General features: G+C 31.4%; 3 protein-coding genes and 1 long non-coding RNA gene across 12 annotated transcripts in view; 3 read left to right on the top strand and 1 right to left on the bottom strand.

Moving 5' to 3' along the window:
- The first annotated feature begins 3,044 nt into the window (after nt 1–3,044).
- Nucleotides 3,045–13,073, top strand: LOC143082483 (uncharacterized). The gene is made up of 3 exons (XR_012980405.1): nt 3,045–3,212; nt 10,936–12,305; nt 12,886–13,073. It is a non-coding gene; the product is annotated as an uncharacterized LOC143082483 (long non-coding RNA).
- A 10,350-nt stretch (nt 13,074–23,423) lies between these two features.
- LOC143082487 (glucose-induced degradation protein 8 homolog) lies at nt 23,424–31,250 on the bottom strand. The gene is made up of 5 exons (XM_076258178.1): nt 31,098–31,250; nt 29,038–29,180; nt 27,478–27,674; nt 25,539–25,736; nt 23,424–24,918 (listed from the first exon to the last, which is right to left on the bottom strand). Exons 1-5 carry the CDS (start codon nt 31,109–31,111, stop codon nt 24,751–24,753), a joined length of 720 nt encoding a protein of 239 aa, XP_076114293.1. The 5' UTR covers nt 31,112–31,250; the 3' UTR covers nt 23,424–24,750.
- A 3-nt stretch (nt 31,251–31,253) lies between these two features.
- Nucleotides 31,254–112,647, top strand: LOC143082486 (rho GTPase-activating protein 39-like). 9 transcript variants are annotated; one of them, XM_076258173.1, is made up of 15 exons: nt 31,254–31,453; nt 50,967–51,068; nt 76,317–76,455; nt 79,751–79,843; nt 85,709–85,792; nt 91,343–92,765; nt 96,323–96,594; nt 98,528–98,686; nt 100,421–100,493; nt 101,270–101,417; nt 101,831–101,990; nt 103,300–103,413; nt 104,518–104,675; nt 106,917–107,178; nt 108,031–112,647. In XM_076258173.1, exons 1-15 carry the CDS (start codon nt 31,443–31,445, stop codon nt 108,223–108,225), a joined length of 3,393 nt encoding a protein of 1,130 aa, XP_076114288.1. In that variant the 5' UTR covers nt 31,254–31,442; the 3' UTR covers nt 108,226–112,647. The 9 variants fall into 9 exon arrangements, with proteins under 9 accessions (XP_076114288.1, XP_076114285.1, XP_076114284.1 ...); XM_076258170.1 differs by lacking the exon at nt 31,254–31,453 and adding an exon at nt 39,279–39,455; XM_076258169.1 differs by lacking the exon at nt 31,254–31,453 and adding an exon at nt 44,658–45,576 and having other exon boundaries at nt 101,831–101,966.
- A 9,628-nt stretch (nt 112,648–122,275) lies between these two features.
- The window catches only part of LOC143082482 (uncharacterized), a 4,333-nt gene continuing 3,419 nt past the window's right edge, over nt 122,276–123,189 (top strand). The window contains exons 1-2 of the mRNA XM_076258165.1: nt 122,276–122,415; nt 122,796–122,836. Coding sequence (XP_076114280.1) covers nt 122,394–122,415; nt 122,796–122,836 — 63 coding nt within the window. The 5' untranslated portion in view covers nt 122,276–122,393. The remainder of the gene's footprint in view (nt 122,416–122,795; nt 122,837–123,189) is intronic.

Raw genomic sequence — 123,189 nt, 5'->3', positions numbered from 1 at the left:
CAAATAAATTAGAAAATTTACAATTGGAGGCCGCAAGAATAGTAACAGGTCTACCAATATTTACAAAAACTGAAACTTTATATTCTGAGGTTGGCTGGGAATCTCTTTTTGAAAGAAGAAGAAGAAGAAAATTACAGATGTTTTATAACATGAACCAAAAGCATGCACCAGAATATCTATGTAATCTTGTACCTCCTTGTGTACAAAGTACAACCAACTACCCGTTGCGAAATGGTCAAGATATTATTGTTCCATTTTGTAGACTTTCCCTTACTACTGAATCGTTTATTCCCTCTACTATACGTGAATGGAATAAACTTGATCCAAAAATTCGCAGTGTCGACTCTATTTCTAAATTTAAGAAAGAATTAAAAAACGATAGTCTAGTATGTAAAATTGAAACGTTTTATTTGTACGGCCCAAGGAAATTAAATATTATCTTAACGCAATTGCGATGTTCCGCTTCATCCTTAAACAATGACCTATTTAGAGCTAACATTATAAATGATCCCTCTTGTCATTGTGGGTCCGATATTGAGGATGTCTACCATTACTTTTTCGTTTGCCCAAAATACACATTATGTAGGAAAAACTTATTCGATAACCTTAACTGGCTATCTGAAAACTTTGTTTTAGATACAAAACTATTAATTTGCGGACACTTGGAACTTTCGAACGAACAAAATATTCAAATTTTCAAACATGTTCAGAATTACATAAAAAGGTCAAACAGATTTCTTATGCCTTGATAGAGCGTTATTATTGCTGACACAGGACGTCATCGTTGCCATCGATCCACAAGTCATCGTCACAGAAGTATACGATTTTTCAAACTTTCTTTTTCCTTTTTTACTTTGTCTCCTCTTTGTTCACCTATGAAAGCTAGTATTATATTGTATAAACTGTTTGTTTTATATGCATGTCCATTATATTATACTATTATTGTAACTTTATATTGTATTATGGAGAAGACTTCATAAGTATGATTTACTTGTGTCTAATCCATTTTGCTTTAATTCAGCAAATAAAATATGTTTAAACTAACGAATTATTTTGATAACAACTGCCATATTTATGACTTGGTACAGGACATTTTATGAATAGGTGGTGGGTTAAACCTGGTTTTCTGGCTAAACTAACCTCCCGCTCATATGACAATGTTGAATTATATCGCTAAAATGACAACTCTGCATGACAGAATACAGCACAAATACACAAAAGAACACTTTAACATCAATATACTGACTTCATATATAGGAGTGTGCTATTTACACAGAAACTGTTCCACCAGAGATACTAGGAGGAAATATTAAAAATGACACTCACTAAATTGTCATGCAAAGAGGATAAAGCATCAACAACCTCCGGATTCTTGTGTTGGTTAGAAAAACAGAAACATATCGTCCGGAAAGGTGTTTGATTCATTCATCACACTATTATTTCTTCTATTGCTTTTGTAAGAAATAAAGGTTCACATTTGCATAATTCATTATTATATTGTGCATATCACACGTACTTGAATTAGGCTGTGTCAAAGTAGTAATATTTCTCGCTACATTGAAGACCTGTTGGTGACCTTCTGCTGTTGTTTTTTTTCTATGGTCGGGTTGTTGTCTCTTTGGCACATTCTCCATTTCCATTCTCAATTTTATATATATGCGTTAGACTTTTTACATAAAGAAGTAACATTTTTTTAAACCAGATAAAACAACAGAAGCAACTTCTGTTATGTCAGCATATCAGTACATGATTTATATTGCAAATTTTTTTTTATCATCACAATTCATTTTTTTCTTCAAAAAAGCACTGTGTAATCGGATTTCATTGGCGCACTCCAATACGAGGATTTAACAGAACAATGTTTGTTTATGTTTTCAGCAGATACTTATAAATGGAATGTCATTTAAGTGATGATTATATTCATGGTTTAAAAAATCAAAAATAAAACTGATCATGACTGTCAAAGATAATACTGTCAATGATACCGTGATACGAGAAGACTTACTATTTTTAATGTTTTAATAGTAATCAAATCTCAAACTCTATATATATAGCTACTACTACTGTTTTTGATTTTGACATTTGCTTAGCCGTTTAGAATTTTCCCGGAGTTTCTGTTTTTTGTTTGTTAATCAATTTTTAGATACTGTATAGAGAACCACGAGGAGGTCGGAAAGTATTTTTTGTCAAAGCGTTAATTATATTCGATATGAGATTTTACAAAAAAAGCTGGTGATTAATTCTTGTACTTTTAGTTTTTTTCATGACCAGTTTTGTCGAAGATATTATTATAATAATTATGACTATATATTATTATTATTATTATTATTATTATTATTATTATTATTATTATTATTATTATTATTATTATTATATTTTTTTAAATTATTATTATTATTATTATATTTTTTTAAATTATTATTATTATTATTATATTTTTTTAAATTATTATTATTATTATTATATTTTTTTAAATTATTATTATTATTATTATATTTTTTTAAATTATTATTATTAGTTTTATTATTGTTATGATTACCATCATTAATATTATCATAATCATTATCCTAATAGTTATTATTATTATTATTATTATTATTATTATTATTGAAGAAAATGATGGGGGAAAAACACAAAACAAATGTAAAAAATCGTACAGCTAGTAGTGTTGCAAATAATGGGACTAAACTTGCAAGTTTAATGTTATCACTTTAATAAATCAAAATCTACAACTACCTTAGATAATCGATATCGACTTCATGAACAATAAAAGGATGACAGAAACTTTATTGGCATATGATCATGGTAGAATTGCATAACCTGCATCCATAATTATGTACTTCTCACCTTTTACAGGTAATTGTGCATACCAATATGTAACAAGTATCATAAAATGCAATATTGACATGCTTGTTTCAGACATGAAACATTCTAATAACCATTTCATACTGTATATTTATTACAAAATAATTGCTCGTAAATACTTCACAAAACGTCATCAGTGACCATTTCTTGTATCTTACCCAAATATAATATTTTAGATTGTCTTGCCAGAATGATCGTCACATTGTAATGTTGTGTTTTGTTTTTCTATTATATGATGAAAATAATAATTAATTTATGGGAATTTATTTTAAAAGTTACATAATTTAAGTAAAAGATGATTGGAGTTCTATATGCTGTATTGTTCGTTTTGATTGCAGATGTAAAAAGTAAGTTTTTACGTATTTAAAATTTTCAATTTTATATACACTTTATGATTTCGTCAGCACGTAAGTGGTTATTCTTACGTCTTGATTGGTTTTATCATATGTATTGTCCGTACAAATTATTTCATTAGTCCACAATTCTAGATAACTTAGGAAAAAATATATGTATTTGTAAAAGCTATTTATTATTATATTCAAGTATTATAGAATATTATTCGAAACGTACATGAAGTGTTTAATTTAAACCGGTAGGGATCGACATTGTCTTTTTTTTTTTTTTTTTAAATCTTTCACTCAATATATCAACCCTGGATTCTATTCAAAAAATTTTTTTTTAATCAAAAACTTTTAATATGATACATTTCTTGTTATGTACGTGAATATATATAACTTTATATAATATAAAAGGAAGATTTGTGGTATAAATATCGAGACAACTCTGCATCCGAGTCCAAAAATGGTAGGTCACCCTTACTATCTTTAACAATGAACAAAACCCGTCTCATATATAGTCAGCTACAAAAATATGTACTATTTTTGTAGTTTTTTCTTGATAGAACATTCCGACTTTCGGTTACAATGAGTATTTCATATACAAAAAAATATATAGTTATACTTGTAGAATCTTCTATCGTTATCTTTTATGAAAAAAATGCTTAAATGAATAAAGAAAATAAAGAAAAATAGCCAATCGTGTTGTGATTTGCATAATCACATGCCAACCTGATATTTTAAGGATGTTAGCTCTTTCGTTTTGAATTTTTCCCAGACATTAGGGATCCTCTGGTTTTATCCGTGTAGTGCAATGAAAATGAAATCCACGCTAACACTTATTTTTCTCCTCATAATTTTATTACATATAGTTTAAAAAGCCACATTTGAAAATGCTATAAAAGATCATAAAATTCTTGTGATTTTTTCATAATTGTTTAAAGAAAAAGGATGCCAATGTTAAATGTTTGATAATTCTAGAGAGAATTATTTCTAACTATCTCGAAAACAAGCACACGGACCCTTAATTTTTGTTCGGATTTTTTAGTTTCTTTATTTATATACTATTATTTTATAACAGTCTTTTCAAACACTTGTTATATTAAAACAGAGTACAGTGAGTATCGAAAATCCTTAAAGAAAAAAATGCTCCATTATAACATAGTTATAATATGATTATAATAACTTGATTCGGGGGCATCGGTGGCCAAACGATTTAAGTAGTTCTACTACTGTAGTCACAAGCCATTTAACAATGAGGTTGTGAGTTCGAACCCCGCTCGTGGAGGGTTTCTTATCGTCGAGTTGCAAGTTGCGAGTTAAGAAAGTCGAGTTGCGAGTATAAAAGTCGAGTTGCGAGTTAAGAAAGTCGAGTTGCGAGTTAAGAAAGTCGAGTTGCGAGTTAAAAAAGTCGAGTTGCGAGTTACAAAAGTCGAGTTGCGAGTTAGGAAAGTCGAGTTGCGAGTTACGAAAGTCGAGTTGCGAGTTACAAAAGTCGAGTTGCGAGTTACAAAAGCCGAGTTGCGAGTTAGGAAAGTCGAGTTGCGAGTTAGGAAAGTCGAGTTGCGAGTTACAAAAGTCGAGTTGCGAGTTATAAAAGTCGAGTTGCGAGTTACAAAAGTCGAGTTGCGAGTTACAAAAGTCGAGTTGCGAGTTAGGAAAGTCGAGTTGCGAGTTACAAAAGTAGAGTTGCGAGTTAAGAAAGTCGAGTTGCGAGTTACAAAAATATTGTTTACCCCGGATTTTCAGGTTTGATTCACATTTGATAAACAAAACATGCATGTACCCGAACTTAGTTATTCCCGTGATTGTGGGATTTGAAACAGTTATATGTGATACTTATTTATAAGAGTCTAATATAAGTTTAGTTTTGGAAGCATTTAAAAAAAATAATGTATCCTTAATCAGTGGCGGATCCAGAAATTTTCATAAGTGGGGGCCCACTGACTGACCTAAGAGGGGGCCCGCTCCAGTCACGCTTCAGTGATTCCCTATATAAGCAACCAATTTTTTCCCCAAAGAGGGGGGCCTGGGCCCCCTGCCCCCCCTAAATCCGCCTCTGTTAATGGACGAGATCGACCTTATTTAATCCAATGCGTTTACACTACCGAACATAAAAAGAACCGATCTGACCCTAAATTTATAAATTACCTTTCGTAAACAAATAATTCTTAAAATAGAATAGTAAAGGAAATTCTTCATCTCGCGCGAACTATAACACATTGCAAAATCATTGAGAAAATATGTGTGTAGACCATCGCTAAATAACGAACGGCCAATGCGTTTGAAGATGAGGATTTGCAGCAAACAAATAGAACTTATTGATTTAGAAGATAATAAAAAAATAGCCGAATCTATGTTCACTTTTCGTATTCCATCCATCATTTTTAAACACGCCGAACATGCGCAGATTTATTTTCATATCTGAATATATAACATTCACCTGAAAAAAACGATCGATCTAAGCATTTACACTTGAAAAAAGATCGATTCAAATAAGATTGATCTTTTTAAAACTACATCGATATCTGGATGTAGACTTTTTTTAGACCGATTGAAGATCGATCTTTTCCGTTTTCATTATTCCATCCATCGTTTTGAAAAACGTGTGTTTTTGCCGCCAAACATAGGTAGTAATTTCCATGCAATCGTGAGAGATATGTACAATAAAAGGGAATTATGTGCTAAAATAGACAATGTGCTTACTTCTAATTTTTATTCCCAAATTGGTGTAAACTAAGGGGATATTTTGAATCCCAACCGTTTCAAGATTTTTATAAATGAATTTTACCGGATGCATTTAATGAAACCCCAGATGCTGTTGATAGAAATGACCGCAGAATTGACAGCCTCATGTATGCAGAGGATCTTGTTATTTTTTGTCTAGTTCCAAGGCAAGTCTTTCAAAAAACGAATTGATAGTTTATCCTGTACTTTAAAATGGTGTTTAGAGGTGAATCTATCTAAAACCAAAGTTAATATGTTTAACAAACCTGGAAAACTTTTAAAAGAATATTTGTATTGCGAAAAAGATGTAATAGAATGTGTTTACAATTACAAGTATCTAGGTTTAAAATGTATATTGACTTTTTAAGCATGGAAAGGGAGAGTTATACAAAAAATCACTATAAGCAATATTCAAATTGCGAACTTCATCATCGTACAATCCAAGTAATTTTACTCTATAACATATATATATATATATATGACCATACAATAAAACCTATTTTAATGAATGGCAGTGAAATTACAGGAATGTTCAAAACTATCTCTGCAGCATGCCAGAAAGAAAGTGACTATTTTTGACAGCACCTTTACATATGAACAATTTTTTTTTAGATGAATCCAATTTAAAATATATGAAATATATTTTAGGTTAAACAAATAGTCTTCTAACTTTATAGCTGTGCTAGGAGAGCTTGATATATTCCCTTTATATTTTTCAGTTGTATTATCAATTATGAAAAATCGGTTTAGAATTTAAAAAAAAAACAATATGAAAGATGGTTTATTATATGATACCTTTATGTGTAACAAAAACATGTTCACTGATAATATTGAATGCTTTAATTCATCCATACACATACATTATTTTTTTCAAAAAGCTGAAATATTCATAATTTGGAAGTAAAGCGTGACTTTGTTATCAAGTCAGTTAAGCAAAAACTTTGTTATAGTGTGGTAAAATTTTGGAACACAAAAAGAATAGATACAAAGAGTAGTAAATTAGATTTTTATTTCAAATTAAAAACTTGTTTTTCTAAAGAAATATATCTACATGAATCTTTAAACAATTGTTTGATGAAGTGTCGTCATATGTAAAATCAGAATCAGTGCCCACGATCTCAAAATAGAAAGAGACAAGATATAAAACTGTGTATATAGCAAGAGACCATTTTAAAGGATTTGTAAGAAATGTAGTTGAAGATGAACATTTCATTACAAGTTGTCCAGCATGTACAAAGATGATCTTTAGGGAGATGTTTTTCAAGGAGATATTTTTCAGTATTTTTGCTAATTTTTCATATTTCTCAAATGAGACAAAAATTTGATTTGTTATGTATATTTGAGAATGTGTCTGTACATAAATATTTAGGGAACTACATTTGTATATTATTACAAGTCTAGATGTTAAACGAAATGTAAATGAATATATGTTACTTAACAATGATATTTGTTATGATTTTATAGTTCAGGTCCTGTCTTGAATTAAATGTATGTGACTTATTTAGAATAATATTTCGTTTCAACGTATAAAATATGGCAGTGGCTGTTTTGTCGGCTCCCTTCGGGGCTATTTTACCAGCTCCAGCAGAATAGCGATTTATATATAGAGTTTTGCTATTTTGCCGGTTTTAATTAAGTTAAAAATAACTTATAATTGACAATATCAAACATGTGAACACTATATAACTCAAGTTTAAACCTAAGTGACTCAGTTTAATAAGTTACCCAATACTTTAAAAAAAAAAATACTTATGAAATCACGATGTAGCAATAATCATTTTATACTTTCCAATTAAATCTTACCTGTAAAATGGCGCAAATGTAGTTTTTACAATAGTATCTTTGACAGCTACATTTATAAAATAAAGAATAAAAACGGGGAATGAGTCAAAGAGACAGCAACCAAATCAAAATATACAATTCAACCAAAGGTCATTGGGTCTACAACACAGCGAAAAATCACTCACCTAGAGGGAGCCGTGAGCCGCGAAACACAATATTAGATAAATCAAGAATATAGACGCCATTTTATGCTGCTAAATATAAAGATGAACCAAAATTAAAACATATACAACAGCAACAAAGGCTAAAGGTTCCTGACATAGGTCAGACACAAAAATGCGGCGGGTTTAAACTGGTTTTATTCACGCCCATCATATCCCCTTCATCTCTAGCCAATGTATAAGACATATATAATTTTAACATCCTCAATTTTGAGTGTCACTAAATTTTGCGGTCCCTAACGAATATTGCCCGGCTCTGCAGCTGCCCCAAAGCCCACTTTAAACGAAATCTGCAGAAGGGGTGTTTTACATATATGAACTATAGTTTAGTTGCTATCTCCCTTTACGTTTAATACGACGGTGCTATGTATGAAATTTAAAAATAATTAAACTGCAAGCCATCTTCTGTATTTCAAAAGGCTATCTGCTTCTACAGAAAATACTATACGTAGTTATTATCTAGTCCATTTTATTTTTACAAGCGACTCAGATAAAGTCAAAACCACAAAAATAATCAACAACACTATGTACACCAAAAATTAAAATATTTTAGTTTCCTCATTTTTATGCAATTCGACTTTTGTAACTCGCAACTCGACTTTCTCAACTCGCAACTCGACTTTTGTAACTCGCAACTCGAATTTCTTAACTTGCAACTCGACTTTTGTAACTCGCAACTCGACTTTTGTAACTCGCAACTCGACTTTCGTTACTCGCAACTCGACTTTCGTAACTCGCAACTCGACTTTTGTAACTCGCAACTCGACTTTTGTAACTCGCAACTCGACTTTCCTAACTCGCAACTCGACTTTCCTAACTCGCAACTCGACTTTTGTAACTCGCAACTCGACTTTTGTAACTCGCAACTCGACTTTCGTAACTCGCAACTCGACTTTTGTAACTCGCAACTCGACTTTCGTAACTCGCAACTCGACTTTTGTAACTCGCAACTCGACTTTCGTAACTCGCAACTCGATTTTCTTAACTCGCAACTCGACAACAAGTGAATCTCCCGCTCGTGCGGATGCACTTGATTCCAATCTTAATTGACTAGGATTGTCAGTTTTCCTATCGAGGGTCGGTGGTTTTCTCCGGGCACTCAGGCTTCCTTCACCAATAAAAACTGGCCGCCACGAAATAGTCCAAAAGTAATTTATAAAAATGTCTATTTGACCGGCACCAGCAATATATATTGAATTTGTTGTTGGTGCTGGAAAAAAGAAAATATGTTATTTTGCTGGCATTATATATATAATTAGGTACGCGGAAGCAAAGTTACAAACTATTTTGTTTACACTTATAACTGACTTTTATTTCAAAAGCAAGTTAAATTTAATTATTTTTTTTATTTTTGAAGCTATGTGATTGACTTTGTTATATTGTATACTATTTTATCAAATTTTGATGGATGCAATGAGATTTTTAACTTTCATTTTTCCTTATAACACACAGTTATAAAAATCTGAGATTTTATTCTTTATAATGAGTTTATATGCATACATATAGCATTAGACTGTCACTAGCTGATTTTAGAACTAATTACAACTACATGTTTAGATATGACTTCATTGCAACTAATGAATGCTCAATATGTTGTTTTTTATACTTTGACTGATAAATGTTTTTAAATTTAATTCAATTCAATTCAATATTTCATTTAAGTCTCATCTCTCAATAATATATAATACAACATTACATTAAATGTAAAAATATATGAATATAAAAAGAGAGCCATTCTGTACAGAATTACAAGAGACTATAACATTAAAAATTATATAAAGAATGCATCTATTATAAAACATATTGACATTAACATTATTTACAGTATAAAACATTTCTACGTCTATTTAAAATAAGATTACAGGCTTTGGCACAGCTACGAATCATATTATTATCTGTAAATAAAAACCCTTATTTCTGTTTATCATCAAAAGACATAAAATCACTATTAAAATGTGTTGCTTCATCAAATAATTTTTTTCTAAAATCATCATACAAAAGACACGATAAAATAACATGGGTTTCATCTTCTAAAATATTCATACAATTATCACAGACTCGATCTTTTAAAATTAATTTTTCAAATCTCCCCGTTTCTATTCTTAGTGGTGCTACACCACATCGAAATTTGGCAAAAGAACTCTTTTGCGAAAATGGCATTGGAATTTTACAATAAGTTTCCGTTTCAAAACTGTTCTTAAATAGATTATATGTACGAAGTTTGTTACCACCTTTACCAGATAAAGCTTTCTCTGATTGTAAATTGCCTTGCAACTGTTCGACATATTTACTAAACATTTTACACATAACAGTATTGACAACTGAGGTACTATCAACATAATCTGTAATGATACACAAATGATCTGCATTATACTCAGACAACGTTTTCCTTACATAAAAATTCCAATTTTTTATACACTTATGTTTTTTACTCATAATGTCTGCCCATATGAAAATTTTTCTGTTTGAACGATTAGAACTCATATTGTTCAAACGGCACCATTTAAACGATTAGATGTGTATCAAAAGATGTAATTTTACCTGTTTACTTATTTAACTACTGGTACATCACTCAGTAAATATTTGATTCTTTTATGTTGATAGTGCACATTTTAATATTACTTTTCAAAAGTAAATAATGAATTTCACAATTCACAAAGAACTTACAAATTAACAAATTGACTATATAGCTGGTGCTGGCAAACTAGCCATTTCTATAGAAATGGATATTTTGCTGGTTTGAATAAGGATGTTTCAATCAGAGCCGGCAAAATAGCCACTGCCAAAAAAATATGAGATGTGGTATGATTACCAATGAGATAACTCGCCACAAACCTAACGACACAGAAATTAATAACTATAGGTCACCATACGGCCTTTAACAATGAACAAAGTTATGACAGCTAGAAAACTAACAAAAAAAAAAACTAAGACTAAATAGGTTTGCTGAAAACATGCCATTACCATGTTTTTTGATGTTTACTATGTCTTCCTTTGATTTTCAGCACAAGACACGCAGAGGAGGAATCTTCTATTTGTAAACAGACACGAACCAACTAAAGATGGAACTTTACAGACAAAAACCCAACAAACAGTAGTGATGTCTCCAGAAGTAGTGATATCTAAAAGACCTAGTGGCAAACATTCTCCGGCAGATATCAATACTCCAAAACATCCATCTCCGTTCGGAAGCGCTTTTTTGCCTGTAGGGTTCCTTTCAAACCCTTCCTCAAATAATGCAATTGGACCAACTGTTATAAGTCCCATATCAACTACCAGGTCAGGATTTAATGGAATAACTCAATCCATCAATAGTCTTATTGCATCAGTTAACAAACACACAACCCTATTAACGAAATCTATTCAAACTGATTTACAAAGGCAGACAAATGCTTTAACTGGTTTGATAAAAGCATCAGCAGAGAAAAAGATGAACTCAGCGTTGTCAGATGTTTTCGGTGGATTTCAAGGTGAAAGGAACGACAAAACCATACCTGTAACTAATTCACTTTTCAGTGGATTTCAAGGTGAAAGGAACGACAAAACCATACCTGTAACTAATTTACTTTCACTTTCAAATACTAACATTCAACCATTCAACAATCGACAACAAAATGTCAACCAAATAGGAAACTTAGGAAGACGTATACCTCTGGTTCTTCGAAACTCAAACGATTTGGTTCAACAATCACAATTTGTTAGATCACCACCTCGTCCCGAGTCTTTTAGACCCATAGTCGTATCTAGAGAACCAGCATTGACAGTATCGCGATCTAGAGAACCGGCGTTGACAGCATCGCGATTTAGAGAACTAGCATTGATAGGATCGCGATCTAGAGATCCAGCGTTGACAGCAGCGCGACCTTTAGTTCTAGCTCCAAGAAGGTTTTCATCAAACCAAAGAAACACTGACAACAGGTCAAGGACACGACAGGCCATGGATACAACTGACACTAGGTCAAGGACACGACAGCCAATAGATACAACTAACACACGAACAAGAATACCGTTAAATCCGTCTCGTCCAAGATCTGAAACGCGATTGCAACAGTTACAACCAAGAAGACAGCCTACAGTTACTAGAAACAGATTAGCGCAGTTGCAAGTAACAAGGCAGCAAATAGCACGTGGACAGAATACACCCATTCAACGTCAACGGGCACAGACCAGACCAGTAACAAGGCAAATGGTTCAGACGCAACAATCTCGTCGATGTCCCTCGCAGGACGATTGTAGACCGATAGTACCAGCTACGTGCAGACGAACTTCGTATATAACAGACGACAATGGAAGGCGGTTATGCAGAGGTTGTGATGAGGACAGCTGTGCATTTGCAGGATTTGAAACAAGATGGGGTCATGGATTTGGTTGAATGGTGCGTTGATTTTTAGATTTAATCCAAACTAATATATATAATACAAATAAAATATAACGATATCATATAAACAAAGAAGATGTGGTATGATTGCCAGTGAGACAACTCTCCGCAATAGACTAAACAACACAGACAAATACCGGTATTGTGTTTATAGTTTGTTTGTTTTACAACAATTAGCTCTCGTTTTGAGATTTTGGCTTCAAAGAGTAAACGTATGAACATTTGAAAAATATACAATTTAAAGCTAGTGAAGTTGTCAAAATACAGATTCGAAAGATGTTATCTGATATTCTACCTCTTCTATAAAAATAGGTAGATGCGATATGTTTGATAATGAAACAACTTTGCTGACTTTTTTTCAAATTGTGTAAATGCCTATTTTTCGTGACCTTTTTGTGTATATTGAGGTTAAAATTATTATGCATGGTCATGGATTTCTTTAAAATTCGTGCCATATACTTATTTAAAATCAGCCATTTCTAAAAAAAAATAAAATAAGGAACTAATGTTGTGATAAATAAAGTATATAAGAAAATAGATAAAATATTGATATACTGGTAATGATATTTCATTTCAGATAACTTATTCTATAGGATGATAGCAAGACGCTTCCTGCTGCAGACAAAGAAGAAAGGGGGAAATATTGTTTTTGTTGATTATTTCGTCTGTTTAAAGATGAATCGGTGCTGAGAAAACTATATTTTTATACGACTTATGTGAATAAATACGTAAATAAATATATATTTATTTACTATTATAACTTTTCTTCAATTTTCCCAGTTCAAATCTTTGCGAGAAATAATTCAGTCTTTTATCACCTCTTTGGTAAAATAAAAGGATGTCCGTTTGATATTTTAGTGAATAGACGGGAGGATTTTGAAAATGAATATGTTGGCCTGGTGAGGACTGAAAATGAATAACGTTGCCCAAAACAGAATGCACGATATTAGCTGTGTACACAAATGAAAATAAATGGTATTAACAAAAAAAATCATATCACAAACATAGAGAATATGAGTAACCTGTATATATTCAATATCTTGGGTTTTATGGTATATTACGATTTCGGATAGCTGGGTTTTGATGGTGTTTTATTTCTATATATATGTTCTATTCTTTTAGTAGTTTAGTTTAAACATATTTTATTTGCTGAATTAAAGCAAAATGAATTAGACACAAGTAAATCATACTTATGAAGTCTTCTCCATAATACAATATATAGTTACAATAATAGTATAATATAATGGACATGCATATAAAACAAACAGTTTATTCAATATAATACTAGCTTTTATATGTGAACAAAAAAGTAAAAAGAGAAAAAGAAAGTTTGAAAAGTCGTATAATTCTGTGACGATGACTTGTGAGTTGATGACAACGATGACTTTCCGTGTCAGTAATAATAACGCTCTATCAAGGCATAAGAAATCTGTTTAACCTTTTTATGAAATTTTGAACATGTTTGAAAATTTGAATATTTTGTTCGTTCGAAAGTTCCAAGTGTCCGCAAATTAATAGTTTTGTATCTAAAACAAAGTTTTCAGATAGCCAGTCAAGGTTATGGAATAAGGTTTTTCTACACAATGTGTATTTTGGGCAAACGAAGAAGTCAATATCGGACCCACAATGGCAAGAAGGATCATCTATAATATTAGCTTTAAATAGGTCATTGTTTAAGAATGAAGCGGAACATCGCAATTGCGTTAAGATAATATTTAATTTCCCTGGGCCATACAAATAAAACGTTTCATTTTACATAATAGACTATCTTTTTTTAATTCTTTCTTAAATTTAGAAATAGAGTCGACACTGCGAATTTTTGGATCAAGTTTATTCCATTCACGTATAGTAGAGGGAATAAACGATTCAGTAGTAATTAGGGAAAGTCTACAAAATGGAACAATAATATCTTGACCATTTCGCAACGGGTAGTTGGTTGTACTTTGTACACAAGGAGGTACAAGATTACATAGATATTCTGGTGCATGCTTTTGGTTCATGTTATAAAACATTTGTAATTTTCTTCTCCTTCTTCTTTCAAAAAGAGATTCCCAGCCAACCTTAGAATATAAAGTTTCAGTTTTTGTAAATATTGGTAGACCTGTTGCTATTCTTGCGGCCTCTAATTGCAAATTTTCTAATTTATGTGAGTAGCCTATTCCACAATTATCCCACACTTCCGTGGCATATTCAAAAATGGGTCGAATAAAAACTAAGTATAGTTTTTCTAAATTATTTCGAGATAATCGGTATTTAAGTTTACGTAAAACATTTAAGTGTTTCTTTACACTTAGAATTATACTTTCAACATGATTGTTCCATTTTACGTCACAACTAAAATTAACTCCCAGGTGCTTATGAGATGTACTTAAAGGTATATTTTTACCATTTAAGGAAAAGCTAAGGTCTGGAGTCTCAATATTTGAAAAAATCATAATTTCGGTTTTATCTGGGTTAAAGGACATAAGCCATTTAGAAGACCAAACATCCAGCTCTTTCAAGTCGCGATCGATAACAGATTTAATCTGTTCTCCGTCGTTACCAGAATAATTGAATGATGATAGCCGACACAGAGAAGTAAGCTTATCAGTGATATCATTAATGTATAAGACAAAGAGAAGAGGGCCCAGAACCGATCCCTGGGGAACACCAGCTGAGACATTACAGAAGGAAGAAGACGAGTTATTTAATACTACTCTCTGTTTTCTGTCATGTAGATAATCCTGAAACCAATTCAATACGTTTCCGTCAACACCATAAGCTTCCATTTTACATATAAGACCCATATGCCAAACTTTGTCGAAAGCTTTAGAGAAGTCACAGAATACAAAACAGTTTATATCTTTTTTTCTTTATTTTTTTATTTTTTTATTTTTTTATTTTTTTTAATTTTTTTTTTTAGTAAATGCTTACCATGCAGTCTGTGACCTAAAACAATCAATGATGTATAAAAAAAAATATTCTATTCTTTTAGTAAATGCTAACCATGCAGTCTGTGACCTAAAACAATCAATGATGTAAAAAAGAAATTATATTTTAACTTATTCCTTTTTGACGTCTATAAAACAAACTTGGGGAAAACGATTTTACAAATATGCTGCCAATTCAAGCCCAGCATTAAGTTGGCATTGGCTTTAGATGGTACGGGGAGACTCGTGGCATCTTTTCTGTAATTACAAGCCAATTAACCCTAACAAAAACTACAAAAACTGGCCTGTTGACACAGAATATTGTGTAAGAAAAACTGTTTAAACTTTGGTTGCAATAGGTTTGCAAAGGAAAATGAAATAAACAGAACTCGCTGTTCTGATTATAGAGTCACTAGTGAGTCTTTTGTAGGCAAACCGTGTGTCTGGCATGAATACAAAAGTTTTAAGTCTTTATGAGTTTATTAATTAGCAAATGATGTTGATCAGCTGGGTCGTCAGCATATACTGTTCCTAGACATACAAGCAATCATACCACATCTAATTTAAATAGCCTAGGAATTATTTCAATTGACCTATTGGCTTCAGCAGAGATTAAAAACTTTTATAGAAAGACAATGAAGAGTATGGATAGATGGATGGCACATTTCAAATGAAATAAATAGTTCATACTAGTGCTTCGGGTCAACTCGGCTTAACTCATATGACATTTGTAATTACTTAATACACAATTAGTTATTCAATATAAGCAAAGTATCCATAATGAAGGTTGATGATCATGGTGGATGGCTTTTAAATGTCCAGTGGCATGTTTAATGCATATTTAGGACAAGAACGTGCTAATGCGAAACGAATATGAAGCCTGTTTCGTATAAAACCTACACGTTGAAATGAATTTTACAAAATAATAGTCTACAGTAAGACATGTCACCCTACCGAGATATATAGGTCTAACTCCGATATAACCAGTGGTTTGATCTTACTCATTAATGATGCTTAACTCAACCAATAATTGAACCATCAATCGCATGCACCAGATGCAACTATGCCATTATGAGACCGTCTAGGCAGTTTGTTCAAAGGTTAACAAGGGTGTTCACGATGAAATTTCTTGTCTGTTTTTCACATCACTGGGTCGATACCTCTGCTGGTGGACTGTCAGTACCCGATGGTATCATCAGCTCAGTAGTCAGTATTTCGGTACTGACATGATTTAACAAACTTAACTTAAATTGTCCGTTTATAAATTTATAAATTATTTAGAAACTAAGGCTTCAACTCCCTCAGTCAAAGTTGGCTTTAGATGAATTAGGCTATTTATTTTAGGTATTTTGACATATACGATATAGCTCTTCAACGGTTTCGGTACTTATACATCTTCGAATTTCAAATGTTTGGCTTTGAGCGTTCCTGATAAAGATAAATCAAGAAAAGCGCTTCGGACGCAAGAAATTATTAAACGTGTTGTTTTCAATTTTTTTACTGATGATTGAATTTAATTATGTTGAAAGTCTGTATATATGAAGGTTTTACTTAAAGTATCACACAAGCGTAGCATTATAAATGTTGTATGAAATTGTGGTCACGGTCAGATGAACTATACCAAACAAACATGTACACCTTACAATCAACAAGAACGTTTCCATAGCACACGGATTCCCCTCTTGCACTATCATTTTGTATGTCAAATGGACCGTGAAATTGGGGTCAAAATTCTAATTCTAATTAGACAGATCATTATCTTATCTTATCTTATCATAGGGATCATGTCACTGCACCAAGTTTCAAGTTGATTGGACTTTAAGTTCATCAAAAACTATCCTTACCAAAAACTTAACATGAAGCGGGACAGACGGACGGACGGACGAACGGAAGAACATACCGAAAAACATCATGCACATAAATGGGGCATTACAATTAGTGGTCTTATTGCTTAAAGTATACGAGAAATAGACTTAATCAAGAACTAAATATTGTTTAATAAATCGTGATATTGAGGTCAAAGTAAGATGAAACCGGCCAGTCTGACATGTATACCTTATAATCTTTACACACACCAACTACCAACCTATTACTTATAATGTCGTAGGAACAGGATTTACCACGTTTCTTTAATCTTAATCGTTGACCCCAGAAGGGAGATTGAGGTCAGGTGAACTACACATGACGGACTTGTCGATGTTGCAAAGAACCCATATACCATATTAGTTATCCTAGCCTTTACTCACTATAGTTGAGTATTTCACTGAAATGGTACAATGAAAATGAGGTGAAGGACAATGGACATATGACAGGCAGAAACATTTTAACATAAGTTAACTTATCTGAATACAAGGTATGAGGCATCTGTGTCTTTTATCACTGAAATATAAAGCTTAATACAAATAGTTTAAACAAACAAAGTCTTGTCATCCTTATGTCTTGCATTCTGAGACTTTCAACACAAGTGAGACAAAAATGGAGAAAAAATATTGCTGACACTCTCAAATTTGCAACCTATTAAAGTGTTGCCATGATAGGCTAGTGATAACTGTAGATGAGCTTCTTAGGGAGGCTGGTATCTAATCCGATTGAAATATACATATACTCCATTAAAAAAATCAACATACCAAATATTGTAATCAATGCATACCTTCTCTGGAAATCCCTACTCTTAAAACCTAACATGAATAAAATGATCCACAGGGTGCAGCTTGATACGACCGCACAGGTCGAACTCTGGACAATTGGGGCCAGAATGGACACAATATTTAAGCTTGATACAGCTCTGAATTTGGATTGTGATTAAATATTTGACATAGCATAGGTTTCTGACACAGAATGAATGTGTTCTAATGAACTTATTTTTTTTAACTGTATTGAAATGGTCCAATATTCAAAATGTAAATACATGGATTGATTTTAGCATATTAAAGAATCCCAAGAATTCAATTTTTGATAAAATCAAACAAAGTTTAATTTTGCACCCTTTTGACCTCAATGTTGACCAATTTGATAACAGGGTCCAAAAATAAAAAATCTAAATACATGGCTAGATTTAGCATATCAAAAACCCCATATATTAAATTTTCTTGAAATCAAGCAAAGTTTAATTTGGACCCGAATTTGGACCAACTTGAAAACTTGGCCCATAATAAAAAATCTAAATACATGTTTAGATTCAGCATATCAATGAACCCCAAGAATTCATTTTATGTTAAAATCAAACTTAATTTAATTTTGCACCCTTTGGACCTTAATGTAGACCAATTTGAAAACAAAACCAAAAATTAACAAGAGGCTGTCAGAGCAACAGCAAACCGGATTTATTAATATTTATTTGTGTCCTGGCATTTTTCAATATCACATGAACAATAACTGATGAATAGTGAAGGTGAAAATCATCAATATCAAACTTGACCTCCATTTTGTCATCAGTAAAAACATATTAGAATTTGAAAAGCTTTGGTTGAATGCTTCATGAGTAAATGCAACAACATGACTGGTAATATAATTTTTCAATCTTTCAAGAACCATAACTCCTAAACAGAAAAAGTGAAAATCGCCCATAATTGAACTTGACCTCCATTTTGTCATCAGTAACAGCATATTAAAATTTTAAAAGCTTTGGTTGATCAGTTCATGAGTAAATGCACGGGCAGGACTGGAAACACCATTTTTCAATCTTTCAAGAACCATAACTCCTGAACGGTAAAAGTCAAAATCGTCATCATTGAACTTGGCCTCCATTTTGTCAAAAGTAACAACATATTAAAATTTTAAAAGCTTTGGTTGAACAGGTCATGATTAAGAGTAAATGCACGGACAGACTGGAAACACCATTTTTCAATCTTTCAAGAACCACAACTCCAGAACCGTAAAAGTCAAAATCATCATTAATGAACTTGACCTCTGTTTTGTTGTCAGTAACAACATATCAAAATTTTAAAAGCTTTGGTTAAATGGTGCATGAGTTAATGCAAGGACAGGACTGGAAACACCATTTTTCAATTTTTCAAGAACCGTAACTCCAGAACTGTAAAAGTTAAAAATCGTCATTATTAAATTTGACCTCCATTTTGTTGTCAGTAACAACATATTAAAATTTCAAAAGCTTTGGTTGAACGGTTCATGCGTAAATGCACGGACAACATTTGGCTGCTGCCTGCCTGGCATCATGACCGCGCTACCGCTATACATCCCCATGTCAATAACCGAAAAAATACGGTTAAAAATCTAAAAACACAGTAAGATTCGGCATATCAAAGAACCTCAAAAATTCAATTTTTGATGAAATCAAACAAAGTTTAATTTTGGATCCTTTGAACCTTATGTGAACCAATTCAAAATCAGGGCCAAATACCAACAAAAAAAAAGTGTACGCTTAGATTCAGCATATTAAAGAACCCAAAGAATTCAAGGATAAAATCCCATTGAAATTGGTCAAGAAATAAGCAATTTATACAAAGTATTAGAAAAGAATTTTTTTGGCCCTTAATTCCTAAACTTTTTGGGCCATAACCCCCAAAATCAATCCCAACATTCCTTTTTTGGTATGGAACCTTGTGGTACAATTTCAGGAAGATCCATACACTTACAGACAAGTAATTGTCTGGAAACTAGAAAAGTACTTATTTTGACCCCTTTTGGGCCCCTTGTTCTTAAACTATTGAGACCATAAACCCAAAAATCAATCCCAATATTCCTTTTGTGGTATAAAACCTTGTATTTAAATTTCGTAGAGATCCATTTACTTAAACTAAAGTTATTGTCCGGAAAATAAGTGTTTTCGCATGACGCTGATGCCGCCACCAGATGATGACATCAACATGATACCAATATACAAATGCAAAATTTGTTTGCGGTCGTATAAAAATTGACAACCAGATGCTCCGCAGGGCGCAGCTTTATACGACCGCAGAGGTTGAACCCTGAACGGTTGGGGCAAGTATGGACACAACATTCAAGCTGGATTCAGCTCTAAATTTGGATTGTGATTAAATAGTTGACACAGCATAGGTTTCTGACACAGAATGAATGTGGTCTAATGAACTTAAAAAAAAATGTTTGCCTTTGAGCAATTCACTATGCTGTTGAATATTAATCCTCTCAAAAAAATGTTTGAAGAAATTTTCTTTTTATTTATGAAATCTGAAATGAAAAAAATTGACCCTCCAATTTTTTTTTCACATCCCCCTTTCCCTTATTTCAAAACTGATCTCAATTCAAATTTCTAATGAAGTTTGCAACAATAACTACTCATTTAAATACATCATAAAATATTAAAATGTAAAAAAAGTGCTTGTTATCACTGAATGGTAAAGATTGTTTTAATCTATCAGTTGGTAGTAAAAGTGAATATACATTGTATATTGTATAAAACAATGATTTAAGTTGATTCAACTACTATTCTGGACAAAGAAAGATAACTCCAATTGAAATCCAATTGGAATTTCTTGCTATTGCACAATATTGTGCAATTAGATATTTCTTGCTATTGTGGAATACTGTGCAATTGAAAATATTTGCTATTGCACAATACTGTGCAATTGAAGATTTCTTGCTATTGCACAATACTGTGCAATTGAAGATTTCTTGCTATTGCTGAATACTGTGCAATTGAAAATTTCTTGCTATTGCACAATACTTAATATAATAATTTTGGATCCTGATTTGGACCAACTTGAAAACTGGGCCCATAATCAAAAATCTAAGTACATGTTTAGATTCAGCATATCACAGAGGCCCAATAATTCAATTTTTGTTAAAATCAAACTTAGTTTAATTTTGGACCCTTTGGACGTTAATGTAAACCAATTTTAAAACGGGACCAAAAATTAAGAATCTACATACACAGTTAGATTTGGCATATCAAAGAACCCCAATTATTCAATTTTTGATGAAATCAAACAAAGTTTAATTTTGGACCCCGATTTGGACCAACTTGAAAACTGGGCCAATAATAAAAAATCTAAGTACATTTTTAGATTCAGCATATCAAAGAACCCCAAGGATTCAATTTTTGTTAAAATCAAACTAAGTTTAATTTTGGACCCTTTGGACCTTAATGTAGACCAATTTGAAAACGGGACCAAAAATTAAGAATCTACATACACAGTTAGATTCGGCATATCAAAGAACCCCAATTATTCAATTTTTGATAAAATCAAACAAAGTTTAAATCTGGACCCTTTGGGCCCTTTATTCCTAAACTGTTGGGACCAAAACTCCCAAAATCAATACCAACCTTCCTTTTACGGTCATAAACCTTGTGTTTAAATTTCATAGATTTCTATTTACTTATACTAAAGTTATGGTGCGAAAACCAAAAAAAATGCTTATTTGGGTCCCTTTTTGGCCCCTAATTCCTAAACTGTTGGGACCTAAACTCCCAAAATCAATACCAACCTTCCTTTTGTGGTCATAAACATTGTGTTTAAATTTCATTGATTTCTATTTACTTAAACTTAAGTTATTGTGCGAAAACCAAGAATAATGCTTATTTGGGCCCTTTTTTGGCCCCTAATTCCTAAACTGTTGGAACCAAAACTCCCAAAATCAATCCCAACCTTTCTTTTGTGGTCATAAACCTTATGTCAAAATTTCATAGATTTCTATTTACTTAAACTAAAGTTATAGTGCGAAAACCAAGAAAATGCTTATTTGGGCCCTTTTTGGCCCCTAATTCCTAAAATGTTGGGACTAAAACTCCCAAAATCAATCCCAACCTTCCTTTGTGGTCATAAACCTTGTGTTAAAATTTCATAGATTTCTATTCACTTTTACTAAAGTTAGAGTGCGAAAACTAAAAGTATTCGGACGACGCAGACGATGACGCCAACGTGATAGCAATATACGACGAAAAATTTTTCAAATTTTGCGGTCGTATAAAAAGGATTGACTGACAAGGTCTCATTTTTAGTTTCATTCACACAATTTAGTGAACCTATGGATATGATAGTTATGATTATCATGTATATATGACAGTATTGTTAAATATTGAAATCTGTATGTTTTTAGTGCAAAAAGGCATAACGGTTTAATTCTCTTGAGTTTTCAAATAAACCATCATAATTGGCATTGAAAATTTACTTGCAAAATAAGAATAATAAACTGGACAATTCAGATCATTTCCTAATTTTCTAATGAGAAATGTAGGACATGTAATAATGTGATTGCATACTATGAAGAAATATACAGGAAATAGTAACAGTTCAATTTATCACTAATCTTGTTTACAACTTTCAATTTGTGAAAGATATTACATAACCAAAAGATAGGTTTTTAAACATTATCACACTACCAAATGTTTTTTAGGAATACATGTGTAGCTAATGAAATGATCTCTTTAAAAAAAAAGTCAATCAATCTCATTAAAGTCAGATCTTTCCCTATGCTCTGTTAGATTTGTTTTTGATGGTGTGCACGAGTGACACACAAAGCTACTGGAGCAAAGTTAAGGATCTGAGGTTGAAAGAAAGAGTTCCAGAATTCATTTGTTGAATGCAGATTTTGCAGAATTGCTTCTTAACTATGATCTTACAAATGTGAAAATTATATTATGGCAAGTTCAGAGAAAATGATGCTTAATCATGGAAATGAATCTCTTATGCTTACTACCATAAGTTCTTTTTTTCCAAATCACAAGGACTAAAAATTGAGAATGGAAATGGGGAATGTGTCAAAAAGACAACAATCAGACCAAAGAGCAGAAAAAAGTCACTAATTGTTCTTCAACACAGCAACCTTCTATATTGAGCAAACAAAATTTTATACTTCATTGCCAGTTCAAGATGGCCCCTAGTTGAATAGAGTTCTTTACTATATATTATTGATAATGCACATACGTTCACAGAAGTACATAGAGTGGGGGGGGGGTAAATATCAACAAGTTATTTGTTACATTCAAAATACAACTGTATAATTATGCTACAAACTAGTTGATTGTGTGTTGGGTGTTCAGCACTGTAACCTATAAGGAAGAAGTACCGGTAAGTTTTTATTGGTCCAGGTAGGAACCATGAGAGTTTGGAAGGGAAAGTGACAATCCTAATGAATTATTATTGGAATCTAATATGTACCTACCATGTGCTGGATTTGCACTCAAAACTTCAATGAACTACTAAAAACAACTGAACTGCTGAGGCTCCTTTATGCTATAAGATTTCATTACTGTGGCATTGCTGAAGTACTTAACATACATTAAAAATTTTAAAACAAATAAATTATGTTTATTATCACATAATATTTACAGGTTAACAAAGCAAAAGATAATATTTTACACATTTCTATCATTTTGCAGAAAATACACCTATTTAACTAGTAAAGTCTATTAAACAAGTAGTCTATTTAAAATCAATATATATTTTGAACATGTATCATTCTTTTACCTCAAGAGAAATAGAAGGCTAATTTCAGAAATGAAAACCTAGAGTAAAGATTTGAAACAAAAATAGTTCCCTACCACAAAGTCTATTTTTGTGTGAAAATAAAACTGCAGCTAAAGGAATGATACATTGTACATCAAACAAAACAATTCAAATTCTATAATCTAACAGATTTTTTTTCGCTTTATCCAAGACATCATTCTAAAAAATATGAAAGATAAATAGTTAATTACAGGGATAATTGATAAATTAATTTGTGTTTAACACCATTATCTGCAATAATGAGAATTTCGTGGTGGCTGTATTTATAAGTGAAGGAAGCCATAGTGACAGGAGGGAACCAATGACCCTCTTTAGGAAAACTGAACATTTGATATCTTCATTTTAAAGAATTTAGCTCATTGTCCAAAAAAATCATATACATGTCCAGTTTTAAAATGCTGAGGAAACTTTAAATTTTTTTTATCATTCTACTATACATTTCAAAAACAAATCAATTCATGGACAAATTGTGAATGGATGATCAACATTATGCATATAAAACAGTAACACAATCACCAATTACATGATAGAGACAAACACACTGATTAATGTTAATGGCCTGTTTTAAGCAATAAAAACAGATTCAGGATCAAATTTAACATACATGTAAGTGGAAGATTTATTTAATAAACTGACTATTAAACCAAATGTCAATTATTTTGTGTTGAACAACTGACTGCTCTTAAATTGCAAGACTAGTTTGCACATTACAAGCAAACATCGTAACAAAAATTAAAAACAGTTTTGATCTAATAAACGTCAGTGTGAAATGGCATGGCATCATATTTGCTTTCAGACATAAAACTTATAACAAGGGCAATATTTATTTTTTTTATATAAAATCAAACATTATACTAATGATCTTTTTCTCATTATTTAAGGAAACACACATCCCTAAATTAGTAAAATTAATCAACTCTCCAATGTCAATATTGGAAGGATAGTGTCTGAAATCCAACAAACATAACATTTGCAAAAATCAGAATAATCAATAACAATTCAGTTTTAGGTTTGCTGACAACACTCTATGAAACTGATATGAATATCTGATACTGCTGCAATGATGATGATTTAATGTCACATGGACAAATATTTTGTATGACAAAATCATGACTTTGGTTCCTCAAATGATCCATGTGAAATGTCTGACATCCTTGGGTATTTGATTTTTTTCTTGTCAAGTTCTTCTTGTGACCACAATAAAAGTTTGACAAGATTTGCTAACTTTGGAGTAGAATCCATTTCCAATATGGCTGCATTTAATTCACTTGCCACCTGCAAATAGAAATATAAAGCATTTTCAACCAAACTTAGTATAAATCAATCTTTACATGTATTTTTGTCAAAATTTACAAGTCTACCCTTGTCTCATAGCAATGGATGAGAATTGCAGTTTGGTTGGTTTAAGAAGGATGCTCCTTACAAAACTAAATCCCAGTTTTGAGTATTTTTTTTATTTCAGAAATGCAGCAAAACCAATGTTGTGCAAGTTTTTTTTTAAAAGACAAGAGCTTATGTTTTATGTCTGTTTTCTATATCAGATTTTTTTGCAAGAATCATATTCATATTCACAAAATATCATCCAGAAATATAAAATGTTGCTTTTAATATGAATCCTCCAAAAATACTATGCTTAATATGTCCATACAAACATTTTATAAATTGCAAATGAGATTGGTGAGTAGTGAATACTATTTTGACTTTTAGTTCATTAGCATAGTGTTTAACGGTTACTTTGTTATATAATATAAGCACCATAAGATGTTTCAGAACCATAAGCATATAACTTAATTTATTACATTTTCATGTGGTATTTTGCTTTCATTCTTTTGTGGTTATATTCTTATAACCCTACATTTTATTTTCATAATCTACTTTGCCTAAAACATTATTACCTTTTGTCTTTGTGATGGATGTAACAGTTCACCAAAGGGAGATGACTCCGGGTTTTCAAATGCTAACAAAGCTAACGTTCTTTCTAATTCAGACAATATTTCAGGGTTTTCATCTCCTCTCTCTGCCAGATGTGTCTGTGCATAATCTAAGGCTGACTCTATATTCTTCTCTCTTATGAGCTCTATCAAATGTTGTTGCTATTATAAATATAATAAAAATAGAACTAAATGAACATTTTTTAGTATTTTCAATTTTTCATTTCAATTTTTCACCATCTACTGTGGACTCCTTTAATTTTGATATGTGTCAATATATATGCCCCCCAAAATAGCAAGCATTTATACTTAAAATGGGCTTCAATTTTACTGTTAATGACATCTCAGCACTAAATCCACTAGAAATTGAATGTGATAATGATTGATATGTTAAGCTTAGATATAGAATTTTCTTATTAGTTGTTTTTGGCTTTGCTTTCAAAACTGTGAGAACCCTCAGATCTTTTATTTATGTCTTTTGTGTTTTTGTTAATTCATTTGGGGCTTTGCAACAACCTGATAAGTTAAGTTTTTTCAACATATATGTATAGTTTGTTCTTATCTTGTGCTGTAATACAATTGTTACAGGAGGGTTGGTACGCCCACAAACATGCTTAAACCAACCATATTCTGTACAAGCCTGTCCCAAGTGATGAACTTGTAATTCAGTGTTTGTCATTTGTTGCTGTATATATTACATTGGTTTTTCATTTTTGTTTTGTACAAAAAATTCTAAGTTTTAATGCTGTTGTCAAAGTCATTTTCCCTGATTTGACACAAATTATTATATAAGTTTATAACATACTAAAACTTAGATCAAAACTACATTTAGGAAATGTCAAAGAAATAAAATATCACTTCGGCACAAAAGATTTGACTCAAAATTTTATATTACATTCAGAACATATTAAAATATATATCAAAATTACATTAAGAAATGTCAAAGAAATAAAACATCACATCTGTACAAAATGAAGTGTCTCATTTTCCATACCAAACAAAATATTTATTTCACCTAATGATATTTTTTTAAATAACTCACAATATAACATTAACTGGAACCATGCAAGGAAATTGATGATCATGTAAAATTAGGTTAAGAAGAGACAATGATTAAATATTCACATAAAACAACTGTATTTATGAATATTGGGTAACAATTTTTCAAAAATTTCAAATAATAAGCACTTTTACTACTACTCTGCATCATGAGATCAGGTAAAAGGTATTGAAAAACTGCTAGTGTAAATATGTAACAGTATGAACAAGAATGTGTCCATAGTACAAGGATACCCCACTTGCACTGTCATTTTTTATGATCAGTGGACCGTGAAATTTGTGTCAAAAATCTAATTTGGAATTTGAATTAGACGGATCATATCATAGGGAACATGTGTACTAAGTTTCAAGTTAATTAGACTTCAACTTCATCATTTTATTAACTACCTTAACCAAAAACTTTTAACCTGAACCGGGATGAACAGATGGACGGACGGACAAACTGACACACAGACCGGAAAACATAATGCCCCTCTACTAACGTAGGTGGGGCATAAAAAGAAATGTAAATATAACTATTAACCTCAAGTTTTAAAGATGCACTCTATGTTAATATTGTCTGTTAGACTGTTCACACTAGCATTTTATAAATCAATCTCAATCTGAATAGACCTTAATAAAACCATTTAGCTTTGACATTATCTTAAATTCTAACAATCTGTTTCTGCATAATCTGAACCACTGCAAGCACACTAGAAGTGACTACATGTAAAAATACAATCCATCTGATCTTATTATACGTGAAAATGTAAACACTGAATATCAATTGATGCAATTTGTAATATTTGTCTTTCATGTATTTTTATCCACATTATACTCATTAATTACATTATTATACAATTACCTGCAAATGAAAATATAGATATCTGTCATTATCTAGTAACTCAGGATGGATATTATTAACCAATGAAATTGCATCTTCAATTTTGCCATTTTGTATTGCATCCCTGATTTTAATTCTTTCATCCATCTGGTCAAGATCTGCTGTTGGCTGAACTCCTGATTCCATTCGGAACTTCTCTGCAGCTTCTTTAAACCCCTCTGGAAATAAGAGAAACATAAAAATATCCTTCAATAAAGATATCATATTTTGAATCATTTTGATAACTACTACATTTATAAGTTTAGTATTACAGGCGTTCTATTTCCATTTCAGTGATTGGTTTTTCTACATGATACTATAAATTTTTTTTTTGTTTTGTAACTAAAGTTAGACATCTGTATTTCATTTACAAATGTATGCCTTTGTAGACAAAACTACTTACATGACATGTATAACAGCAGCCTAACAAACAATCAAATATTACTTTTTTCCATAGAAACTCAAATTCTACTGAGTATTTCAAAGTAGTATATCTACACATATACATATTAAATTGTCTCAAAATTGGAATTGTTTTAGGGGTCATAATCACTAAAAAATGGTAATTTCAAATTAACTAAAAATATTCCATGTGACTTCATTCCTTTCTAAATCACCAGTCTTTAGTTTTCTTTGGTATGTTTTAATCTGTATACTGTTGTTTGTTTTTTCTGTTCTAGCCATGGTTTTGTGAGTTAATTTTCAAACTTAAGAGTTTGAATGTGCCTTTGGTATCTTTCGCCTCTCTATTTCCAAGGAGACCTTTATATTATTGAAATGTTCATCAGCTTTGGGCACTCCAGCTTCCTTCGTCAATAAAAAATGGCAAACATAAAATAGCACATTCGTACTGAAAGTGGCATTATACACCAATCAAACTATCAATTCACTGCAAATATTCTTGATATCAAATTATTTCATTGTTTATTTGTTCATGTTAGTGTCTTCTATTGACAAGATATGTGCTTTTTACAACTGATTTTAATTTAACACCATTTAATATATTTGCATTTTATTACATTACTTATCTAAATAAATGGGAAAGATGGAGATCAAATCATTTAAAAAATTCAATCCCTGTCATAATTTCCTGCGTCTGTCACTAGTTACGAACTTTAGTCAGTTTTTGCCTCCAATTCTTTCCTAATGATTTTTGTCCTTTTTGTAGATAGTTTGGTGGCAACAGAAAATCTTTTACTGAGTCTGTCTTATTTAATTTATTTACAACTTTTTTCAGACTTTCTGCCAATTCATTCTTAACAAATTGGGCAAACATTTGTTTTGTGTAGAAAACCATATGTTAATATAAGCTTGTTTGTGTCTTGGCTTTTTTTGTGTTGTCGATTGTGTCGCATTAAAAATGTTTTAATTCACCACAAGAAAACAAATCAACAATAAATATTTGCTTCATGTCATGTACATGTATGCGTACATATATATCTAAATCATTTATGAATAAATGACTAGTAAAATTTCCTCATACTAACAGAAGTCCCTTATTATACAAAAATATGTTTCCTTAGCAATACTTTGAGGAGATACCTGTGACTAAATAGTTCATTATAAGTTTATTCATGTCTCCTCTCGTTACTTGTACTCCCTGGAGGCGTTCTAACCATTCATCTTTGGGAATTTCTTCCAGTTTTTCAGCTGCCGCACCGAAATTCATCTTGCGGGTAACATACCTGTAGGAATAAAACATATTTTCTGTTATTAATGAAAAGAAATGTACAAGACACATTAGAAATTATCTACAAATTGTTCATGCATGTTAAAAATTGTAAAATAATTATTGGAAATCATTTCATACCATAACCATTTTGTATCATAACAAAAACCATTTCATATTATAATTATATAACCATTTTTGTACCATATTGGAGGTTATATTAGTATACCATTTTGTACCAAATGGGAGATTATGTATACCATTTTGTACCAAATGGGATATTATGTATACCATTTTTAACCATATGGGAGATTATGATGTAAACCATTTCATACCATATGGAAGATTATAATGTATACCAATTTGTACCATATGGAAGATTATAATGATTACAATTTTATACTGTCGTTTGTTATTTTTAGATATATTCATATTTTAGTACAGAAGGTACATGTAAGTTTAATTTCCTTTTGTGTACAGAAAAATTCTTGTTTGGAGATGAAATGTAAATAATTTTTCCATATCTAGTACAAATCATTTATGTAGTACGAAATGGTAAAAAAAAAAATAATAACTACAAAATATTTCATGTTCATGGTGCAAAATGTAGAATTCATGGTACAAAATGGTAATTTTGGGTACAAACATGACGAAATGGCAATGGTACGAAATGAATATGGTACAAAACTACTAGATACCATCATAATAATAATGATTCCTCAGATCATTTTGTTCAATATTACATGTATATCTTTGATATATATTCAAATTTTCAATTATGGTTTTAATAACTAAGAAACACCAGTTTCCAACCTGGGTTCAGGCTCATACAATGTACAGTTGGTGAATGTACATGTATATTCTTATAACAAATTGTTATAATACAAGCTGCTGCTAGTAGATATTAATATAAAGTGGTTCTCAAAATGCTGATTCAAATTAATTTCAAAATTGGTGTTGGTACCCTTGAAGATTATTTGATAATAACTTTATCATGTTGACGTAAAGAAAGTGTTGCACCCTCTTTTTGTCAAGTAATATTAAAAATAATTAATATATATTTCATGCTCATGATGTTCAGAACAACATGAAAAGTAATGACCAAATCTGAAATGACTGTGCCTGAAATTAATATAACCAAAATGGTACTGTGGCCAAACTGGTTGTGTTGCTGCGACGTCTTGATTGATTGTTGGTTGCTTAAAGTCCAGTGGGAAATATTTCATGCATGTTCAGGACAAGAACAAGTTCACACTAAATACAATTTAGGTAGGTTTTGTAATGGTAGAGGCCATCAGGGTTGATGGTAGTGGAAATTTGGACTGCCACTGGAAAATGAGGGTAAATTGGATAGGGACAGAAATTTTACTTTGCAACAGGCAACCTACGGACCCCTCAAAGATTTGTTGTAAGGGTTCTGAAGGTGCATAGAGTGTGGCACTCTTACGCCAGACATTGGATTTAACATCCCAATTCTGACCCGACGTGGCAGCAAACTTGATTAATGCTGCACAGCCAAACGGACACTCCAATTTGGCAAGCGTTTTACTGCAGGTCGGGAGAAGACCAAGTGACCATATTTCGTTTCTCCAGTCACCCTGAGAGGTCTTGAAAGCATGTTTTGTTATCAAAGTGACAAATTGAGCCACTCTCATCTTCTGGTTTCCAATGGGTAAATGCGGCATAAGACATTATGCATAGAAGATATACAACCCACTGTTTATTCAAATAATCTTTTCTGAGGTAAAAAAAAAATAAAGTTGTTTTTCTTTGGTGCATGCCTTTGACATAAATTCATGAGTTAAATTTATCAGTAGAGCTGATTGGACATAAAGAGTATTATGAATGTTTATGTGTGTTCTTTGAAAAAACAAGAACTGTTAAATTAAATTTACAAAGGGAAAGAAAACAAATCAAAGTATAAAGAAGTCACCAGTTCATGCTCATTGTTTTGAAGAAACCGGAAGTTTACTTCAGAAGCGGAAATAAACAAATATTGGTCTGTTGAACCGGTTTTTGTCGTGACAATCAGGACAAACTCTCATGTCTGTATATAATCCACGTATAAGAGAGCTTGATTGCAATATTTAGGACATGAATACTTAAGAAAACAAGGATTTTAACTTCGTTATTCTTCGCAGTGCTCCGTGACAACGCCTCGGAAAAAACAAGATGGCGCATATTTGTACATAAATTCTGATTGAACTGTCAAATGTGATGTTGACCTGGAAATTTACAGTGATGGAGACAAGTTAATTATATTTAGATTTAAGCCAAAATGGCAGAAAGGTAAAAATTTCAAGACAGAAATTAAGAAAATAGAGAGAAATTAGAAACAAGCATAAAATGAAAATCAGTTTTATTGATCAAGCACCTGCTCTGCAGCTGCAACTAGTTTTAATTGCATATCATAAGATGATACATGTATATTGAAATTAATTTGTCATTATACAAATGCAGACAAGTATTTATTTTCTTTTGTCAACACACTGTAACACATTTATATGAGGTAGTCATCCTCAATCAGTTAGTTGAACTCCCTAGGTTATTGTTGCTGAACCGTTTCAGTGGGTAGGAATGCCCTTTGCCGTCAGTCGTCAAATAGTCACTTGCAGCTTTTTTTTAGCGTAAAATTTGGTTGAAATTTACCATATTCGTCAAAATTTACCTTGATTTGTCAAAATATGCTATTCTTGATTCGTCAAGTCTCTAGCTAAAACTGGAAAGTGGGTCTCATTGGGGTCTAAGCGTGACACGGGAATGACAAATTTTTTTTAAGTGTGACACGTGAAAGTCAAATTATTGTGCCGTGAAAACTGGAAATGAAGTCTAGCGGGACACGGGAAATTACAAAAAAAATAAGAATTGCTTAGGTACATAGTGTAAGCGGGATATGGGAATCTGACAAAACAGTAAGCGGGATCCGGGATCAGAACCCCCAAATGAGACCCCCTGTAAACTGGACCCCTGTTGTGTTCACTTATCGCTACACTGACAACAGGTACGGCCTAATTCTGACCACAGGATTTGATATTTCGAATAGACCAGTGCATCATGTACTACATTTGTACATGTATGTTTATTATCTATGTACTATATATACTGATAGGAAATCAAATGAAAAATTAGCACGTTTGTAAATTCTTCTGAGTTCTTTAAAAGAGGAGAGAGGATTAATATTCAACAGCATAGTGAATTGCTCAAAAGCAAAAAATAAAAATTAAGTTCATTAGACCACATTCATTCTGTGTCAGAAACCTATGCTGTGTTAACTCTTTATGAATCACAATCCAAATTCAGAGCTGTATCCAGCTTGAATGTTGTGTCCACACTTGCCCTAACCGTTCAGGGTTCGACCTCTGCGGTCATATAAAGCTGTGCCCTGCGGAGCATCTGGTTATATACTCATCAAAATTTTTTCTTCATGAATGTACTAGTACTGTACTCCCATATGCAATACAACCCTCTTTTTAGTTATACAATGTACTTAAACTACATGTAGAACAAATATATAAATTTTTGTATTGGTTCCAAGATCTTAATACTACAATAGTACATGTATTCTTAGAATAAAAAGAGATTATTTTTTTTGGTTTTTAAGGAATCAACCTGCTTACTTTCGATTTTTTAAAAGCAAAATTAAAACAAGAAGTTTGAAGTTAAATTATCAATAACATTTTGAACATAAAAAAAAGTGACAGGGATCACAATGACCTGTTAAGCCTTAAAGGCCTGTGGTGTGCCATGCTAAATTCCTAGTGCCATACTGAAATTCGGATTCCTAGCACCACATTTAATTTATTGTCTGCCACACTTATTTTATTGTCTGCCACACTTGAAAATTCAATAGATTGAAGTTAAATTCTGGATATTTCTAATCCAATTATCATGTCAGTGGCAATTAAGAAATATAATTAGTGTTAAATGGTGTGAACACTAGTACTGCCACAAGGGATGTATATTGACAGTTGATTGCATTATTGACATTGTCTTGGGTGGTTGAACAAGGTACATGTAATATTCAATGAATGATCATGACCCAGTTTGATCATTTGTTTACATGTACATTTTTGTATCAAATGGCAGGAAATCATAGAAACTTTCAATTTATTAATTACCTGAGGTACATTTGTAAACAATGAATATAAAGTCAGTGGTACATGTACATGCAGTTTCATAAGCATTATCAAGTCTCATTTACAATTTCCCATGCAGATTGTATATGGGCTAGCCTTATCATCATGGTTCATTGACTTTAAACTTTTGCATACATTTTAGTTTACTGTTTAAGAAAAAAGTTTGTTTTTAGGTAACAATAAAGGAAACCACTTGTGATTCGTTATTGGTATTTGGTATGCAGTTTTATAAGCAATGGCATTTTTCATTTCCATGGACGTTATAATTTGGTCCTGCTTCTTCAGTCATTCACTTAGAATGTTTTGCATATACATGTATATAGTTACATGTTTTTAAAATATTGACATTGTTATTCCAACATTTGCAATATACTATTAAACTTACAAAAAGCGAGACATATAAAAAGAGGGTGATCTTTAATTCAAATCATGTCCTACTTTACTGATTTTGTTTGTCTGTCTTTCCATCTTACTTTCTGCATGTTTCCACACTTTATCTTAAAGTTAGCCTCATCCAAATTTTATCATACTACATATAGTACACAATGCTAAGAATTCTAATACAACTTGCAGACAGAGTTAAAATTTGGGCAGAGAATCACTTACTGTTCTAGAGTTATGCCCCTTTATAACTTGGATAATTGCAAACTTTTTTGTTTCTGCACTAACTTAAGGTTGCCTTATCCCAATTTTATGAAACACACACAATACTAAAAACCACAATGTGCAGACAGAATTTGAATTTGGGCAGTGAGTCATTTTCTGTTCTTCAGTTATGCCCCTTTTTAACTTGAAAAATTTTGAGCAAGGGCAGTTCTGTCCTCGGACACAATTTTAATTTATTTTCCCAATAGTCAATAAGTTTGTATGTACTGATTATGAAAAATGTTTCTTCTTGATGCTGATTAGTTGAATTAACTTCCATGACTTCCAAACAATATGTAAAATGTATATAGATATAGGATGATGTGGTGTGAGTGCCAATACATGTATGTATTCATTGAGTCATCAAGTCTGGAAATGTTTTAACTTAGTTGAACAGAACAGAGATTTAAAGAAAGACATATTATTGTATGATGCATTTTTATGCAATACATTATAAGAATTTAAATTTAGATTGTATAGACATACATAAGATGTTTGATAGGCAATTGACTTGCGGTGGCTAAAATTGATATTGATCTGTAATGCTGATGGTTGGAGTAATGTCCATTTTGTGTTGGCTGCAATGGCATTTTATTTACTGCACTGCACCTGTTTTTAACTATATGTATCCAAAATAAAACATTATACAGATTTGTTCAATTAAAAAAAAATCTACTTAATATTTGTCAGATAAAAAAAGAACAGGAAAGAATATCAATGAATTTCTTCCTGGTTTCTAAGCTTTACAAATGCATTTTCTTAACAAAAATAAAAACGATGTAGGTTTTTTTAAATATTTTTTTTCTCAACATTTAAAAGCAAGATTGTAATATGGAGCTCATGATTGGATTTTAAATCTTCTTCCCCCCCCCAAACCTGCTCCCTCAGACTGTGGACTGCTGATTATGATGAGTAGTTTGTTATTGGAATTTAAATCTTTCTCTTTTTTTACAACTGCAAAAAAAACTTTTGCATCTTATAATGGTATCATGTCGTCATCTGCGTTGTCTGAAGACACATTAAGTTTCCGGACAATAACTTTAGTCTTAGTGAATGGATCTCTATAAATTTTTACCAGAAGTTTGAATACCACTAAAGGAAGGTTGGGATTAATTTGGGGGATATGGTCCCAATAGTTTAGGAAGAAGGGGCCAAAAAGGGGGCCCAAAATAAGCATTTTTGTAGTTTTCAAACAATAACTTGTGTTTAAGTGTATGAATCTCTCTGAAATTAAACAAGTTTCCATACCATGAAGGGATGGTAAGTAATGAATTTGGGGGGTTATGGCTCAAAATGATTTGGAATTAGGGTCTAAAAAAGGGAAATTAGGGGCAAAAAAGGGGAAAAACTAGGTTTTCTGGACAATTACTTTAGATTTGGTGAATGGATCTCTATAAATTTTTTTCAAGAAGGTTCAACACCACTAACACTAAAGGAAGGTTGGGATAGATTTTGGGGGTTATGGTCCCAATAGTTGAACAATTAGGGGCCCAAAATAAGCATTTTTGTCGTTTTCAAACAATAACTTGTTGTTAAGTGTATGAATCTCTCTGGAATTATACCACAAGTTTCCATACCATTAAGGGGTGGTTAGTAATGACTTTGGGGGTTATGGTTCAAAATGTTTTGGAATTAGGGGTTACAAAACACTACTTGTAAATAATGTATAAAGAAATGTCAGGTTTTGGACTTATTGCAAAAAAAGGAGATGGTAGAGAAGTTTCCATTTTTTTCCCCCAAATTTCTCAAATTTCAAATTTTTGAAAAGTTTGAAGAAGAAATCTGTAATTGCACAATATTGCATAATAGATTTGTAAGATCTTGACATTTGTTTTGTGTCAGAAACTCATGTTATGTCAAGAATTTGATCACAATCCAAATTCAGAGCTGTATCAAGCTTGAATGTTGTGTCCATACTTGCCCGAACTGTTCAGGGTTCGACCTCTGCGGTCGTATAAAGCTGCGCCCTGCGGAGCACCTGGTTCTTTGATGACTTTAAGTGATTTAAAAACTTCTTGTTTGAAACCTATCAAAATAACAGAAATTTTAGTAGAATTTATTAGTCCAGTAAAATTAGAAATGGTTAATAAATTAAGAATGTATATAAAAGGTGTCTGATTTTCTTGTGAAGAGGTTTGGAAGGATCTTTTTAGGATTATGTAAGAATTAGGCTTTTATTCTTGCAGGAATTCATGATTATTGCATGTACATGTATGTGTATGCTCAGTTAGCATGTGTAGAATTCACATTACTGAACCAACCAAAGTTTTACCTATCAGAAACAATTTGAAATAACTGTAGTGTATAGCTAGGTCTTTAGTGAGTTTAATGCAGAAAAGTGGGGAAAACATTTTTTAAAGTACACTGAAAATTAAAATGTAAAAGGATTGGTAAGAAAAGTGAGAGACTATGCAGGAAATAATCCGATTTGAAGTTCAAAAAACCTTCATTTGTTATTCTCTCTTGACATGCTTGAGATGGGGACACTAGCATTTAGTTAAATTGAATTCATTACAAAGAAATAGCTATAAAGTAGTCAATATCTGTTTATTACTCACTTCTAACACAAATTACTTCCCTTTGTAAATACATGTACTGGACAAAATTGGCTTATTCCCATGCAAAGCATTATTAGTTGAAAGTGATATAAAGGCGTTTTTACCAATTTTAGTGAAAAATAAATACAGGTAATAAAAGTTGTAAGCTTCTTATTACAGGGTCTAGGATGGGAATTTGAGTTTTTCTATCCAAAGTAATTATTTATTCGAGGTGGTACAGGTCTTTTTCTGTTAAGTATGGATCAGTTGTCATGGTAGAACACTTATATAGATACCAGGGCTTGATTTTATAACTTATGCACTTAGATTAGATCCCAGTTATTTCATTGTGAACAAATAGTTATGTTATTGCTTAATCTTTAACTCTTTTTTTTCTTTTTTTTTTTCTTTGGTCCAATGGACAAAGCAAACACGTTTGGAATAGAGGGTTGACGTGTTTTTTTCAGTATGTTTTGAAAAACAAATATTATTCACATCGATACGAATGTACTTTAAATTGATGTTAAGTCATATTTATAACAGTTATGTCATGTGACTTTTAAGATGGGGAAATATTATACAAGAAAGTGTCATGTGACCTTAAGATAGGGAAATATTATATAAGAAAGTGAACATCCAGGTGTCTTCACACCTACCACATTCTGATATTTAATTTTGTTGTTTTAGAGATGAACAGAAATATAGGAATTTCCACAAACATGGTATACAGATAACAGATTTATTAGTTTTAAATCTAACATAAATTGTTACTCAATTATATATACTTCCCCAGTTGAAAAAGATGTGACCGTTTTCAAACAGATTATTTTATGGAAGAGAAGCTATTATGATAAACTCCTTTGAAAAAAATAAAAGCATTAGATTGTTTGCTTGTGCATGAAATTTTTTATGAATTCATTTTGAAGCCGTTTATTTCCGCTTGTTTTATGGCATAAAATGGATGTCCATGTCTTTCTTGGTTTGTTCACATTTATTTAAAACATTTTCTAATTGATAATTATTGATTTTATAGAAGAAATATAATTGTTTGGTATAGTTTATTGGTATTTCATTATCAGAAGAAATATATGATCATTTGTAGCAAGAATCTACAAATAGTTAACATTATACTTTGTGTTTATCTTAAAGGAAAACTGATACTTATTGTTATGTTGGGAACTAGAGAAACATAATGGTGTTGAGTGGGATGAAATGTACAAACATATAGCGTAAATTTCTTTATTAGCTCATTAACTTCCTTTTGGATTGGTAAATGTCTGTAGTAAAATTTTGTTAAATAAAAAGTCATATAATCTGTTTTGATTTTAGCTCAAGCCTGTCTGAAAAATTACATTAAGGTAAATATCATATACCCTGGAAGACTTGTATGTAAACAAACTCATAACCATATATAATATGCAGATTTGTGATAAAAAGGAATATTTATATATAAACAGATTTCAAAAGAACTAACTATATTGATTTAAATTGTGAGATTATCTATGTGTGTAAACGATAAATAGCAAAACCAGGTTTGTGGGGTCGACCAAATTTATAACTTGCAATGTATGCAGAAGGCCACAATTAAAAATATTTTGGTTTGCCCAGACCCTACCAAAAGGTTGAGACATTGGGTTACTAAGGTAGGTAGGCATTTTCTTTTTTTTTTTTTTCAAAAAAAGAAATTGAAGTATCGGGTGTTTATTAGTCTTCATGCCTATCTGATTAAAAAAAAAAACTTTTTCAAATCAGGACAATAAAAGAATTTGAGTAGGCAGCTTTTTTGTGGGTAGGTAGAGTTTGGGCAAACAAACCTATTCTTTTTTTATGGCCTAAGACATTGCAGATCAGACATTAATATATTATAAATTTAAAACAGGTCTGTCAAAAACCTTTGATAAACTTTGTCTCCACTTTATAATAAATAAGAATTGACTGTCTATTGTCAATCAAGTAGTGCAATGTAAAATCGATTTAAATGTCCAATGCTTCCTCTCAGACAAATTATTGAAAAATATACAGTTTTTTGCACAAAACAACCTTCATTTAAAAAAAATGCATGGTTGTTTAGAAATATGTATCCAATTGACTCTTGAGTCTTGTTCTCTATTGTTATTTTGTCTCAAAATTCTGTACATCAAAGAAATTGTGCTTTGATTGTGGGATCTTCATCTTATCAGTTGTTCGACTAATAACCTATAAGTATAGTTGACACATATCTTACAATAAGACAGTAGAAATTATAGTTATATCATGCTTACAATAAGACAGTAGAAATTTGATTATGATACTTTTGTTGTATCTTTGTTTTGTAAACATTGTCAAAGATCAGAAGAGCTATTGTTTTTTTCCTGTATAAAGTAGGAAGTGATGGGCTCACTTATTTCAATTATCCCGGACGATTAACTGTGTCAGTTCTTATTTTCTTGTGTTGATTTTCTCTATTTGTAATTATTTTAAACACGCAATCTTCTTACAATAATAGAGTTAACAATCAACAGTGTAGCAATTTTAAAATCCCAAAGATATTTAACTTTCATTTACTTTGTACAAATAGTTTGATGTTTAAAGTAATGACAATACACCGATTGTGTAATACTTTGCCAATAGATTTATGAATATTTGAATAACAAATAAGGCAGCTCGTTTAGTATGTTTATGAGTTAAAACTGTCAAACTGAAATCAATCTTTTTAAATCCTGATTATCCTACTTTTGTCAATTAAATAGAGTTTATTTTACCTATACATTTGTAGTTTGGTGGTCATATATAAAGGATGAATGGATTCTATTTAAGGACAGGTGTATAATGAAGTTATTGAAATGTGGAAAATCGGCTGAGGAAAGGCTGTGATAAGATTTTCAGATTATTGTTGGGAGGTTAAAAAAAGGATTTGCTGAAACCTGTATATATAGAACCGGAAGTTGACATGTTACAACTTCATTTAGCAGTTTATAAACATAACCGTTATGAGTAAGTGTGTCACTATGTTAAGCATAGTCATCATTATTTACATACTTAAGAGTGCTGTTATGACATTTTATTCATAACTTATGTGTACAATTCTAATAAGTCGGAATTTTAATAAAAGGTATTGTTGTCACTGGCTAAATCAGTAGTACACTCATACTACAGTTGTATGGAAAACAGAAAAGGTGGACATTTATTCCACCTTAATAGGACATTGAATATTTTTAATGAATATAGTATTTTAGTACTATTGAAACTGGTTAAACATTGAAAGGGTAGTAGGTCTTGTGACTTCTAGATACATGTACATATCACTTCCTTACTTTGGTTGACTGACAGTAATTTGTACATGCCAACTGGTTTAAATTCAAGTTCATGTGAATATATTTCAAGATGCTATACATGTACATTGTACCTTGTACATTTGTTCCACCTAACAAAAGTTCCACTTGAAAATGTCATAATATCTGTTCCTGTTGGACTAAATACATGTATTCTATACCATTTATTCTATTAGGAGCATTTACTGTAATATTTATATTATGAAGGATCATCTATTCTGTACATTTACACATATTCAGTAGGTTTTCTTTAATTGCTACATGTATTTACAGCGAAAGCTAACTGACAAAATAATGATAGAAAAGTGTTCCAACTTAAGAGGTCTATATGGTCAGCATGCTAAAGGTTAGTCAATTGAGAAATTGAATAAAACTTGATTGTGGGATAATGATGATAAACCAGTTGAGCCCCTCTGGTCATTGATAAAGTTTAAGATCTCCTGTCTACACTATAATTATCTTACATCTACAAATGTACATGTCAAATACTGTAATAGATATCAATGGTCAAAATCTTTTACTACAAGAGCATGTCATAGGAGAATTAAATAAGTGCTTTTTTTAAAACAATTTATTCAGAATAATGTATTTTGATAAAATCATATTACCGAATTTAGAATAAAAAACTGGATTAAGGCCACTCTTAATAAATTCTGTGTTTGATGTTGGCTATCCCATGCCATGCAGGGTTGGGTAGGTAGGATTTTTTTCTTTTTACCATTAACATAAGTTACCTGTTTTTAACAAGAAAAACAATGTCAGGACACAATTTTTTGTTTCCAAGTAGGCTGCTTTTAGGTGGGTAGGTAACATCAAATAAATTTAGTTTTGACCTAAGTATGAAAAAATTAAGCAAGCATGGTTCTCATTTTATATAGATTAGACTGTTGTTTTTCCTGTTTGAATGGTTTTACACTAGTAATATTTGGGGCCATTAATAGCTTGCTGTTCGGTGTGAGCCAAAGCTCTGTGTTGAAGGCCATACCTTGACCTATAATGGTTTACTAAGTATTGGAAGCTTTATTGACCTTATTATATATTTCTGATAGTTTTTGGCCACCTTTTCACATATTTTTGAGCTGAAAAATGTTACCTTTTCCAGCGGCATGTCCTATCACCTTGTATATAGTGAGTGGCCCCGAAACAGTTAACAACCAAACTCAACAGGTACTATATATGTTACACAGGAGCATAGATCTGTAAGAAATTGTAATGATTTCCTAAATATTTGCCATCATTTCCGTACCATATTTTGGGTGAAGGAATATTTGTGGACACATACACATGCAACTTGTATATACATGTACATGTATATAGAGGAAAAATTTGATTTCAGTAAAACTTTTCAAACAATTGTATTCATCATTTTCTAATCAAAGGATGTTTACAGCACTTGATATTATTCATACAAGTATAAATACTTGGCAGACATATTAAGTTAGTCTAGTCAGTGTGGATTAAGCTTAAGGCTATCATTAATATATTAGGTAAAGTTGAAAATTCAGTTCTTGCGTATAGCAGAACCTTTGAACAATGGCAGACATAAAATCTTGGTATCACATGTTCTGGATCTAATATTTCGTAATTGTCAATTTCTGTTAGCTTAAACTGAATATTACAGATGTCATGCTTCATACAATCATAGTAAATATTTCATTCTTTGTGACTATTATACATCTTAATACATATGAAGGTTGATGATACTGTACATCTACATGAACATAACTCAATTATCAAGATAAAAAAGAACAAAGAAATTAGGACAATTTTTTTTTTCTTTCTCTTTGTGTATTGTTTTACCTAGTTGTTAGTCAAGAGATTCTTAAGATATTTTTGTAACTTTTGTTTGATATTCTAGAACATAAAAAGTAGAATTTCTACATCTCTATTAAGAGTTACAAATACCAGATAATTATCTTGGTAGGGTTGATGACTGAGTATTGTTGCATCTAATTATTGCATATAACAACAAAAAATTCAGTTAAATATCTGCATCAAATTCCTTGTAAACTATAAGATGTGTTTGTTTGGAAAAAGGAATAAATTTGAAAATAAGCTAAAAAATGCACTAAAGAAGTAAAGTATTAAGATTGTTTGAATGTATACTTGAAAACTCTTGTAGCCAGTACAAAAATGTACTTCAAAGTAATCTGCCTACAGTAGTTTGATTGATATGTATATATTGATCATATTGGTCATGTTGAACAGGTGGGAAGAAGTAGGACCTGACCTATATTCTCGTTTTATACATTGGTATGACATTGCATTTATATTTTTAAACCCACCAAAATGATGTTCTAAATTTTTTTATGGCAGGCAAGTACCAGGTACTCCGGGCCTGATTAAGGTAACCTTAATCAGGCCCTGAGCTTTTGACTTTTATTCCCATCTACAAATGTATCAGTTGGTCAGTCATCTTAGTTTAGGGGTGATAAATTAGACATATGGTATTTTATAATGCAGTGAAGATCACTATTGATTTTCAGGTGTTAAGGTCAAAGCTAAAGGTCATTGTTATTAAAAATTGACTGAAATAATTTCATTGATAAAGAGTTATAATAGTCACATATAATATGGGAGTAAGATCCCTATTGATTTTGATGTTGCTTTGTTTAGGTCAAGGTCATAAATACTACAAGTAGACAAATTTAGTGCAATGACAAGCTTTTATACTGGGTATCCAGAAAGTGGACCATTATTAGTTGCTGTATTATAAGTTTCTAAATTATCAGTCATGGAAAGAACCATTCCTTTTGATATTGATTTGAAGATCCCAGTTCATTTTGAGACCACTGTGTGCTGTTACTTTAAAAAAAAGGGGGGTTCTGCAATAATAACTCCAGGACATTCAACAAGAATGGGGAACCAAACTTTGACTTATAGGATCACATATTGTCATAAGGGAAGAGAAATTCATATTAATTTTCAAACCATATTTGATGAAGTTTATGTATGAATTATAACAGCTGCTTAAATTTTTAAGTTAACCACTTTTTAATTTGGATCCAAATAAATTTGTAATTAAAATATGCATCATACATGGAAAAGCTAAACTATGGTTAATACCTGTGGAGTGCCTAGTGTGGTTTTCTTGCTTGTAAATATTTATGACTTTTCATAAAACTAGAACAACATTTTTTTGAATAACAACAATATTGATGTAATCAAAACTGACATGTATATTATTTCATAGCTTAAATAAGATAAAAATATGGGTTTAAATTTTCACTATGTCAGAAAAACAATAAATGTTAAGAAAAAGTTTGTTTTGCACATAAAGAAGATATGTCTCCCGTTGATTAAGTCTTTGTTTCCTGGGGAAGGCTATATCATATGAGAACATCAACAAGACAGGAAGCTTGTTAAAATACCGTAGATATTGTAGAGAATGCCCACATAATTTTTGCAGCCGTTTAATGGCATAACTTGTCATCGTTTTCATGTCCAAAGACATTTGGTTTCCAGACAATAACTTGTGTACGTGTTAGTGTTAGGATCTCTACAAAATTGTACCACAAGGTTCCATGCCTCTGAATGAAGGTTCAAATTGATTTTAGGGGTTATGGTCCTAACTGTTTAGAAATTAGGGGCAAAAAAACCCAAGGATTTTTCTTGTTTCAGGGCAACTACTTATGTTTAGGAAAAATCAGGTCAAAACAATACTTTTCTAATACTTTCTATAATTTAAAAAAAAAATTCGTGACTTGAAATCCATTGGAGTTTAAATTCAAAAATTGAACTTCTTTGAAAACTGTATTTAGATTTTTATTCCTGGCCCCATTTTCAAATTAGTCCTTATTATTTTATATTCAGGTCCACAATTCAACTTTGTTGTATTATGATATAAATTGAATATATTAGGTTTTTTAGATATGCTGAATCTAACCATGTAATTAGATCTTTGATTTTGGGACTGGTTTTCAGATAGGTCCTGTGAACAAAATGAAGGCCAAGACTACAGCAAACAATTGAATTATTGTAGGCCCCTTCTTATATTATGAATGTAATTTATATTTTCAACATTATAATTTTCTATTTGATATATATATATATATATATATATATATATATAGATAATAATTTGAAACAGGGATGAAGCCAGGTTTTTTTTTTTTTTTATCTTAATGTCATTCAATGTCACTTCGAAACAACAATCCTTTTTCAAGGAAATGTTTGATAAAGGATTTGCTAAATGAAGTTAATCAAATAACAAATCAAATCGTTTAATTAGATTGTGGATTTTCAATTTCCGTTTCACTTCTCTTTGTGAGTACAGGGACATACATGCAGACAATTTCTCTGTTATTGTTCATTATGTTTTCTTTTTAAATAAGTAAGAGGTTAATAAAGATATTATATTTCCATTATAAAAAGGCAGTTTTGTGGATCTAAGTAAAGCCGGTACAGGCAGTGATTTCATAGATATAATTAAGAATCTTTTATCTACAGTAGCTAAGATAATTCTGTGAAAATCTCAGACTTATCATCACCTATTATGAAGATTTATGAGTTTGTCTTCAGCCATTCAATGTTTATAAAATGTTTATTAGAACCTTTACGTTTTTTGATGTAGCTAACCTGTTTGAATGAGTAAATAGGAAACTTGTTTGTTTTTAGGCTAGACCTTATGTTCCAAGTCAGTTGAGAAAGGATTATTGATAAACTGATGAAATTTTGTTGGGTTAAGACAAATTAGTGGATCTGTAAATGATTAATTAAATGTAGGATTTATCGAAAGCATGTATTGGTATTCAGTGAGCAGACATTTTTTATTAGAGATTGATTTAAATAATTGACATGGAAAGGATTGATGAAGATTGAGATGTACAGATGGTTATAAAGGTGGTCAGACGTTTCAATTTCTAAATTTAAAATCTGAAATTGTGGAAGATTTATTATTATTCAACAAAAAATTGTTTTACAAAGACAGATGGTCTTTCTCATTAAAAATGGATTTATTTTTCATAGATAAGTACACGTAATGATCCTGCCAATATTTTAATGTAAACTTTCAGTGTACTGTATGATTGACTGCAGAAATCGTAGAAAATATTTTGGAATTCGTTGTTACAGTTGAAAAATTCAATTAATTATTAAGTGTAACATTATTTGTATGATTCTGCCAGAGTGGAGGCCTTTTACATAGAAAAACATATCTAAAGTGATTGAAAGCTGACTTCCTATAGATATACAAACTGCCAAAGCATCACAGAAATCATACAAGTTTACATCACTGGTAATATACAGGTGGTTATAGTTGTCCAATAGAAGGTGTTTATCTGTACAACATATGTGGTGGAAGTTATGAAAAATAACAACAACAATTTACTCTTCTTCTTTGCTTCCATTTGATTTGGATGAGTACATTCTCTAATCCACAAGCACTCTATGGATATTCTTGTTGATATAGCGGGTTTTGTTCTAAAAGTAGATTTTAACAGGATTATGTTTTGATTACCATTTATAAAATAAGGATTATTGAGATTTCGCAATTCATTGCACGTATAAACAGTGATGCAATGCTTTGATTGAGAAAAAAAAGTTTGCGGCTGTGTTCAGTTTACAAAGGAAGAATTAACTGGTGTAAAACATGGCTACAGGCCATTACATTGACAGCAAAATGAACATTTAGATATTGTTTATGACCAGTTCTGAATTACCATGTTAATTACAATTCTATTCTTCCATGTGCTGTGAAGTCAAGGATTTACCATGGATCGTTACTATGAATGGAACCATTATGTATCTCTCGTTAGACTCAGGTGTCACTCACCTTCAAACAAGTATGTATAAGGTTTCTAACATCTGGAAGAAAGGGAGTTAAATGAGGTGTCACTCACCTTCAAACAAGTATGTTTTATAAAGGTTTCTTACATCTGAAAGAATAGGGGGAGGGTAGTGAGTTAAATGAGGTGCCACTCACCTTCAAACAAGTTTGTATAGAGGGTTCTTACATCTGGAAGAATAGGGGGAGGGTAGTGAGTTAAATGAGGTGTCACTCACCTTCAAACAAGTTTGTATAGAGGTTTCTTACATCTGGAAGAATAAGGGAGGGTAGTGAGTTAAATGAGGTGTCACTCACCTTCAAACAAGTTTGTATAGAGGGTTCTTACATCTGGAAGAATAGGGGGAGGGTAGTGAGTTAAATGAGGTGTCACTCACCTTCAAACAAGTATGTATAGATCTAAAGGGTTCTTACATCTGGAAGAATAGGGGAAGGTAATGAGTTTAATGAGGTGTTACTCACTGTTTAAAGGTTTCTTATATCCGGAAGAAAAGGGGGAGGGTTGTTAAATCACCTTCAAAGAAGTATGTATGAGGTTTCTTATATCTGGAGGAATAGGGGGAGGGTCGTTAAATGAGATGTCACTCACTATCAACCAAGTATGTATACAATTTCTACATTATGGAAGAATGGGGGGAGGGTACATGTAGTTAATTGAGGTGTTATTAGCTAATTATTAATGTCAGAAGAAAAGAGGGGGGAGGTTAGTTAAAGGAGGTGTCTCTCACCTTCAACCAAGTATGTGCATGTTTTCTTGAACCTTTAATGGAATAAAGAGAAGGGAATCAGGGTTGGTAAAGTAATTTAAGGTGTTTATTTGAAAGAATTATCTTTAGTAAAAAAGATGTCACCTCACTTGAACACTTGAAGGTTTACATTACAACAGATACAGTTAAGTCTGCCTCACATCTTGACTTACATCTGGAAATTGATAATGAGGGTCAGTTGAAAACAAAACTTTACACCATAAAAGATGATTTCAGCTTCCCAATTGTAAACTTTCCATTTCTATGTAGCAACATTCCAGCAGTGCCTGCATACAAAGTATACATTGTATATCTCCCAATTTATAAGATATTCCAGGGCTTGTATTTCCTATCATGATTTCTTTGATGGAGGGTTTCTACTAAGAAGGAAACTATTAAACCAAGAGTTCCCATGAAGTCGAAATCATCCCTTCGTAATTTTCACTGGTATCTTATGACACTCTTTCACCAAATTATGTAGTGAATTTATTACTATTGGTTGGGTACCAGTTTTTGTGGTCTTAATTGGTTGAAGCAACAGCGATACAAATTTAAACACTCAACAAAGGATAAATTATCCATAGGCCAAAATGGAAAGTTTTGCAAAACAGTGAAATCAAATATCCACAAAGAGACAGTTGTTGTTCTACAATGTAACATGTCAAACTACCACTAGAATTGATACAAAATATACCAACCTCAATAAATGGAACCCACTTTTACTTTAAGGGGGAAAGTTATTGATCTTTTAAAAGTAAGTGACAATAAGTCAGCCTAATTGATGTATGAACTTTATTTTATTGGGTAAGGGTGGGGAGATATTGTTTTCAAAGGACCTTTTTTCCCTGAAATTATTGTCACAATATGTGGAAGTTCAGTTTACAAGTAGTTTTTTTTAACCAAATGACAAGAGGAGTTAGAACAGCAACAATTAAACAATCTTTCAGAATGGAATCTTATTCTAAAGTTGCTCATTTAAATTGTAAATACATTAGTTGCTAGGTTAATGTTACTGTTTGACTTAAGCAAGTGCAAAATGATTACAGAATTATTGGATTTGTAATTTGAAAAATAATTAAATGTATTAACTCAGATAACACTTGATTGATGAAAAATTAATAATCTCCATTCTAGATTGACTTTCAGTTTCTGACACCACATCTAATGTCAATAGACTTGGTCGATTATATAGCTGTAGAGGTTATAGTTTATGCTTGATTGTGTTTTTGACATGGAGAATCTATTAGTCCCACTGGAGGACGATTGTATTGACTTCTAGCATGATACTTTAATAGGAATGTTATAAGCAGTCTGTGCTCTTCTGTTATGTTGGCTTCTTAAAACCTTTGATTTATTTCCGCAGCTCTGCCTTTTAGGGTTGAATGAAATATGGTGTGGATATACTAGGCAAACTGAAAACTAGTAGAGAATCCATTATGTAACTCTGCTTAGTGTTAAGTTGAGTAGAAAAAGAAGCACCAGGAAATGACATGACACCATGAAAAAACTGAATTACATAGACAATTACTGTTTAGTGTCTTAAAATATCAGCTGTATTTGTATGAGGCTAAGAAACAGGTGTAATGCAAGCTTTAGTGAGCTACATGTATTACTCCTGTTTCGAGCTGAGTACAAATACAACTGATATTTAAAGACACTAAACAGTTATTGTCTTTATCCTGTAATTAATTCTGTATATTGTTTTTGCTTTGAAAGACACAAAAAAGCACAGTTATTGCATTTATTTTCGATTCAAAATCCCTTGAAGCTCGTGTAGTAATATTAAAATCTCACATTCAGCTGAATACAGGTTCGCAAAATAAAAAAATCTTGAATAGTCAACAATAATACATCGCTCAAGGTGAATAATTATCTTTTTTTACATAACAACTAATTTCAACAGTAAAAACAAATAACGAAACTGTCCAATTTGAAAAAGAAGTGTACTGTAAGTTGTCCTACGCTTCTGAATTATGAACTGACGTGACATTTATTTAACTTGCATGCTGTAATTGACATTGTTGATTTCGTTACAATTGTAAACATTCAAGTTTTGAAATTGATGATTGTCCTCGTAGAAAATACTGCTGTTCATATTTTTCTGTTATCAGAAAATTGGAAATAATCGTGAATTCGCATAAGGTCAAACAATACCTCATTCTAAGGTCACCCAAGTTCATACAACAGTACAATTGAAAATGAAAGCTTCTACCATAAAATAATTGTTCCTGTCTAAAATTGTGGGGCCTACATATACATTTGTATGTAAGATCATGTAAGAAATTGATTACTGGACACAATTTAAGATTATTAAAAATATTATATAACTGGTATTAAATGTACGAGATTACCAAATTGTATAATACATTTAAAACTATGCTTATCCTTTGGTCATAAACATGCTTTTCTTCAAAAGCCTCAGATATGTAAGATAGACTTACAATATCTTATATAAATAAAATTTGTGAAATACTCAAAATCTGTCAGTGTGTGTAGTTTTACCACGACAAAACAAGCATATAGTAAACCAGTAAACATTTTTGTTTAGGGGCCAGCTGAAGCATGCCTCCAGGTGCTGGATTTTATTGCTGTATTGAAGACCCATTGGTGGCCTTCAGCTGTTATCTGCTCTTTGGTCGGGTTGTCTCTTTGACACATTCCCAATTTTCATGCTCAATTTTACCAAGACAAAATAAGCATATAGTTTTACCAAAACAATACAAGCATACTATAGTCTATATACCATGTAAATAAAAGGCTATCATCGTTACAATGAATATTAAAGTATTTTTCATCATTTTGACTGATTGGCCACACAGAAATAACAATTGACTATTGAGATACCAATAATAAGATTGACCACTTAATGTGTAGTGACGAACTATCTTTTAATGAAGAGGTATTTCCTAATCAACTTAGGATGTTAATACTTTGAAGCCGCATGAAACATCTTACACAATACTTATTAAACAAGCTATCATCTTATGATGAATATACAATACTTATTGAACAAGCTATCATGTTGTAATGAATATAAGTGTTACAGTAAATCTTCAGCACTATTCTAAAAAGTGGCTCACAAAGTTAAGTTGAAGCTTTACTGGTCCACTACACTATTTATTTATTATCTAATTAAAACCTTTTGATCTTTTACTTTGTGGTGTAATGCATGCACATTGAAAGTGTTTTCTTATTGAGTTCTTGTTAACTATGAGGTCTTTTATTATGAATATGGTCGTAATGGGGGTACCATTTGACGAATGACGATAAGAAATTCTTGCAAAATGATAATAACAGTAATGTTTGGTGCATGACAATGAAATGTACTTTTTTGTAGACAATAAAAAAATAGGCTGATTTTGACGAATCATGTTATTTTTTATTCAAAAATAAAGGTGATGATCATTATTTGAGACCTCTGACGAATCACTCTAAGCACATTTTGACAAATCATGGTAAAAAAAAAAAATTACCGGTAGCCAAAAATGACTGTAAAGAGCATTCCTAGTTACCCTTACAAACAGTGATGTCTGTTTTCATGTCTCACATCACCAAATGTATCACATATTTCATGTGATATAAAAATAAGGAGATACAGTAAGTAATTATGTCCCTCTTTTGAGTTCACCTATATTTAAAAAGACTACAATTAAAAAATTTGTTGATTAATTTCTTCATTGTCGAGCCTGCAACCCACGAAAATGCCTGTCATAATGACAGTTAAATTTACTCCTAAATTAGAATGTGATCAATGAGCTATTCTCATCTTTCATCAAAAGTATTGGTTCCCTGCAATAAACATGATGAAGAGAAATTAGATTTATAAAACTTTTAGAACACTTCAAAATGAAATATTTACATGTTTATAAGCTAGTTTAGATTGATGAATGTTGGAAGTAAAGAGATATTTTAAGTAGTTACTTTGAAGAATTATAAATAAATAGAAGCAGTAGGCTCCTAAATCAATGAGACAGCAATCCAACAATATTATAAATGATATAAGATTGGTTGATTGATTGATTGATCGGGTTTAACAGTCCATTTCAGCACTCTTGGTTATTATTCATAGCCAGTTTTCAATGTTAAAAGAAGCTGAAGTACCTAAAGGGATACACAGACCTTCGCCATTAAAAACTCAAAGATTTCTAGACGACAACATGTATAGAACTTATTATAAGACAATTACATCTACTAAGAACATCTCAAAATAAAAAAGGCCTTCAACATGGAATTGAAAGCTGAGATACCTCAAGTCCCAATGCAAGTTAAAAATGTACCCCAGTAGGTTTAACATGACTAGAGAGGAATTCCTCATTTAGCTTTCGATAATTTTTGATCTGTGCATTTAAGAAGACAAATTGTTTTGTAACAGTGTCTTGTAAAATAGTCCTGTTTCATGTATGTATAGTTAATCCACATCTTAACTAGAACAAATATAGGTATTTCAAATAAAGATACAACTCAATCAAATAGGAATTGGCAATCCTACCACATTTTCTTTTCTTATATTTAATCAGCTGTCAAGGCAGCTCATAACATATAGTAAAATATGGCAAGTATCAAGGAATTTCATTCATAAACTATGCTTAGAATTAGACAAAAACATTTGAATAACCATAAAATATTTTATTCTTTTTTTCAGATGGGAGTGGGTGGAGATCATCGAACCCCGTACAAAGGAACATATGTATGCTAACCTCACCACTGGAGAATGTGTATGGGACCCCCCTCCTGGAGTTAAAATGTAAGTACTCACTCGAGAATGTGTATGAAACCCCCTCCTGGAGTGAAAATGTAAATACTCTTTCTTTAAAAAAAGAAGTCAAAAACACAAAAGGAGACAGTTCTGGTGTAGTAGGAAAGGCTTCTGCCTTAAAAAATTAACAAATCAGAGAAACGGATATATATGAAATCTAAAAATAGACTGACGATTTATTGAGCATTTAAGAAGTTTTAATGTCAGTAGGTGATCATGATAAGGTTTCAAAATTATCTCACAATTGCCAAATTTCTTCAATATTCAATAAATATATCAGACATATCAGACAGCCTTGTTAATATCTGACAGTTTTGAAATCTTCAAATTACAATAAAATAAGCTGAGTAACAAGCACTGAGTAAAAGTACATTAGGATAGTCAAATCAATAGTCAATGCCTCTTTTGGTGATAGTTGATAAAAGATAACACATGGCCAGCTCTAGATCTGACTAAACTTGTGAACACATTCAATGATTGAATTAAAAATTGGTCAAGACTTTAGCCACATTGAAGGTTCAACATTGCAGACTTTAAGACATTTAGTGTTGGGTAAAGTTTTGGGATGTGTCACATTTCATATAAGATAAGAAGAAGATATGATAATGTGCATTCTAGTTATTTGAAGTATTTCTATGAACACTTCAAATATAAGCTTATTAACATTGACCAACTAATGTAGAGGAGAGTTAATGAATTGCAATACAACTAATATCAAGGGATTCTTTTTATTATTGCAAAAACACAACAAAAGAACATTTCAATGATTAAAAGACTGGTTTCATTTTACCTAGTACACTACTAGGAATTCAATGTTATTTGCGGAATACCAGTTTTTCATAGATATTAGATTTGGTAGGTAGTAAGACGACACATATTTAAATATGGGACAAGAAATTATTTACCCTTTGAAATGAGCAATAGGAGAAACAACAAAATTAGGTACCCTGTGAAATAACAATTTTTATGCCCCCACCTTAGCGAAGGGATCATAAAGTTTAATTTTCTAGATTAATTGTTATAACTTCTTTCTCCATTCTTATCTCATTTCTTAATCAAACACTTTCAACAGAAATGCCCTTATATCATAAATCACATAGATCTTAGATTGACATATTTATGCATTATTGGAACAAAATCAGTATTTATTGCTAGCCATCCACTCTACTATTTAATAAGTTGGATGTTATGTAATACAAATGAAGACAAAGTACTTTTGTATAAATAATGAAGAAGTTTCCTGTAATGTTTTTATCTAGTCTGTTTTGAATTGAATATTGAAATTATATAATGGATAGCAGAACAACACTTAGGGAAAATCTTTAATTCTATAGTAAATTGTTAAAGGATGCTTAGAAAAATTAAATTTAGGTTGTAAGGCAGGTTTAATTGGTGGAACTGAGCTTGTTTTTGAACTTTCCAAAGAATTTCACAAAACGATCGGCACTTTGCCAGAAACAAATCAATAGAATGCTTTATTACAGAGTTCTGTGGGTGAATATAGAACTGAAGTCATTCTGCTGAACTGAAGTCTTATTAATTTGTTGATAATAGACAAAATATGCAGAAAATTTACTGCACATTTTGATGCAGTTGTTATATCTGGAGTTCATTTATTATTCATTTATAAATATTATTACACTATGTGTTGAAATAATTGAGATAATTATCAGTATTGTTATTGCCAAATCTTTCGTTGTTGAAAGTAATTAAAATTGGCAACATATTTTGTGGTCTTATTTTGCTTTAAATTGAAGCATTTCAAAATAATGGTTTGAATAATTGAAACATGTTTTCTAATCTGCATTGACTGTAAGGATTTTCATACATTATGCATTTTCATTCATACATGTATGTTGAAGCCAATAGATTTAAATGAGTTTATGCTTCTTAAAAAATTGAATGAAAGAGTTAATTGATATTCTGTTCTCTTTTTTTTAGCCAAAAATGGCTATTGTTGTAAAAAGAAAAAATAATGTGCATTTGTAGTAAGTCATCATAATATTTTTTAAAAATCTGAAATAACTTCTACAATCCCATATAAACTTTGAACGAATGATTTATAGGGAATGTAGTTTTAAGTTTGAGTTTTTGTTCTTGCCAATCAACCAACATGGCCACCATGCCTAAATATTATAAGCCACCATGGTTGATGATAGAACGTAAGGGAAATTTAAAGCAGTAATAATAATCTAAAAACCTCTATTTTGTGTTTAATTATACATTTGACATGAAACATTTATATAGGATTACATTTTTGGTACCAAATTGGTACACAAACAGAAGAGCACATTAGGGTTTCTTAATAGGGCTCACAGAAAAGTTGTACTATTGCAGCAATGCTCATTGCTGTTCAAAAAGAAAAAGAGTGCCTTTAACTTTGTCAATGTTTGTACCTACATGATAATAGATGTGAAATTAATACAGCTTTTCAGTATACACTAATACCTGTAAGCATGCATTTAGACAAGATAAGTATACAATAACTTATTATACTTGCACCTGCAGTTTGCAATTTCCACAGAAGATAAACATGACAGTGATGTATTTTTTTCCTTGACAGATTCATGTAGAGTTTTGTTGTTAAAGTCTTTCACCTGAACCATTTCCAATCTAATATATAACTATTGCATCTTGTTTTAAATGGCATCTTTATAGTTATCAGGACAGTAGAGCAGGAATTGATTAGCCTTCTGTAAAAGTGTTTTATATATATAGCTGACTTTGCGGTATGGGCTTTGGTCATTGTTGAAGGCCATACTGTGATCGAAAGTTGTTAATTTCTGTGTCATTTGGTCTCTTGTGGAGAGATGTCTCATTTGGCAATCATTCCACATCTTCTTTTTTATTAGTTTTAATACTGTTATAAATGGGAGTACATGTTGTCAATTCTTAGTTTTCTATATGAAAGTTATTAGTCTCACACTCTTTTTTTCCTTTTTGTAATGGTAAATTCTGTCCTTCTTCAACTTATGGTTTTGATTGCCCTTCAGAGTCTTATTACTTTATTTTTATAGAGCTGCTCTACAAGAAAAAAATCTTAGGTTCACAAAATTGTACAATTTGATTCCTTAATTCAGAAAAAGACATCAATTAGATCACTGAAAGCACGTTCTGCCTGTAGGAATTGTGATACATTGGATGTTGTAAGAGAATTTTCCTTAGTTGACATCAAGTTACAGTAGCAGACTTTATATTATAAACTATTGAAAGGTCGGTAAGCGGATAGTCTAGAATTACGGACTAATGACATTTTTGTGCAGATAATTTGTTTTTAGGCATCCCATTGAATCTGATTTACATTCTAAAAGTTTTTAAATCACAGAAAATTGCATTTTAAATTGAATTGCATCACTAGGGATTAAGATTTTAAAGGGTATCAATAGACATAGGCCATATTGAGTGTCAATGTTGGTCATGCCTTGCCAGAAGAGGTGAGCTAAGTTAGACACATGGCATTCTATCATGAAAAATATACAACATGATTCTACAGAAAATGGTAAAAAGATAGAAGTGTGTTGTCTAGAGGACATCATGTTAGTCAATTTACAATATTTTAGATTAAAAGTATAAAGAAATATATATAGGCACATCCTTTAGATGTTATAAGGAAACATTTGATCTTAATCAAACAATCCCTCTTTAAGAGTTCCAAAATCTTTTTTCCCCTGGTGGTCCATGAAGAAAATTTGCTGGTTCACATGTTTGTCAATTCAGATTTTTTTTTTGTGAACGAGAATCTTGGGATACTGAAATGGTTTACATGCATTTTCTTGCCTGTTTTTCAGTAGAAAACATATTTAGGAATCTGCTGTTGATGAGACTGGCTGACTATCTTGTCTGTATCTATCATGAAGCAATCTGTCACAAATTGTCTATCTAAAGCTAGCAGATTGGCTTGTGATTAGGTGTTAATTAGTTTCCTCCAGGTGTGTTATAGTAGGGTTAAACTGATGATAAAGTATTATATTATTAACCATTATTGATTGTTTATATGTACACAGTTTTGTGTTCCAAATTTTGGCAGAGGTAAACCATTACATATTTGAGGTTAATCACTTTATGTTTACTGGTTGTTTACTGGTTTGACTCTCAGTAATTATAAAGAAATGAATTTATAATTGCTACATGCCTGTTGTTGTTTTGCCGGATATGTTTATCTAAGTATTATTATTGTTAAAAGTATTAAAAACAGTCAGAGTTCAATGCCATTGATTTTGTTAGATAATGGTACATTTTGAAGGCTGGCAGAGCTAAATGTATCTGCCCTTTCCAACTTCTTAAAATCTTGCCAGATTTTATAATCTTAGATACCAAGCAAATTCATAAGATTAAACTTTATGAATATGAGGTTCTGACATTTGTCAAATCTTAAGTCTAAAAAAACTTCTTTTTTTCTTGCTCAGGATAACTAAAGGCTTACTCAGCTAGAAAAAGAGAAAATTAAGTTTTCTATAAGTCTGAAGGCATGTTATTGACTTTAATCATGGTGAGGAAAAAAAATCAATAAAAAATGTGTGGTAAACCAACAAAATTAAAGGATTACAGCAGATTGCATTGGGTGTGTAGGCAAAGGTGATATCTTTGGTTAGCTTGCTTGCTAGCTGAACTGTGAAGTCATTATTAGGTTAGGTAAACTACCCTCCTTTAAGAGTAGAATAGTCCAACAGATAACCAATATATCTGTCTGTTGGACTAGGCTACTTTGAAAGGAGGGTAGTATACCTTACCTAATAATGACTTCACGGTTCAGCTAACAAGCAAGCTAACCAAAGATATTACCTTTGCCTACTCACTCAATTAAATCGGCTGTTAAATTATTATATCTTTACCAAAGGATGGCTTCAATTTTAACACTGTTATGATCTCATAACAGACTTCAACAGTTCATAGAAAATGGCTTTATCAAAACAAGGATGTTCTGTCTCTGGTTTTCATGTAGCAAAAAGCAGATGAGCAGACTTAGCTAGTTATCCTTGTAAAGCAAATTAAATTCTTCAACAAGCTTTTATTTTGCATGTTATATAAGAAAAATTGAAAGATTGTCACTCTATCTATATAGGCCTCTCAAAGACTTATATAAAAGAAGATATGGTATGATGCCAATTAGACAACTCTTCACAAGAAATCAAATGACACAGAAATTAAGAGCTATAGGTCACAGTATGGCCTTCATCAATGAGCAAAGCCCATACAGCATAGTCAGCTATAAAAGGTCCCAAAATTACAAATGTATAATAATTGAAACAAGAAAATAAAAGGCCCAATTAATGCACAAAAAAATGAACGAAAAACAAATATGTAACACAGCAACAAACAACAACCACTAAATTATAGGCTCCTGACTTTGGACAGGCACATACATACAGACTGCGGTGGGGTTAAACATGTTAGCAGAATCCCAACCCTCCCTTTATCTTGGACAGTGGTGAAAAAAGTACAACATAGGGCTTAACTCATCAGATGAATACAAATAGATATACATCTAACAAAAACATAGAGTGGATGTGTCCAGGTACTCTCTTTTGATATCAATAATATAACTCTAGGAATTTCAAAAATAGAGTACCGGTAAGTGGTAAAAATCCTCTTAAGCCTGAATAATGTCTGTTTGTAGTGTTTTGTCCCTCTTCTGTCTATCATGTTCAGCATAGATACAAGTACAACACCTGTGGTTTTCGGTACAAGTTCTGTCTTGGAAGATTTTATTGAAAATGGTTACCACTTGTTATTTAGTACTAAGTGAACTTCTTGAACAACTTGACTTAAACAGACTTTACAATACCATCACATTTATGTAAGCAGCTTCACAATTTGCATTCATCGGTTGATCAATCTATTTGGCCTGTCAAATACCCAGTCCCTCCTTTTGATATTAAAATGATAAACTTTCTATAAATTTCAAAAATATAATTGAGTGGTTAAAATCCTCTTCAGTCCATCATGTTCAGCATAGATGAATGAATGAATATTTGTAGTTGTTTTGTTTTAGAAGCTTGTATTGAATGTGGTTACCACTTATTGCTTTGTACTTCTTGAACTTCTTCCACAACAAGACTAAAACAGACTTTATAATACCATTTTGTTAATTAAGTGAATCAAATCATAAAAACACATGATAACTTGTAACAACATCTGGTGTTAGGGTGAATCTATATCTGTCTGTGTGTACAGACTCTTTAGAATACAGAGAAAATAATTGAATGGACGTCTATTGATTGTAAAAATAATCTGAAATTCTCTTGATACATCAAAATGGTTTTTACATGTGATTTTAGCATGTTAGTGGTTTGGCACCTTTGTAATTGGTAGGAATTGTGTCATACAGGTGTATTAACATTAAATGGAAGATCAGATACTTTTTTCATTGAAACAGAAAGGTAAAAGTTTAGTCAGAGCTTCCTACTTTAGGGGGTGTTTTAGTAAAAATGAGCTTTTCTAAGTTAGTTGTCCCATCAAATGCAATACAACTAAGGATATTATATATTTTTTTGTTTTCAAATTAGTGGAATCTTACAGAGGTTTATCATGTGTTGACTGTAAATAGATGTGATCAAAACTGTTCTGACAACCCTCGAATTCATATCTTAGCATCCAAAGTGTGAACAAAATTTAACAAGATTGCTCAAAACACTATACATGTATGTTCTCATGTGTACCTTGCCGTTAATTGAACTAAAGAAATGATCAGGGCAGCAATGTTGTGTTCAAAGTAACTTCAAACAAGTTGTGTTTAGCCCTTTTGCCGTTAATTCAGGTTTACTTCAGACAGCTGGTGATAAGTCCAAGTTACAGGGTTCAGCATACCTCTTATATTTCCTGCTGAAAAGCATTGCTTTGTGTAATGTCTTACCGGGAAATTTAAATTGGCCATTACAGAATTAATCAGTTTTATAAAGAGCATTTATAAGAGTAGATTTATTAGGCAACCCATTTATGTTATATATTGAGTTTCTAGCTTGCAAGCTTTTATTTGACAGGTTCATTCAACATTTATACCATATTGAACAGATTCTGTTTAATGCGTAAATGAATTTCTAACCAAGTCATTCAGTAGCTTCATTAGGCCTGATACTACAAATTTCCTGATAACTTTATTCATTGATGATTGTTAATTGAATTTCTGAATGACCCAGATACATTAACCTGATTGTAACAATACTATGTTGACTATAACTTTCAACAACAAAACCACAGTCAAATCTCTACTGTAATGAAAAAAAAGTTGGGAAGTCCACACATTAAAATCTGTAAAGCTATTCACGCTGCCGTATTGAGTCATTATAAAGATATTTTACCTGATTTTATATATATTGATCAGTCATTGGTTTATTTCTGTCCTAAAATATGTTAGACAATGGGGAAAAAAACTGTGATAAAAAATCAATGCAAATTATGCTCACAGTAAAGTTTTATTGATCAGGGTAAAAATTCCATGTCATCAAAGTGTATTTTTGCATGATTATTCTATATTCTTTTTTCAATGTAGTGATAAGTTTGATTGATCACAGATGCTCAATCTATTCCAAAATTCTTAATTGGATAGTACTTAATTCATTACGTTGATTGAAAATGATTGAGTAAAATTTTTATTTTATTCAAACTATTTGATCATATATCTTGAATGCTCGATTAAAAAAAGTTCTTTCCAAGTATGTTTCTCAATTTGTTTACATATTTAGTTGCTTGATAATGTTTTTTCATGTTTCATTTTGACAATGAAAGGGAGGTAACTCTAATAATTAGATGGGAAATAACTCTGTTTGTCTTAGATGGAAATCTAGTAAGCTGGTATTTCTGACAAAATTATCATAAGAAGTTTACTCTGTTGGTTTCATTGTTGAAGACCAAATGCAAATTATTATATCAATTTTATTTGTCTGATGCTGAATGACTAATATTTTACTAAATATATGAATTTTCAAACACACAAATTATGATTATAATAATTTTACATGTACTTTTTTTCAATCAATTATTTATTTTTTATTTGTTTCTCTTTTTAATACAATTTAAATTGGATCCAAGTAAATCATTTGATACTAAAATGGTACTTATACATTTACATGTCAAAAGAAATTCAAATATGTTTTTGCTGTAATTAAAATGTCACAAGTGCAAATAATAATATATTTTTCAAAGGACCATTATAATTACAAGAAGATGTGGTATGATTGCCAATTAAGCATCTATCTACATGCGAGACCACAAAATATAGCTGTGTGCTTTTTACTCTAAAGCTGATAATGCTTCAGTTATCAAAATTATTTGTGTTTTTTTTCAAGAATCAGCTGCAATCACAAGATTCAATCATTCAACACTGACTTTAATTTGAAATTGTACAAATGTTAAGTTTTCAGATTATGTATAAAGAACATGTACTTTTATGAGTTTAATGACTGTTTATATCTGAAATTATGTTGGGTAACATCTGAATATCTCATTCTATAAATGATTGTGAGAACTAAGTTAGGTTTCATTGAAAACTTTCCCTTCAAAATGCTACAGTCCATCAATTTGCTGTTTTCTATTTTGTTGCACAGCAGAAATAACATTGATATGTTTAATCAGTTTTATGATCACTTTCTATACAGTGATGTGTGGGAATCTTTCCTTTGATGGTCTATTTAAATGTTGTGTTTAGTTTTCTCTGGCATGTGACTAACTTCTATGATGAAAAAACTTTGAAAAAAATTGAAACATTTCTTAGATGATTAATAGAACCAACTTAAGCACTGGATGTTATGGAATGAACTTTCCTTGGATATTGACATCCATTGACCCTGACTATTCCCTTGCACAATGTGTTCACCAGTGCAGAAACCATAGTTTATTTATATATTAGGAACTGATGGTATTTCAAGTACATAATGAAGCATCTTTTCTGAAAATTGAGATTCATACAAAAACATTAAATTTACAAAACATTGTGCACAAAATCTTCACACTAGAAATGGAGGCAATATTGCATTTACCTTGTCTGTATTTCTGTTACACTTTTTCCAGACTGAACAGAATGACTGCATATTTTGTCAGTAGTTTGACAGATTTGGCAGATGTGTTTTGGGATACATAGAATTTTTCAGTATGTTGTATCAACTGATTTTGTTTCTGTCTTGCTTTTCTCAAGTTTTATTGATCAGAATTACTTCATGTTTAGTCAGCAACATGGCAGCTATGAGTTACATTGATGAGTGCTTTTTCAATTTACCAAATGCAAACTTCCTGTTTACCAATACTACACATGCATTCTTGTTAAAATTTTCAAGAAACTCTTATTAGGTATTGGTCATTCTGGCACACAAAGTTTTCCACGTAGAAATCAGCTCAAATTATAAGGACCACAAAAAGTAAACAGTAAACATGTTTAACTGTTGCATTTTTGCACCTGTCCCAAGTCAGAAGCCTCTGGCTGTTGTTAGTCTTGTATGATTTTATATTTTAGTTGATTTGTATTGTGGAGTTTAGTATGATGTCCATTTTCTGAATTAGTATGCATTTTTGTTTAGGGGCCACCTGAAGCATGCCTCTTGATATAGGATTTTCTTGCCATGTTGAAGACCCATTGGTGGCCTCTGGCTGTTTTCTGGTCTAAGGTCGGGGTGTTGTCCCTTTGACACATTCCCCATTTCCATTCTCAATTTATCATCTCAGTGGTGATCAGATTTTATACCATATCCAATGTAGGTGTGAATCCAGGATTTTGAAAAAGGGGGAGCCGCTGACAAGCCAATGTTTGGAGTGATACATGAAAAAACCTACATACATGTATCTATCATATATGAAGCTATATTTGGGGACCCTCTTTTAAAATCTACCTCTGGATGGATTTTCACTGGAGAATATGCATAGATGTCTGATGCTGATTTAACCGAACTGTTACGGACTGACACAACATTAGTCATATTCTAGTGGGAGATAAGTAGTTACTACCTTTTTATAATTAGTGTCAAGATTGAACAAGATTATTTTTCTCTGTGTTTACAAATAAACAGCTGTTCTTTTCATTATATTGTCCTTAAGAGATTAATTACCTGATGTTTTCACATGATATAAGACTGTTGATCAGGTAAATAGGCTAATTGATGCTGAAGCAACTTAATTTATGGAAATTGTGTCTTATAGCTGTGTTACTGTCAGACTTTCTTAACTTTGTCAGATATTTGCCACTGGATGGTTCACTGAGCATTCAAAACCATTAATTAATCTGAAAGTCCTGCCACCTTAAAAAAAAATATGGGATTTATCTATATCGCTTTGTGGAGTTCTTTGGTTTTTGCAAGTTGGACTTTTATAAAATATATAAGACCAATTTCAAGTACAATTATCAATGTTCGTTATACTCTAAAATCAACCAAATAAAATACTTGATTTGGTATTTTGCTGAAGGAGATCCCAACACCTAATGAAACTGAATAAGTATATGGCTCTTGTTCATTGTTAAATAATATTTAAGTAATGTCCCATCGATTGATTTTACTGAATCAAAATTACATATTGCAGATCTCTTCACTTTTCCAACAAATCAGTGATAGCCACTGTGAATTAAAACTTATCCAAACTTCTACTGATAAAAGTTATATCATGCAAATTCTTGTGTTTATATATAAATTTATCAAGCTCATCTCACTCACTTTTGATAACATTACAATCCTTAATTTAAAAGCATTTGAAGTTTATAAATTACATGTGTTAAAAAACTGATTTTGAAAAGTAACAGGAAATTTGCAGACTTCATAATTATCAGCTCTTGTCTCATTTACCATGTGTTATATATATTGAAAAACTTCATAAGTTATTTTTCTTTTGATCATCTAAATTATATACAGGTGAATACTATTTGTATATCTCTGTAAATTATCTCACATTAATTCATAAATCTATAGGTTTTAGGTAGGAATGGGGAAGAGAGCTTCATCTCAAAGATACCTTTCTGTAGCTGATGAATTACAAATATTATTTAATCATTGAAGTGTTGTCTGTGTAAACTATGTTTTTTATTGAATATCAGCCAAGTAAGATTTGGATCTCCCATGAAGATCTATCAACAGATATTCATAATTTATTTTTTCCTATCATTAATGAATCTTTTTATAAGATCCTTAAAGATTGAACATTTTCATCCTGCATAAACTTTTGTCAAAAATACTTTTTTAATGCCTATTTTCTTCCATGTTCTATGAACCATAATCTTTTAACTAAACATACTTGTTGTTTGAAGTGGCATGTTTTCATGGGAACATGCAAATTTCTTAATGCTACATGTTTTTCATGTTGCTTGAAAATTACATCACATTGTAATTTTAAACATGTTATTGTCTTGTTTCATTACGCTACACCTTAACTGGAACAGGATCCCAGTTACAAGATACCAGTCCAGGTAGCCCACCAATGAGGTCTCTTTTAAGACAAATCTACCATCTTTTAAATTGGATTTTGAACCGATGAAAGTTATGCAAAATATTGAAAACAACACGTTTAAAATTAAATGCGTCCGAAGCACTTTTCTTGATTTACCTTCATCAGGAACGCTCAAAGTCAAACATTTAAAATCTGAGGATATATAAGCACAGAATGAAGAGCTATATGACAAAAATACCTAAATTAAATAGCCAAATTTATCTAAAGTCAACTTTGCCTGAGGGAGTTGTAAAGATGCTTAGATTTGTAGTAAATCCAAATGATATTCATTAGACTTTCAACTTCTGTGAAATTTTAAGTGATAAGAGTGGATGATTGTTTGAGTATTTTTGATTTTAGCATTGATTAGTTAATAAAACTATTACAGTAATTCATACAACAGTACTCACTGGCCACAGTCCTCTTAAATGTCAGTCATGGGCCTGGAAGAATTCTCGAAGAAACTATGAAGTGGGCTACTAGTAGGAAAAAGGAATTGAAATTTTTAGGTCTAACATCAGGAAAAAAATCTGCCCAAATTGCATTGAAGTAAAGGCTGAAATAATTTGGTCCTTTTTCCAACTAATAATCCAAGGTGGATAACTCTTACCAATTACTAAATTATCATTTATGAAGTACTTTAAGAAACCGATTTATGGTTTGAATTGCTTGTAACGCAATTCATGCATACAAGATAGAGATGTTTTATTTAATAATATTTATATAATGCAGATAAAACATGCCACGTTTCTGTTCATGCCAATGATAAACTAAATGATTTGTGATGTAATATTCATAGCAGGATTTTGTTCTTTGCTGATAAAATAACCTAATGGGATTCCATGTGGAAGATTTCTACAATGTATAATAAACAACTGTAAATATGAAAATAGGAAGATGTGGTAAGATTGCCAATGAGACAACTCTGCACCAGAGACCTAATGATGTAATCGTTTTAACAACTATAGGTCACTATGGCCTTCAACAATAAGCAAAACCCATACTGTGTAGTGAGCTTTAAACAGCCCCAAAACAAAATGATAAATGTATAACAGTTCAATCAAGGAAAATTATGACTAACTGGGGTGAAGGGTATATGAATTTAATATAAATTATCTTAATAGTACATTTAAACCTTTTAAACTACACCTTTCAATCTGAAAATTCTGTTCTTCTACTGTATCTTGATTTCAGTTTACACATGTTTTTATATAAGGAAGGTTAATGGCTTTGGCAATTTTCATTATAAACTATAACCTTGATTTTATGCTTAGGCTATTTAAGTAGGAATTTCAGAATGCTGATCCACAATATAGTTATCAGTGAGGTTTCACTGTACTGTCATTTATTTTGTTAACAAGATGGAAATAGAAGAACAAATGGTCAGTTTACAGTAATTGTTAATTATGATATTTTAGTAAGTGGAGAAATTGATGTTGTGGTCAATATTAATTTGTTACACTGGACAGTCATCAGTAAATAATTTGTCACCTTGGACAGTGGTCAGTATGTGTTATTGGATTAGGACAAACATTAACAGATTGTCATATTGAATTTATAGATGCTAGCTAAGTGAAGTTGATGCTGATGGTCTTTATAAATGTACAGATACAGCTGTGTTATTAGCTGCTTTTCTCTCAGTATAGAAATAAATAGATGTGGTTTCACCGTTTGATAGCCAATGAGACAACTTTATACAAGAGTCCAAAAAAAGTGGATTAAAGCATTAATAGTGACATAGGTCAATGTAGGGTTTTCAACAATGAACAAAACCAATACTACATAGCCAAAGTCCTGAGTGACATGACAAATGTGAAACAAATCAAATGAGAAAGCAAGAGGGAACATTTTTGGCAAAGCAACCCACAGGTCCTTGCAGTGCTAGAATTAGATAGTAGACTTGCCACTTTTTGAATCTGCCACTGCAGTTCAACAAAATTTCTTATGATCCATGCCCAAATTAAAATCAGAAATTGAAAATACATATTTGAAGCTTTTTGTGTCATTCTGACAGTTGTACTCAATAACATCTTCTTTAATACTCCCAATGTATTATTAGCCTAATTAAATTATAAAAATTGTAGTATTATCTTTATATTCCCTGTGTTCTAATGATGATCCTTTCCTAAGGCTAACTGACATGGGTTATATGATATCTAGTAACATGTAACACGATACTTTATGACAATACTACATATTAATGTAAATATTAATATCTTGTCTTCTGATCCCTGATGATTGACATTAAGAAATGTAAGCGTGTCTATTTGGCCGGAAAAATGAAATAACGGAATAACCAAATCCGGCCTCTTGTTGATTGTCTCATTTGCATATTCTGTCTTGAAATGCACATTGGATATCTGATTTTGTTGGTGAATTGTCAAACGGAATTTCCAAGATGAATTAAGAAAATTGTAGTTTTGTGTGATATTTTGATAGAATAATGGAATTGTATCTGGTTAGACATGTGGCTTTGAGACAGTTATAGTGAGTAGAAAGACAATATTGATAATTAGTTATTTTTACTGCTCACTTCACATGCAATATGATAATTAACATTATAGCTTCTATTCTTTTCATGTGAAGTGGGGTCATAATTGATATAGAAAAGTTCATTACTGTTAATAATGAAGTATGAAATGTTGATACAATCACATGTAAATATGTATATTACAGTGACTTGATTGTAAGTGCTTCTCTCCACCTATTGCAGTTCATTCAAAATTCTGTTACAATTGCAATTTTTTCATCAATCAAACTGTTCAACTGGTCAGAAATGTTTGTAAAAGGTGCAATGTATGTACTTCGAGATTCTGCCAGTTTAGAAGCACCCCTTGATTGACTGCAAGGGTACAGTGGATCCATGTACACTCCCTAAGGATTAATGGAGATTTGTCCTTTACAATTGTATCCCACCACCAGAAAAATCCCCACCCAACGCGGCCCAAGGGAGCGTGTAGGACACCGGGAAGTCTGTTATTATAGTGGAGGAAGCCCAATTACTCGGAGAGGACCACCAGGCTTCTCGACGGAAACAGACAACCCAAAGAGATTTCAGAAGATTGGATCTCCAGGTCAAGCTGGGAACAACTTTGACCTACCGAGGCCCCTGAAGTATCCAATCTAGTTTAAACTTCGGTCTGGATACCAGAGATGTGTGTGGGAGGGTGAAAATCACCCTCCTGATGTACTGAAAATTTGACGTCTCGAGTGAGAATCGAACTCGGGACTTTCAGCACTGTAGCCATTGGTCTTTTTTTTTTCTCTTGATAATTAAGCCATTGGTCTTAACCACTAGACCACGAACCCACACATATGAAATACAAATAACATTAAGCATATATTTATAATTCTTCATGGTTGCTTAATATGAATCTGCTTAATATTTCTAGTTTCTATTCATTATAACAAGATAGACATTTCAGGTCTATACATATTTTTAATACAGACCTCTATACTGATTTAGAATCAGTCTCAGCTTTGACTTCTTGAAACAGTCTTCAACAGTGTGGGGCTTAATGGTAACATTTTGCTGATGACATATGATAGCAACTATTCATATGAAATAGTTTCAAAATCAATGATGAAGAAAAATATTGAATGATTAAATGCTTTCAAGTAAAGTTCTGGTAAAACATAATTTTATGAATTAGTATTACACATGTTGCCAACTAATGATTAATTATGTGCTTGTTTAATGTTAGTAATATTTGAAATTTTACTTTTGGATAGGAAATTGTTTAATATGAAAATAAAACAGTTGAAAATAGCCATCAGGCAATGTTTACATATATTTTTTTGTTTACCCATTTTCCCAGTTGTTTATATTCATTTGATCAGATTGTGTTTTATTTTCAAATAAAAGGCAGGAAAAGAAATTATATTATCATGTGAAGATAGAATCAGTTATATAATGTGTTCCATCATCAGCATCCTCATAAAGAGTACTTTGTGTTGTATTTTAATTTAATGGCATCATAATTCTCTGCAGGATTTGATGTGTTTCTGTAAATGACAAACAAATCAAAGTGATGGAACCAAGCTTTCTCACTTTGCTTTGAAGCAGTGTATTCTCTGAATATATTTGAGTGATTTGAGAATGGTTCTGGTTCTGTAGTGTTGTGGTTTGGTAATGGTGTTCTTGATTGCTTTGGACCTAATTAAGGCTTTCGAACGACACTGGAATTCTGTAACCTAGTTTTGTCGAATATTTACAAAGAAAAAATATGAGAGGATTCAAAAAAGCTTAATTTTACTCTTTTATAAGAAATGCCAACATCTGAAATAAAAAAAAAGATGTGGTTTTGTTTCATTAACTTTTCTAAGATCAAAGCAAAGGGAAAGCAAGTTTGTTCTTTGTGTACCATTTGTTAAAAGCAAATACAAATGATTAAAATTCAAAAAAGCAACGAATGACAGAACAGCTATACAGATTATTGTATGAAGCATCATTTCTCTGAATAGAATGCTTTACTTTCAAAGCATTTAAAGAGAAAAATGCTGCATTTAGTCACTGAGCAGAGGTTGTAATGGGTTTTGGACTTTAATGGTCTTTTGGTCCAGTGATTGTTTATGCATTACTGGTCCAGTCAGTATTTTAACAGTCTTTTACATTATGAGTATTACAAAATTATTATATCTGTGCTGGTCATTTGGCCCATTAATTGGTGATATTTTACTTAACCAAACAATTGATTACTGGACATTGTCACGTGTCTGATGGACCTTGGGAATGACTGGTCATTTGGCCCATTAATTGGTGACATTTTACTTAACCAAACTATTGATTACTGGACATTGTCACGTGTCTGATGGACCTTGGGAATGACTGGTCATTTGGCCCATTAATTGGTGACATTTTACTTAACCAAACTATTGATTACTGGACATTGTCACGTGTCTGATGGACCTTGGGAATGACTGTCAGAGCACTACTTGAAAGTTGGAACTGTTTGTTTTTTCACAACATATTGTCTAATGTCTAGACTTGGTGATCAGTTTCCAACTTGTTAGTAGAGGTTCAGTAAGCTGGGTATACTCCAAATTCAAGTCAGTAAAAAATGTGTATTCTATCATGTTTAACAACTTTGATCCAATAAACAAAATTGATGAATCTTGTTAGGATGAAAAAGATTGAACTGTTTACACCTTAGTAGTTAGCATCAGTGAGGCATCCCTCAAACTAAATACAAAAAAAAGTGTGAAAAGATGGATAAGTGACAAACATGTCTATAGATTAAATTGCTGAAGATTTAAAACAAATTGTTGTTCTCATTCATTACAGTGATATATAAGTCATGTAAAATGAAGCCTTCTTCTGCTTTTCAAGATTCCTATACATTTTTTGTATTTTTGTCAAAAACTATAGGAATTAATGAGAAACTCGAAAAAGCAAAAAAGATCTGCAAGTAAATCAACATGGCAAATATGTGCCATACTTGTTATAGGACTTTTTTGCAATTAATAAAATTAAAGGTACCAATTTTCTTGCACCAGATGCGCATTTCGACAATACATGTCTCTTCAGTGATGCTCGTAAATGATGTTGGTTTTTTTTTCATCTCAAAAACTTGAATAGATTTTAGGCTTATTACAGTTAACAGTAAAAAATGTCATCATTACAAGATATACTAAAATCCAATCAAAGAAGATCTACAAATAAGCAAACTGATTGCAATACGGTAAAGGCAAAAAAAAATAATATCAAAAGGTATATGTTATACCAGATGATTGATTTATGCTCTGCAGGTCTCTCGTTACGTATTGTAAACTTTCAAAATTACTGCCCTATTTGCAATATCTAAGGACAAAGATGACAAGAGGTTTCTTATACATTTTTATACCCCCGCTTTGAAAAAGGGGGGTATACTGTTTTACATCTGTCTGTCCATCCATTCTTCCGTCAATCCGTCCGTCCCATGAATATTTTTCGTCACATCTTTCTCAGGAACTACAATAAAAGGATTTCTGAAATTTGGTATCAGGCTTTTTACAAGTCAGCTATAACGTATGATGCGTTTTCAGATTCATCACTAGACAACAACACTTATATATTTTTACACTATAAGAATTATCCCTTTGCGGCGGGGGTTTCATCAGTGAGCAGTAGATGGCAGTTTCACTTGTTTGTTTTTCAATACAAAAAGGATGTTTTATTAATGCAAGCTCTTAATATACATGTATAAAACAACCTAGACCATAAGAGCTACTTATTTGGAGGGCAAACCGCAGGAAGGAGACAGTTTTGATTAGATTTCAAGAGATGTGTGACTCAGATATGAAAACTAATTACTCTTGCAGTATGAAATCTACCCCCTCCAAATAAATGTTAAGTAATTATCAAATTATGATAGATACTTGTTGAAAGGTATTCTGTTTGAAATATATTTCACATGTTTGTGATTATTGCACAATTGTTTGAGAGCATTTTGAGCAGATAGGGAATTTGATGAAACTGAAGACATGTGTACAGGCAGACTTAAGTGTTTTACTCCCCTACCAATAATCATAAAATGTAAAATAAAAGCAGACTTACTGGTAATTTACAGACAAAATATTGACAGTAAAATTGAAGATTTTATGATTCAATAGATATTGAAGTTTAACTGCTGGTAATTGTTTTTGATGCATGTAGAACATTTAATGTCTTACACCTGTTTCATCTAAAAATTTAATTCTTTTATTTGTTTGTTTATAGGAACTCCAAATTATGTAATATTAGAGTAATTTGCATTTCTTCATTTTTTTGGGGTCTTTTTTGTAACATTTTGTTAATGGTAGTGAAAAATGAAAATTGCACTTTATTTTAATTAAGCTGTCCTTAGTGCTTTAATTGAATAACTTTCATCAGGGTAACTCCCCTTGCTGTGATTTTATTGCAGTATTTCTATGAAATTAGTTGCTTTGTATTCAGTTAGAAGGGATAATTTATAATAATGGCTCCCAAGAACTTATTCTGGACTAATTTAGGAGACTTTTGACAGGGGCAGATCCAGCCAATTTTAAAAGGAGGAGGGTTCCAACTATATGTCCCCATTCAAATGCATTGATCATCCAAAAAAGGGGGTTTCCAAACCCTGCAACCCCCCTGGATCCGCTACTGTTTGATATAAATTACAACTGAAAAATAGGATTATGAATATGCCATGGGAAAAAGGTATTGCATATGCAGTGCACAATCTATGATCCAGTACAGGAAACTAAATATTTGGATAAAAAACTACATCTATAAAGTCCAATTGATGATCTCTTTTACTCATTCAGTTATTTACATTAATGTTTGTTTTAGGTAAGATTTCCTCTTCTTATAGAAATGACTCATTCAGGTGTACAGAATCAACTATTTATGGTTCCTGATTCTGTAACATATGTCATTACAAATGATACCCTTATCTCCTTCACAAGAATCTTTAGGGTAACATTTTCCAAATAAAAGAATTAATACCTTCATCTCTTCATCTCTTTTACAATCTTTGAGTAATATTTTTCTTCATCAGCCAAAAAGGTTGTCTAAAAAACTAGCATTCAAACACCTCAGATCATATCTAAGGGAAGTTGTGTAGCATGATTTGATTTGTTTGTCTTGCTAGAGTAAAGACAGGACTTTTCTGTTTTCAAGCCCCAGTTCCTGAAACAGTCTAACTTATATGATTCATAATAGATGAACATTTTGGTCACATCACCCAGCAGCTGTTTAGAAGCCTGATTGGCTGCACTTAGGATTTGTTTTAATCAGTTCATTATCTGAAAGTGTTATATACACTCGGCTGCTGTGAATGTTACTTTTTATCTTTATTGATAAAGATGTGATAACTTGCTTATTTGTGGACTTTGTTTCGGCGCTGTAATAAGGAATAACAAAAAGAGATACAATGTTTTTCATTTTTTGTATAAAGATGAAAATAAGGAATCATAAGAACTAATTTCAGGTTTTGATACAAGGATTTTTTTACACAAAGCTAAAAAAGTAAAAATAGTTTGTGAACATTTCAGAATTGAAAAAAAGGTGGTGTTTAAATAAATTTTATTTATTGTTGACTGTTGAAATCATGTCTGGAATTGTGTAACATTTTGGAGGATAATGTGCATTGATGAAAGATTGACAAGTTGTTTTTAGAATTGACAAGCGATCACATTTCGGCAAACAACAAATACACTGATGCTACATCTCTGTCGAAATCAATAGTTTTAATTCTGTATGCTCTGAGAGATTTTGGACAGTTTTGGAAAGTTTGCTCAATTAGGGATTATGGAACTGTCACTGATTAGAAATTCTGTGTGAGATTCAAATGCTCTTGACAACTGTAGAAGATTCGGTCTGTAATTTGTTTGAGCAAGACCAGGATGACGGACAAAGAAAACATTAAAAATAGGAAATTCCATTAGGCTATGCAAATTGATTGATTTGGATTTTTTCATGTGTTGAATGGGAAATTGTTGGTTAAATGAATGATTACTGCAGACTCTGAACTTCGACATCAAATGCTTCATGCTTAAAAATTCATTGGAAATCAATGGAAAGAATTAGCCTGACAAATAATTAATCCATCAGAATTTATAAATTGATTTGTATGAAACACTTGTTTAAAACAAAAAATTATCATATTTATAAAGAAAGAATACAAAATTGTGCTTTTGGGCAAGATTAAACGAGTTTTACTCCAATATTGGAATATTTCTAATAAAATTAGTGATAAATTATGCACTTAAGCTGAAGGACTGGACACATGGCGATGAAGAATCTTCTCATTTCCTATTGACGATTCTATTGATTAGGGTCAAGATAATTGATATATTTTATATCACAATTAGGGTTTATAGGATAAAATATTAAGTCTACTGAGGAATTAGAACTAGGAATAAAATTGGGCGAGGAATTAATGTTTCTAACATGGATTAAGATACTTTATAATATTCTGTATCATCACTCGTTAAGATTACACGAGAGGTGATTGCATCTTTCAGTGCAGATAGTACAGGACGTGATGTTTTCAGTAAATTGTGAAAAAAAGATTTCATGCAGATAGAGCTTCAGCTGTAAAGGTCTGTTTGTTTATAGAAGTAAAGTGATAGACTTTCTGACGATTTTTCGCTGAACAATTATTGGTATAGGAAAAATCTTTCTTGAGCTATGGTCAGGTCAGTGTTTTGAAAAGATAGTATCATTGTATGGATATTATAGAACTTTCGTTTGCGTCCAGCTAAGGAGAGAATGGAATAAATCATTGAGCATTCTTAAAATTGCATTTGAAGGTTTTCGTGTTGCAAAACTTGGGGAATTTTCTGTGGTGAAAATATAAGGTGCTCAATGCATCCCTCTCAAATGTTCGGCTCAAGTATGGCCAACCAACAGATGTACATGTATATGTTTACATCGGAGACGGTGGAATACTCTAGTTGTCAGGCTAGTTGTCAGGTGGATTTCTATTACAGGTATGTACAAAAATGTTGATTATAGTGGATGCAGTTGAGTTTAATAATGTTTTAGTGGAATTCATAATATTACCCAAATTGCATTTAAATTTCTTTTTACGGAATCCTGTGTTATTATGTTATTACATGGATTCAATCTTTACTTACTCTAAAAGTTGCAGAAGGCAATATATTTTCGACGTTGTTGTCCTTGTTGGTGCCGTCAGCAATTGTTCAGTTTTCTTTTTTTAGTCAGTTTGATAGGAACAACTTATGATAGATCAATGATATTTTCTATAAAGTTGCATCACTATTAGTTCATATATTTATTTTTGAAGACTATTTTGAAGGCCCTGCTCCTATAGGTAATATGGTCCAGTGACTTTCAAATACATGTAATAACCAATTTTTAATGTTGGATTATTTTCTTAAGTTCGTACTAATGATATACATGTACAATGATATTTTCTGTAAATTTGCATTAATATCAGTACATCTTAGTTTGACTTTATTTTGACCTCTCCGTCATGGTCCAGCAACTTTGAATTCTACATTAGCAATGTAACTGTCCATCAGATTTTCATTTTCTGAATCTTCTATTGACAAGCAAACATATCTCTGTATCAACATTTTGATATTGTTTCTTTAATAAGGTTTACCCTGCTTCTTTTTTACTGAATCAGAATGGTTGATGATGACCATTGTTGCAGGAAGATATTTTGAGGGAATGATTATAGAACCTGATGATGTCTGTCAGAAAGCTTGTTTCTTCACAATTAATCTGTAGAAGAGTTTATATGTAACGGAAATGGATTCATGTCCTCAGCATGATATGTGTTGTAGTAAAGTGCCCACTAATTATTCTCTTATAATCTCTCTTATAATATATATTATGTTATATGAATTAATGCTATCAGTGATAAAAAGATTATTGCCTTTCCCATGAAATTTTATAATGTACTTTGACTTAATGGCTTAGCTGACTATTCAGATATAGATTACTGTGACCTGTTTTTCTAAGTTTTTCTCTGAATTTACAAGTCTATGTGAAATGTGTAGCATTAGAAGTGAGTTACCTAGATTTCTAAGTTAGTTCATGTCTGCTTACTAGCTGTGACAGGAATTTATGTCAGTATTTGTAATATATTTGTTAATTTCGAGGAATTTTCAAATATATGCATCAATAAGAAAATTTGCGGCTGCACCCTCTCAGACTCACCATGTTGTTCATTTCATCAATTGATACTAACAACAAAAATGCATGAATTTAGACAGTTGTATGCAATAAATATGTTTGTTCTGTGTTTCGATTATACAAATGCACATTATGTACAACAAAGTCTTCATTCTTTACATTGTATCATGTGATGGATGACAGAACTGATAGCTTATGACTAGCTATCATATGTATGTGTTTGATTTCATGTAAAATATTGTCTGTTTAGTACTTAACCTATTACAACTAGGTCATATAGTATGAACCTTAACCGACCTTGATAATGTAACATCAAATTGTCAGTACTAAGTTTTTTGAAATTGTAAGGTACTAGAATTTATCTAATTTAACATGTGTCAATGCTTCTTTAAATATTGGTTTTGGATACATGTCAATCCAATGAATTAAAAAAAAAAGTTTGTGTCAACATCAACATAGACAATACCATAAAATAATTTGTTTTTGTATTGATGTTTTTTTTAAGGATGTTTGAAATTTTAGCTAAATTTTGTAATTTTGTCATGAAAATTGAACCCACAAATGATACTTGCAGAAAGATAAACATTCCTTTCTCCACCCATCTGCAGATTATATTGTTCATATTACAGTAAATACTTATATTAATTACTGTCAGATAACTTTGACCATGAGACAAAGCTATTTGTATGATTATTATAGGTAGTTTGCCTGGCAGAAATAAGATTCTGTAAGCATAATAGAGATGTTTATTATAAATAAGATTCTGTAAGCATAATAGAGATATTTATTATGGATAATGTCTTGTCATATACAGATAATCTATCAATTAGATATATGATGAGAAAAGGAGCAGATTTTATTGCTTGATGACCTCATTTAAAAACAGTAATATGCAGGCAATAATACTTCTTGTACCCAAGCAATAGTACTTCTTATACACAGCTGTCAATAGTTCTTGTAACTTGTGTTAATTTTGGAACCATGGGGTATAGTCTAGTCTTGAAGTCCTGTAAACAGCTTTATTTTGTGGAAAATCAAAGTCACATGTTTTATGTGGGAGTTATCTTTCTTAGACTGTAATTATAAAGATAACAGAACAGTATTTTAAAGTGCATTAGTAATTTGGTAGACATTTTCTGGAAAATTAACAACAAAATAGTTCTCAGTAGAATACTTAAAATATTCAACTTTATATAATGAAGATAAATGGTAAAAATGATGCGTTCTGGGATTAATAAATCTGATAGATATACTTTGATTAAACACATGGAAAACATGGCAATAAAAAATATATCCATCAAAATTTCTCATTATTAAATCAAGACTTCTTATATCAATTGGCAAAGTGTAAAATTCTGCGATTACCATGGGTGTATATTTTAGAAGCTACTGCATTTTAAGTTGTTGAAATTCTTAGTCCGCCAGATTTTTGGTAGGAAGTGTTATGTTTTACAGTATGCCTAAATGTTTCATTTCCTTTTTGTTATTAAATTTCGAGAGAGAAATTCAGAAGAAAATTGTCAAATCAACATCTATTAGTGAACACTGATTGAATTTAGTAGGAAGATTGAAGAAGGATTTATAATACATTTTGCCTATAGGGAGAATAATTTAGTACGTTTTTATCCATTTCTGCGGCAAATACCGTATCTAATTTAGGTCTAGTCTGCTATACATTGTCAGAATGATGTGGTACAATTAAGATAAACAGGAACATAATTTACTTTGTAGGTCTGCCCATATCCTGTAGAAAATTCAATATCTGTCCCAATTATCCTCTAATCTTTATTTATTATTCAAGCTTCCAAGGCTGACTATAATAAACAAAATGGATATTGTAGTGCATTATATTAGAGAGAATAATGTTTTGCTGCATTTTTAATGAATTGTGTTAAAATTTTTAGAGAAATGTATCAGTTTCTATTGGAGCCAGGCTGCCTAAATTGGAAAAAAAATCAGTTTTATAATGAATAGAATTATCCCAGAAACCTGAACTTCTGTAATTTTTCATTTACTCATTTTAAGATATTAAAATTGAGAACAAGTGCATACAAGGTTACTTTGCTGTTAACATAACTTGTGTAAGGAGATGTCTATTTAAAAGACTGGAAAATGGTAAAGACATGACTGATCTGAAAAAAGAAATTTATGCTGTACGAATTAGCTGTACGAATTATTCAGTTTCTGCAAAAATGTAATAGAGAAATTGTTACATGACGTAGACAGATATGAAAAAGAAATTACCCAAGAGAAAAAAAGAGAAAGAATATTAATTAAGAACTAAGTTACATAATCTCACTGTCACATCTGACGTAGTCATATATAATATTTACAGATTCATTTTTTTATCCGTAACTTTGTTTTGAGGCATGCATGAGGCGACTTTGAAGACATGCAAACTCATCAAGTATCAATTACTTATAAGATAAAACACAGACAATTTCCTCAGACAGTGAGAATATTTCCTTGTAGTCAGAAAAAACTGCCATAACATCTGTTTTGTAATGAAGAAAACAGCTGATTCCACACCCAGCCATGTTGATGCTGATGTCATTTTCACCTGTCTATCATTTTATCCGATGCATTGATTTGTGGGAATTAATTATTTATTTGGCTGTTTGTTCTTTAGATATGCAGAATATTGCATTGTAATATATTTGCTTTTATAAGCCTAACCTTATAAATTATAACAAGAATTAAAAAAAAACCCTGAACTCTGTCTCGGCTATCAGATCAATACAAGATTTTCTAATGATTTATTTTTCTTTGTTGCTGTACAAACAAAAAATGGAATTCCCACTGCACTCAGTCATTTTTATGTTGAAAAAGTAAATATTTACAAATCAAATTTGGATAAATGCAAAGCAATTTTTACCATATTTAAAAAAATCATTATGCAATTTCTAAAATGACTTAGGGGTTTTCCTTATACATTTTCTAGATTTGAAGTCCATTTCTTTTTAATTTTGTTCTGAGTTTAAAAAGTGACTAGCTTTTTGGCTGAAATAATTACATTTTATTTTGATCCTTTACACCAGACAAAATTAAATGATGAAATAAATCTGTATGCAAATTGTCCAATTTTCAAATTAGTTTGAACACTTTTGCTTTTATTATATTAAAAAAAATACACTTGACTGTAAATAATTTACTGATTATGTTGTCCCTCAATTACAAACCGTTTAGTATTTCAACCATTTCATGACCAAATTCTTTCTTTCTTTTTTTAGTAAGAAGACAGATAACAACCAGTGGTGGGAATTATTTGATCCAAATACATCCAGATTTTATTACTACAATGCTTCAAGTCAGAAAACTGTATGGCACAGACCTACTAACTGTGATATTATACCCCTAGCCAAGTTACAGGTAAGGTCCAAGTCAGAAAACTGTATGGCACAGACCTACAAACTGTGATATTATACCCCTAGCCAAGTTACAGGTAAGGTCCAAGTCAGAAAACTGTATGGCACAGACCTACTAACTGTGATATTATACCCCTAGCCAAGTTACAGGTAAGCTTCAAGTCGGAAGACTGTATGGCACAGACCTACTTACTGTGATATTATACCCCTAGCCAAGTTACATGTAAGGTCCAAGTCAGAAGACTGTATGGCACAGACCTACTAACTGTGATATTATACCCCTAGCCAAGTTACAGGTAAGGTCCAAGTCAGAAGACTGTATGGCACAGACCTACTAATTGTGATATTATACCCCTAGCCAAGTTACAGGTAAGGTCCAAGTCAGAAAACTGTATGGCACAGACCTACTAACTGTGATATTATACCCTTAGCCAAGTTACAGGTAAGGTCCAAATCAGAAAACTTTATGGCACAGACCTACTAACTGTGATATTATACCCTTAGCCAAGTTACAGGTAAGGTCCAAATAAAAAGTAAGTTTGGCATAGACCATTATACCCCTTATAGATCAGATCAAGGTCAGCCAGAAACTGGCATAGACCTAAAAGCTTTGATATCTTCCACCTATGCTTAGTCACAAGTAAGATCAAGTTCAAGAGATTGTCTGTCACAGGCCAATAAACTGTGAAAGCACTCTCTTTGCTATGATAGTACCAGGTTTATTAGAAAGACACTGGACATGTTTTACCTTGAATTTAGTTAAACATTGCCTGTTTTATAGTTCCCTGTCTGTGATTAATGTGGTACAGGTAATATGTTGGGAGTTCAGCAAACTCTCAAAGCTCTAAAGTTGTGAAATAACTTGAGCAATTAACATTAAACTTTATCTAAAATCACATAAAAAGATGTGTTGAAACTTTAAAAAATGTATTTTAATGATCTCAGTTAAGCTGTCTGACTATGAGCTTGAATTTAATCACCAATTTATTCATCAGTCTGCCTCTGCAGTTATAGTTAATTTTAAAATGCATATTGGAAAGTAAGATGTGAACAATAGAAATATGTCATAAATAGCATATGATGTAAAGAGGATACAACTATTCATTTCAAAGTTAAGTGAAGATACTAAGAAGTTAAGACCATGCCAATAATATCAAATGCTGGTATAAGTTTCCATATATATGACATATAATCTTGTATTACTGTGTTCTGATTTCTAAATTGAAAAACAATCTTTGACTTCACTTTAAAAAAAATAACAAATTACAGAATAAGTTTTGGAACCCATTGCGTATTGAGAAGGCATTTTTAAGATTTAATGGACGCTACATCAAATATTATTTATTAGTTGTTTGAAGTTTAATTTTGGAAAAAGCATGTTTTGTTTTAACCTGAAATCATGGTCAAATCTATTATTAGGTTTGAGTTATCTCCCCTCCATTGATAAAAATAAGACTATAAAGATAATTTACAAAATAGCTATGGTTAATGATGGACCTTGAATTCTTAAAGATAAATGATAATGTACCCTTTTAAGACAGGAAGTAATACAAAACTAGATTTATTGTGATCAATAATTAGGTTGTGGTTAGGTATGAGTCATCATCGGTTATAATACTGCAGATTTCTATAGTTTTTTGTTTGCTTTTCACCTTAGACCTTGGTGATTTGTTGACAAATATACTCATTGATATTATAATCCTGTTGCACACTATAATAGGGAAATTGAAAGGGGGACTTGAGCAGGAAATTATTATTTTTTGCTAAATTTGTATTGATCCATCGTATCTCTGTTTAAATATTCATGATAAAAATCCATTATCTCTTTATGTCAACTTTATACAGGTATATGATTTATTGAAATTATTAGCATTTAAGAAGGAAATAAAATGCAATGTAATTATTGTCTCAGGTTCCCTTATTTGCCACACTTAGTACCCCTATATTATAACAGTACTCTATGCACACCTTGTGGGTAGTTTATAGAGATGTAATGATATCTGAAATATAAGATAGTGGTTTTCTCCACAAACACCTGTTCAATGGATGATAAACGGAGTAGAAGATTTAGGTTACTACTATGGAATAAGATGTGTCCAGGATTGTGCTGCTGCTATTTATTTGTAAATATTTCAGTTATTTTCTTAAGTTATATTTATAGTATAAAGGTACAGTAGCAGTGATTGGGAAGAGTGCATTAGGCAGTGGTCTCTAGAATCAGTGATTAGGAAGAGTGCATTAGGCAGTGGTCTCTAGAATCAGTGATTAGGAAGAGTGCATTAGGCAGTGGTCTCTAGAATCAGTGATTAGGAAGAGTGCATTAGGCAGTGGTCTCTAGAATCAGTGATTAGGAAGAGTGCATTAGGCAGTGGTCTCTAGAATCAGTGATTAGGAAGAGTGCATTAGGCAGTGGTCTCTAGAATCAGTGATTAGGAAGAGTGCATTTGGCAGTGGTCTCTAGAATCAGTGATTAGGAAGAGTGCATTAGGCAGTGGTCTCTAGAATCAGTGATTAGGAAGAGTGCATTAGGCAGTGGTCTCTGGAATCATCTTAATGAGATAGATAGATTCATTTGAGGAATGGTTGTTTAATATATACCATAGCAAAGGATATTCAGAGGAAAACATGATAATGTGATATGTATATAAACCCTGCTTGGTAATAGTCGACAGGCTGAGCCTGGTTTTTAATGGGCTAGTTCACAATGTCAACCTACCAGGAAACATTATTTTCTTACTGTTGGTCGACCAGTCTTTGCTCTTACTTCTAAATGCTGTATGCTTAAAAGAGAGGTAGCAAATGCCAATCAGAAGTGGATTTAGGGGGGGCAGTGTGCCCAGGGCCCCTTTTTCTGGGAAAAATTTGGTCGATTATACAGGGAATAACTGGAGCATGGCTGGAGTTGGACCCCTCTTAGGTAGTCAGTTGGCCCCCAGTTATGAAAATTTCTGGATCTGCCACTGCCAATTATCAAGTCTTTGGTTTGACTCAGCAAGATTTGAACACACTTTCTTCTGCACACTAGGCAAGCATGAGACCAGTCATTAAGGTGAATGATTTTATGACTTTGGGTCTGTCTACTCAAGTCAGTGTGGACTCAACATCATGTTACTGTAAAGCTATAACTTCTGAGATTTGAATAACTAATGTCCATTATCTTATGCATCCCAATCATTGCTACACATTTACAGCTAAGATTACAGGAAAATTGTGTAGATGGTTTCTAACCTTGTACAGTTAATATTAACTTTTATGTATCCTTCAAGAATTCATAGATATTTCCTTTCTTTTATTTGTAGACCTTGAAACAGAACACAGAAGTAAGAAATGAGGATTTAGACAGGTTGTCCTCCAAACGAGAAATATCTACACAAACTCCAGTGGCACAAACAGTAAGTACATGTATTAACATCTGTTATTATAATCAATCTTTGATTGGCTTTTTCTTGATGAACATTCAGTTATATTCATGTATATTCTGAAAGTACTGTATGCCATTATATTCATGTATATTCTGAAAGTACTGTATGCCATTATATTCATGTATATTCTGAAAGTACTGTATGCCATTATATTCATGTATATTCTGAAAGTACTGTATGCCATTATATTCATGTATATTCTGAAAGTACTGTATGCCATTATATTCATGTATATTCTGAAAGTACTGTATGCCATTATATTCATGTATATTCTGAAAGTACTGTATGCCAGGAAAAATCTACCAGTAGATGATAATATTGATATTGATGATATCTCACAGTGAGGTAATGTATTTTAATTGCAAACACTGTTTTATTACATAAAAACCAACAGATTTTTTTTTTTATATAAGAGTTGTTCTTTTGTTTCTTTGGGAGTTGGGTCCATTTCTAAGTAAACCTGGTTTTTTTTCTGCAATACATAAGAAGAAATGGTGTGGAAAAATTTGGTTTGTTTTAAAATAAATTATTTATTTTTGATGAATGCATCAAGAAATGCTAAGTATTTTAAGTAAGATTAGTTTAGTAAATCTATCTAAATCAAAAGAAACAGCTTTATGTTGCCTTATTTTAGTTCCCATTCAGACTATGACAAAATAAAATATTAAAATAAAAGTAAGAAAAAACTATGACAGGAGGAACAAAGTTGGAATCTTTGAAACAAGTCAAAAAGAGTTATGTCCCTTGTGCTGTAAATATGTTGGCAAGCAACTCCATGCTTACTAAATAAAATTGCAAACAATAAAATAAAACGCAAAGTCTGCAAGATAATTTTCTAAGATAAGATTTTATGTTTATTATCTTTCAAAGTTGGTAATTTCACAGTTTCTTGAAAGCTTGAACAAATAACTTTTCTTGATGTTTTTTACTTAAAATTGGAAACATTTCACTGAAGTGATAAGTACTTTGATTTTACAAGATTATCAACTTTTTATCTTTTTATTTAAATCAGGAATTTAATATTGTAATGTTGATTTGATATTCAAAAGAACAAGCATGCTACTTCATTGATTGAGATTATAAAAGGGGGTTGTTAAGATCTCAAAAACCTAGTTTGACCCCACAACATGTTTATGAGCCTGTACCAGGTCGGTAACCTCAGTGTAAGTGGTTGTTTTACTTAATATTTACTGGTATCTTGATTGGATTTTTTAAAGTAGGAAAATTTGAGGTTGATGGCTGATCTTTGATAGTCTTTGTTTAATTCATTTTCAGTTTTTCTTGAACTATGGGAAATTAAAAAATTTGGTGCAAGTCTATTGTTGAAAACTGTGCAAAGACGACCTCTAGATGTCTTTTGGTTATTTGTGTTAATGGGTTGCTGTCTCTTTGACATGTACCCCACATTAACTTTGAGTCATAAGTAAAATTGAAATTTTCTACCATTAAAAGTATTTTACATACTAGTATTCATAATACTACGGTTATCCTTCATGAAACCAGTTGGTAAATGGCTGAATTTTGACAAAATTAAGAAGTGATCTTGAAAAACCCAAGTGACCATTTGACCACCATACTTTTCCAACAAAAGTTCCATTCATAGAGCACTAACCTTTTAGAGATTTGTTATAGCTACTAAAGATCATATGTGTATAAAACAGAAGCCAAGTTGCATTGATAGGCTGCTGTATAAATATAGTTACATGTGAAATCTTTGCATGCGATAAGTATTGACACTTTGGTCCTGATCTTTATAAGTTACATGTTATAACTTATGTTTTACCATGTAGGCTTTTATGAAATAGATAGAACAATGTTGGTTTTTTTTTAAGTTCCTGATCTAATCACATTAAATGGCAGATATGTCCCTTCATGCGTACTTAAAGATTATTGTTAACAATAGAAACTTGAAATAGATTAGATATTTTTGTCATGTACAGATTGAATCTTAATAAATGGATAACAAATGCATAACAGTTTCCTGTTAAAACAAACAATAAATTTTACAGATTTTCTTCTTGGAATGGGTTAGGCAGTTAATGTGGAACAGAATTTTTTGTAAATTACACCAATATGTCATAATGCTTTACCAGTAGTAAGATACAATTGCTGAAAGACCCCCCTTTTAAATTATTGAAATCTATCTTTTTGCATTAACCATTATACATATATTGGTGTAAATCAGTTGGACCAATTGGGACATTGGACCACTGTATATTAAACTTATATAGATCAAATGTATATGTGGGGGCAGGTTATCATTGAAATGGCTATGATTGTTTTAACAATCTTTGATTAATCTGATAAAATACTTATATAATTTTTTTTTGAGGAGCTTAATGAACAAATTCCAGATACTGTGGACTAATGATTTGGCATTTGCTGGTGAGGAATGTTTGTGTGACAATTAACATTTGTAGGGTACATTTTTTTATGGATTTCATGCATATAGGTAAATCATAATTTTAATTGGTCTACATTGTACAAATTCCTGTAGGCGGGTATGCAGAACTTGTCAAAATCACAAAAACTGGTACCTTTATATAAATCCACACACACTGGCAAAACGGACTACCTTAACTTTCCAACAATTATTTGTAATACATTTTCCATAGGATATAAGTGGTATTCCATATTTCTTTTCTTTAAGATTGCAGAAATTAGTAATAAATTGGTAGCAGTGTCTATTACTAGAAATGTCAGCGTTGAATAACAGCATTAAAATATGTACATGGTCATGCAGCAAAAGTTGGTTAAAAAATGCAGTTGGGAAAAAAAAACCTCTTATTTATTTCACTTATCGGGAAAGGCATTTTTTAAAAGGCTCCTTAGCTAACAAACTTAAGATTGGTATAAATCCACTTAGAAGGCTCAAAATACCATCGGCATCTTGGGTTCAAAAGTTGCCAGGAAAAAGTAAACAAATAACTACGCTCTTGTAACCTATATAAAAACATTGTTTGAAATAGAAGTATTGTCCTCATGTGATATTTATAAATTATAAACGATTTACAATAAATGTAAATTATATAGTACACATGTATAGGAATACAGATTGTATGAATCATACAAATATTTCAGGGCGTTACATGCAAATAAAGTTTGGTTGATGTGACAAAGTTTTGAAATTAATGTTTGTACATGTAAAATCCATTATGTCATATCATTATATTTTCTCCTTGCTGATGTTGTAAAGTATATGTCAGTTGGAAAATAGCTGTTGGGAGGAAAATAATGATAAAATGATTGGTAAATTTAATAGTTTGTTCAAATGAAAATAGCTTTAACAGATCGGTGAAAATGAAAAATTAAACTACTCTATAATATTGGGATAAGGCAACAGTTTCTTGTTTCTATGTTTCATAGAGAAAAAGGTTCAAATTAATTAATTGAAATTAATAGCAAAAATTGTTTAATGCATACTTTGGTGGGGACCATACTTACTTTCATACAATGAGGTGATTTTGAGGTCACCATGTCAAAGGTCAAGGTAGATTACTAAAATTAGACTGAAATTTTGAGAGAACAAGGTGTTTTGCGGATGCTTAATCAGATACAAAATATGGAATTGCAAACTATTTTGGATATACGGTCAAATATATTAAAAGAAAGATACCAATGAATTTCTAAGGTCAAGGTAAAAGTTATTAAATATTACTGAAATTTGAACAGAAAAAGTGTTCTAGGATGCCTTATATGGGATTGCAATCTTGATTGGATATGTGGTCTTCTATAGTTAAAGGTTAAGGGGAAGATCCTTATTGATTTTCCAGTCACTTGGTCTAAGGTCAAGGTCAAATAAGATATGTTTTTGTGTTAGACAGTATAACTATGTAAAATTGTGATTAATGAGGGTATGGTGAGAGATTTGGGGCTATGTGAGCTTGCTCACTAAGGCTTTTTCATGGTAGAAATAATGATAAATGATGATCCGACTAAAATGCTACTGTTAGAATGAATTGTTGTATTTCTATTTCTTTGACAAATGATCTTTTTTTTCAACAAAAAGCAACCTAGCATGGCAGATTATGATTCATATAAATTGTATACATCTAAATGTAATCAAAAGGTCACAAATTATAATCATAGGTAATTTATAGTAAAACTGATTTACACTTTTGATGTTTATGCTAATAGATAAACCACAAAAATTATATAAGCATCTATCTATTGAGTAAAACAACCTGTCATATACAATATACATCAAATTAACATAAACATATGGGCAGTTAATACAAAGGGATACTAGAGGTATCAGAAAGGCAGATGTGATCAGGGATAACACAGGATTTAATTTAGTCTGATCACTGCTTGATTAGTGATCTACTATATTTTGACAAGTATCCATCCCCCAGGGGGAGGTTATCAGAAAAATGGATAGTTACATGTGGTATCTTACATGTAGTAAAGACAGATGTTTATGTGTGATAAAATACTCTATTCTTTTAAGACGTCATTCAGACAAAAAATTAGGAGGTGAAAAGTGCGGAATTGTTTCAATAATGAGATAGAAGTTACTGATTACATTCCTGTTATGTGTATTGGCTTGACATTAGAAGTTTTTTTGTGTAATAAATAATTACTTAGTGTTATTTATGTTTGCATTCTTCTCTCTAACAAGTGTCTGAAGTTAAGTTTGGTTTGAGATAGACATTCAAATGGATTGAATATGGATCAAATTATTGGAAGTTAGAAGTGAGGAGTCGTGACATGGTTCACATGAGCTAATTGTGTCTGAATTGTATAAAGGATATATTGATAGTAATCTAAGAACTGGATTGTGTATCAGATACAAGATCATTGTATTAGAATAAGATTTGTTTGCTGATTTTTGTAATTTTTCTTACTTTAATTGTTTAAGGTGTGATTTAAATATTTTAAGTCAAGAGTTTCATATTTAAAAGTGTTTGTATAAAAAGGAAGAAGTTCTTAATTCTATTGTAAAAGTGCTCGACATTGACAAATACTTTGAATAATATAAATATAAGATAATAAAGAAATTCCATAGCACATATTATATAACAAATTTAAACATTTATAATAATTTAAACCGTTTATGAGGTTGTGTACAGTTAACATGTTATAATAGTGCATGTTTTTCAAGGACATGTTTGTGTTAAAACACGGGACATTGTTGTAAATTCCGGAGGAAAGGATAAGGAAGGATGTATTAATAATTTGTGAAATACTACAGATATGGGGATTATAAAGTCAACATAGTCAACTAATACAGAAACAAGAAACTTTATCATTTATCTAGTACGACCCAGCTACCGCTGGAGTCAAAGTATCATGTGACTTGTAAATATGATAACTGACGAGATATATTTAAAAAGGAAATAAGAGAAGATCATGAAACTTTCATATATTAGCATTTAAAAAATGATGTAGATATTTACTTTGAAGAAGAATTATGCTGAGTTGAGATTATGATTACATGATAGTTCAAGTGGATATTTATCGAGAAGAATACCAAAGGGAGACTACTGATAAGAAACATGCTTTTAACTGTAACTGTTATTAGCATATATACCTAAATTGGATATAAATGACTGTTCATACTAATTGGATATTTATAACATTAGGAAAATATATTTATAGAATGGAAATTTTATTAAAGGTTTTGGCTCCTTACATTTAATAAGATATTTAAAATCTATGCAGTGTGGGGAAGCTAATAGGACTAGTGTTATTTGCGTCCACATGAGGGATTATATACAGGTGATGGGAGTTGGTGATTTTACTGCAAGGAAAACATTATATCTGGAATTAACAATTAGTCTCTTTCTTATATTAGCTCCCTTATTTTACATTTTATATGTTTTCTGTTTAAAGAGACGAGAACATCCCAAGAATATACGGACTGGTTCCATCAAAAGTGGAGGAGCACCACAAACAAGTCCTAATGTCTCACGCAAGGTAAGTTTTCATACTCTGACTATTGTTTTTTATGCCCCACCTACGATAGTAGAGGGGTATTATGTTTTCTCGTCTGTGCCTCCGTTCGTCCGTCCGCTTCAGGTTAAAGTTTTTGGTCAAGGTAGTTTTTGAAGAAGTCGAAGTCCAATCAACTTGAAACTTAGTACACTTGTTCCCCATGATATGATCTTTCTAATTTTAATGCCAAATTATAGTTTTGACCCCAATTTCATGGTCCACTGAACATAGAAAATGATAGTGCGAAGTTCAGGTTAAAGTTTTTGGTCAAGGTAGTTTTTGATGAAGTTAAAGTTACATCAACTTGAAACTTAGTACACATGTTCCCTATGATATGATCTTTCTAATTTTAATTCCAAATTAAAGTTTTGACCCCAATTTCATGGTCCACTGTACATAGAAAATGATAGTGCGAGTGGGGCATTCGTGTACTATGGACACATTCTTGTTGTTTCTTGTTTTTATATAGATTGGACCGTTGGTTTTCCCGTTTGAATGGTTTTATACTTGTAATTTTTTGGGGACCCTTTATAGCTTGCTGTTTCGGTGTGAGCCAAGGCACCATGTTAAAGGCCGTACCTTGACCTATAATGGTTTACTTTAATAAATTGTTACTTGGATGGAGAGTTGTCTCATTGGCACTCATACCACATCTTCCTATATCTATATTCATTGCATTCGTAGATATAATAGTCTTCTGTGTTCTTCATTAAAAACATAGCAAACTTCCCATCGGATTATATCCCTTGATTTATACATTCAGATATCTGAATGGGACCTTAGTCTTATATTGTCCTTTGCATTATTTGAGTTTGGACCTGTGATTTAAACTTAATACATGTAGTCACTTGTCCATGCAATACCAAACCAAAATTAGATCTAATCAAGATAATGAACAAGATAGTTGAAGCTAAACATAAACATTACCATAGTTTATGCTAATTTATGCAAATGTGCTATACTCTACTTACTGCTGAAGTGAGTTTATTGTCAAAGTAGGTCACAAGAATGTGAACTAGATGAAGATTGGTTTAATATATGCTTCTGAAGTTTGGTAGACTACTATTTGAATTAAAAATTTTTGGTTCAAATCTTGAAATATTCATTGACCTATTCTTTGAGACCCAGACAGTTTTAATGATGTTTTATAGTGTTGCTAGGTTTTAGAAGACCAACCACAAATCAAAGAATACATTTGATACAAATGGAAGTTTTTAACGACCTTGACTGGCTATACAGCCCTTGCACGGTCGGCTACATTTGATACTACAGCAGGTTGTTTTATCGGAACATGGAATAAATTCTGAATTCTGAAAACTTGGGTCTGAAACTATTTTGGTTAATTGCATGGATCTCACATTATGGTTATGTTATGTTTTTTAGAGAGGAAAATTTTTTAGATATCATAGTAATCTGTTTTGTTTGAGTACTTTTAGTCAATAGTATAAGTCTCACAGTCTCTCCAGTAATGTCAGATCGAAATTTATTTGGGCATTATTCAAGACTGATACCTTACACTATTCAAAATATATTGTAGATTAGGTACTGGTACTACAAATAAAAATAACTCTAAACACAAAATTAATTAAATTTGATTGAGGAAACAAAGCAAAACAATACGGAAGAAATTATATTTGAAAAAATAAAATCCCTCTTAAATGTCACAATGTTTTCCTTTTCCCTTTATCTTTGAAGTTTAAAATAATTATTATTAAAAAGAAAACAAATTGTACTCTTACTTTTATTTATAAATACAACATGTGGTTAAAGTATACATATTCAACAGATATATGAGAAAGTATTGTCATTGGTCAACTCAAGGGTGCACACATATTTTTCACTTTTAAACTTTAACACTACAGAGGTCACTGATCTTTAATTTAAAGGTCAATTATGATTACTCTGTGGGACCTTGGTTTATCTTTTCAATTACCCTCTTAATGTTTAATTGATGACTTCTATAGTAACTCATAGCTGGGGAAAATATAACTTACTAACCACTTAATATTGGGATTCTCCATCTCTTCAAAAGATCAAAACTAACACAAAGCTGTAAATTATCTGTTTATTGGCTTTAAAATGACAGGATAACAACTTAAGTATAAATGTAGACACCATCAAAATAAATTACTTATTATTATTTTGACTGATAAAAATAGTTGTTTTGCCTGAGTTTCCCAGTTCTTTAAGAGGACCTTGTTCTGTAGTCAGTTCAAATCCTGATGGTGTTGATATAAAAAAAAAACTTATCTAAAAAAACAATTCACATTTCCAGTTTAAAACAAGGTTTTGTTGTCCTCTATTGCATGATGATATACGTGATATATATCCCTCTGTCTGTCCTTCAATCTGTAACACAACAATACTTAGAAAGCAGTCGACATCAGCTATCTTGCCTAGTCCCCTTCAGCTAATAACTTTTTAATGCTTTGAATGGTATAATACAGCTTGACAGTATTTTGCTTCCCACCACCAAAGGGTATGTTACTTATGAGGATGGCCTTTCTGCTAGGTCAAGGTCACAAAGATAGTTTTATATATTGCTCTAGTACAGATATATTTTAAAATTGTGTCCTCTTTAGAACTTTTGTATGTCATTAGAGTTGTTAGGGACGACATCAAAAGTTCAATGTAGGATAAAAAACTTAATTCACATAGTTTTTTCACTGACCCCCCCCCCCCCCACCCCCCATCTTAACTTAATTTGAGAAAAATTGATTTACCTATATGGATATAAGTAAAATCGATTTTTTTATTAACAAAACTTGCAGCAATGTTGACCCCCTCACCCCCAAACTATTTGATTTAAGTTTTTTATCCTACATCGATCTTTTGATGTCGTCCCTTAATGAGACTTGGTATAATTGTTGCCCACTACACTTCTTTACTAAGATTGTTAATGAAGTCTTTACACTAAATCCAAAGGATATGATCTGATTGATACCTAAAATTGGAGGGAGAGGAATCTTTATTTATTTGTTCTTATCGTCTTTGAATTATAGCATTCATTAACTGCAAGCACTTTTAGAATGGTTCTTTTTTTCTTTTTTCTTAATGTTAGTTATCATATGCATAATGCTGGTATGGTGAGTTGGAGATAAATGCAGAGAGTTGGGGTCCACAAATTTTGAGCTTTGTGCTATTGGTGTGAATTTTGTAGAAAACATGTTTTAAAAAACCTACATTTTACAATATGTAATTAATTTTCCAGTGATTAGAAAAGGCAAGGGCCTTTGACCGTAGGCACATTGTAGCTGAAAATGACCCATCAAAATTATATGATTTTACAAAGAGTATTAAAAAAAAGGCTTTTAAAACTTGCCCCATTGCAAGAATTTTTTTCCCAACCACTGAAATTTCGTTGATCGATGGCCTTTTCCTGTCTTTGTAAATTAATAACTCAACTAAGTAATAATATGTAATATATTACCAACAATACAAAATAAGTACATTTGGCAGAAAAGTATGTTTATTGATTGTAGTTAATGACATAATACATTGTAATTAAGATAACATGTATATTACAGGTTGTTTTATCAGGCATATCGTAATCAACATCAACAAATGATGATAATTCATAAAACAAATACATAAGCACTTGTCAAGCGGCCAAACCATGTACTGTTATCCCTAACTGGCTAGTTAGACTAATGTTATTAATGTGATAGACAGTGGGTGAAAGTCTTGGCATCATATCTATCTAATTGTATTATCTGTCTGAGTGTACTAAATTATCGAATTTGTATTTTTTTAAATTTCACTTTATTTGAAGTTTTATTGTAATGATATAATATAAAAATATGGATATGTGGTAAAATTGCAAATTTGACCACAAGCAGTGGCGGGTCCAGAACTTTTTGTAAAGGAGGGCCCTCTGACTGATCTAAAGGGGGGCCTGCTCCAATGACGCTTCAGTGATTCCCTATATTATCAACCAAATTTTTCCCACGAAAGGGGGGGCCCCGGCCCCTGGATCCGCCTATGACTATCCACCAAAGTTAAGATGTTAGCAGTATAAGTCAGTTAAAACTGGTTTGTTGTTCATAGTTTTTAAAGAATTAATTTCCAAAGAGTAGTAAAAAAACACAAGTAGAAAGCTGAAGATTATCACTAGACTTTGTTAGCTCATATGATAAGAAATTGCCAGTCACTGAATGTTTAATTTATACTCAGAAGGACATTTTTGGGGTAAAAATGATTGTATACCTTAACTGATTTTATTATAATTGGTTGCTATGGCAACAGGTTTAATATCTATAATTATAAAATATAAGATGTTCGTTTAAGGACATGTCAGATTTATAGCTTAAAGAAGTAAATCACATATCAGGACATAAATTGTATGCTGATGATGTACACCTTATTACAGATTAAATACTCTAGTTATTTAAATCTTAAGAAAAGTAAATACTTCATGGTCTATTTAAACAAGGAAATAAGAAAAATATGTGTGAAATTTATAAAAAAAAAAGTAGCTTTGTAAATCAAACAAAACAGTAGAAATTTAAATGTGAACGATGAAAATAATGTCTTGGTATGGAGAAACTTCGGATGTTGTTATGCGGAAGTCACAAATGGTAAGCAAGTAACTCTTCTGTCAGAAATTCCTGATAAAAGTACAGCATATCGCCACCATTCTGATACAACTACTAAAAGTTATACATGTATACATTTCTGCCTCTTTATGAAAATAAGGAGATGTTTGTGTAATTGAGACAATTGAGTTCACATAAAGGGGTTTTAAGCAATCATAAGCAACCGTAGAATCAAGAATCTGAAGAAACAAAGATATAGATCATTGCAATTTGTCCAGAAAAAAACATTTATGTCTTGAAAGCACATCTTATGTAATATTCCAAAGATTTCCTTGTATGAATTGAACGTCTATAAAGCTAGAGAAAAATAAGAAATGTATAATTATAACTTGAAAGGCAGTAAACTGGCTTCCTTCTTCCTTGTTTACTTATTAACTAATTGCCATTAGAGGACTTTAATACATTAGAATACATAAGTTATCTTTGATCTTAAATTATTAATAAAAATGCAGTTGCTTCCATTGAAAGTTGCCCAGCGGCTTACAAAGCGCACATGACTTTAAGTTAGTGTCTGTCACTTAACAAGTTTTGTCTGTTTTTTTCGTAGTTTATGTCTATCGATTTATGTATTTAAGAACTTATCCCGGTTTAGTAAATCTACTGACATCATTAATCATACTGACTGGCAATTCTTATAGACCTGTTATCATGGTTATTCACAGAATAAAAACAATAAAGAAAAAGGAATATGCACACTTAATAATCCATAAGATAATATTCAGGATTAAAAGGACATTATGATAATTTGAGGTATTTCAAATAACTATCGGTATTAGTTTTTTACCCTGCCAAAAAAATGGAGACAAATAATTATCAAACGTAACATTGTATTGAACTTTGAGTTTTCACTTATACATGGCTAGTACTGGTAATTCCATCCAATTATTTAGCTTTTAGCTTTAAATTGATATTTAATTAGTTCTTATTTCTTTTTCAGCAAAGATTTTCCCGACAGGATTCCAATTCGTCTCAAAGTAGTTCTAGTCGACATGATAGCTTTAAGGAAGTTTCAGTAAATGGTGAGAATGTCAGGAGACGTAGCAGTCAGTCATCTCAATCAACTCAAGCAGGGTATTCATCTTCCAGTCCACCGGTGTCCTCGTCAGTATTGAGACGGGAATCATCTACAGATATGTCTCCACGAGGATACGATTCTCCAAGGTCAGCTCGAGCTCACTCAATGCAACGATCTGTTTCAGAAGTTACACCCAGTGCACTTCCTGTTAGATCAAATAGCTACCGTTTTACAAATTATGGTCGAGATGATTCGCAACCACATTACGCAAAGATCAGAGCACATGATGACTCTGACTTATCATATTCAAACAGATCTAAACGTCACGGAAGTGACTACGGAAGCCGTTCAGACTCTTACAGTTCACCTAATCCTGAGATGTATAGCTCAGCATTTGGTTATTCTACAAACCAAAACAGTGTTCCCCAAGAATTACATGATAGGTTATATAGTCCAGTCTTAACTACAAATAAAGACCAAGAATGTATAGCATTCAGTCAAGACATAGTGGCACAACAGGGACATGCAAGTCCTATTCCACAAAAACAGAAACTAAGATCATTTCCACGTACTAATCCATCTTTTGTAGGTGTTCCAAAGCGTAATGGAAGTACCACCTACAAAAGATTAAACGTAGAACAACAGCCTGTGTCATATGAACCTACCTCTGTTCCTGACCCAGGGACATTTGGAACGTCAGACATTGTAATAGCACCGGGGGATTACGTTGGAGGACATTATTATCATCCACATGAGAGATCTGACAGTGATACGTCTCATTCATCAACTAGGGCAGTGAGACATGAGCGAGCGGACAGTCAGACTTCTTTCTCATCTCGTAATAGGGATTTATCAGATTCACAATCGTCACAAGGATCGTTACGAGATATGCATTCTTCCCATGGGTCCTTGCGTCTGCAACAATTGCAGAGTGAAATGAAAGGATTTAATGATAGTATTTCATCTAGAGGTTCACATAAAAGTGCTGGTGACATTGACATTGTTCATGTGAAAAGTGGCAGTCAATTGTCACATGATTCAAGAGTTTCAGATGACTCGGAACCTGATTATGCAAATGTACCAACACAAAGTGAACGGACGCCTAGTTTTCCTACAAACTTAAATGACGCAACAAATTTTAAAGAGGTATTAAAAGACAACCAAAATATTTTAAATTATCCGGAAGACTTTCAGCCGAACACTAACAGGCATTCAAGAGAAAAAGTGATATTAAACTACCCACATGACTTTCAGATCGATCCTAGTATGTTAAATGAACAGTATGGTCACTTGATGAATAGAGGTCATAGGTCAGCTCCAGTTTTTGAGAATTTCCCTGGAGAAGGTATGTTATTAATATTGTTATCATTATGATCGTTATTATCAACAAAGATATTCTACTTGATCATGGAATGTCTTATGCCATAGCATCTGTAGGAATTACAATCAAAGATATGTGAGGGGAAAAATGATTAATCTCTTCATGATGAATGATTTTATTGTCCGCATAATCATATTCTATAGAGTATTATAACCTAACCTTTTTCTAATCAGGAGAGGTATATGGGTTAATTATTTAGTGTTTGTATTCATTCTTGATTGACTTAGCATTATTTTGGAATACAAATTAAAACAAAATAGAACTTTTCAATCAAAGTGCATTTTAAAGCCAGAGTTTTGTTACGTTAGTGGTTGGTTTAGTTGGGGGAGTTCAAAATAGATGAGGTAGTTCATTTTCTTATACATTGTACAAACTCCAGAAGTGAGCCTTATACATTGTACAAACTCCAGAAGTGAACCTTATACATTGTACAAACTCCAGAAGTGAACCTTATACATTGTACAAACTCCAGAAGTGAACCTTATACATTGTACAAACTCAAGAAGTGAGCATATAGTAATATGGTTTTGCTTGGATTACTGAGCTAACTTTTTTCCTGTCTCAACAGTGTTTGCCGACAAATGGACTTAACATAAGCAGCCTTTTAAGGTTTATAAACGCTAGTAATAAAACTAATGTAAAGTTATGTTAGCTGTCTTTGGCTGTTTTCACGATAATTCTATGCTAATTAATTCAAATGTTACATCTTCCCATCTAATCTTTATGTTTGGTAGATTGCAATACAAACCCTTAAGTGTCATTTCCTATTGATGTTTGTATAATATGTATGTATGGTTATTGATTAGCTTTTCTCCAAAGTCTAAAAAACATCACTAATGTCTAGACAAATTGTATATTATTTATTGCTGTTACATTACAACTTGTCAAAAAATAGGCAGAAATTGGCTAAATACAAAGGAATATCAAAATCAGAAATTGGTTTCTTAACATAGCTTGTTTCAGTGATTGTTGCTTTACCCAGGAATTCTGTCTGTGCTTTTTACTGTTCAATACATTACGTAAGAGGAAGAATTTTGTTATCGTGAGTGCAAACATTGCATATCGTGATCGATTGACTTTATCTTATAAAATAAGTTATGTCTAGTAAGTGGTGTTTTTACTGTACATCAATTATCCTTCTGTACCATGTAATTGTATCCCTGGTATATTCAGACTCAAAGTAATTTATCTAGATCATATTATGGCTTTCTACTGTTTTAATGGTATTTTTGGACAGGGAGTAATCACTCCTTTTTCCAGTGATTCCAAGAACGTTTTATTTTAAACTGATTGTACTGTGCAAGTTGATACACAGACGATATGGCTTTTTCTGTTTTAATGGTATATTTGGACTGAGAGTAATCACTCCTTGTTTCTAGTGATTCCCTATAGCATTATAGTGAACGTTTTATTTTAACTGATTATACTGTACAAGTATTAGCTCTTTATTGATACACAGACGATAGGCTAGTGTAGATAATACTCCTGAAGGCCAGTGTTGACCATATCTTTGTTGGGATTATGATAAACCACACAAAAATGCAATATTGCAGATATGGCTGAAAGATATCATTTTATACTTGAGATAGTACTAACTGTAAAGTGTTTGTGGAAATGTTTTTCAAAGTATTGAAACCAATATGTTAGTTGCAAAGGAAATTCATTGGGGAAAATACAATGTTATTAGTGTTAGGCTTTATAGAAGGAAATTAGTAAATACATTTTAGTTCTAAGGATTAATTCTGATGTATAATGTAAGTATTTCAGCTGTCAGTAGATTAAAAGATAAAAGTTGATCTTAAAACCAATGCTAATAAAAGACATACATTTAAAAAGACTACATGCATGCCTAAAAACAATCCTAAACAGAAGTTGGCAAACATTTTATTCATCATGATTTTTGTAAAATACCATTCTGATGATATTTTTCTTCAGTTTTACTAGAATGCTAATATAAAGTAAGGAGATATGTGATATGATTGCCAATGAGACCCAAATGATGTAGATGCAAACCATGTTAGGGCACAGTAAGGTCCTTCAACAATGAGCAAAATTCATACCTCAAAGTCAGCTACAAAAGGCCCTGATAAAAGTACAGTATAGGGTTATTTCAGCTAACACCTTTCTGTGATAACTCATTCACCAACAATTTATAATCTATAAATTTCAAGAATTTTGGATTTATAATGAGTTTCAAATTAAAGATGGGTGTAAAGACACATTTGTGTTCATTGTATTCTTGTACATTACAAATGCAGCAAAATAGTTTACATAAATATGAATCAGGTAACACAAAAAAACTAAATATATCTATACATTACATTGTACAAATAAATAGATATTTATAGAAACTGACCTATGTTAAACACAATAATAAATTGTGCAGCAGTAAAATGTGAAAAAGTGCATTTTATGTTAAGTAAATACTGATAAGAATAGATCAATTGCAATTGGACAAACCCTGTTGCAGTTGTTCCACAAATAAGGACCAGTATTGGTTTGGATTAATTCTGCTTATTATAAACAACTAGGAGCAAGTGTGAAGAACTAATTTTAATTAGATTGCTTTTTAAGTGCAATAATGAACACTGAGTGAAAAATTCAAAATTACAGGTAATTCTTTGATGATACTTTCCTTTTTTCCAGGACATTTCAAGCATTTTCCAAAGTATATAAATATATCCAGGAAATCTATATTACTAAAGTGAAACCCCTTTCATTTTCTAAAAAATATAAGTATTGATACATCCACATCAAAACTAAAAATATCTCATCTCAAGTGAAAACATCAGTCGTAAGTGACAAAAATTCTAAAAATAGCTGAGAGGACAATTAATCATTAGGGAATTTCCTCATTTAGGATATATTTATCACATGTTATCTCGTGTTATCATTAAACTTGCACCTTTTTATGAAGTAATCAGTTAATTAAAGACAATATAATTTTGTTATCAACATCATGAGATTATTAACAAGTTTGACAATCTGTATGAAATCAGGTAAGAGTCGTACCATATTTTGAAGGTCATTATTGTGCAGGAAAAATAATGATATTGTTTTTGAACCTCAGATATTTTGTGATTTGGGGAAAATGATAATATTGTTTCTGTACCACATACATTTTGTGATACTTGAAATTAACGATATTGTCTCTAAACCACATACATATTGTGATGCTGGAAAATAACAGTATTTGTTCTGAACCACAGACATTTTGTGATGCTGGAGAATAACAGTATTTGTTCTGAACCACAGACATTTTGTGATGCTGGAGAATACAGATATTGTTACTGAACCACAGACAAAACTGAGCATGCAAGGAAATATTAATTCAATCTCAGTATTTGGTGAAATTAGTAAGTTTCCAAATGTAAATGTTTCATGTGTATTTAGGAGTTCAACCAGATAGTGTTGTGATCATATTTAACATGATTTTATTCTGTTTCAGTTGAACTGAACCAAAGTTTTGAGGATGTAGAGAGTGTTGTGATAATATTTTCAATGATTTTATTCTGTTTCAGTTGAACTGAACCAAAGTTTTGAGGATGTTGAGGATGCGAGTAACATGTATTCTGTCAACGATTCACCGCCAGGATTCGATCTATCCCATCATACATCATTAAAAAGGAAGAAGCCAGAGAAAGGCGATTCCCTGACAGGAAGTCCAGCCATGGAGAAAAGTCATTCAATGCAAGCTGATATGATGCAACAAAGACCAGCTTCAATGGTTGTCCCATATCAGACAGAAACTAATGTGTCAATTAGTCCCAGTATAGGATCTCTAAACAGACAGGTTAGTATAAGATTCATCATCTTGTCCCATATCAGACAGAAACTAAGGTGTCAATTAGTCCCAGTATTAGGATCTCTAAACAGACAGGTTAGTATAAGATTCATGATCTAGTCCCATATCAGACAGAAACTAATGTGTCAATTAGTCCCAGTATAGGATCTCTAAACAGACAGGTTAGTATAAGACTCGTGATCTAGTCCCATATCAGACAGAAACTAATGAGTCAATTAGTCCCAGTATAGGATCTCTAAACAGACAGGTTAGTATAAGATTCATGATCTAGTCCCATATCAGACAGAAACTAATGTGTCAATTAGTCCCAGTATAGGATCTCTAAACAGACAGGTTAGTATAAGACTCGTGATCTAGTCCCATATCAGACAGAAACTAATGAGTCAATTAGTCCGTGTATAGGATCTCTAAACAGACAGGTTAGTATAAGACTCGTGATCTAGTCCCATGTCAGACAGAAACTAATGAGTCAATTAGTCCCAGTATAGGATCTCTAAACAGACAGGTTAGTATAAGACTCATGATCTAGTCCCATATCAGACAGAAACTAATGAGTCAATTAGTCCGTGTATAGGATCTCTAAACAGACAGGTTAGTATAAGACTCGTGATCTAGTCCCATATCAGACAGAAACTAATGAGTCAATTAGTCCCAGTATAGGATCTCTAAACAGACAGGTTAGTATAAGACTCGTGATCTAGTCCCATGTCAGACAGAAACTAATGAGTCAATTAGTCCGTGTATAGGATCTCTAAACAGACAGGTTAGTATAAGACTCGTGATCTAGTCCCATGTCAGACAGAAACTAATGAGTCAATTAGTCCGTGTATAGGATCTCTAAACAGACAGGTTAGTATAAGACTCGTGATCTAGTCCCATGTCAGACAGAAACTAATGAGTCAATTAGTCCCTGTATAGGATCTCTAAACAGACAGGTTAGTATAAGACTCGTGATCTAGTCCCATGTCAGACAGAAACTAATGAGTCAATTAGTCCCAGTATAGGATCTCTAAACAGACAGGTTAGTATAAGATTCATCATCTAGTCCCATATCAGACAGAAACTAATGAGTCAATTAGTCCCTGTATAGGATCTCTAAACAGACAGGTTAGTATAAGACTCGTGATCTAGTCCCATGTCAGACAGAAACTAATGAGTCAATTAGTCCCAGTATAGGATCTCTAAACAGACAGGTTAGTATAAGATTCATCATCTAGTCCCATATCAGACAGAAACTAATGAGTCAATTAGTCCCTGTATAGGATCTCTAAACAGACAGGTTAGTATAAGACTCATGATCTAGTCCCATATCAGACAGAAACTAATGTGTCGATTAGTCCCTGTATAGGATCTCTAAACAGACAGGTTAGTATAAGATTCATCATCTAGTCACATTTAAAGCATCGCGGTTTTGATCATTTTAGTAGTAGGAGGTCCTTTTGAATGAGATGTCTGGTTGTAAGGTCTTAGATGGGATTTAACAAAGTAAAAGCCACAGACTTGTGTAAGACAATGCTTGTTATGTTGTATCTCACTATAAACAACAAGTGAACAACCCATTTCACCATTTTGTTAAAATTTGATGAAATTAAATGTGTTAAAGTCAAACATAAAAAAAGCACTAGATAAAAACGTTAAACAAAAAGAAATCTGGGCAGTTTTCTAGAAACACTATCATGACTTATGTTATATACATAAGATTCTTTAAGCATACTGTCATTGCTTTTGAATTGATAGAATTACTAAAACCACTGTCGTGACTTTTGAGGTATTTTATACTATGAAATAATGTGAAGTACAGAATAATTATTAGTTTATTATAAAAAATTGTCACATCATAGCATAAGTTATCCCTGTAAATCTTAATTTATCATAAAATATATAGTAAATTTTGTTACAATACAACATATTCTAATTTTAGAATCGTGCGGGAACAGCACCACCTATCAGATCTGCTAGTCCCTTGTCACAGAAACAGAAACTACATTCAGAAACAGACATAGAGAACTATATGAACAGACATAAAAAGGGACTGTTTGGAAAGAAAATCTCATATGAGGCCATGCTGGTTTGGCAAAAGGTAATATAAATCAGTAGGCAAATTTTGTTCAATTTTACCACATTAGCTTTTTAAAAATGTCCAAACTTGCTCTTCCACATAACACACGTACATTTACTTTTTAGAATCTAACGAACTTTGGGTTATATTTACTGTAAAAAAAGTATAAAAAAAATAATGTGATGATTGGTTGAAGACTTCTTTACCTATGGAAATTCGACCAATGATGTAACAAGATTTAATTATGGGTTTCTGTTCTCTAACTTAAGTTTGCTGCGACCAAATGTTATGAAACTTGTACACAAAGCTTTTACCACGAAACTCAGATCAAGTATGAATTTGGGTAGCATTACTTTTATGGTTGTTAAGTAATGTCCCTATTTAACTTTATATGCAAACCGGGGCATCATCTGTGTCCTATGGACACATTCCCCATTTATTTATACATATATTAAAGTTATTTTTGGATCATTTTAAGGAATTATATTTAATATCAAGGTAACAATATAGATAATAATTGTATTTCATGTAATGGGAATCACATGACCTAGTTGAATTGAATACCTGATATTTAAGACCGCTTTGAAAAATATACATATTTTATTGTATTAAATTTAAGTAGTCATTTACATTACATAGTTGTATATATAGAAGATATTAAAGGGTTGAAATACATGTATAAAACAGGATATGTTTTCATTGACGTAAAATATTTTATATTGTTATTTTGTAATTTTAATCTCATGATTAGAAGATGCATATTATATATCAATGGATAATTTGAAGAATTTAAATGAAGGAGGGGATAATAAGGGTTTTTTAAACATTTTTGATTGAATTCTCTAAAAAAATATTCTTTTAGTACTGAATTGTCAACCACTATGACGTAAATGTAGTCAATAGTTTTTCTCCAGATGTACATATATAAAGAATTTTTAGAGTTTTGATAAACATTATAGTCCATTACTAAAAATTCTGTTTCTTTTATCTGTTTGAAAAAGAGCCTTTTATTTAAAAAAATAAATAAAAAAATAACCTTATTGTGCCCTAATAAATTGATCAATAATTTCTTCCTCATCTATGTTTTGTTTTAAATATTGAGAATATACACAGCAGGAAGTTCATAAATATCATCATTCATTTGTTTAATCACGCAAAAATTAATTAGATTTGGAAAGTTCAATTGACACTACATTTTTGAAAAATGTGATAAAATTAGCATTGGTTGTCTGCGATGGGAAATGTCTGTGACTGTTTGTTTGTTGAATATGAGCCGTTGGATGAAACTGATGCTGTTGTTTATATCAATTTGAAACAAATACATGTATTTCAGTCGGTTAGTATAATGTTTCCTGTTTTCTTTATGGAGTTCGTTTAAGAATTATTCAACTGTGAAACTTATTTTTCATTTATAAGTCTTACTTTGCAAAGGAGTAGTTCTTGTTGAAATGAAATGTTTACGATTGCTGGTAAGAATTGTTTTTTGGCTTTAAAGATTCACTTGTCAGTTTATCTTTGGATAGATGAATCCTATTTTATCAAAGCTGGATGCTTACTAATACAAATCTTATGTATATTTATGTATCTAATATGGATCTTGTCGTGACATAATAATGGGTTGTTAGGATCTAAAAAATATGCTTCCCATGCCCCCTTTCCCCTGTGTTTAATTCTATAGAACAGTCCTTACTGTGTTTAAAAATATTTAAACTGTATAATTTTGGAAAAATATTCAATGAATTTGTTCATTTTCAGGATCTGATACAAAAGCCTATACTGAGAACAGAAGATAAAGGAGTGAAGAAAGATGCATGTGAAGTGTTTAGACATATCCTTTTTGAAGAACTATATAAAAAAGGGGGTACATATCAGCATAACCATTTTTAAGGTGGATTTTGTGTATTTATACTTTTACAGTGATGCTGACTTTAAAACATTAACTTAGCTTTTACCAAATAAAATTGAGAATGGAAATGGGGAATGTGTGAAAGAGACAACAACCCATCCAAAGAGCAGACAACATCTGAAAACATCAACTTTGAGTTCTGTCATTGCTTAACATTGATTTTTTTTTGTACATGTAAGCATATATATGAAATACTAATATCCATTAATAGATGAATTATTTACCAGATATTGCTATCCATAGACCACAGAATAAGTCTATTCTATTTTACACATACACATGAGTAAACATGTCGCCAGTAATCTTAATTTGCAACCATCAAATCACCAATTGATGCCGTCTGAGCTGAAAATACAATACAGTTTTCTCCAAAATGAAAGGGGTGAATAAATATAACAGAAGAAATCAAAGATCTGCAGTAAACACCCATTTTTTCCAAAAATTAAAATATTAAGATAGGACATACAACAACTAAACAACTATTGACAGAGTTCAATCCGTTGACTGTAACTTAAGATAAGCACTATTTTTCAAGTTCTTTATTCACAAGAGACTTTTGGTGTGAATTTTTTTGAAGAATACTTAAGTGAATTGTTAAGTTGGACAAGGACTTTTATAATATAGTATTTATGTGAAATACATCCTATGAGATGATTTATTGCATAATTGTGAAGAGAAAATTTCCTTAACTATTTTACTGATACAAGTGTATATGGCTGACAGAAAGGGCAAAGGGACACAAATCAGTAATGCACAGGAAATTATCATCAAAGGATGGCACTGTGTTGCACTCAGGGATGAAATCTATATGCAACTCTGTAAACAAACAACAGACAATCCTAAATTGTAAGTTCTTCATATGGAATACTTTGATAAAAAAAGGATTATAAAGTTATAATAAATTGATATATAATATTAATTTGACATGCTCTACTAATTGATGATAACAAATGGAAAATTTACAGTAAATTACCATGCACAGGATAGTTTTATACCTAGCTCATCTATTTACAATTATAAGAATGCTTATTTCTGCATAGTACCTGTATATATAAATAGAGAATGGAAATTGGGAATGTGTCAAAGAGACAACAACTGGATCAAAGAGCAGAAAACAGATGAAGGCCACCAATGGGTCTTCAACACAACAACAAAAATTGGAGGTGGGCTTAAGCTGGCCCTTTAACAAAAATGTGTACTAATGTCTATGTTATGTTGTATGGAGAAAGGAACTTGAAATATTTTTTTGTTTATTTCAGAGAAAGTTTACAGAAAGGCTGGGAATTAATGGCAGTTTGTTTGAACTTTTTTCCTCCAACTGTAAAATTTAAAACGTATTTAGAGGGTTATATTTCCCGCTACATGGATACTGATGACGATCTTCCCGATCTGATTGTAAGTCAGGCTGATGGAATGCTGGTAATTATAACATTCTACCTACTAACATCAACCCCAAGGAGAAGGTGTGTCTCAAAATGAGGTCCATCTACATTAAAACAAACAAACAATATCAAAATTACAATAAAAACATTTCCTGAAACAGGATGAAAGTAAAAACATAAGTACACATGCACTGTCTGTGTATATTTAAATAAAGAAGATAAATATTTTAAGCACATTACTAAATCTATGTGCTAGCTTTCCTTTTGCTTTTATAAATTTGATCTCATTCATACTCTTAAGATCGATGTTTCAGTTTCAAATTGACACTGTCATGTAAACTTTGGATTCATTATTATTTGAGGGATACCAGTTTTGGAGGATTTAGTTGGAAAAAGCAAACCATAAATTTGAATGTTCAACAAAGAACAAATATTTATAAGTTGTCTGGCTGGCAAAACCATTATATCTAATATCCATGAAAATTCATTTTTTCTTAAACCATTGAAAGTTGTACCCTGCAAAAAAAGAATCCTTAGTAAGTAAATTACTCAAATTCATAAAGAGAAATGTTGGTCTATTGAATATAATTGACTAAAGCTTATGTCATGTTTACTTTTATTTCGTTTCCCATGAAAATTGTTTTCCTCGAGTGCAGTACACCTCTTGCCACTTCATCTTAATTGTTATTTCCTTTTTGTTAAATTAATTTTTTTCAGAAAATAAAACATTTTGAGACATGGTGCATGTTTTCTCTATATCCTTTTACACCTTAAAGATTTTACAAAATACATATATGCTGTCTGTTTAAATAATGTTTTTGCTAGAATAGGAAATGGCATGATATTTCAGAAGAACAGTTAAAAGCTTTGAATGCATGTGTAGTTATTTTGATTGTGTACTAGACTTTGATTTTATATGTAGAGAGCATATTTACTTATCTTATAACATGATCGAATAGTTATCTAGCAATAAAACTTGCATAGACGATTATAAATATATTTATAGTTATAAGGCCTGGAATTGTGGAATTACGTAGTCAATTTCCTTTCAGTCTCCTTCAAACATTTCTGCAATATCACATTGTTTCTAGGGGATTATTTTGACTTTATTCACTAACACAAGATATATTGATTGACATTCTGATCTTCTTCTTTTGTTGGTTTTCTAACATGATTAAGCTACCGATTACAGCTCTTGAAAATCACTGATTTTGGCCTCTTACAGGCAATTCAACCCACATTTGGTGTTACTGATATTTTTTTGATACCTGTATAGGCATTCTATTAAAGTACCAACAAATGTTAGAAATTGTAGTTAAACCAATTTATTGTTTTATTATTTACAGATACCAATCAGTCACTTTGCTAAACAATGTAATAAGCGTTTAGAGAAAATGGTACAAAGTGGACCAAAGAAAGGACAAAGGAAGCCTAACATTGATGAAATAGAACAAGCTAAGGTAGACATTCTGTCTTTTAGACAATTATTGCATTATGAGTTATTTACATGGAACTATAAACCTTTAATCAGTCAATTCAGGCAATTTGTTATACGATGATGACTGATGTACCTATATTTTGACTATTTTATTTATTGTGTCCGTTTAGTTTACGCATCAATGTAAGTATAACGGAATTTGACGAGACTGTCATCAAAGTGAGAGGGTTAGCACTATAAAACCAGGTTTAATCCACCATTTTCTACATTTGAAAATGCCTGTATCAAGTCAGGAATATGACAGTTCTTGTCCATTCTTTTTTGATGCGTTTAGTTATTTGATTTTGCCATGTGATTATGGACTTTCCGAATTGATTTTCGTCTAAGTACAGTATTTTTGTGATCTTACTTTTTAGTAGCATTTTTGGAAAAGTATAAGTTAGCAGAACTAAGCTAATGCCATTCAAAAACAAATTTTAAGTGATCTAAGATATAAATATGTGGTATGAGTGCCAATGAGACAACTCACAATTCAAGTCACAATTTGTTAAAGTAAACCATTATAGGTCAAAGTATGTCCTTCAACACAGAGCCTTGACTGACACTGAACAGTAAGCTATAAAGTCTTTTATTGCTATTTATGTGCATTTTTCCTTTGATCTTTTTTGTGATAATTTTTCATATCATGCTACTCGCTTGAGATGAAAAATTATTGATAGAAACTAAGGAGGCACTTGGCGTTGCTAATAAAATTGACATGAAATTGACAACGTCATCCATCATAGGTAAAATAGCGATAAACAGATTATCATTGGTCATCTCAACTTGATTGATTTTCTCACTTTCGCCGTCCCAACTATAGCTAGAAAATCAATCTCTCTGAGATGATCAACAATAATCTATAAGAATAGTCTTCAACAATATTTGTGTACTGTAGTAAGCGCCAAAAACTCTTTGAAATAATAATTCCTACCTGAAGTAGCAACTTTTTATGTGAAGAACAATTGCCATTTATTGTATTACACAAACAATTTACAAATAGAACTGCCATCAATAAGTTAAAATTTGGTACAGCATTACTTTTGTTATAAGATTATTCACATAACTGTGTACATGTATATTTCAGAAATCAATATTTAATCCATCTATGTTTGGAAGTACTTTAGAAGAAATTCTAGCTCTTCAATGTGAAAGATTTCCAGACAGGAAGTTACCTTGGCTACAGACAACGCTTTCAGAGGAAGTTTTGAGGTTAAATGGTGCTCAAACAGAAGGAATATTTAGGTACAAAAAATCTAGTAATAATTTATATAATTTTGTACAGTGAAGGGTTAAAGAGTACAAAAAGATCTTTTTGAGGGAAATCTAAATCAACTAAATGTGGATGTGTATATGTAGGTATGACAAAAGTGTAATTTTGTGATTTTTTTTTAAATTCCAAGGGATAATATTTTGTCAGTATTGGTCAGCAAGAACAAAACACAAATTCAACTGTAACTCATTGTTATACAACTTCATAGGAAAATATGAGGCAAGTGTCTGTGGAAAAGTTCTACACAGATGATTAAAATAAAATAACATACATTAGCAGAACTTAGTGAATCTGTCTCTTACAATGGGGATATAAAAATTCACAAGATAGTTACAGATAAACTGATTCATAACAATGATATACTCCTACAACAAACTATATTGACTGAAGGATGACATTCAACATACAGTAGAATTTTAATTTTAGATTCTATTGAAAGATGTGAATTGTACAAACACACTTTTCACATTTAAATTCTGGAGACAAAAATTCAAGCAGTTCAACCCACACATTACTTCTATTAAAAAAATAATCCTTTGTTTTATGAATTTTAAAACATGAGTTATTGAGTCTGGAATATAAAAAAAGATGTAGCTATCAATAAACTTTTATCGAATGCAGTAATCAAGTTTTCGTAAGAAGGAGGAAGTTCAAAAAGGATTTTTTTTTAAATCAGAAACTTTGTAGGTGTTTAGTTGGAAAACATCCAATATTCTTATACATTATACATTTCAAAAGTAGAAAAGTCACAATTTATTCCAAAGATTTAAATTTTGAAAGATTTTAAGCTTTATGAAAAAAACAGCTTCATATGAAAAAATGTTGACGAAAAATTATTGATTACATTCAAGAATTAATATGTAAATTATGATGACTTAATACTTCATTCAGGTTCTTACTGATGTCAATTTCCAAAGATAAAAAAAATCTTTCTCAGAATTAAAGTAGATATTTCTTTGAAAATATTTTAATTAAAGAAAAGAATATACTTATTAAATGAACAATTTAATTAATTTACGAAATTAAGAAGGCATGGAGATACCCTAGGCTCTATTGATAAAAAATATTTCAGCCAGGGCTAGCACACCTTATAAAAATTGCATGGTCTTTTATTTCTTCTTTAGAACTTATGTTTTATTATACACATTGGAATTCTCTGCCCCATTACCACCACCACCAAACCTCAATTCTGTTCTCTTCCTGGATGTGGATCAAATATATTTGCCACTTGAAATTTAGCCAACAACAACCAATAAATCAACACTATATTTATTTTAAAAAAATGACTAAGGCACTCTCTTTTTATTAATAAAATTAGTAAACTTCTGACCTCAAATTTTGTTCTCTTTGAATCTTTGTTTTTGCCAATACAACTGGTTTCAATTGGTTATAAAATTTACATATTAATTATCTCCTGCCAAGTGCTGCTAAAATAATGGTTAACAAATGATGCAGTACTTACAATTAACCCTTTCCTCCATAATGACGCCTTTTGACGCCACCCCCTTTACTCCATAATGACGCCTTTTGACGCCTGTGTAGTACCTCAGTTGAAACGCTTTGACTCCAAAATGTCTGCATCAGACTTTAAAAAAATTGTATCCAATATGAAAAGGATATTCATGAGAATATCTGACTTCAAATTCATTGATGAAATATTCGTTTTCACAATGCATTAACACTTTAAACCTTACAATTTTTTTTTACTGAAAAAAGTCCTATGCAAATCAAGTATGTAAAAAAATAATTCCAATGGAGGAAAGGGTTAAGTGTTTACTGAACTGATATTATACATGTATGGCAAATTTTCTTAGAGGTCTTTAAAAAAAAAAATGGGGATGTAGTTTTATAGCCGAGACAATTAACCATCAGAGACAAAATGACAGAAGTTAACAACTTTTAAGCTCACTGTACAGCCTTCAACAACGATAAAAACCCACACTGTTAACACATTTATTCAATTGACCATTAAGTAACGAATTGTTTAGCACAATATCTGGCCTGATTGTTAGTATTATGATAATGATAATGAGTACTTATCAAGGTTAGATAATTGTTTAATAATGCAGTTACGTAACTGCTAGAAGAAATTCTGAAACATTAATCAGCACCAGGCACTGTTAATTATGTGTATTCCCACTATCCACTTTTTAATAATAATGTTAGGTAAATTATCAAGGTAACGATTATTATTGTATAATTGTATATTATAGAGTTCCAGGTGATATTGATGAAGTTAATGCATTAAAGATTAAATGTGATCAATGGATAATCCCCTCAGACTGTCCTGATCCACACATTCCTGCATCTTTATTAAAACTATGGTACAGAGAACTTCAGGAGCCATTAATTCCGCCAGAATTCTATGAAGAATGTATAGAAAATTTTCAGAATCCAGAAGAAGCTATAGAAGTTGTTAATAAACTTCCAGATATAAATAGATTAGTGCTAGCGTACCTTATACGATTTTTACAGGTAAGTTGAGATAACTCTGTAGAGTTATATAGAAGTAGTTAGTAAATTTTCAAATACGAATACGAAGATCAGTGCTTGCGTACCTTAAAAGATTTGTCAATACAATTGGAGATAACTCTGTAGATTAATTATGTGCAAGAGTACTAGAACACACAAGTATTAATAACCTTTTTAATACATTTTAAATTCTTCTGAATCAAAATATAAAAGTTTCAAGGTTGTCCCCAGGTCATGTCTCTAAAAATGTTGCATGGAAGATCAGAAGAAAAAAATTAAAAATCATATGTATATTAACTTCTGTCTAAATTCTTTGGCAAAATAGAGAAATCGCTATAACATATCATTAGCAGTATACAAAGCATAGAAAATCACTGTTTCATACCAAAAAGGTGTACAATTGGATATCAACTATCATGTGACTAACCGTTGAACTGGAAAGTTCAAGGTTATAGAGAATTTGACTTGGTTTAGGCACTATCAGAAACTGAAAATGGTATAAATGAATTTTTACACAGCAACATAACTTTTAAATCTTACTACATATTCATGTGCCAGTCTAAAGTGAGGAACCTTGTCAGTTGTTGTCCTTTGTTCAAATAAATGTTTTAGTTATCTGAAGAATTTGGTGCTGGTCTTCCAGAGTTAATATTTAATTTATTAGCTTCTTTATGGACTTTGGACAATTAAGAGATATAGACATATTGATTAGACAGGTGTTTATAGCTGAAGACTGTGTTGACCTCTAGAGGACCTAGATATTATTGGTTTTGTTATTGTTTATGCTATTACTAGGAATTTTCCTGTCATTTTTGTGCATCATAAAATAAATATATTTCTTCTTTTATTTTCAAGGTATTTGCTGCTGAAGACAATTCAAAAGTAACGAAAATGGACGTTAATAATTTAGCTATGGTCATGGCACCAAATTGTTTACGATGTGAAAGTTTAGAACCACAAGTGATATTTGAGAACACAAGAAAGGAAATGGGTTTTATCAGAACATTAATCCAAAATTTAGACACAAGTTTTATGGAGGGCATCGTGTAATAATTAAACCCTGAAGAAACATGTTCATTTTGTGTGAAAATTCCTGGGGATGAGCTGTATGCATGTACAAAGGGGTTCAGCTAACAATCGTTAAGCAACCTCTACCCTTTTTGTTAGAGACGAGTATATAATAGATACTGTAAAATGATCTATGGCAAAAAGGGAATTACACATATAATTATTTCGTAATAAAGAAAAATTCCCAAAGAATGTTAAAATTCTAACTGAATATTTTCCACAACAAATTGCATAAATTTGATCATAATGGCAATAGAGCTTCTTTCTGTAATATTTAGTTGCCTTGTCAATTAATATATTCTTTAAAAAGTAATGCAAAATTACCATTAATTGTAACAAAAAGTGTTTAATGCTAAATAATATATTCTTCCATATGATGCGAAAAATGAAGAAAAAAAATTCTTTTTTGAAACACAAATACTGCAAGAGTTGAGACTTTGATACTTATTCTGTCACCACACTTGGCCACATGCCTTTTAGCCTAGGCTCAAATCCCAATGAGCCTGTAAAATTTAACTATTGCAAGCCAATAGAATCCATACAAAAATTTTCAAATAATGAGCATCAGGCCTGTGGCTGCAAAAAATATATTGTGAAGACAGATTTTGTTGCATGTGTATTGTCAGATCTTTTTCACACATCTGCTTTGTAAGGTTTATGAATTTTATATGTAATTTAATCTTCTACAAATCATGTATAAATGCTGTTTATTTTATGTCTGTAAGATATGTACATAGAATGGTAGATTAGTATTTTGTCAATTTTCTGATCACCACAAATATAAGTATTTTTGTTGTATATGTCCTATTTCATAATTTAAGGAATATTTTGTTATTTGTATACCATATCACTCACAAGTAAACAGATACAAATGATGCATTGCTATGTTTATTTTCATAAAGCTGAATGTATAAATGTAATAAATTGATTTTTGTGTGAGTTTGAAATAAAAGGCATAAGGTTTTGATTAGATCTGAATATTTTTTCCAATCATCAATGGAACAAATATTGTTTCATTATACATTAGTTTGATCATATTTGTGGACATCACCTTGTACTTGTTTTATTCAGCTCCAATAAAAAGAAATTGTCACAATGCAAAGCTTTTGTTACATCTATATAGAAAAAAACTAAGAATGAGATCTCTATCCTTATGTATGCCTCGGCCATTTTATACATGGGAAACTTGATAAGAATAAATAGGGCAATATTTAAACTTGCTATGAGTTAAAGTGCTGAAAGGGAAAGTGAGCAAAAAGTAAAATTAAAATCTTCCTATTGGTGACATGTAAGAAAATTAGATTTTTGTCGAGCCTTCGACTTTAGTTGAAAAAGCGAGACTAAGCTATCCTACATTCCGTCGTCGTCGTCTGCGGCGGCGTCCACAAATATTCACTCTGTGGTTAAAGTTTTTGAAATTTTAATAACTTTCTTAAACTATACCTCATTTCTACCAAACTTGGACAGAAACTTGTTTATGATCATAAGATAGTATCCAGATGTAAATTTTGTAAAAATAAAATTCCATTTTTTCCGTATTTTACTTATAAATGGACTTAGTTTTTTCTGCGGGGAAACATTACATTCACTCTGTGGTTAAAGTTTTTAAAGTTTTAATAACTTTCTTAAACTATCCTTGGTTTGTACCAAACTTGGACAGAAGCTTGTTTATGATCATAAGATAGTATCCAGAAGTAAATTTTGTAAAAAAATAAATCCATTTTTTCCGTATTTTACTTTTAAATGGACTTAGTTTTTCTGTGGGGAAACATTACATTCACTCTGTGGTTAAAGTTTTTAAAATTTTAATAACTTTCTTAAACTATCCTGGGTTTGTACCATACTTGGACAGAAGCTTATTTATGATCATAAGATAGTATCCAGAAGTAAATTTTGCATAAAGATAACTCCATTTTTTTCTGTATTTTACTTTTGATTTAGACTTAGATTTTCTTCCAGTTAACATTACATACAGTCTGCAGTTAAAGTTTTCAAAACATTTATTAGATTCATTAACTATCCTAAATTTTTACCAAACTTGGACAGAAGCTTCTTACAATCATAAGATAGTATCAAGAGGAATATTTTTATTGAATTTTTTCCTCATTTTTGTTGAGCCTGCGATTTACAGCAAAAGTAGGCGAGACACTGGGTTCCGTGGAACCCTTACAAATTTTTATATCCACCATCACGAAGTAAGAGTTGTTTAATGTTTAGTTTCATCCAGTGTAACAGTATCATTATGAAACATAAAAAGTCAATTCTACCAGATTTTAAATCTTTCATCTCGGTCTCAATGTCAAAACAATATGCTTTCTGATAGATTTTTGTTTATACTACATTTGTACTGGACAGCAATATAATATGGTGCTTACTCACAAGTTAATGTCAGGTCAGTGTTTTTTTTTGTTTTGTTAATGTGTCAACAATTGCATTTAGTATTTGTTAAGAAAAAGGGCATTGGTGACATTGAAATAGGTAAAAAGGGGAGGTAATCAATTGTTTGACTTATTTAAATTGGCCAGTGAATTTTATTCTGAAATAAGCAACTTTATTGTTCTTCTAGAGTTTAAATGATTTTTAAAACTACATCTAATAAGTTTCTGTATATGAAGCTACAAATAAAATAGGTTATATGTATACACAATATTTCATTTCATCCCATATATTAGTTGGATTGGTCCAATATGGGCCTGAAACAATGAAAGATTTAAATATATATGTATGAAAGATGTACAATTATTTTGTGTGTTATATATTCATGTACATAGCACAGTGTAATATAGACAAAGGAAATCTCTTATGATATAAACATGTTATAATTTGGACAGCTTCTGTCTTGTTTTAGTATTTTATGTTTATTATGACTGTGATCAGGAGGAATTACCTCCCTTTAATAACTTACAGATGTATTTATGCTTTATGGCTTTATTAGAATAGTCCTTGTAGTTCAGGGTCACTGTTGTTACATCAAATATTTTCATTCAGAGAATCAATTGAATTGTCTCCCCTGTGATTAAGTAGCGGAAGCAAGACTAGTGCATACTGTTGTCAGCGATGGCAGCAATTGTTGAAGTTTGTTTGATGTTCACATTGGCAGGACACATCTCTTTGCTGACTTATTACTGATCATGATGTGTAGGCTTTTGAAGCCTCACACATGTATATACATTTAAAATAATTAATAATTCAATTTATTCAGAACAAAATTAATTTTTTACTTACGAACAATTACTGGTAAATTAGCATAATCAAATGGCTGGATTCAATTTCTTTTTTTACAAAATTGACTTGATAAAAAAGATATGTTTCACAGTCAAAAGACATTGTAAGACCCTGAACTTAAAGGTCTTATTGCTTTGCAGCTTTAATCAAAATGTGCGGGTATAATTCACATTAATTTTGGAGTTTATAATTATCCTACTGCTACAAACAGGTTAATAATCTCAATTAAAACATCACTGACTTTCTATTCGAGAAGATTTTGTGATTTTTGTATCATTTTGCTAATATTCTGTCTACTATTGTATGCTTTGGAAAAAAAAAAGTTTTGTTCACCTAAACTGATAGTTTATTTACAAATTATATTGAGAAATTGATCAGTATTAAATGCATGACATCTTGTATACATGGAATGATAGAATGTATGTTTTTTTTTTAAATCCTTAAGATAACATTCCAAACTGGTATTCTAAGAATATAAATACCAATTATATATTAACAACAAATATAAATTACATATTTATAATCGGAAAAAAAAATGACAAGAACCTATCATGTATTGAAATCGGTTTAAAGGTTGATTTTTGTTTAGTTGTAAAATTAATCAAATACTATGTATTCCTTACATCATGTATTCATTTTTACCAGTTTTGCAATTTTCATAAATCTTTTAAAATGATGCAATAAAATGATTCATAAGGGACATTATAATGATTCATAAGGTACATTGCCAACAAATCAAGTATTAAATGAAAATTGGTTCAACTAAAAATGTATACACCATTATTTTTAAATGACAGGTACCCCGTATTCTATTTGCCTGATGAATTGAAAATATTTTTTCATTCAAAAAGCAGATTTTATCATCAACTTTACATTTCAAGAGCGTCAAAAGATTTCAAATAGATTTAATCGACTATAATAGCCTTTAAAACAATGAAAAAATATTCAAGGTCAAGCAGTTTTTTCAAGAACTTTCAGATGAGTAATAAACTATATACAGTCTATAGTACTATGACCAGTGTCTAGTTGACATATCAGGATTATGTGTATTAAGTGTAGTAGCTATATTTGTTTTGTGAATGTATGTAATTGTTAAGAAGAACAAAGAAATTTTTATTTACAAGAAATCTTACATATTCTTATTGAGCCTATGATATTAAATAAACAAATAAAATTTTATTGTTTTGTCTATGTGTTAAGTTTTCAGATTTAACACAATCCCAATTGTTTATAAGACGGTTGAATTTCTTGATTTTGATTGTTATGAAGATTTTATCTAAAAATATGGAAAGAAGCCTTTTAAGTTGCCTTTACTTTAATTTCCATAAATTGTCAATGTCTGTCAATCATATAAATGCTGAGATCAGGTCTTGTTCTGTACAAGCAGGATTCAAAAGATTACTTGTTCAGGAATAGAAGATATCAGGGTTGACTTTTCAGAGGAGAGGGAATTGTTCAGTTCAGGAAAAAACATTTAGTTTCGTACATGTGTTAGTATTACAATACCCTAGAAACAATTACAAATATATATGGTATTACCTTATTATATGCTACTTTTATATGTTGATCTTGATATCATGTGGAAGAAATGAAAAGAAGCAAAGGATGAGACTCCTATTCTAGCTCAGTTTTTCTTCAATGAAGTCACATGTTGAAGCCAGGCAAACTGTCTAAAATATACAATAAAATAAAAAGAAGTAACTTGGATGTTGCCTACTGTACCAACTTACTTATGTATGAAAGTCCAAAAAGGCAAGTAAAAAAGAACCACATGAACTGGAATTCCCAAAAGAAATTTGCTGTGGTCATCATTTTTTTCAAGATATTGCTTGCAAAGTCTGTTGACCATCTATTGTAAAACATTTAATGGAAGACATCAGATTAAAAAAAAAATACAACAAATGAAGTAACACTATTAGTCTTAAACATTTTAAAAGAGCTATGACACATTTAACTTGGTTGGTATAATCTATTGCAGTTGAAGAATCCAACATGTTGTTTTCTGAACACCATCATTCTGGCAATACATTTGATTCTAACAAAAATATGTGTACCCTACTCGCATAAAAGTAAGAGTGGGCATAACATTCAGATTTCAGAGAGAGGTACCGACTTAAAAGCGAAATCCAGTGACCAGATTGATATATATTCTATTACCGTATATTTTCGAATTTAAAGCGCATCGTTTTATAAGCCGCACGGCCGTTTTTTGGGGGGAAGATTGTTTTTGTCCTTACATAAAACGCACCTGAATATTAAGCGCACACTGAAGAAAACGTATATTTATTCTACTGACCTGATAGTGTCATGAATATTTTCTCCTTTTGTAACTCACACCGTAATTTGTTTCATTTCTATTTTCAGATTGGTGAGAAAGTTGAGAGTATTTTTGAATATATTTATTTGTGTCATATTAAAATAAAAAATCGTAATAAAATAATTATACTTTTCTCATTGTTTTAATTATGCCAGTTTCGTTTGATGTTTTTTGTCAACAATGGCCATGTGTTGACAGCTTGGGTGTCCATTGAACCTTGTTGTTTTGATTAAAATTAGTATGGTATTGATTGCTTCTTTATTGTTTGAATTGGCATTAAGGATTTAAATTAATCTTAAAAATGTATGCATGAAAGGTCACCCAAGCCATAAAACTGCCATTGTTTACCTTGATTATGACCTACTTACCTGTACCCACGTGTGAAAACTGTTCACCCAAAAGTCAAGATTTTTTTTTAATTAAATCAATCTTAAGAATTTTATTGTTGTCTATAAAATAAAAGTTGAAGTTCTGAACGTAACAAACATTTTTCAATTTTAATTTGGATGAATACAACAAACAAAACAATTTACTTTTTGCAAGTCATTGTCTAGTGTTATGAACAATGACAAGGGGGATTAAAAGAAGACGGCAATAAATAAATGTTTTAACAGATTAAATTATAAAAATTAGTATTCTTTTTTTTTTAGTTAAACATCCAATAATATTTCGTAAAGATATTTCGTTTTGAAACACAATAAAACGACAAACAGTTACTCTTCAGTATTTTATCCTGTTTGGTACCTCTTCTCAAACACGATTATCTCTCTTTGTTTATGAAGCACTTTAAAGTGTCGATTTAAGCACATGCATCACCATCGTCATTTAAAGAAACTTGTAATATTGGCAAGACACACAATCACTTTCTTTATTATTTCATTAGAAAATTTTATATTAAAACACATTAAATCAACTAACAACTACATATTTATGATAAATACACAATTAATATCCTGTATGGACAGAGTTATCTTTCTTTGTTTACGAAATGAACACTAAACACATGGTTATCGACTTCCTGTAAACCAACAATGATTGAATGAAATAAAAACAAACGATTTAGTTAATATATTTATTTATTCATAACAAAATATGCAACATTAACAATTTATCAAGTCACTGCAAGCACTTGACAATCTGACTGTCTCCAGAAAACAAATCCAGATATTTTTTTCTTTCACCGTCGTCCTGAAAACAGAAAATAATACTTACATAACACGCACCCGAGTATAACACGCAGGGACAAAGACAGAGAAAAAAACCTGCGGCTTATTTAACGATTTATACGGTATATAATAGCCATGAATGAAAAATTTGTCCCATTTTTCTCAAAAACTAAGAATCAAGAATTTCTGAAATTTGGTATCAAGGTTCAAGCATAGCAGGCGCGGATCTGAAAGCCTTTTTTGGAAAGTCAATGAATGGGGACATGTAGTTGAAATTGTTGAAATGTCCATCTAGTACAGTAAGGTTGGTAGCATATACATTAATTTGATAATTCTGACAATATATAATAATATCTTTTAAAGATATTATATATGTCAGATATCTTTTAAAGATATTATATATGTCAGATATCTTTTAAAGATATTTTATATGTCTGATATCTTTTAAAGATATTTTATATGTCCGATATCTTTTAAAGATATTTTATATGTCAGATATCTTTTAAAGATATTATATATGTCAGATATCTTTTAAAGATATTTTATATGTCAGATATCTTTTAGAGATATTATAAGGGTTATATATTATTGGGGAATATTGTCCCGAGTAGAATTTTATATTGCACGAGCTTGTGAGTGCAATATATGTTCTACGAGGGACAATATTCTCCAATATTCATGCAATAACCCTTTTATTTAATATAATATTTGAAAGTAAAAATTGGTTTAAACTAAGATTTGGTCGTTGATGACGTCATGAATTTTGAAGATTTATTGCACTAGTGCAATATTGGAATTTATTACTTTCTGTGGGAAATATTATATTGCTATGAAATAATATTATATATTGTCAAAAATATAAATTTTGATTATGCTTAATAGCAGGCAGAAATCTTATTTGTCCTCATGCTTTAAAAGCTTTTACAAATAAGTCTGAAATCTAAAACCATGTCATTTTAGGTCCACAACATGTGTTGCTGCTCAGACCTGCCAACTATCCTGATATATGGGGGTATCCCCCTTGAGAGGTGTTGACCTGAACTTTTATATTTTATATTTTATTCAATGAACATCTCAAAACAGAAATTCAAATGATTTAAAAGGCTATTTAAGCACATACATACTCATTCAAACAATATAACAGTAGATTAAAGTGCTTATGACAATAAAAGAGAAGCAAAAAATCCTCTTGTGCTTTAAATCCTCCATTGAGATTTTGAAGAGTTGGCAGGTATGATTATTGGTTTGTTCAACTAGAAATAATAGTTTAAAAATATTCTTTACTGTTTATACTTCAGGATAACTTGAAAAGAATATTTACCAATAGATTTTTGTTGATATCCTAGTGCATTGATTTTTATGTTGCATTTTATGAATAGTGTAAAGCCAGACGCAGGTGTTTCTTTCCATTAGGGTATTGTTATCAACATTTAATATAGAAATAAGAAGATGTAGTATGATTGCCAATGAGACAACTCTCCATAATGACACAGAAATTAACGACTATAGGTCACTGTACAGTTTTCAACAAGTGCAAAGTCTATACTGCATAGTCAGCTATTAAAGGCCCTAAATGACAAATGCAAAAGTTTTTAAATGAGAAAACTAACAGCTGCATTATGTACAAAATGATGAACAAAAAACTAATATGTTACACAGCAAAAATGACATCCTGACTCTAGACAGGGACATGCAGAATATGGCGATATTTATGTTCTTGTTTTCAGCTAAAGTCAATGAGAGAAGACATACTCAGGATACACTATTGATGCTTTTATTTCAGATATTCATTTGCTTCAGCATCCATGCATCCAGCTGCATGTGGTATATACTGTATATGATGCTGTAATTCAGAATTTAAAATTTGAATATATTAAGAAGGATTAAAGATATATATAAAAAAAAAATATATATAATATATATGCTGTTAATTAACAATTATAAGTGTCACTAAATTAACATTATTAATTATTATATCTCTGTTTTGAAGAAATAAAAGGTTGAAAAAATGCTGATCCAATTACAATTTGTTATATCAAACCAAACTTTTTAACTTCTGAGAAATTTGAACAAACTGCTGTAAAAAAACACAGTCAAGTTAAAAGCATACTTACTGTACAACACTTCAAGACTTTAATTCCACTTCATTGCTATTATGAAAACATAGCTAAAATTACTATGCATATTGTTTTTGTCGAGTGTCATTCAAAGGCTTAGATGTAGTAATTTTCACAGGTTTTAGTTCAAATTTCTATGCATTTTGAATTTTGAATGGTTTGCAATAGTTTTAGAGTATAAAATTGAGAATTGAAATATGGAATTTGTAGAAGAGAGAACAACCAGACCATAGAACAGACAACAGCAGAAGGTCACCAACAGGTCTTCAATGCAGCGAGAAATTCCCGCACCCAGAGGCGTTCATCAGCTGGCCCCTAATCAATTATATATACTAGTTCAGTGATAATGAATGCCATACTAAACTCCAAATAATACACAAGAAAAATAAAAGAGCCTCACTTACAGTAAAGATTTAGTGTATTACAGTGGCGTAGCCAGGGTTAAAATCATGTGGATGCGAAACTGTTCGCCGAGCGGAGCGAGGCAAACAAAAATTTTAGGACCTTTTATGCACTTTTTTTTCGGACGTTTTACCTGTATACATGTGTACTCCCCCTACAATCCGACAATGGCTAGATTTTTGTTTAATTTCAAAATACTCATCAATATATAAGTTTCTCACAGAATTTTGTTGTTTTCTCGTAACTACCATCATTAGATACAGTAATATGTGATGTTAAAGTTTCACATCCAATTGAAATATGAAATCTCAAAATGGACCCATTACAAAGGCCCTTTTGTATATGGAACTTCGAAATATAGGCTCTGAAGTGATACCCCCCTTTCCCGGAATTTGAGCCTCCACATGGGATTGTTTTATTACTTGTCTTAACGCGTTGCAGGGGACAGAAATGCCGGGCGTCCGTCATGTGTTGCCAGATTTTTGTGAAATTTATATCATCAGCAATGTCTTTGAAACTCGCGAAAATAAGTCCTGATCAAATAATAAAACCAACTATGCCCCCTTTAAAATATAAATCATAATTGATATAAAAAATGTACCATTGCATTTGGCCTGAAGCTTTTATTTCTCTTTAGATATTAAATTAAAAAAAAGAAAGAAAATGCTTTTTTTTAATAACTGCCCTTGTATATTAGAAGAGATAAATATGTGCACTACGGGGACTTTTGAACTCTTTTTTTTGAATTATTGAAATATTGTTTGAAACGGGTATTTATTAGCCCAGAAACGATCACACTCCATAATAAATACTAGTCGTATTTAATGTAATAGGAAACGATATCAGGTAATGATGATTGTGTTCGTTGTTAACTAGTAACGTTGCTATGTCATCGCTCCGCTTGGTTCAATCTCGGACCAAACATGTCTGCAAGTCTACGTATTATCATCATTAAGTGGGATTAAGTATCTATAGTAACCAATTGACATGAGATATGTTACTACATTAATTAGTATCTATTTACTTCTTCTTCTTCCGAATACGGGAGTAGACTCCTAAGTAGGAGTGTAAAACTTCCCGGGACTTGTGCGCTATGTACATATGGACTTAATTCAAAAACAATATGACAAAGAAAAATCATTAACAATAACATATATGGGTCGTTTTCAAAAAATGTCGAATTTTCAGTACACCCATGCTAACTTTTTTATTTCTAATGGAAATTTCAGTTGTAATGGTTTAAATGAAAGCTTGTCGGATTTGTGATTCAGAACATTAATAATAAACACACCTTACATCTATTTTGATAAGATTAAACTGCATTTAAGACCCATTTTGGGGGTATTTGTCTGCGTACAGTGTCAGAAAAACACATTTCAAATGATTTTTTTGCGATTTTCTGATTGCCTTGATATCTGCAAAAGGGACTTTTTAAGAACGTTTAATATTACTCTAACGAAAAATCGTAGCTTCTATATCATTGTATGTAACATATTATCTACAAACTAAATTGAATCTGCGTACAGGAGGTTCATGTCTTTCCTGTTACCGCTACTTAAATCAGCCGTGAAATTATTCTCCCTATGAATATTGAATCAGTCAGTGTTGATCTCAAAAGTGCAAAGTAATCTTTACATTTAAAACGCCTCGTTTCTTGAACGACAGTGTAGAGAAAAGAAATTTCAAGACATTTAGTGAAAAAAATATAGCGTACTTTTTTTCATGTCTATGCTGTTACCACCAGTTTTGATTAAATACACCAACAGTATACTTGTAAAAAGTGCAATAACGTGTTGGAAACCAAATTCACAATAGAAAAACATAATCACTTCACCAAAGGGAGTAGTTATTTCACAACAGCAATCAAAAACGAAGAAATTTGTCTATCCTGTTATGTCTATCCTGTTACTATGGTTGCTATGGTTACAGTAACAGGATAGACAATTGTAGACAAAAACGTCGTTAATTTTTTTATCTTAACATATAGGTGCAAAACGAATGAAATATTTCGTTGTTTGAAGTCATCTTCAGGTTATAACGTATTAATCTTCCCAATTAAGCATTCGCAGGTGCAATACTGATATCGGTAACAGGATAGACAAAAAGGTAACAGGATAGACTTTTATATAGTAATATATCAGAAACGTACGTTCCTGTTACCAATGAAATATAGAGAAAATTAAACTAACTTATGAGGGATTTACTTGATGTTGGGTTTATTTGAAAGGGTGAAAAAATGCCGAACAATATAAATTGCTATCTTAGACTTGCATTACTGGTGGTAATTTTTACAACCTTTGAAAACCAATTTTTAGAGGCATTTTTCAGTACAACCTGTTAAATTGACAAATAATCTATTATATTACAGAATGAATATATATAGAAGTTTATTCTCTTGAAAACCATCTAATTGTCTACGTAAAACAAGCTTAACATTTTATCTAAACCCTTTCTTAATAACCTAAAATTTCTTTTGAAAATGGTAACAGGATAGACAAAATAATGTACCACCGATCAAAAAATGTTTCAACATATTTTTGTATGACATCATTAAGATTGCATCTTTTAATATGTTGTTCTTAAAGTACTGTTTGTTTTGATTTGCTTATGTAGAGGGTTGTTTGAATAAGTAACTTTTAATAATATTTTCAATTTCAAAATTCGACATTTTTTGAAAATGACCCATATACATTATGTACAGTGGCTTTGTAGTTTAATAAGTTGTTATGGATCCTTCAAATATTAGAGTGGATATGCCACTTTTGAAGGATTCCAAGGTGTCAGACATACCTATTGCTTCAGGTACTTCTGTTTCTAGGTAAACACTAGTCTAAACCACTTGTCTTGCTACATAGACTGGAACTTAGTCAGTTACAAAATTGTGTTTAAAACTATAATTAAGGGCTAGTATTTAGTCATTTGCTGAATTTGAGGTAAATAACATTGTTCAGTTAAAACTTTTTTTTCTGGTTAAGTAGATGGGTATATGTATTTCCTTAAATCTTTGATTTGGACTGGTAGATAATTGTCTTATTGGCAATCTTACCACAAGTGCTGATTTTATATTAGATGTACTTTAAAAGGGATATCCATTGCCATATACATAAGAGTAATATGAAAATGTTAGCCAAATGTCTTCCATAGCTATGCCTCTCTATGCCTCTGTATGTTGGTTTTTAATTCATATCCTTCCCATTCTTCTTTTGGAACAGTATTCAAAATTTATAATATTGGAACTTTGAAGGTTTGAGTCATCTTTAAGATTTAATTATAAGGTAAATTGATTATGGTCCTTTAATAAATGGCTTTAAATAGTTTTTTCTATTAAACATTTGTAAATTTTCTTTTTTTTCATGGAACAAAATTCCTTTATCTGATCCAATCTTCAGAAATGTACTTCTATTGGTGTATTGTCTTTCTGTAACCTATTTTTTCACAGCTTTTCCGTGAGGCCTTTCCTAGGCTAGAATCTAAGCAACTCAAGAGGCATCTGTGAAACTGGAAACGCATGGAAAATATTAGAAAGTTAGCAAATAAACTTCAATCTGTCATCTCACTTATTTTTTTGAGTGCTCCAAGATTGGTTAACTGCGGACCCAGATGCAGAAAGTAAATTAGCAACCACACGTACATGCCATGTTAAATCATATAAATATGAACATTAAAAAAAATTATACAACTGCAATTATTCTTTTTTTGCATGTTGAAACAATAAGCCGTTTACACAAAGTGACCCCATTAGAAACAAGCTTTAGAGCATTGGTTTAAATTATAATATCAGTGATTCATGGTATACCGCAATCTTGGATTGTACAATCACAGTACAAAATCAGTCTTCTTATTTGCCCAAATCTGCTTTGGAGACATATTTGCAATTAAATGGTTAAACTGTTTATTTATGAGGGTTTGGATGGGGTTAAATGATTAAAGAATAATGCCCTTAAAAAATGAAGATTAGAGAATAATGAGCCAAAAAATAGAAGATTAGAGAATAAAAGGGTTAATTTTTGGAAGATTAGAGAAAAAAGGGGTTAATTTTTTAAAGATTAGAGAAAAATGGGGTGAAAATTAAATGTTTACAGAATAACAGACCCCCCCATCCATACCCTCATTTATATAAAGAAAACTGGTAAATTTATTGTATTATTCAAAATATTTTAATAAATATCAAAATTTTTGGTTTTTAAAATTATTTTTTTTCAAATGAGCCATTGAAGGGGAGATAACTCTTTTAGTACAAAATTTAAACTGGGCTAATAATGAAAATTTGTAATTATCACTTGTAGCAAGAAAACAAGTTCGGTGACACCATGTTTTCTTTTTATTTTCTTTAAAAAATATTATGAAACCTATCTTCTCACAATTTATTTCAAAATTTTATCTCATAGAATTTTTTTTATATGCACACTATTGTGTTTTTTCATGAACAAACTAACCAAATTTAGGCAATTTTCAACGACTCATAGCTTGAAAAATAGCACAGTGACCCATACTTTTTATTGTATTTTTGAAAAAAAGCATAGTTAAATCTTCATTTTTGCAAATTTAATAAGAAAATTCTGTCTAAAAAAATATATACTTATGATCTACCTCAAGGATACTACACTCTTAAAATGCCATTATATATTGCAAAGTATGTGTAAGTATTGTGTTTATGGACATTGAAATTGATTGACTTCTCAAAAAGTTTAAATATTCCCGCCACTTTTTCTTTGAGCGACCTTCACCTTAAAATTACAACAAATCTAAATTTAGAAACCGATTGACGTTCATGCTAATTTTGCAGGTCGTGACCTGCGCAAAGGTTGCGACGCATAGTATCCCATTTCCACAGGAAGGAACCGTTTGCATGTCAGCCGACTGGATTTCGAAGTTTTTAATCGTGGATTGTTCTGTATTTAGTGAAAGGAAATTAGTAAAAGGATGACAGAAGATATCTTTAAAGGTATAGTTTTGATATTTTATACTTTTTGTCGATAGATTTCCTGTAAATATTTCGTATGCAGTAAATTTTGTGAGAGGCAGTCTGTCGATTTCACAAACGCTGGTCTCCATGGTCAAAACATTTGATGTAATTGTCCAGAAAACAACTGATTTGTAACCTATTTTTGTTCGAATATGATTCGGATATTAATATGTATTCGTATTTAGTTGGTGTCCTTTCTTATCATTCAATATTAAAACCGATTTTGAAGATTTAAAATTTGGTAAACAATAAGCCGAGTCCTCCATATTCTTTTGTTTGTACAGAAATTGTTTATCTTTGAATAGTTGTTACAGTTTGTATGACTTGTAGTGTTAATCGAGTTCTTCGTATTATTTCAGCTCCTAAAAACAGGAAACCTCTGGGAAGATCAGAATATGAGGTAAGAAATGTTGATATATTTTCTTTGAAAATTTCGTTATCAAAGATGGCGGCTTGGTATTTCTGAACAAGTCGGCCATGACTGGGTCGTTTTACAACCGTTTAAATTATTTTCAGGGCGATAAAAGAGAAGGGTTCCATACAAAATTACGTTACTGTTGATTGTTTGTAATATTGTGTTCGATATTTTCAACATAAACTTTAGATCTAAGTTATTTGTCATGTGTCCAAAAAATGAAGGGGGGAACAGCAGACAAATCAAAACATATACAACAATTATTAAGAGAAATCCTTTCTAGACAATGTATTTCTTTTGAATAATCAATATTTTGTCGCTAAAGAGGATGTTAAGAT

The sequence above is a fragment of the Mytilus galloprovincialis genome, chromosome 7 (genome assembly GCF_965363235.1).
Source record: "Mytilus galloprovincialis chromosome 7, xbMytGall1.hap1.1, whole genome shotgun sequence".
Classification (NCBI taxonomy): domain Eukaryota; kingdom Metazoa; phylum Mollusca; class Bivalvia; order Mytilida; family Mytilidae; genus Mytilus; species Mytilus galloprovincialis.
This window is presented reverse-complemented; position numbering and strand designations above follow the sequence as displayed.

What these genes read in the sequence shown, in the direction of transcription:
- LOC143082486 (XM_076258168.1), top strand. Translation starts at nt 45,506, where the DNA reads ATGGATCGTTACTATGAATGGAACCATTATGTATCTCTCGTTAGACTC. An exon ending in GTCCTAATGTCTCACGCAAG is followed by an intron (nt 85,793 to 91,342) that starts GTAAGTTTTCAT and finishes TTTCTTTTTCAG; the next exon opens with CAAAGATTTTCCCGACAGGA. An exon ending in ACCTTATACGATTTTTACAG is followed by an intron (nt 107,179 to 108,030) that starts GTAAGTTGAGAT and finishes TTTATTTTCAAG; the next exon opens with GTATTTGCTGCTGAAGACAA.
- LOC143082487 (XM_076258178.1), bottom strand. An exon ending in AATGAACTATTTAGTCACAG is followed by an intron (nt 27,675 to 29,037) that starts GTATCTCCTCAA and finishes TCTTATTTCCAG; the next exon opens with AGGGGTTTAAAGAAGCTGCA. An exon ending in ATCTATATTTTCATTTGCAG is followed by an intron (nt 25,737 to 27,477) that starts GTAATTGTATAA and finishes TATTTATAATAG; the next exon opens with CAACAACATTTGATAGAGCT.